This window comes from Barbus barbus (genome assembly GCF_936440315.1).
Source record: "Barbus barbus genome assembly, chromosome: 6".
In the NCBI taxonomy this organism is placed as follows: Eukaryota; Metazoa; Chordata; class Actinopteri; order Cypriniformes; family Cyprinidae; genus Barbus; species Barbus barbus.
This window is the reverse complement of record NC_136734.1, coordinates 25,208,994-25,353,172: the sequence shown is the minus strand read 5'-3', so window position 1 is coordinate 25,353,172 and position 144,179 is coordinate 25,208,994. Positions and strand designations below refer to the sequence as shown.

Genomic DNA, 144,179 nt, shown 5'->3' with positions numbered 1-144,179 from the left:
TAGTCAGCATATTAAAATGGTTTCTGAAGGATCATGTGACTCTGAAGACTGGCGCAATGGCTGTTGAAAATTCAACTTTGCCATCACAGGAATAAACTAAACACATTAAAAGTTATTTTAAATTGTAATAATATTTCACAATTTTACTGTTTTTACTACAACAAGATACTTAAATGTACTTATTTATAAATAAGTGACCACACAGAACACACTATCATTTATCATTAAGCAATTTGACCTACTTTTATCAAGTGATCATTTTCAACAAAACAACAATAAAAGATATGGGAACAATATTCTCTCATAAAGTTATCTTAATTATATACTATATATAGTTAGTGCATCAGAACAGACTTCTGATTTTAGGCCATGATACAGCAGTTGAGAAGCACTTTATAGGTCAAATAAGGAGCTTAATAACAAGTCCTGACTCGTTACGCAATGCATCATCGTTAGATTGACCAGCCTGGATTGCATCAGTTGGCAGTGCACCAGAGCCTGGCAGACTCCATGATAATCCTGGATTTCTCTGCACAAGCTCTGACATGTGCACTTACTACAAAAAAACAAACCTCATTAAATAAAGTATTCTCAAAACGTTTCATTATATATTTGGACATTTATGGAATTGCTAATGCTCACTGGGAATGTGATGAAATCTGCTATTAGGATTTAATCACATATTTTATACAAGTTGCTTTGTATTAGTATAGGGAAAATAGGCCTCTGCGTGATGTTGATTGTTTTTAATAAGAAATTTGCCTGTCCCAGCTGCAAGGTACGGAAGCCCATTTCTACAAAGACAAAAATGTTGAAATTATGATATCCTAAATCATAGTTCTGAGATACTAGTTAAAATTAAGACATAAAAAGTCATATCTGGTCTTTTTTATGCAAAAAAATCAGAATTTTTAATCTCATATTTATAAATTAGTATCTATTATGACTTTTTGTCATAATTACAAATTAAGAAGCCTCTTTTTCTTGTAGCAGAAGTGCGCTTCATTTTTATGTCTCAAAATAGAAATCCTCACCAACATGCAGCACATTCACACAAACACGATTCACAATACTATGAGCAATCCAGAACTGTTCAACATGAGGAAAACATCGCTAGTAAAACTAAAATATACCTAGAAAACACAGAGGTCTTATCAGTGATGCAGTGTCGTCTGAAAATGATTTCTCCTCTTTTGAAGACTCACTATTTCAAAGGGTGCATGTGGGCATAAAAGCTTTTGCTGTTGCCATAGCAATGTAGTCAGCTGCATGACATCAAATAAACGCTTTTGACGTTAGCTACTGGTGACCTAGAAAAACCTACTGAATATGAAGACCCATGGGGCATCAAAACCAATAACTCATGAAAAAAGAAATCACACACCCAAGGACCCAAGGATTAAAACAAATATGGGTATTCTTATAAAAACAAGTGTGCCATCTTGAGATTTGTCAGAGTATATTAAACGGTAACTTAATAATGTTCGTAATGTGTTTTTTAAAGATGGATAGTATCCTCTTATAATGAAATCAAAAGGTACTTCTTGTAGAGCTTGAAAAGCCCTCTCTAACTTTCCTGTCATTCAGCCTGCTGCTGAGTTTGCTCAGCTCATTATGTTGGTGATCACTACTGTATTATTCAGATGGTTCTATGATGTTCGGATGTGTTCTAAATATAAAGCTTGTCCTTAACTGGTCCACTGAATCAGACACCTCCCCCTCAAAACTCAAACACTGATTAAAATTCCAGAGCTCCAGCCCAGCTGCCCTGCCACTGTCATGGGACGTCAACCTAAATTAACAACCTCGGGCAGCTAGTCAATCATCAGTCAAATGTTCACGATACACTAATGGAAAACAACTTGTCCATCACTTCTGACGTACTTGCTATGACCATTTTGCATGTGATGCTCTTGAAAAAAAAAACTACATATACAGTATCCATACACATATACAGGGCTCGCAAAATCGCTAGCCCGACGTCCCGGGGCTATTGTGTTTTCCAGTCGGGCTACCAAAATGTATCACTGCCCTGCCCGACGGGCTACCTTAAATACAGGGCTCCCACGCAGTGTTCCCTCTAAGCTGAGCGCGACCGCGCTCTTCTTCCACCGCGGCCGCGCAGAAGAAATGTGCCTCGCGCGCACACAAATGAGTTGGGAAGCCATTTGATTGAATGCCGCAGTAAAAGGGAAAGAATAGCAATGCTCGGGCAAACCGAGTTAGAACCGGTTTCATAGAAAGAGAACGATGTGCACCAAAAGAGTCGCTGTAGAAACTGAATACTTCAATGGTTGAAGTGCGCTCAACACGAGAGACAACGCAAACGCAATGACATGTGAAATAAAACGTCCTCATGTATTAAAGAAGAGTGGCTTGATTAAGTGCTGGAAATAACGGAGGATGGGTAACAAAACTCTGAAACATGTACAGTCACACACAAGAGTATTGTACAAACTGTACTTCATAACGATGTTTAGACAGCTATAGAAGAATTCATATGTTCACTTTTTTTATATATTTAACTTACAGATCTTTGACTTTGAGTCTCTTGCTCATCAAGGCTGTATTCATTTAAAAAAAAAAAAAAAAAAAAACAGTGATATAGTGAAATATTATTGCAATTTCTAATATTGGTTTCCTATTTTAATACCTATACTTTAAAATAGTATTTATTCATGTGATCAAAGCTGTATTTTCAGCATCATTACGCCAGCAGTGTCCCATGATCCTTCAGAAATCATTATAATATGCGGATTTATTATCAGTGTTGAAACTGTTGTGCTGCTTCATATTTTTTTGGAAACTGTGTTACTTTTTTCTTTGATTCTTTGATTAATAAAAAGTTTAAAAGAAAAGCATTTATTCAAAATAGAAATATTTTCTAACAATGGAAGTCTTTACTATCAATTTATCCATTTAACACATCCTTGCTGAATAAAGTTTATTTAACTTTCTTTAAACTTTTTTAAAGTATCTTTAAAAAAGAAAGAAAAATAATTCTGACCCCAAACTTTTGAATAGTTTATATTGTAACACAAAATCTCCATTTTGACTAAACGCTGTTCTTTTTTTTTTTTTTTTTTTTTTAAATATCACAGGTCCCAAAAAATACAGTATAAAAAATAAAATAAAATAAAAAAGCAGTGCAACTGTTTCCAACATTGATTAAAAATCAGCATATTAGAATGATTTCTAAAGGATCGTGCGACTCTGAAAATACTGCTTTGCTTCACAGGAATTAATACAATTTTAAAGTATATTAAAATAGAAAACATTTATTTTAAATTGCAATAATATTTCACAATATTATTTTATGAAATAATATTCAGTATTTTTTTTGTCAAATAGATACAGCCTTGATGAGCATAAAAAACGTCTTTAAAAAACTTTATTGATCCAAACTTTTGAACTGCAGTGTATTGTACAGTAAAAATGTTTTCTCAGGTAACCTAAAATGTATATAATTTAGTTACATCAAGGGTCAAATCAAATATAAATAGCACATTAAAGTTCTGGTATAAAGAATGCTTTTGCTCAGGTGCCAGAAGTGTCCGCCCAATAGAGAAAAGTTTTGCTCAGCAAGAAGAAAAATTAGAGGGAACATTGCTCCCACGGGTCCTTAAATTTGATACAACTAAACTGAAGAGTTTTTAAGGCCTTATATCATTTAACGTATTTAAAACTGTCTATGAAATATTTTTTCAAATTGCCTTAAATAGACTTTTAAGAATTCTGCAGATACCTTGTAAATAGTCAAATAAAACTCTTTCCTTGATATTCGTTGATATTTGTGTATTGAAAATGTTTTTGATTGACATTTATGGTCTTTATTTTATTTGGGCTAGTTAAATTAATTTTCGGGCTACCAAAATCTGAAGAGTACCTGCCCGAAGGGCTACCAGAGATTTAGAAATTTTGCGAGCCCTGAGATATATAGATATATATACAAACATACATACAATATTTACAGCACACTTAAAAAAAAGTATTTAAAAAGTGCTCGTTTAGACCATCACTTGTTTCCTGAATAAATCAGTGTTTTGTACAAATGTAACTGTTGTAATTTAATAAAGCTCACTGCTTAAATCATCTTGTTTATAATATATCACTGAGCCAAAATTACTGCAGCCACATAAGGTGAATATAAGGTCACCATAAAATACAAGGCCAAAGACAATCAATCATTCTAAAGCCCTTTTTTCTTTTTTCTTTTTTACAAACCTCCAATGATCTGCCTTCATCCCTTTACCAAACAGATCATGCGTTACAGCAGAGAAGGTGGATGAGAGATCGGACTAATATAAGTTTGCAGAGAACAAAAGCACTGCAAAAAAAATCAATTTGGCTTTGGCACATTGTAATTGCATTAATCCTTAAAGCTCATCTCATTGGAGTTAAGTCTCTGCACTGATCTCATGTGTCGACTGGCTCTGGTGCACAGTCCTGTGGAGAAAGCCATTGTTCGACACGCATACGTTAGCATAATATTAGGCCTTGATCCTCCTGTGTGTCTGTGGGCAAGCTGGATTCTCCTAGGTTTCATTAGGCAGAGGAAGCATGCATGCTGCCCAAAACTGTACTGAATACAATATGATCTCCAACTGTTAGTATCTTCAGGACTGAGAGGGAGAGCAACTGTTAGCTTGCTGCATGGCCCTGCACAGCTAAACATAAACCTAAATCAATATCAGCCAATTGAATATACTGGTTTGCAGTACTTAATAAATTGAGCTTTTAATAAATTAAATTCATCAAAAATAGATTATATGAAAATGCAGGCAAATTTTGAATAAATTAATAAAATGCAGTTTTAAATACCACACTAAAATGGTGCAAATGTTCCCCTCTTCATTTGCTTCCCGTACTACTCCTGGCCTTCACCATACACAAATGACAGATCAGTAAAGAACATCACAACCCATCATAGGGCAAGGAAGTGGCAACATGACAAACTGTTAAGACAAATTGATTATTTGTGCTACATTAAAGATGTAGCTGTCTCTTTCCACATGCACTTGACCCTATAAGTAACTGAATAAGTCATTTGCTACTTGGCAAGCTTTGCCTTCTTCCTTATTCTGTATAAACACTTATCTAAAGTGGTTAATTCGTCAAAAGGACCATTTAATTACCTCTGTTGAAAATATTCAGGCATTATATATTGAAACCGGCTGACTAACAATAAAGGAAATGGGCAACTAGAGCAAAAATATTTTCAAACACAATCTCAGGGTTTACAGAAATAAGTATTAATGTAAATGGAAAGCTACATTATCAGTGACAGCAAAACAGCAGTTTTTTTTTTTTTTGCAATGTCCAGTTGCTAATTGACGAACTGAAAATATAAGAATCAAACACACAGAGGAATGTGTCAATGTGTCTAAACCACATTTTATCCAGTACATCTTTACTTCTTCATACAGTCAGAGTAAAGGGAATATGATTTGCTTACTGCATTGTGATCCCCCAGCGGTTTTTCAATCAGTGTCCCAAATATGGTGGGCTACAAAAAAAGAAGAAATGAATCAATCAATCGAGGAACACAAAAGTTGACACAAAGTTCATGAGTAAAGTGTAACAAGTTTAAGTTTCCTTCTACATTAAACAAGGATGTATAAATATCACATGTTGTTGTCATGATCACAGGAAATTCAGACCGCTGACAGATAAGTTAAGAGTCATTAGACAAAGTTAGTTACTGCAAACTCAAGTTACATAAGAGTTCAAACTGCACCCAGACCCATAACATAACATTAGAAAAGCTTTGCAAACAGAACACGACACAATCACACCATTCACATCCTCTTATTTATTTAAAATTTTCAGGATATTAAGGCTTAAAGATTGTTGACAATTGCATCACTGCTCGCCTTTAACGGAGCTTTGCATAATGATTTATTAATCATATTTTGCATACCACATGAGTATTTTTACTGCACAGCCAATATGCATCCGAACAATATTATGGACACTGTTCTAGAATCCATATCATTTCCCATGCTTCGTTGAAAGTGTCATTATATTCACACTTGACAAAGTGACATGGATTGTGCTAAAACTGGGAAGAGAGATGCTGACCATTCAATGTGTGAATGCTTTGTTTTATCAGCTTTATTGAACCATTCTATAATTAAGCAATCATTATGCCCAACATCATCCTACAAGAGACTGATTTATTAGCTTTACTGATCTCAGTGTTACTGCAGTGGAGTTATTTTCCGCAGTACAACATGTTTCCTGAGGCTGTTGTCCAGAACACAGGACACTTCAAGTCTAACAACCCCGGTGATATTTAATGACCGTGGCTAAGGAATAATGACCATAATAAAAGAGCGGAATTCATTATTTGTGTGAGCAGGTGTCCATGTCAAGATTAATGAAAAATGTGTGACTGTAATATAGACATAGAAGAAAGAGGAGCTCGTTTGGCTAATTAAAGTCTAGACCTTCAAATAACAAATGAGACATGGCAGAAAGCATCTCGCTCTGCAAGTCCATCGGTCAGTGATCCAAAGCAATTAACAAAACAACAGTGCTACATTATAGCACCGGCAGAGAATGAGAAAATGACAGAATAGGAAGCAAAGCAAGTCATGCATGTAATTAAAACCATTCCATTAATACAACGGCTGCAATCGTAATGGGCTACACTAACAATCCTTCTTCCCCTGTAAAACTACTTGAGTTGCTAGTCCTGTCTTGCATTTATCATAGTTGGCTGTGTCAGAAATGTAATCCATGTTGACGTAATCAGAAGGATGTTAGGAGTTTGGCACAGCTGGAAAGAATGTGATCTCGTATAATCTGAGGGCTGGATCATTCATCGACCTATTAATTATAATCTGTTTACAGTTCCACAGATTTTAAGACCATGTTATTTAATACCGGTTTTAATACCATGTTGTCTAGCTCAGTATGAATAGTAACGCTTTACAACAACGTTAATATTAGTTCATTCAACAGCTATACTGTAAAAATATTTACGGTAAAATACCGGCAGCTGTGGTTGCCAGAACTTGACTGTAAACAAAATATTAACATTTTAGGTTTTACAGACTTAAATTAAATTCACAAATAAAGTTATTTCATTAACTGATGTAATGTTAATATACCAACATATGGAAGTATTAATATCCATTTTGAACCATTGTAATACATTGTGTTTGCTTCAACAACTGTCAAGCATGTCCAGGGCTGCTCCAAAGCAAGATTCAAGTTTTCCGGTAATCTTCATAATCTTCAACCATGCAAACAACACGGTCTGAAGGGCAGAACAGGAACCCGCCATCCTCAGGTGCCAGGAACCAGACATTTCACACACAGTTTGCTCACTGGAACATCAGTTCCTGGCACTGAAGGAGCCAAACCGTGTCTACTGATGTTTCTGCTTTAATGGAAACACTGGGGGAATCCATGCTGCTGCCACAGGTGCACCAGAACCCTCTAATCACACAGATGATTGCCTCTTCTGTCACACTGACATCTGTGTGAAAAACAGATGCTCACCTACATGTTATCGCAGGAAATTGCATTCCCTATAATTCAAGAATCAACTATTAACTCTGCAAATACAGTGACAAACAAGACAAGCATAATGAAATCATCCTCCTTCCATAAATTATTGATTGACTGCTATTGTGAGCAAACTTGGTGAGCTCGAGTAAAATTTACTTTGTGAACGGAACTAGCTGTAGGGTAAAGGGTCAAAGAGAGATTTCACAAATGAATGGATCTCCAGTTTATTTCAGATTTAGACTTTAGACAGACAGGTCTGAATCAATCCTCAGCATTGACTTATAAATCTCTGTCAGACAGCAGACAGTTGAAGAATGTCTGGCAGGTCTGAAAGTTGTCGATTAGTCATCCTGAAGTGTTGTGTCTCTTTTGGGATTCGTTCGTCAATTTACAATGCAGTCGTTTCTGAAACCATGTGAACAAAATCAAAATCAACATTTATAATTTTACAAAAGATTTCTATTTTACATAAACACTGTTCTTTTTAACTTTGTATTCAAAGAATTCTATTTTTTTTTTTTTTTAATGTATACATCCACAAAATATTGAGCAGCACAACCATTTTCAACAATGATAATTATAAAATTTGAGCACCAAAATCAGCATATCAGAATAATTTCTGGATAATTATGTGACACTGAAGACTGGAGTAATGGCTGTTGAAAATTCCGAAATAAATTACTTTAAAATACTGTATATTAAACAGTTATATTTAAACAGTAATAATTTCAGAATATTACTGTTTTTACTGTATTTTTCATCAAATAGTCAAACAGACTTCAAATAGGCCTTTTAAAACATTTCAAAAAACAATTTTGTATACTCGCTTATCTTGGTAACTATGCTATCAAACACTTTTAGGTTGTATAAAATAATCATGGGATCATTTGACAGTGTTGTCAGCAACAAAACATACAATTTGTGGGCGTCCTGCAAGATACAAGAACTACAGACTTACAATAAGCACATGAGATAATGTGACTCCCACTACAAGTTACACCTACTATCAACCAAAGGTAAAATAAATATATAAGATTAATGAAATATGTTTGCATAATCAAATTTTGCTGTCATCTCAGTAACTTCAAACCTTGAAATGAAAATGACAGTGTGGCCTATTCTAGAGAGCAGTGTTTCTAAAGTAAAAGTAGTAAGCACAGGAGACTCAGCTGCTTATTGTAACTCAGTATTACCCAGTGTATGATAACGTCAGCCCTGTTTATGTTGGGTCAAAAGTAAGCTTAAACTCACATTTAAGTGGCGAGCAGCTGCTCTTGAAAACACCAAGGGGTGTTTGTGCCTGTGTGTGAATGAGTGAGTGCTTCAGCATCTTAGATAGTACCCAACGTTCTTCTAATGCAAACGTCAACCAAATTTGCAAAGAAAAACTAAAAAAAAAAAAAAATCATAGTTCTGGAATCCCTCCTCAGAAGACATATCTTTTATAAGCATAAAAATCTTCTCAGTTCTATCTAAGACCCAGAACATAACTTATTAACACATGCATGTTCAACGTCAAAGTCAGCTTTACTGTCATTTTTAACAAACTACAGAGGAAAAAGAAATGTGGTTCCTTCAGGAAATTGCAGTGCAGACATGACACAATTATTACCCAAGTATCACAGCAAACAAACATGAAATATAGACAAGTACTAAGTAACAGTGCTAGACAGGAAACAATAGACGAAAGCATAGCTGAATAATGGATATGTATATATTCTATTTGAAAGAAATTCAAATAGAAAAGTTATTTTAAATTGTAATATATGATTTAAACCAATTGTAATGTACGATTTAAACCAGTACCAAATACTAACCCAAACTTTTCGACAGGTGAAATATAATTATTACTTTTATTAAGGATATTTTATTGCCTACTAGTAAAGGCATACATGTCAGATTGATTAGAATCAATAGGTTTCTCAATACATTACTGACAATAAAATAGAATATATAATAACATATTATATGGATAAATCAGTCTTTTCTTGCCAGTCAATGCACTCGCCTGTGAGTAAAATATTAAGATTATAATTAGTGATTCCAAAGCCAGTCAAACTCATACTGTATGTGACCCTTGACCACAAAACCAGTCATAAGGGTCAATCTTTTGAAATTGATATTTATACATCTGAATACATAAGCTTTCCATTGATGTACAGTATGGTTTGTTAGGATAAGAAAATATTTGGCCGAGATACAACTATTTGAAAATCTGGAATCTGAGGGTGCAGAAAATCTAAATATTGAGAAAAATCACCTTTAAAGTTGTCCAAATTAAGTTCTTAGCAATGTATATTACTAATCAAAAATTAAGTTATATATTTTATATATTTTATAAATATCTTCATGGAACGTGATCTTTACTTAATATTAATAACTTAATCATTTACTTAATACAATGTTGGCTACTGCTACAAATATACTGTACCTGTGCTACTTATGACTGGTTTTGTGGTCCAGGGTCACGTATAATGTGTATCCACCTTATTTTTCAATGAGGAAGTAAGCCGTTTTCTGTGAATGTGTAAGGCTGCCAGTTCATTAGCTGTCGTAGGAAAACAGCGAGAAGAACAACAAACTGGAGTAAACGGTAAAACTGTTTGCACTACAAACCATTGTGTTTGTCATTAAAATAATGCATTAAAATAATATGGTAAGACACACCAGTTTGCAATATCAAGCAGCAAAATAAGCTGTTTTGTACAGCTAAAAATAGCTGGAAACGGATGACACCGGAAGCCTCGCACATAAAATTTACAAATGGCCGTGTCCGCTCTTACAGAAAAAATAAGGTGGATTGGGCAGACAGTTTCATTCTGGCATTGATTCTTAGACAGGTCAGTTTCCACAGGTTGCTGTAGCTAATCTTAGCTATGGCTGCATAGCAGACAACAAACGGAGGCCAGCAGGAGCTCAGTGCAAGCCTCAATCAACTGGAGTAGAGTCTTGGCAGAGATCTGTGCGTGAAACACAACAACTGCATGCGGTGGCATAATGAGGGTCCGTTAAATCCTCATCACCTCGTGACATGGAGAAAAAAAATCAATACATTTCCACTTTTATAGCATTTCCCCGTAGCACGTTTGTGCAGAGTGCAGGCCTGATTTATGCAGCACAGCAGACATGCTAAAGTTTTTAGGCCAATCAAAGTTCCAACGACAGGTCAATGCAGTTATTACACATTTAGCAACCTTTGGTAGTGATGTATTGCTTTTGTCCATGCTGTCAAAGATGCTACAGCTAGCATATAACTAGTGCACCACTATAGTTCCCCTTATGTGCCTGCTGACCTCTTTATTAGTTGAGTGTAATGTGTCATAATTTAGATGTGAATGAGCCACATCTGGTGTGACCTATAGATAAACCACTTACACTGTATAATAATATAAAGAGATTTGATCAATCAAATCACAAAGCATTTGTTTCATCCCTTCATCCTCTCATCTGCAAATCCTGAATCTTTTCAAAACTACAAATGCTTTAAGTTGCAACACCAGTATATAAATAATTAAAAGCTGAGTATTTTTTTTACAAAAATAGAAGTAACAAAACAAACTAAACAATTGTTTTGTTTTGGTTTAATACATGCATAACTTTTTGTAGCATTTGGACCAATCAGACAACACGATTTTTCATTTGATTTAACAAATCAAATAGTTATTAGATTAACAAATAAATCACAGACCCCTCACCCAATACACATACTGGGTGCCCGTATGTCTGTGAATGACTCCAGGCCCCCGCTTCCATGGCAACCAATCTGATAACACTAGTTTTATTGCTCAAAGGAATGCGGGCAGAGCAACACTCACTTCATTTCCCCTTAGGAAAGAGACATCATGTAATAAAAATTTACTCTTCTCTAATTAATTCATAGAAAAACCTTTCTTTGAATGAACACACATATCTTCAGGTCATTGTGTATATTATTACTGTTCTTGTATATGATCTTGTGTATTGGATACGGTTTTATGCATGCTTATGATAGATCACTAGTTAATATCACCTCACTTATACCATGTTTGGTCTCTATCAATTCGTCTTCTGTGAATGTTACATGTTGATATATGCAACATATTAGTGTCCTAATAATCTTTAGTAGTTTGTGCATTAACCCCAGGCGAATTACCTATGCAAATTACCATGTTCAGAAACCATGTTTTTCTCTCCAAAAGTTCAAGACACCATTGGCTCTTTGACAACCCAGAGGTGTGACCTCTATATCAGATAAAGCTCTCACATCAGTGACCCGGCCTGCCAGTCTGCGGATATTTTAGATTCTGAGAAGATGAGGATGTGAGCCAGAAATCTTCTGGATCCTTAAGTTCTGTGCCAGGCCTTGAGGCATTGACTTTCCACTCAACCAAGGATCCTCGGACCTCAGCAGATCTTTCTTAGCTCTTTTTCAATTTCTACCTGGGAAGAAACTCACAATCACCATCGAGTCAGGATATCTTTGGAATTCATCACTCTTCAACCCGGAAGAACGGGATCGCGAGTCCAAAACCTTGAAACCATCAAGACTTTCATCCGAGACTGCATCTGGACACTCGTCAACGACAAAGGCAATGCAAGTATCGCACATTTAACTAAACGAAACAGAGGTTTAGTATAAGCAATAGACCCCGTTATAAACGGCACTGATGTTTTTACTCAGGTGGTTAACTGACTCTTTTCAAAGCTTCATTCTCTGGTTACCTGATGGATTCATCCATCAACTCTCATTTGCCCTTCCCCCATGTATGAGTGATTGTTATGTTTGTTTGTTAGACTAGTTTGTGTTAGTGTTTTGTTTATAAAACTCTTGTGCACAAATTACATGAGTTTCTGATTCTGCCTTGCAAATTAATGTCCCTTTACGATTTTTGATCCTTACTACATGCTCTAATGCATTAATACTTAGGAAAGCATTTTCTGTGGCCACGAAAATATCCTTTCTTAGAGTTGACATGAACTTACACTGAATGTTCGCTGGACGAACAGATTAGATGATGGCAATTTAATTCTGCTACAGTTAGTGCTGGCAGCTGATATAAATAATTGTAATTAATCCTAATTAATTGTAATTATTTATATACAATTCCCTTTTGAGCTAATTTGCTACATTTTTGACATTCCTTAAAAATGCAGTTTTACTCTGCATAATGTGCATATTATAGGCATGGTAATAAAAATGTGCCATTTACTAATCATTTTATGAATCTCACTGAATTAAGCACTCACACCAAGCAGCCATTTAGCTAACAATATAAAGAAAGTCCAAAAACAGAAAAAAAGAACAGCTTCTTGCTGAATCTTTGTGCTAAGTCTTTTATAGCAGATATGGATGAACAAGAGAAAGGAACTTACATAGAATCAGTGTCTTTGGCCCACTAAAAGGTTTGCTTGCATAAACGTACTTCCCAATTATGTTATTCTGTTAGTGGTTTGAATATTATGTTAAAGTAGGTGCTATTAGCATTTACCAATTAAATGTATTGCAATCATATGTTGGTTATAATGGAAACAGGCCACTGTAGCCCTCCAGATGTTTGGACATTCTAGACAAAGTGAGGATTTGGACAATAGCAGCAGAATCCTGTTTGCAATTGCAATACAATAAATCCAGTATGACAGAAAAGCTGGGTGTCAGTAAGATTTTTTAAAAAGAAATTACCACTTTTATTCAGCAAGGATGCATTAAATTGATCAAAAGTTTGCAATGTTTTCATCCTAATTGTTTGTCGCTTAAAATGTAAAGTCATCACAAAGCAAGGATTTACGCTAATATTGTCAAACCCCACTTTGCCTAGGGAGTTTCCAAACATTTGTGGTGTTTTTTTTCATGGTCCTGTCAAAGTATAAAATATGCACGTGTTTAAATAAAAGCTCCTTTTTGCCTTGATTAGTGAGGAATATGTTTTGATCAAACAGGCATAAAGCAGTCACGCTAATCCTCCACTGGCAAAAAGGTTGAACTCATAAAGGAGAGGGTGCAATGAAAAACACAAGCCCAGTCCAAGGAGCCTTGTGTGTCAAAGAGACCACACAGTGAAACAAGACCCCCTCAATGCTAGTCTCACACACCAGAATAATTTTTTTTCTTAAGTAATTTAAGTTTCAAGGCAGATTTCACACGTCTAATTGTAGTTATCACTGCATAATGCCCCTTTATGTAACTTTTTAATGAAGTTATTACAGTTTGGCCCTGTAAGCCGTGTAAAAGTCAGGCGAGCCTCATCAAAAACTTTTGCAACACGATCCATCCGCCACATTCCCATCAACTCTTTCTTTCTGAACTCAGCTGCTCACCTCAAAAAAAAAGAAAAAAAACTGGCATCAAATGCATAGTATCAAAGAGTCAGATAAACCCAGTCGACCCTGGCTGCGGTTGAGCCTGGGCACGGCTGCCTTGAGAACAAGTGGAGCACATGCTGACAGAAAGAGAATCTGAATTTGGGAAGATGAAAGTCATGTTTAAGCATTCCTAGACGCTCTCTTAAAAAGGACCGTGACTGTGTATGCGTGTGAGGATCAAAGCCTCGCCTCCAGTGCCGGGCTGATGGTGAAGTGTGTGAGGGCCACCGAGGTCCCTGTGTGAATGGGGACAGGGAAGAGCTCTGGGCTTTGATGGAGAGCTTGTGCCTGATCCCCCATCACTGCTGCATTGTCTGAAGGGCAGGGACAGTGGATCAAGCAACAAGCTCGCTATATGAAGTGCACTGGTGTTCGTGCTGTTCACAGGTGTAAAAAAAAAGACTTTCTTCAACTCTTCAGTAGACAGGTGATGTCATGAGACTGAGTGAAGTGACAAATGATTAGATGTTGCTTTTTATACAAACAAATGGTCTTTGCACACAAAAAGTATTCTCATAGCCTCATAACATTATGGTTGATCCACTGATGTCACATGGACTATTTTAACGATGTCCTTACTACCTTTCTGGGCCTTTAACGTGTCAGTTGCGTTGCTGTCTATGCAGGGTCAAAGCTCTCATATTTCATCAAAAATATCTTAATTTGTGTTCCAAAGAAGAACAAAGGTCTTACAGGTTTGGAATGACATAGAATTAAAATTTTTGGGTGAACTATTCCTTTAAATACTCATATCCTAGTATAAATGGATAATTTACCCAAGAATGTAAATCATTTACTCACCCTCATGTTGTTCCAAAACAATTAGACTTGTGTTTATCTTCAGAGCACAAATGAAGATATATTTAATGTTCTCTCAGTTTTTGTCCATCCACTGAAACTCTAAGTAATGAAGATCTTATGGGTTTGTAATGATATGAGGGCGAGTAAATGATCACAGCAATTTTTATTTTTTAATATGCAAATACAACTACAAATCAGTCACTCATAGCTCGATTTCTCAGAAGAGGGTATTTTTGTGGCTCTGTGATACTTTCGAAACTATTTTTACATTTATGCACACAGGAAAAAAGTACTCACAAAATTTCCTTCAGATATATACTTTGTACCAACATCAATATTTTTCTTCCGCTCATTCCAATAAGCTGATGAATTATTACTGTTGAGTGTGTTGTTTCAGTTTGTTCTAAACTTTATTGTAAATTGTTTGAACAAATTGTCTGAACAACATGTATTCGGGATAACTGTCGGATAAAAATTTTATTATAAAATTATTTATTGCCAATATTAGTATTTTATCCATTTGAAATCATACCCTGTAGCTTTAAGCTCAGTTTTATTTTTTTGTTCTAAGTAGTATTCAGGTGTGCAATATGGTATTTATAAATATGTGCTTGATGTATTTTAGGTCTGACTGTCAAAAAACAGAGGTGGGACAATATCAATGATGCCTCCTGCCTCAGGGTAACTTTCTATTCATGACACAGAGGAGAGATTCAGAACATACCCGTTGTTTGGTGACATGCCTCAGTCCGATGTGTGGCTGACTCCTGCACTGTGGAGGGAAGAAAAGAGAATTTATTGCTCTAGCACACACAAAAACACATTTCTACAGCTTGAAAAGACTTTGATTTTTGTTTTCTCACTCCGTAAAAATGCTTCAGAAAACAATGAATATAATCTGGACTGAAATTTGTAGAAGTACAGTATTATAAACCGCATGACCGTTGTGAATACGAATCAAAGATGGCAACCACACAAAGGTCATCACAGAAAACACTGCAAAATTTGACAGCAAATTTTATTCCTATAGAGTTGTATTCAAAAGACACACTCTCAGAAATAAATACAAAAGCTTCCAATGGGACAGTACCCTTTCAAAAGGTACTAGACCCTTCTCTGAATTAGGAGATAATTTAGTTCCTCCAAACAGAGTTCCTAGAACCAAATATGTTCCAAGATCCTGCTACACGAACAATTCAAAAAGCAGAAACTCCCTACACCAATATTTCTAGGAATTATGAAAAGGTTCCTCTGGTGTGAAAGCCCCTAATATGTACCCTTTAGGTACTATTATGCACACTTTAGGTACAAAGGTGTACCTTTTGTCACTGCTGCCCCAGTGACAGCTTTTGTACTCTTTGTTTCTGAGAGTGCAGAATACAGCGTGAGTTCTTGTAAAATAATTTGTTAATATTCAAATTGGGTCAGTAAGTGAGTTTAAAAACTCAACCATCAACTCACCATATTCATCTAAAAGTAGCATAACTGAATATAATCATTAGGGCAAAAAAAAAATAAAAAATGCTATAATTTTGAGGGAAATGATTTGAGTCCTAATGTTAAAATTGCAATAGATATACATTCTTAAGAGTCATGGGAGCTTTTTTTTGTTGTTGTTTGCAAGTATGTTGAGCTTTTTGAAACCTGTGCGTCACATTTCAAATGTGACGTGTGAAAGCAAACAAGCTTGGATTTTTTTTCCAAAGAGGAGGCTCATAAACAGTCTGCAGTTGAGTCTGCACTTCACCAGCTGCATAAACACCTTAACTGACTAGAATCACGATGCCTCCTCACAAAACCAAAAATTACTCCTCGTACACTCACACACACACACACACAAACCACTACACCACTCAGACTACCTCAAATTCATGTCTAAAGATTTAAACACCGACCTGAACCAAAGCCCACTGCTCCCTTTATTGGTGAGTAAAGCAATTACCTGAGAAACAGGTGACGGCTGAGTTGATTTTTCCACTGTGAATTCATTCAACTGATGCAGACATAACACAGGGCCTTGGGAAACAACACCTGCTCCAACCCATCAAAGATGGTGGACCTTTCCATAAGAGTGAAGTGAAGTGACATACTGAATTGAAGTGAAATACTGCCAAGTATGGTGACCCATACTCTGAATTTGTGCTCTGCATTTAACCCATCCAACGTGCACACACACAGCAATGAACACACACCCGGAGCAGTGGGCAGCCATTTATGCTGCGGCGCCCGGGGAGCAGTTGGGGGTTCGGTGCCTTGCTCAAGGGCACCTCAGTCGTGGTATTGAGGGTGGAGAGAGTGCTGGACATTCACTCCCCCCCCACCTACAATCCCTGCCGGCCCAAGACTCGAACCCACAACCTTTGGATTACGAGTCCGACTCTCTAACCATTAGGCCACGACTTCCCCAGAGCTGAACCTTATTTACCTAATAGGCTAATTTAAAATGCAAAATAAGCCATTAGGGTCCAAATCAATTATACAATAGAACAGAAAAATGTTGCCATGTAAATTCATCAGTAAACTCGATATCTGAGAGTGAGACCCATGCACAAATCATAAGAGAGGATAGACAATTGCTAACAGAAGCCACGTCACATAAGAGTTCTTCATTATGAGGGAGACCGGTTGCCTAGTTACCACAGCAGCCTGCTACGTGCTTGTTCTTGGGCTGGTCTACAGAATCTCTGTCACGCTCCATTGTGACTGCTGCCTGCGAGGCCAAACACCTCCTTTAGGTAACGCATGTGTGTGTGTGTGGGAGAGCGCTCTCCAGGTCTTTGGCTAACGTGGGTGATTACATGCAAAAGGGTTCAGGAGACTGATATCTTCATGCAGGGAAACAAAAAAGTACAAATATTTTAAATTATATTTCACAATATTTAAAAGAAAAGAAGTCAAAACGCTCACATGTACCTTAGTAAAAAACTAAAATACGTTTATTTCATATTAAGTATAGTTCAAATCCATGAACATTTACTTGCATATCCCTTATGACTTACTGATATAAAAATTATAATTAAAATTTATTTGGAGTACTGTTTGTGCACAATGCACATTTCTTAATATTAAGCCTAAAATGTGTTTTGTTGCCATTATTGATGAGGATTGTATGATTTTTTAATAATATCGCTCTTTAAATGCAAGATATTTAAAGTGTACCTGAAGTATACTTGCAATAGTTCCACTTTAGCAAGATCAAATATACTTCAGTATATCTTTAGTTAGACTACTTGCGCACAGTTTAAGTGCATTAAGTACAAAATTAGTTGTGCCAATTTAGCAGACTTTAAGGATACCAGTTTAGTATACCATGTGACCCTGGACCACAAAACCAGTCATAAGGGTCATTTTTTATTAATAAATAAGCTTTCCATTCATGTTTAGTTTGTTATATGACAATATTTGGCTGAGATACAAATATCAACTACAACTTTGAAAATCTGGAATCTGAGGGTGCAAAAAAAATCTAAATATTGAGAAAATCACCTTTAAAGTTGTCCAAATGAAGTTCTTAGCAATGCATATTACTAATCAAAAATTAAGTTCTGATATATTTACGGTAGGAAATTTTCTAAATATCTTCATGGAACATGATCTTTACTTAATATCCTAATGATTTTTGGCATAAAAGAAAAATCGATCATTTTGACCCATACAATGTATTGTTGGCTATTGCTACAAATATACCTGTGCTACTTATGACTGGTTTTGTGGTCCAGGGTCACAAATATGTAAATGTATTTGTAGTATACTTGTATTTCAAATTAATTTTAGTCCATTTATTTTTCACCAGGGTAGCTCTGACTAAATCAACTAATACAGCATAAGGCAGCAGATTTTCTGATAGAGCATTGATCTTACATTTCTGGTTAAAAGGAAATAAAAAGTGGTGGTGAATCTAGAACAGCCACACAACAAATATCCAAAGTGTGTCATTTGTAGTCTTATTTGTAGCTTAATTTGTAACTAGCAACAGCAGAAAAAGGCCCTGCATTTAAAAGACGTGTAATAGACATGAAAACTGAATCCTTTAGTCTTACTAAACTATTCATTAATTGACGTGAATGCTCAATTTGTCAATATTTATAATAATAAATAGCATTTTTTTGTATCTGATGGTGCAGATCCAATAGGATAGAAAACATTAGATTTGAATGTAAATGTAATAGAAGACAAATGGAAGGCTGTATATAAGTCTTCAGCTAATGTTTTTAACATTTTCATTAAACAAGTGCGGTTGGAAGGGTATGCTGACATCATTAACCCATTTAATGCCACATGCCAAAAAAAAACGTACCCCAGACTGAGAAGATAGTGAAATCATTTACATGCAAGACACAAATGTCAAGGACGTCAAGGATCAAATGGCCACATATGAGCAGAATATCATTACAGTAAATGGCAAAGAAACCCAATGAAGTGCTGTAATTAATGCAATCAAATTCTCTTTATCATCAAATGCAGCATGACCATTAGTTCAATGGTTGTTACTCAAGACAATGAATGCAGCTAATTTAAAATGTAAAAATTAATTCTGGAGCACAGTGTTAATTATACAGAATCATAGCATTATTTTGATGTACACAGCCAAGTGGACTATAATAGCTACAGATAGAGTTATTCATCTCAATGGCAGTTTCTCACTAGTACAAGACCACCCAAAAAGGAGGAGATTGGCCAACTTTAATTTAGATCCAGATTGAATCATTACAGTAGGCTAACTGGGTCATGCCAACCAAACCTTGAACCTTTTAGACCAGCAGCCATCACTCCAGTCTTTAGTGTCACATATAACTTCAGAAATCATTCAAATATGCTGAATGATGTTCAAGAAATATTTCGGATTATCAATGTTGAAAACAATTCTGCATAATATAATTGTGGTAACTGTGATACATTTATTCAGGATTTTTTTAAGGAATTAAAAAAAAGATTTTTAGAACAGCATTTATTTAAAATAATAAAATTTTGTAATAAAATGTCTTTCCTGTAACTTTTGATTAATTTAATCGCTCAATTTAACTATTCATATCTATAAAACAAAAATCACAAACTTTTGAATGGTAGTGCGTATATGCCTTATTTGGAAGTTTATATAAAGAGTAAAACTGTTGATAATAATGGTTTCATAGCAACAACTGCTTTGGAGACACTTGTAGACAATCAAATACCAAAGTGTTTCTTCACCAGGGTCAAAGAGAGCTATGCAGAGTATTTCAGAGCACTGTCGGAATTTGCTGAATTAATATAAATATTTTCTTAAAAGCTGTTCAACTATCTAAACATGAGGTATATTACCACATTATCATGCACCATCTCTTTTTGCTCCCTTCTTTTCGAAGCAGATGAGCACCAGCGCTTACATAAAGCTGACCTTGACTAACACAGCCTGTTGAGGCTGGTGAAAGTGTGGACAGCACAGGGGCAGCCGCTCCATCCAGCGAGCATCCATTTTATCAGCGTCAGGGTGACAGAGTGCATGGCTGTCACAGGGATGAGATATGGCAGGCTCGGGTCCCATCTGATGTCCTCAGTGTCTGCTTACCCCTGGCCTGTCCAGCTGTGAGTGCTCCTCTCTTACAGTGTGTGACAGGCAGACTCGGGGCCAGATAATGCTCAGAGCATGCCCCATAAAACAAAAGCAGTGAATAATGCAGAGAGGCTTTTTTTACAGTTCAGGATAAATTACCTTGACATCTTGAGAAAGGTCTTGAGAGAAAGCTCTTGAAGGCTCACTGGAGTATTGGAGCTTTCATAGAATTACAAAAGACTAACCTCCGGCTAGGTTTATGGCATATTAAAAAAAAAAAAAAAAAAATCTCAGAGTAAGAGATGAAATCTGTATAGTTGAAGGTTGCAGAGGTCAGAATATCATAATCTTCAATAGGTTTAAGACATACTGAAAGTCTGGCATTCAGAATCTGGACAAACAAAGTTTTAGGGTTTAGCTAAATTTTAAACAAATAAACACTATGATGCAAAATGAAAACAAAATTATATACTTGTAGGTCACTAATCAAATTTACATCAACCAAGATCAAATTTACTTAATTGTATTGCTGATGTTATTAAAAAATAAAATCCAATTATAAATACAAAGTATTACATAAAAAATTGACTAGTGGTCCAAGACCTCTCCATTCCACTACATACTCAATATGCATGTTTACTAGCACAAAATGCAAAACACTTCTAAATCATTTTAGGCAAAAGTGTTGAAATGCACTCATTTTAGTTTTTTTTTTATTATTTCTACTAAATAAATTAACTATAAATGGAAGTTTAGCTGTAGACAGCTTTAGTTTTAGACACTTGCTTTCTCTCCACCTTTCAAAGAGGGGTTTTGGACACTTTAGAAATGTACAGAGCCCCCTTGTGGCTCATTTGAGAGGACTAATACAGAGCTTTTACAAATTAACCTGTTCTTATTATTTAGGTTGAGGGATAATTCCCATAATTTAGAAACACAGCTGCTTATGAAAGCACAAGAGGCATTAGACACAAAATGCAAGCACCCAAGTGTTCATTAAAAATCTTTTTGGCAAGCACATTTAGCATTGTAAGTCCCTTCGCATAATTCACCGCCAAGATCTTCGCTGATTAGCTTGTTAAATGTGAGTGACATGTCTCTCTTTTGAGACCTTGAGCCTGATGATTCCCCATTCTAAACAGCAGGTGGATTGAGCGGGGCCTTTGTTCATGACTAACGAGACACAAAGAAGATTGACACACGGCACCGGGAGGAAAAGGTCTCCAAGGGAAGCGTTGTTTGATGAGATTATGCTGTGGAAACAAAACCGAGGCTTTCCCTGTTTTCCCAGGAAAAAAAAGTCTTTAAATGAATTTGCTGTTAGAGGAAAGAGAACATTCACAAAGAAGAAATAGAGAGTTGAAGGTGTCTCAGAGCATCTGAAGACAACAATTTATGTGTCGCTTTGGAAATAATTGTGATGGTTGATCAAAATCAGTATACAAGCCCCATCTTAAAAAAATTAAATAAAAATAAAACATTTGAACAGAAACCGTCCATAACTACATATTAAACAATAATGGTCTGAGTAAAATCACTCTTCTCAGTATGCTAATGTCATCAAATGAAAAGCCACAATAACACCCCAAAAAAAGGGATCTGTTACCCCAAAGTCAAAAATTAAAGTCATTAAAATGGAAATTGCCTCAGATAAGAGTCAATGAAGGTCAATTAAAAACTGTAACAGGCACAAAAAGAGATAAAGCCTTCAAAGCTCTGTCAGCAGAAAATAACTGCACATAATGTACGACAAACCCAGACCTCAGAGAATATATTTATGAAAATGAAATCATTCCAACATGGAAAGCACATAACAATGATAAAACGCAACTCAAACAATTATATTAGCTATCGTCAAGATTATAATGATTATAAACCTGAATGGTCTGAACAGATTTCCATATTTTTCAAAATTGCAATTACGGTGACATTATAAACCTTCATAGTTAAATCAGCTTTGAATAATATGCATTAAACATGGCTTCTAACAAATGTTACTTTAAAAAAAAATAAAAATCTGTAAATGAAGCCACAAATTGAGAAATTCAGGATTTGTGCTGTGGATCTTGTGTTGCCTCCAGAAGACTTTTTTTTAAATAGTTATATATATATATATATATATATATATATATATATATATATTCAGCACAAATCCTGAATTTCTCAATTTGTGGCTTCATTTACAGATTTTTTTTTTTTTTAAAGTAACATTTGTTAGAAGCCATGTTTAATAAATAAATAAATAAATAAATCCGACTGTGCCTAAATGTTTTACTAGGCCACCAACATCAAAAGACCAAAACAACAAAATATACACAAGTCTGTACTACTCGCCATAAACTATATTCCCTTCTGCTTAGAAAAAAAAAAAATTTAGGTTTTGTGGTTCCCTCATGACTGACAGTGGCCAGGGAAAGTCATTACTTTGTTGATGCACGGAAATTAAATGCAAAACAATGTGCAAAGTTTAAACTACTTGTTTTAGCAATCCAGCTGCATCACTTGCAGAAAGCATATTCAAGGCTGAAGGACATTAAATTGTTGGGGAATTTAACTTCCACCAACAGACTGCATCTTTTGAATAAATCAGTGAGTAAGTCACAAGTTTCTGATAAACAGCATGATATGCTACGCTCAAAGGCACAGAGTTTCAAGTCCGGCCTTCACTTTCCTGTTGTGAAAAATCCATTAAAAATTAGGCACTTTAATTCTAAATGTGATTGAAGGACAAGGAAACATGACAGGACTGAGGAACAAGCATAAATATATCTCCAGTGCCCAAAGACATGAGAAAATTTACATCATTCACACAGAAGTCTTTCACTGAAGCCAAAATGTACATATATAACATTCAGTATAAATATGAAATCTTTCACTAGCCCTTGAGTTGTTTATTCAATAGACATCATTTTAAATATATTAAACAGAATATTCTGTTTTTGAAACAGTCTGTGACATTTCTTACTGATGATTTGTGAACAGTATGATATCTTAAAGGTCACTTGCTTCCACTGTCCGGAAGTCTTGTTAGCTTGCTGTAAATATAATTTTGTTTAGAGGTAATTCCTAAAACATATGCAGAAACTCACAACTGGAATATGCTGAGCAAGGTCAAATATGGTCTTTTCTGCTTGTGTATGCTGGTTAGGATCTGTCTGTGACCTCCACATCCTTGAAAACTCGCATCTAATAAATGCACTGATCACACAGATCTGTATGTAAGTTTTGTGAAGGAAGTGGTCTTGACCACATGTTCTCATTTTTCATTGACTAAACAAGCTAAGATAAAGAGCACATTTCTTTTAGACACTTCTTCATGAAACCAACATATTAAGCAGATTACCGCATAAAAACAACAAAAGGTTCACACACACACACACAAATCGGTATTTTAAACATCGGTTCTCACATTTGAGAACATCTCTCTAAACACTGCCTCACAGTGGAAGCATTAGGAGAAAAAGAAAAGTTCATTCCAAAATGTTCTGAAGGAAAAAAGGTAACAATAAAAAAAAACTACATAACTTACATTACATTAAGTCATTTAGCAGACGCTTATATCCAAAGGACAAATGAGGAAAATGGAAGCAATCAAAATCAACAAAAGAGCAATGATATGCAAGTGCTATAACAAGTCTCAATTAGCTTAACTTAACGCAGTACACAGAGAAAACAGATAGAAAAAAAGAGCCAGCTAGTGTTAAAGGCCTTTTTTTTTTTTTGCTTTTGTTAATTGTACAATAAATAAAAAGAAAACAAATAGATAGAATACAAAAAGAATACAGAAGCTAGAGTTTTTTTTATTTTATTTTTTATTAGTTAGTAAATGAATGGAGTGCAAGTCTAAAGGGGGACAGTTTTTTTTTTTTTTAAAGAATAGAATTAGAATAGAGAGCGCTAGAGTTAGAGGGTCAAATAAAGATGTGTTTTTAGCCGATTCTTGAAGATGGCTAAGGATGCTTGGATTGAGTTGGGCTGGTCATTCCACCAAGAGGGAACATTTCATTTAAAAGTCTATGAAAGTGACAATTTCTACAAAAGTTAATCTCTCCACTACACTTAAATACTATGCTTTGATTATGCATGCTAAAATTGTTACACTATGAACATGTACTAAATAAAAATAAATCTATATTAACAGTAAAATTGTCTTTTAGCTTTGAATGAATTAATTCGTCACTTTAAGAGAAGTAGCTACATTGGCAATTTTGCATACTTGCATATTAAACCAAAAATGATAATAAAGTGTGTTTAAACCTATATAACCGTTTTAGATTTAGAGAAAAATTCCAGAGAAAATGAAAGATTTCTGCATAAATCTCACACCAGCCAAGTCAATTACATTGCAATTGTCAGTTTAAGGGAAGAAATGGATTCAGTTTTGGCTGGCAGCACTTCAGTGTCCACTCTGAAATGGCCTGTCGAGAACACTGACAAGCTGACATGGTTCTGATTAGGAGCGAAGCAGAGAGCATATGCCCTCTGAATGAAAACTTCTCTCAGGATGGAACTTTTCTCATCCCTCCTATCTCAAAATCCATTTATGTAGTTGACATTTGTTTGGGTGCTATTATAATCTACACATCTTTCAAACAGCTGGAAGATGTTTAAATGTTGACTCATATGATGCCCTTTGCTAGATCAGACATGGGACAACACTATTACCCGCTGAAATCCTTATAAATCCTTGAACAAAATGTAGATGCAGAGAACAGCACTGATGAATCTAAATGCTTGATTCCAATGAAATCAGTTTAATAAGTTTAATTCAGGAAAAATAAATCCTGAAAAAGGTCTTAAATCCTATAAAAAATTATTCAAAATGATTGAAATACTACGCTATGAATGTATCAAAATTTGGCTTGGATGCCTGCAGGTAGAAGGCTTAGACTGCATGTAAATGATTATAGATATAATTTTATATTCAAGCAGCCTGTGTACATGGGGGGCAATGTGTGGGGGTGTGTGTGCATGCATGGTCACCTTGCCTGACTCAATCTCAAGCTGAGTGTCAAACAAGTGACCACAGGACACTAATGAGGACCAGATCTGAGCCAACTCAACATTCAACACCTACACCCGCCACACAACAATAAATCTGACCAACCACAACTCCTTTACTGAACCTAAAACTAACAAAACTGAACCCAAGTACGCTACAAACAAACACAATCAACAAACCATGCAAACTTTAAAAGGGTCATGAACTGCCTTTTTTATTATTTTGTACTGTTTTCTGTGGTCCACTTTTAATGTTATCAAGATTTTTACATAAAACAAAACATAATTTAGAGGCAATAATCTATTTTAATGTCCTGTTTTGACCCCCCCTCATCTGAACGCTCCATTTGAATAGGTGTGGCAGATTGTAGATTTGGAAGTAAACACCCACTGGTGTGATTGGCCAACGGTTGTGTATGTTTGACAGTCTATATCCTTCCTAGATGGACGCTGCTGTGATTTAAATTAAAAACACATAAATACATTTCAAATGTTCTGTAATAAAAGACAAAGCAATAGTGACCACGTTATAAAAACAGTTACTCGCACTTGTGTGCTGCGACATCAGATCCAATATATTCAGCACAGCATCGTCTTTTATTTTCAATCGCTCAGAAAATCCCATATCGAATTTGTGTCTTGTTTGTAAAAGAATCCGCGGTAAAATTAAGCGAACAAAGGACCAAGTTCTTACAGTCGCCATCTGGAACTACCTTAAAAATAAGTTCATCCACTCTCTCCTAATGTTTGGATCAGAAGAAAGGCAGTGCACTGTATTTTTCCAAAACTTGGGACTGCACAGCATTATGTTGACTTCTGAGCCATATTTATCGTTTGGTTTCTGCATAAACCTGGATTTGCCAACACATTTTTTCATATTTCCTTAAGATTTCATGCTGTAATTGTCAACACTGCTTGTTTTTAAACTTTTTTTATTGAAAGAAACTGGGAGTGTTTATATTTTTAACTAAGTACTATTCTACAACATTCAAGATTCTGATTCTGTATGTTTTTCAATAATTAAAAACATTAATGGGAAAAACTGTTTACATCTTAATTTTACGTAAGTTACACTTATTTAAAAAAATATATAATTAAATGAATGTAAAATCATCCTGTGGCCCCCTTGGAAGTTTGTCGGGGCCCACTGCACCCTGGTTGAGAACTAGTACTCTAACCCCCAACTAACCCAAAACACCTATAACCCAAACCTAAACCTAAAATTGAAAACAACTCTGTAATCCTATCATTCTTACAATGTACCCTAATCAAATGTTTGAAAGTTAAAAGCTCAGTTATGATACATGCAAAAGCAAAACAACAGGACAACAGGAGCATTTAAAATATACACACACAGTAACAGGGGAAGAAAGGCATGGTGCACTCATGAGATTAGAGGCAAAGGCTGATCTGATGGCTTTGTGCAGATCCAAACAGAATATATTCTCTTATATAATGGCCCGGGCGCTAATCCCTCAACACCACTGTGCTGCAGTTGTTCTTCACTCACTATATCTGCCATTACAGGCCGATTATAGCCATCAGCAATAGATAATTGAAAAGCATCCATTCAGATGATGCTCACACACACCGATTTAAAATAGCTTGATCTGGGGGATTATAAAGTCAATTAAATCAAGCAGCAGCTGACATAATGAACAAATCATCCAAACAAACATTTTCATGAGAAAGCGAATATGCCACCCTCAAAAGTTGCGCACATGTGTGATGCTTTACCAAAGACAGGATACAAATTTGATGTGCTTAAATTCATAATGCATTTACTGCCCAGTTGAAGGAGGACACTGCAAAGCATGCCTGTAAATGAAATGAATCGGACTGATTTATGCAGGTTTCATATTAGTTCACTTAGCATCACGATTTGCAGTGAATTTAGCATTTCAGGTGAATTTCCCCTGACACACTGACCCAAATACACACTGTAAAAGCTTCTTAAGGACATCAAGGCTGACTCCCTTCCATAAACATTTGAAGATTTAGCTTTCAAGTCCATCTGAACCCACTATTTTATACATCAAAATGAGCATCATCTTATGTAGCATTTATTTATGTAAAAAGGACCAATTTTATTTGCTTTAACCATCATTTCAGTGCTCAGGTAGCCACCCATTGTGTGGCAGCACCATTAACAAACTGCTGTGAAGGTACCAATCTGCCTCCAATAACTGAGCATCGCTTTAATAGCTTAAACAATCAAATGACTACAAGCACTGCTTTAATTACACGGTAAGTAAACCAATACAAACCACTGTAGCATATTAAACCTTTGAAGATCTCAGATAATGAAACGCTTGGTCTAACACTGTCACACTGGTAACATGAAAACAAACAAGACTTTTCTCTTACCTCGAACATTGGAGATGCTCCTTTCTCGGGCAGTGTACATCCCAGCAGCTCGGCGAGGAACTTTGCCATATAAATGTGTGTTGTGTGTTTCGCCGGTAGATTGAAAACGGCGCTGGCTGCCTGGCTCTTGTTACCCTCACTACAGTGCCCACAGGTAGTCTTGTTCCAGCAGCGGTTTCCTACTGCACAACAGACCGATTTTTCGCTCCTTGGACTTTCCTTTCAGCATTTCTTTGACTCCGAACAAATAGGATTCATTTTAAAGGTGTGACAGCTCATTGTCTTTGTCTAGTCAAGAGCGCGTGTGTCTGCGTACAGCGGCTCGCGAGCGCAGTGGAGTCGAGCTCATTGAAAGCCACTTTTAATCCTTGTGCAGGGGAGGGAGGAATAGTGAGGGGACTCCAGACACAGATATAAAGCTCCGACAGGTTTCCTACCTCTTTCTGGGATCTCAATGAAGTTTTTGGCCTGTTATCATATCTGAGGATCAAACTTGCACATAATGAAGCCCTTAGCCATCAAGAGTGCACAACTCGGATCATGAGAACAGCACACAAATGAAATAGGCTAAACCTGTTGAAACCTAAATTAGGATTAGGCCTATGCATTGCTGGCTATATTGCATGCAAATTAGTTATTTGTTTAATTAGTGTCAATTTTAGAGTCACTGAGTCCCCTTTTTATTTTATTATTGGGGAGAGATTGTTTAGGGCAGAGGTCTTCAACCCTGCTCCTGAGGACCCACTCTCCTGGAAAGTTTATTTCCAACTGGCTTCAGCACACCTGCCTGCAATTTTTAAGCAGTCTTGAGGAACTTGATTGGCCGCTTCAGGTGTGTTTGATTAGGGTTGTAGCTAAACTCTTCAGGATAGTGGGTCCCCAGGAACAGGGTTGAAGACCTCTGGTTTAGGGGGTTGATCTGAACAATTAGTTTCAACTCGTTGTCACAACAGTTAACAACTCACTGGATGGGAAAATTATTAGTCATTTCAACCTGTTTCTCGTAGCTACAATGCAGACTACAAGTCATATAGACTACTTTTATTATAGGCTACTGATGCTTTTGTGTGAATTTCGAAGTTTGATTACTCCAGGAAAATAGCAAATAGTCAGAGCTGGGTAGATTACTTACAAATTGCAGTCCAGTACTGATTACAGATTACATGATGAAACTGTAGTTAGTAGGTTAACTAACAGTAGACTAGTAGGTTACTCATTTTGTAATCTGACTACCTTTTTATACTACGTTTTTATCAAGCTTGTTTTAAACGTATCATTAAACATACCATATTGATATAAAAAAGCAAAAAGAAAGAAAATATATTCCAACATCCAACATAATAAAATGCATTAAACATTACAATAGTGAGTTGATAGAAAGTGAATGAATAGTGAGTTGATAAAAACCTAATAATTAACTCAATCATAAAAATGTCAAATAAAAGCAATTTAAACATTTGAACACTAAAAATATAAATATTGTATTTGTTTACCTGGATGTCAGTGTGACCATTAACCAACATCAGAGAACTGTAAACCTGCAAATGTTTTGATAAATTATTGAAATTTTAACTACTTCTGCAATATTTAAACAAATACTTTATTTTAAGGGGTGACAAAAAATCCCCAGGTTAAACACACATTAATAAACATGACAACGGCCAAATTCTTCCCAGTTTTAACTATTTTTGTCCAGACTTCCAGAATCAATAAATTGTGAATAATTTATTGCTACTGTGTGAATAATATGTAATCATGTAATCCATAAAAAGTAACTATAATCTAATTACAAGCATTTTAAAATGTAACGTACTTTAATTTCAAGTACTACATTTTTGGAATCTATTAAAATCTTTTTGTGTTAAATGGAAGAAAGAAAGTCATAGATGTTTGGAAGGACATGAGAGAGTAAATGATGCCAAAATTTTTATTATTAGTTGAACTTTTTCTTTAAGAGCCAATACGATGTAGAATGCATTGGGCAAATTACTGGATACATATTATAGAGTTATACAGATGGAGCATGATGTGAATAAAAGATTCAGTAATTAGGTTAATAATGTTTGTGATGAGGAAATAATAAATAACACTATTTATACAGTGGAGTATAAATGAATGCAGTGCAGTGCCAAGATGTTGGCTTGCGTTCAGATATATTGCTATTTGATGTTGTAATTCAACAGCCTGCTGATGCAGGACCTGAAGCCTGATGGAAGCAGCGAGAGCAGTCCATGGCTTGAGTGACTAGAGTCTCTGGAGATCCTCTTTCCTCATGTCCTGGAGATGACCTGAATGCATAAAAACCCAGAGTGAAAATCCTACTGTTAAAATCAAATGTGTTCCCAAATGTGTCCAGAGCTTTTTAACATAGACTGACGATGGACTGGTGAACATACAAAATGCAAACAGAACAGCAAGATAAAGAGACTCGCACAGTCTGTCCCTGGCATGAAATCATAATTCACACTTTAATGTTTATCAAATGTGACTGAGAATCTACTAATTAAATCGTTGCCCAAGTCCAAGCTCACATGGGCAGTGGGTGGTCATAAGCAGGTGTGTAACAGTGACAGTGCTGGCAGCGTGTGATTAAGCACATTTAATGGAAATTGTGTTTTGCCATCGCTGTCAGAAATCCAGCATCAAATGTATCCCACGACAGGAGCTACTGCACCTCTGAACAAACCTTCACTTTATATCTGGCACAAGGATGATTTCTTTGACATTTAGTTTAGCAGACAGCAGCACTTGAGTTGTAGGAACTTTGTGTAAAACCATGTTCTCCAGCATGATTTGAGAATGGGTTCCAGTGAAAGAAAAATTCTCTTAGTAAAGGGATCTGGGGTATCTAATGCCGATTAATCCTTCATTCATTCTTATACCCTATGAACAGGGTCCCATCTGTTTGCAGTGACCTTACAGGATCACCGTTTTGTTTTGTTTTTAGATGGGCATGTGTGGCTTGATGACAAAGAGGGGTTTAAATTCCCTTCACGTGTGTTTTAGGGATTAAGGTTCAATTTTCTATAAACCTGTGAGGACGTCCTGTCAGTCTGTTATTGAACAGCTATCAGTCATATGCTCTTAAAAATGACATAATTAACACTAAAGCTGTAGAAACACTTTTGTGACTGTTGGATTTGACAAATCTGTGATATATGCTGTGGATGTGTGAATGCTTTTCAGTGTGTGGTGTGATAGGTAGGTATCCAACTCGCTGTCAGACAGCTCTGTCATGTACTTAGCTTTAAATTCTCTGGTATCCAAGCAGCTGAAAGAGGTCTCCATGGTAATACTGCATTTGCTTTCTTGATTGTGGTAAAACCAAGACTGCACTGTTCCTTAGAAACACGCACAGTTCTTCAGAACTTCAATTACACTGTTTTCTTTTTTAATCATAAATCTTTGTGTAATATTTGTAATAAACAGCTCTCTGGAATACAGCTGAAATTTTCATTGGTCAATAGCACTGTTCTGCAGTCAGATATTTTTGTATAATATACAGTAATTGATCATAGTCTTTACACTTATATACTTGATAAATAAATAATTTACTTGTATTACACTAAAACACTAAAAATTCTGAAGTAGAAAGACCGAAATAATATTTTCTTGTAAAACATATTTCAATAAACTTTATTTCCAGTACATTCTTACAGATACAGTGCCCTCCAAAAGTATTGGAACAGTAAAGACAAAATTGCTCTGTTGGCTGTGGAGTCAAGACATTTACAAATATGATTAAAAGATGAATATGAGACAAAACTACAGAATGTCACATTTTATTATTGGGTGATTCAACATATACATGTTTTACCAGCTAAGAAGTTCAGCACTTTTAGAGTTTCATCCCCCTATCTGATGTGAGCATAAGTATTGGGACTCACAGGTCTTTCTAAGTGATCAGCTGTGTCCTGTTGCATTAATTCTTCAGATATTAAAAGCAGGGAATGTGTCGTATCAGTTATATCCATTACTTCTGCATTCTGAATCCTGCAATCGATGATGACACACACAAACCAGGATGAAGATGAGGGAGCTGACTTTGAGAGAAAAGTAAGCAATTTGGATGCTAAAAGAAAAGAGGAAGTCAATTAGAGCTATAGCAAAAACAAAGGGCATGGAGAAATCAAGAGTTTGGAAACCACCAGCAACCAACAACTACCTGATCGGCTGAGAAAACAACAGTAGTTGATGACAGACAAATCATAAAAGCTGTGAAAATGAACCCTAAAAGACGTGTCTGTAAAATCACCAACAAATTCCAGAAAGCTGGGGTAATGCTCTGACAATCTACTGTCCTCGGGAGACTTTGACACAGAATTACAGATGCTACACAGCAAGATGCAAACCTCTGACCAGCACCAAAAATAGAAATCAAGATTAGAGTTTGCAAAAAAGCACAAAGGTGAGCCAGAGTTTTGGAACTGTTTGGAACCGATGAGACAAAAATGAACCTTTTTCTAAGTGATTGGAACGCAAAAATATCGAGAAAAAAAGGGAAATGCAAAAGATCAAGCATACAGCCTCATCTGTAAAGCATGCATGGCTGCCTCTGGAACAGGCCCTCTCAACTTTACTGATGACTTAATGTATGATGACAGTAGCAGAATGAATTTAGAAGGGTACAAAACCATCTTGCCTACCAATATTCAAGAAAATGCCACCAGATTCATTGGGAAGTGCTTCATATTGCATCAGAACAATGACCCAAAATACCCTGCCAGTTCAGTCAAGGAATTTATAAGGGCAAAGAAATGGAAAGTCTTAGATTGCCCAAGTCAATCTCCAGATTTAAATCCGATTGAACATGAATTTCACCAGCTGAAAATTAAAGGCAGAAACTCCCCAAAACAAGCAACAATTGGAATTGGCTGCATTAAAGGCTGGGAAAAGTATTTCAAAGGATGAGACCAAGAGTCTGGTGATGTCTATGGGTCACAGACTCACTGCTGTGATTGTGCGCAAGGGATCTGGAACTAAATAATAGCTTTTAATATTTTATATCTGCCTTATGTTCAACTGTCCCAATACTTATGCTCACATCAATGAGTCGGATGAACTCTAAAAGTGCTGTTCTTTTTATTTGGTAAAACATGTATGTGTTGAAACTGCTAATAATAATGGTATCAATAACATCACAGATTTCAGAGGGAATAAACCATCTACTGTGAACATTGCCGCCTCTCTACCGGACGAGCTTAATCACTTTTATGCTCGTTTCGAGGCTCACAACACCGCCCACACAGAGCGCGCTCCCGCGGCTGTAGCAGAAGAGGCGAGCGCACTTTCCTTTTCTGTCGCAGATGTAACCCGATCCTTCCGACGGGTGAACATCCGAAAGGCTGTGGGTCCCGATGGCATCCCAGGCCGTGTGCTCCGAGCATGCGCATTCCAACTGGCCGGGGTTTTCACAGACATTTTTAACCTTTCCCTCTCTCTGTCTGTGGTTCCCGCATGCTTCAAAAAATCCACCATTGTGCCCATACCAAAGAAAAATAAAATCACATGCTTGAATGACTGGAGGCCCATTGCTCTGACACCCATCTTCAGCAAGTGCTTTGAGAAACTCATCAGAGACTACATCTGCTCTGTGCTGCCTGACTCACTGGATCCCCTACAATTTGCATATCGCAGAAACCGTTCCACAGACGATGCTATTGCCTTCACCCTGCACACTGCTCTCTCCCACCTGGAAAATAAGAACACCTATGTGAGAATGCTGTTTGTGGACTACAGCTCAGCATTCAATACCATAGTGCCTGCCACACTGGTTGAGAAGCTCCAGACTCTGGGACTAAACGGATCTCTGTGCAGCTGGATCCTGGACTTCCTGACAGGCAGATGTCAGGTGGTCAGAATGGGCAACAACACTTCATCCCCGCTGACCCTCAACACTGGTGCTCCTCAGGGCTGCGTCCTCAGCCCACTCCTGTACTCCCTGTACACACATGACTGTACAGCAACACACAGCTCCAACGTCATCGTCAAATTTGCTGACGACACAACGGTGATAGGCCTGATCACTGACAACGATGAGACGGCCTACAGAGAGGAGGTGAGAACCCTGACTAAATGGTGTCAAGAGAACCACCTCTCACTCAACATCGACAAGACCAAGGAGCTGGTGGTGGATTTCAGGAGACAGAGCAGAGAACACACACCCATCACCATCGACATGACACCTGTGGAGCGAGTAAACAGCTTCAAATTCCTCGGTGTTCACATCACTGAGGATCTCACATGGTCCGCTCACACAGATGCAGTGCTGAAGAAGACACACCAACGCCTCTTCTTCCTGAGACGGCTGAGGAAGTTTGGAATGAGCCCCAGCATCCTCAGATCATTCTACACCTGCACTGTGGAGAGCATCCTGACCGGCTGCATCACCGCCTGGTTTGGAAACAGCACTGCTGGCAACCGCAAAGCTCTGCAAAGGGTCGTGCGAACTGCCCGTCACATTGTTGGAGGTGAGCTTCCCTCCCTCCAGGACATCTACAGCAGGCGGTGTATAAAGAAAGCCCGGAGGATCATCAATGACTCCAGCCACCCGTCCCACAGACTGCTCTCTCTGCTGCCCTCAGGAAGACGTCTCCGCAGCATCCGATCCCGCACTAGCCGACTGAGGGATAGCTTTTTTCTTCAGGCTATCAGGCTAATGAACAGTCAAAACTAATACACCCTACAGCACACTCCCACTTTACAATATACCACGCACTGCACTTTAATTCCATACAGTTCAAACTGGACTACCAGTACACTACTGCACTAATACAACAATCTCTTTGCCAGCACTGGATACCATCCAATGCACATCCATGACATTTGCACATCCGGTTTATATATAATCTGCTGCATCTTCGCATATTACTGTGTGTTTATAACGTAGAATGTGTACTACATACTGTGTATAATGTGTATCGGTAACTGTATGTCTGTCTAATAGTACACTGTGTGTACTGAGTATATGTATGTGTATATTACACATTGTCATCTGTATAAGTCTGTACGTATGTATGGTAATGTCTATATGTAAATTGTTTCTGCACTGTCTGGAGCATGCTCTCAAGAATTTCACTCACGAAGGCACATGTGCTGTGGTGATGTGACAATAAAAGTGATTTGATTTGATTTGATTTAATAAAATGTGACATTCTGTAGTTTGTCTCATATTCATCTTTTAATCATATTTGCAAATGTCTTGACTCCACAGCCAACAGAGCAATTTTGTCTTTACTGCTCCAATACTTATGGAGGGGACTGTATTTTAAATTAAGATTTTATGATAACCTTTTTAAATATAATGAATTTTGTATATATTTGGCGTTTACAGTATATTTATTATTAGTAGTAGTAGTAGTACTTTTTGTGGCTACATTTAATCCAACATTGCCATTTTCAATCACAATGCCCCCCTCATGATACTCTTGTGGTTTGTGAACCCCATTTTAAAAACCTAAATACATACTGAACTAAAAACATCAGATGAGGAAAATAACAATAAAGATATAATTAAAAAATAATTGTCTTTCATTTTCATTTTTGTGTGTCCTGTCTGCAAAGTCTCCAGTGTCAGGGAGTGGGTCTCATTGGAGGGAACGGGCCCCATAGAGACAGGTGTGCCTCTGCTTTTCATGTGCAGGTGACCTGCTGTTCAACCGGCTGCTGCTGACTAATTACACGAACACATATGCACACACATTGACTAAACCGCTCAACATTTTAAGCCTCATTTCAGGTCGATTGAGTGAAATGGCCATCCAGAATGCCAAACGCTGCAGCTGATAAGAAGACAAAGTGTTCATGAGCTACAAAGCATGCATCGATTTTAATAAAGGGCTTTTAGACAGATTCCATGTTGTGCCCTGAAGATGCTCCATATGGTCTCACAGCTGTAGGGTGCAGGATATCATGTCTCACAGCACACAGACTGAACCCCTGCTATAAAATCTATTCAGAGACGAGTTCAAGAGGGTTAAAAAAAAGATGAAAGGAAATATTGAAGGCTTTCACTTGTGCATTTGCATGTGGCAGTAAAAACCCGTCATGTGGGAGATTGTAGAGATAAACTCAGACATCCTTCTCTTTCCGGCTTTCTCTCTCACTATCTCATCCTTCAGATCCCGCTGAGATGCTTAATGCTGCTGAAAAGTTCCCGACACTTACAACGGCAGTTCTTTTTCTCTTTCACAATTGCGGATATGCCTTGTGCCAAACTGGCATTGGTATAGGCCCATAAAGCAGTGGTGACTGCAGCAATGACGCTGCAGTGCAGCAGCAGCTGATTTATCGCCCCCAGCTGCTCTCAGGGTGAGGGCAGGCCCATTAGCAAATAAGCTTTAATTCACACTGGCAGTTCATCCCTTTCAAACCCTGCACCTCTCGTTTACTATTCACTTGCACTATAAAGATGCTGATGGCAAACATTCGGGCAACGAGGAAAGACAAACTTGTAGGTTTTACACTGAACATAAAGGGCAAATGAAGCCACTGGGCATAGCTTCTTTGAGTCTTTTTTTGAAGTTTTGCATTCGCTGTCAGCTGTCAAGTTTATTTTTTGGCTTTGATCTTTTTTATCTATGAATTTTGGCAGCTACGTTTTTTTATCTTCACTTTCATACTGATAAGCCAAGTGTGAGCTGAGACGCAGGGTGTGTGTGTGTGAGTGAGTGAGTGAGAAAGAAGGGGAAAAACATTATTAATATTAATGTAACCAAATACCCACATCCCGGTCCACACACTAAGATAAACATGCATACGGCACGCTTCACATCTGTGCTGCATCTCAATTTATTTCAATAATTCAGAGACTCACAGCCCACATCATCTGCAAGGTTACTTCCAGTGCATTAATGAATAATGTCAAAAACACATCTGTGAAGGGAATCAGGGATATAGATGCAAACAATTGGCCATAATAGAGGAAAACACCTCTGATGGCCTCCAAACTGCATGTGGACACTTTATAGTCTAGACAAGGGGGTATTAGGAAAGGAAGTGTGTAAAATATTACACAACATATTATAAAGAGAACATGCTGTTAGCTAAATTTAAAAATGGCATTGAACTAATATAGATGTAATATAGAAGTGTTACTAGAATAGATATGCATATACACTGTATATGTATATCTATTCTAGGAACATGTCTGTTATACAGTATATAATTTAACAGTTTAAGAACATCTGGAAAAAATCTATTGCTATAAAGCCAGACTTATTAGCCAGTCATTAGTGCCAAATAAGAGAGTAAGTGCAATGAATAGACAAAGTACATTGAAATTATGTACATAATTCCATTTTCAGATTAATAATGGGCTGCTAAATTCATTAATACTAATCCTGAGCAATTCCAGAATGCATAGATCATTCCTATTTGCCACCAGTTCCTCGACAGTTAGAATTTCAAGTACACTAGCTCTGGAGAGAATGATTATCCCTCCTTTTCTCACACTCACTACCTTTGTTGGCCTGATCTAAAAGCTCCAGGCCTTGACAGCTTCAAACAACTGGGGAAATAGAAAGAGCTCTGCTAGTCCGGTCAGGTCTTAGGTGATTACATGGCTGTTATTTGGAACCGTTCTGAGCAGAGCTTTGAGGACTCTGCGGGACCCGCTGGAGATAGTGGTATCCCAGTTCAGCAATTGCTGGTTCTGCTATGCATGCCACTGACAGACTGCATTAGTAGATTAGCTCTGGAATAGTCATGTATAGGGATATATATGCGTATATATATAAGTATTTCATATAAAGGGATGAAGGGATCCAGAGCCCGTTTCTCACATTTTATTTTTCTTCTCTTACCTCTGTGTACATATATATATATATATATATATATATGTGTGTGTGTGTGTGTGTGTGTGTGTGTGTGTGTGTGTGTGTATATATATATAAATCTCTAAAAAATGTACTTGACAGTTGTTGTCACCATTCACTTTCATATATTTTCTATTCACAGAAAATACTGCTTGATGGCTTTTGTCACCATTTACATTCAGCTCTGACATTCAGCTATAAATAACCCCTTTTGAAGAAAGAAGCAACTGAGTTCCATTTGTTCCAGTGAACCTTAAATATTTAAATTTTATTCTTCATAACAGTCAGAGCCATTTTAAGACTCACCAGTCTTTGCCTTTGCTACATGTAACATCATTCCACAATCTATAATTAGACTTACACAGAATGCTACTGAGAAACAATCTAAACATTCCCTCAATTTGACACAATGTCATATTCCCTCTCCAGAACTGTGGTCCTCTGTTATGGCTCAAGTTTTCTAATTCAGTGTTTCTGCACTGCTGGCCTCTCTCTGATCAGATCTAATCCATCTCTGCTGCTCACTTAAACAGAAAAGGATTTGCCTAGCCTGCTAATGCAGCATGTGCTCCTTAAAGAGTGCCGCCGCAGCCCTCCCTCCACAGCCGCTCCTGACGTGTAAAGACTGAAGAGCAATTAAGAGCCACTCTACGAATTACAGATTAACAGAGTGGGAAGTAGATGTGATGCTGACCTACGTCTGTCCCATTTCTGGCTCAGAACAGCAGGATGAGATTTGACGAGGGACAGCAAGACGTTTTCTTCTATTTGATGGACATTATGATGTGGTCATGTGATTACTACACATTCCTTTTTTTAAAAACCAGCCAGAAAGACAAAGAGCTGTCTGCTGCCATGAGATCAAACGATCCAGTGACACCTCTAAAGCAGTTCATAAGGATAAAGAGCCTATATTCTTCCCTCAGATTAGCAAACAAATTAGAAAACTTCCACTTTTTAAAGCAACGCCTCAGTTTTGCCCTACAGCTTGTGGCCTGGATACAATGTTAATCCTGTAAATCTCCACAATTAGGGGAAAAGGGAAAGGGAAGTGGAGTGTGGCCAAGTATGGTGACCCATACTCGGAATTTGTGCTCTGCATTTAATCCATCCAAGTGTACACACAGTAGTGAACATACACCCAGAGCAGTGGGCAGCCATTTATTAGTGCTGTGATAGTGAAATGAACTTACCTGAACTTGAACTTGTGTGAGTAAGGAGTGTGTTGAAGCGCAGACTGACCCCGGGTCATCAGGGAGGGATTATGTCTCTGTAATCTGTTCCTCTCAGTGAAGATGACTCTAAGTTATTACAATGATTTTCACTTTAACTTTCCTGAAGGATTAATCTCTCAGGAAATCAAAACCACTCACTGGATGCACTTTAAGATTGTGTAACAGGGATTATTATTACAATAAAACCCTGTGGTTTGTACGTTGATATGATGGCGACATATGACTGCATGCCTGATTGCTGCTTCTAGTTGATTGTATAGAAATACGGTTGTTTAACTGCTGTTTTGACAGGTAGACAGGTTGGGCTGACAGTACTTTTCATAGACAAGAGATACAGACCATAGTCCCTAATCAGTGCACTGGCTGTTACTTTGTGTTGATTTGTTTAACAGGCTTCTTCCTTACAATGATGAACAGGCTACGTCAATAGAAACATTTAGATTGTCATTGATAACACTCCTTATTTTTTAATGGCTAAGCCTATAAATGTTGTTACTGGCATTTCAGATATACAGTATATTTACTGTTTGAAATGGTATTCACATATTGTTTCATGGTGGGTTCTAAATGAGGGATTGCAGCCTGGATTCTTTTGGTAAGTGTTATATGCAAACTTTAGGATGGTTTTTGTTTGTAGAATGTTTGTTCTTTTAATAAAAGTAATATAATAAAAGTAGATTGGTAAGAAATGGTAAAGACAATATTTAAAGTGTAATTTAATTTCCCATTTGCCCCATTTTTTACATGGAGAAGGCCAGTTTTATGACCTATACTGCAGCCAGCCACCAGGAGGCGTTGGACATGTTTTGACTTTTCTCTTTACTTTAAGGAAGTCTATGGCACACTCAGATCCAGAACAATGCCAAATAAAACCTATGCCAAATAATGTACAGATAATGCTGCTGTACTGATTTGAAAGTGAGTTAAAGTTGCCATTAAAGGGATAGTTCCCCAAGAAATGAAAATTCTGTCATTAATTACTCAACCTCATGTCATTCCAAACCCGCAAGATCTTCGTTCATCTTTGGAACACAAATTAAGAAATATTTGATGAAATTTGAGAGCTTTCTGTCCCTGCATAGACAGCAGCGGAACTACCAAGTTCAAGTCCTAGAAAAGTAGTAAAGACATTATTAAAATAGTCCATGTTACATCAGCGGTTCAACCATAATTTTATGAAGCTACGGGAATACTTTTTTGTGTGCAAAGAAAACAAAAATAATGACATTATTCAACAATTCTTCTCTTTGGTGTCAGTCTCTGTGGCGCATTCACGAGAGTACCACGCAGCATGCAGGATGATGTCATGGAAGATGATGTCACATGAACTATTTTATCGATGTCCTTACCAAGAGTCTGGGCCTTGAACTTTTCAGTTGCGTTACTGATTATGCAGAGTCAGAAAGCTCTCGAATTTCATCAAAAATATCTTGTGTTCCGAGCTGAATGAAGGCCTTATGAGTTTGGAATGTTATGAGGGTGAGTAAATAATGACAGAATTTTAATTTTTGGGTGAACAATCCTTTTAAATTAAAAATGGACAATTCTTATTTTTAATGGAATATTGGGATGTTTATTATAAATTATGTATCCATCCATGTATAATAAAGTTATACAGGTTTAAGTTTATGCAAATGATTTATGAACAATATTTTTTATGATATTTTATATATATTTTATATATGAAACATGTTGAACTCTAAACCTGCTAGAAAATCAAAGCCAAAGCCTAGTGCATACAAATTTTAAGCTTGGGAGCACAGACTTAAGTTTGGTGTCATTTTAAAGAGGACCCATGGCAGATTATCATTGAAGTAAAAAAAAGTTTAAAAAATGAAACAAAAAAAGTTATAGAAGTTTAAGTTTATGAAAATTCATTATGAACAACATTTTATATAAAATATATATTTTATGTTACATGTTGAACTCTAAACCTGCTAGAAAATCAAAGCCATAAATCTAAACAAGTTGTGTTCCAAATTTGAGGTTGATATCTCAAAAAATGTGTTTTCAGTAAGATTCTGTTTGGGCACAGTACCAAATTTTCCCCATTAGATGCCAGCAAAACTCTGCTGGTGCACACAGTGGTTGGATTTGAGATTTACAGTAGAGTTTTTCTTTCTCAAATATTACAAGCACACACACACAATTTTTTTATGACACACATACAAACCACTCTCTGACATCTATACCAACACACCCACACAATTATAGCTGCATTATTTATCCAATTGGCTCTATAATATGCAGAAGCAGAAAACAGGAATAAAGCGAGTATTTGCTTTATAGACCCTTTATAGACCAAACCTGAAAAAATGGCAACATCTGGTTAAAAAAAAATTAAAATTGTAAAAAATTTAATTTTGAAGCCTTGCCAACAGAATGAAAGCCTATTAAACAAAAATTGCATCATTTTACAGTTAAACGGCATTGCGATTAAAAACAGCAGTTTTAATGGGTTTCAATGGGGACATTTTTGTCCAAAAGGTGCTGAGTGTTTCACTTTTTTTGTACCTAGTGTAAAATAGATTTATTAAAGGAAATGAGGGTGGAATATTAAAATTCCAATAAAAATACACACCTGAGCCTAAATTTATGCAGTTAGTATTAACACAGGCAAAATTATATGAAAATAAAAAAAACTGAAATGTCCATAAGGTTGCACAAGGGTTAATTTGAACATGATTTGGATACGTGAAATGAAATGGCTGCGTGGATAATTTCACTGCAGAGAAGGGAGAGAGATAGACAGAGGGGGAGAGAGAGAGAGAATGTGAAATGGAATTGGAAATCATTCATTTAAAATGTTTATTATTTATTAAAAATGTATTTGCCTTGAATCACATAGACAAAACACCAAAATTAAAGCATCAGCATAAAACTGTCTATTCCATGCAAAGTTATCATTTATAAAAAAGTAGCTATATATAACTGAGCTGTCGTAGATTTGTCCTGTCATCATGCTGTTTTTAATCTGAACCCAAGACTCTCATTTCCACTTCATAATCCATTATGCAAAACAGCAACAAGGATTGAAAGATCATAGCAGAGGTCATGCACAGGCATTATAAGGTTGCTAATGTTGCACTGTATAATTGAGCTTAACAGCTTGACTACCTTTACTGACTAGCAAAAAGCAGTTATGTGAACAGTCATATATGTCAGTCAGTGTTCAGTAGCATTATGATCCTATAATGCTGAACAGTTCTGTTGAGTTAACAGAAAAACAACACGCCGGCAGAAATCAATGTAATGGGCTGCCAAATATGGCAGCAAATGTATTAATGAATTATGTGAACAACAGTTTAACCGAATTGATAATTTTCTGTCAAATATGCAAAGTATATAGGTTCAGTGTGCCAATATGTTGTCTATACTTAAGTATAAACCTAATAACAACAAAAAGCATATAGCAAAACAACAGAAAGGCTTTGAAAGCATCTAAAGCTTTACTAATTTGTATTGAATAAATGTTATACTTGAATGAATGGCATGAACAGATGTCTCCTTAGAAAAGGCTTAACAGAACAATTAAGGCATATTGAATAATATATATTTTTTTAAAATGTAATGCTTGCAAAAATTGAAAACAAGTGGTGGCAAATTACTTACAGAGGAACAGATGGAAATATGCCATCAGAGGATCACAATGGCGGGTAAATTGATTAGCTTTATTTTAAATAGACAGGATGGTTATATGCACCACAACAATTAGTCGATGGATGTCTTTGTATATTGCTCTGGACATGCTTATAATTTTGGAGTATGTTCAGGAATTGATTGGTTTTCAATGGAACAAATTATAATAAAATAATAAAAGACACATGTGATCTACTTAAACTCTCACCCTCATTTTTATTGTTTATTAACCTTCACCCTTTTAAAATAAAAATTTAAATGTGTTCTCACTCACAAATGCTTCGTGCAGGTGTGTGTGAGCATGTATAATGTGATATTTGGTTGTACAGTCATTTGATAATAGGAATGATTGACTGTTAGTTGCTAGGTTACTGTTTCATTCTCTAATTTTGATTGAAATTCCATTGAAAATAAAAGGAGCTGCCTCCCAGTATTTTGTTTGGGACTGTGTTGATTTGCAGGGACTGAAAAGGCTCATAAAAACATGCTGTTTATCCTCTCTTCTTCTCTCACTTTTTCAAACAAACAGGATTACAGGAGCAAGAAGTCCTAGCTTGATACACCTCATGATGCATATGCTTGCTGGGACACAACTGCCATCTGTGACGATGCAAAAACATACACAGTAAAATTGATCTTTTAAGTGCATGATTGCTGTGCAACAAATTGCTTGCAAATTCTGCTGCCGCCATTATAGTGACAAACTGGTAAATAATGCAGAAACCGGCAGCTATTTGGGTGATTTCGTGTCTCTAAAGTTGGCTAGCCTAGGACAGTCGGGTTAGTCTTTTGAAACAAAGTTGTGTCTCCCTCTAGTGGTACTTCGCATTTTTGCTTATATTTAATTTGCCGGTTTGATCTTTGATCAAGCTTGTCTTTAACCGTCAAACTTTGTCTTTAACAATTCGACAACGACCTAACAATAAATTCAAACCCTTAGTCTTTTCTCAATCCTGACATGGTAACTTTGTGTTTAAACTCAGATTCTAACCGAATCGTAAACCACGGAAAATCACTTTGTGGGGAAAATGGACAAAGAGTCAAAACCACAGCTCTTTCACCCGAGGCTGTTCTTTGTTTGATTCATTCATTCACCTGTTATTTTTATTTTTTTAGCGATGGGAGGTCTGACTCACAGAACTGTCCGTTTACAACGATTCAGGGAAGATTTTACGTTAATTTTATGTGCTAGATCAGTTTGCCCCACACCCGGGGCCTGTACCATGATGGTAGATTAACAAATTCAGAGTTACAGGATTAGTTTCGAGTTGACAAAACCAAACCACTCCAATCCGGCTTTGTTGGTACCATGAAGCTGATCATCGACTTTCTTTGTCAACTCAGACTTTGATCCTGAGTTTTTTTTTTATTGCAGAACAAGGTAACATACAGATAAGAACACAAAAATATAAACGAACAAGACAAAAGAAAAAGTAAATTATAAATAAAAGTATAGCTCATAAGATGATCCTGAGTTTGTGGAGCACGTGCACAAGAATGTGTGACATCACTGCCGAACAGCCAATCACGAGCCTTGGTTAAAAGTTAAAGATTTTGCTAAAGGTTAAGAGATTGAAGAATATGATGAATTTAAATGTTTTTACAATTAAAAAAGTACTTGTTCATGAAAGAGGACTAATAAAATAAATGATTTTGCTTTATCAGTTAGTTTATATTGTTGAAGATATAGAGCAATAGAGACTCGAGCATGTAAGGTCACGTAGTCATTTTTAAAGCATTATCTATTGATTCTACAACTTATTTATATTACATACAATATAAAATAAATGATTTATAATAACTGTTAAACTAAAATTGCTTGTGTGTTATGGATTAATAATAATATAAATCATATAATTATATAAATCATATAAAATAACTCCAAGTAATTATCATTAAAGGTCACTAGTACAGAAAAAATGTCTGGCTTTAATTTGGAGCAAGATAAACTGAGGGAGTGACTTTTGTTTGCTTCAGACATGTGTCAGTTTGCTCACATATGATTGGTCCAATTTCAGTTTGAGATCTCTAACTCAGAACATAACCTGCCCCGGAGCAGGTTAGCCTTGGAGTGTAAGTTACTATGGCAATGAAGGCAGCTAAAAGCCAAGCCACTTCATGGTACCTAAAACCCAGCAGTGGTGCAAACTAAACTGAAACTGGCTTCATGGCCCCTGAATTTGCTAATAAAAAATATAAATAAATTTCTAAACAATATATATTGGCTATATATTACATTAAACCAGGGGTGGGGAATGTTGATCCTGGAAGGCCGGTGTCCCTGCAGAGTTTAGTTCCAACCCTAATCACACACACCTGAGCCAGCTAATCAAGGTCTTCAGGATGCAGTTAGATCAGTGCTTCCCATACCTGTCCTGGAGGACCCCTATAAAGGCTAGAAGGGATACGTATGGCGCTACTGGGCATAAGCACATCAGTACAGCGTAATTTTTGTCACACTGTACAACAATAGTTACTATTTTTTCATTAATGTAAGGGGTAGGTTTAGGGTTGGGGTAGGTGTAGACGTTAATAAAACACAATCTTATAGGTATACAATTAATTTCATTGTTAATTTCCGGTCTGAGCTGTATCCCTTCAAGCCACAACCGACACCTAGCCCTGCACGTCTTGTATTATCTAACACACCTGATTCAACTCATCAGCTCGTTAGTAGAGACTGCAAGACATGAATCAGGGCTGCGTTCAGCCCCGAAAAAAACGGTGCAAAACGTTTATTAAACGGAAATGGTGATGCGTTGAACACCCTCTTCTGATGACGCAAGTGTTGTAACTATGGCAGCTGAGAAGGCATTCATTCTTTTTGAAGAATGAATGGCCGTATTTATACCTGATGAAATCGGTATAAATACGTGTTTAATACTGCAAAATACGCTCAATGTTACAGTCACTGCCGTCCAGAATAAAAGAGAACAGCCCAATCGAGAGAAATGATTTGTGGAAACTGTGGTTCCTAATTATTGTGATCCAACCTTTGCCTCACACTTCTTACCTCCAAGACTGTGTTATGATCTATATGACCTTATTATTTTTATTGCGAGTATTAGGCTTATCATTATTGCTGATCACTGTTGTTGTGCTATGATAGTGTAATATTTACCATTATATAATCAGAGGAGCATAGAAAAGTTTATGAACGTGTCACTCCACAATACAATAGCAAAATATATAAATATGTATAGTATTTTTATGTTACATTAATCAGAGTCTAGCACACCTGGAGCTAAACTCTGCAGGAGAGTGGCCCTCCAGGATCAACGTTCCCCACCCCTGCATTAAACCATACAAAGTTGTCTATTATCACTCTAAATTATCTGCTATCAGCACTAACATTATTTCTGTTTTGTCTGACAGTCATGTTTTTGTGTCTTTAGGCCTTGATTGTCTTATATGGATTCAGTCGTCCTTTCCTTCTCAATGATCAGATCCAAATGTCTGAGAATCAGGCTTATTACAAGAGACGGATCCTTGAAGTCATCATGAGGGTTCCTATCATGTGCCTGTTTGCCAGCGTCTTTTCAATCATCTTTATCCAAGTGGTACGGGATTTGAACTTAAACGATTTATTAGTACAAACTAGGCAGCCAATTACAGTGTTTATATAAATCCAACAAATGTATTTAGCGCACCGACATACAGCGGCATTGCGCTACAGACGTCCCGAGTCCGAATCCTGACTCGAGGACCTTTCCCTATCCCATCCTCTCCCACTTCACTTTCTGTCAGCTCTGATCTGTCCTATCATAATAAAGGCCAAAAAATAAATCATAAAATAAAAACTAATTATAAACCAAATTTAAATCACACGTATTTCATGTATCACATTTGTAATTTTTCATATTATAATATTTTAATTAGTAACATTTATTTATATATTTTTCCTCTGGCAGTCCTACATTATTTTGGCTATTATTATATTCCTGCCATACATCTCTCAGTGTTTAAAATGGATTCGATGGAGTAAAGCCATCGGTGGTAAGAGCAAAATCTCACTACAATGTACTCTCTTATTCTTATATTGCATATATTTTATCAATGTTAGAAACAGACATGCTGCTTAATATTTTTGTGGAAACGGAGATATACAGTCTTTAGGATTCTTTGGTGAATAGCATTTATTTGAAATGGAAATCATCATTCAATGTATTCTTGCTCAAAATTGTTTTTTTTTTGAGGGAAAATCCCAAACTTTTGAACTAGAGTGTAATTGGAGCAATTGCAATCTGCATTATACTTTATACATTATACTGCATTATATATATAATTTTTATTTATTTTTTAATAAATAACCTCAGGTCAGGTGGAAGACAGTCCAGATTCAGTGCCCTTCTACACCTACCACCCCAGTGAACCTTTGAGTAAAGAGCAGTGATGGAGTGTATGCAATCGTTGCCACGCTGCTCATCTTAGACATTTGGTTTGTATCCCTCCAAAGCAATTTTGTCATTACTGGATGACCACTAGTTGTTCAAATACTGTGCAATAGCAAATAATTTGCTCTGTGCTTCTCTTTGGTACATCATTTTAAACACCTCATTAATGTCTTACACAGTGAAGACAACGTGCCCGATCCATCTGTGGTGAAGGAGGAGTTTGACAACAACCTCATCGCTACGCTTCAGGAGAATGGTCCCGAGTATCTGGCCTACTTCGGTTCCTTCGCCACAGTCGGCCTGCTTTGGTTCGTTCATCACTCTCTCTTCCTGCATGTGACAAAGGCCACGCGCCTCATGGGCCTCTTCAACACGTTCTCCCTGGCCTTCGTGGGCGGCCTCCCACTCGCCTACCAGCTCACGCATGAATTTCCCAGAGGCTCCCGCAATGATCTGGAGGCCGTGCAGATCAGCTGCGACATCATCTTCTTCGCCGGTCTGTTCCAGCTAGCCATGTGGGTAACGGCACTTTGCACCGAACGCGAGACTTTGTACCCGTATGTGCGCTACGGTGGACGAGAGCATGCCTTTATGTTGGCCAAGCTCTCGCTCTACCCCTGCGTGGCGCTCGGGACCTTCGTTTTCACTTGCGTCCTGAGCCGCTTCAGCGCGTCCATCTTTCACATGATGGAGATTGGCGTACCATTTGCTTTTCTTGTACTGAGGCTGCTGGTCCGTGTGGCGCTGGTGCTGCTCAGGTGGCACAGCTGCCCATTAATGATATAGTGACTTAGCAGTAAACGGAGAAGAAAACACCTCAACGTATAACCTAAAATCAAGGTTAGGCTAGGCTCTCAGCGCTTTTGTTTATAATTAATACTGCAGCTGACAGCTTTGAGCTCTAGAAGACGTTTAGTTTAATAGACTGTGGAAGTGATGGGTGAGGTCTTCTTGATGAGTCTTCAGTGTCACAGCAGTGGTCCGAGGAGAGCCCAAGAGCTTTTTTCTCCTTAGTGAAATGGACAAATATATTTTTTAAGCCTTGTATTTATTAGCGTGTTAAAACATTGTCTTTATATTTTAATGTGAATTAAATTACATAGGTTTTAACTTCATTCAAACAGTAAGAACTATAGAAGTTTTCACTTATGTTCAGTTATGTTGGTTTTAGTATTACAATTATATTATTTTTCTATTTGCACTTTATGTAATTCATGCTTTTCTCCTGGAATTGCAATTCAGGTCTTGATAAGTTCTATTGGAGGAAATCTTTCGTGTAACTGCATAAACGTCCAAAACCACATGCATTAGGTGAATGTCAATGTGTTCGTATAAATCTACTCTTCATTGCACGTGACAATGAAACTGGTGATGCACCTTAGATTAAATAATGAAGTCACTGTTGCACTTACAGTCTGATCTGAATGGAGCGTGTAGAGATAATGATAAAATGCATAAGCCATTATAAGAGGTGTTTTGTTTTGTGGCATTTGAGATTTTGTTAGGATTTCATCTAAATGTTATTACCATACTGACTGCAAAATGTTGTATTGTATGTAAAGTGCACTTGTCAAACATTTTAATTGTCATTTTAATGTCTTGATTTTTTTTTATTACCTTAATATAGTCAGTCTTTTAGGAGTCTGCTTTGGTTTTGGGAACCACTGTAGCTGTGTCAGTCCAAATGTTACTGTTTAACTACAGACAAAGATGCACTTTTGAGAATAAACTCAAATGCTGCTTGCAGAAGTACTGTCATTTTGGTGGAAGACTGGAATCATGTAATGAATGTGACCACACTGAGAGTAAGTCAAAAGTGAAGTTTATTCACCAAGTGTAGCATTGCAATAACAACAACAATAATAATAATAATTTATACTTTTTTCCCCAGTATTGCCCATTACTTTCTTTGTCGTCTGGTAAATATTTACTACTGAAAACTTTATTTAGAAAAGAAATCTGAAAATCAAACAGACATAAATAAAGGTTCCCATTTTTTTAAAACAACGAATAAACCATGATGAGCAAGTAATTTGAAACCTATTTTCAGCTAAACTTCTTAACAGTATAACCTTGCACAATATTATATGTTGGGTAACATTATAACTTCAATTGTACAGCAGCTCTCAAAAAACTAAATTGCTAATACAATTGTGACATCCACAAAATAAGCTATAGTCAACAGGAGGTGCATTCTCTTTTTGGTCTGATTGGATTCATATTACTACAAACACAACTTTCTCACATGACTGCATTTACTGGACAGCAGATGTGAAGGAAAGGAACATGTAAACCTACTGCAGACAGGAATGAATAAGGTAAGGGGTCACACTTGCTTTTGTTTGATTTTTTTAGGTTTTACAATACATCTATTGACAACTGGTCCCAATCTACACGACTGAGTCCCGATGTGTAATTAGGGGGAAGGTCACAGGCTATTACAAATCCACTTCTTTTAACTAAAAGCCTAAAAAAGTGATAACCCGTAGTAATGTTACTTTGTTCATGTGTCTAAATAAATATCAAATTTTTTCAATCTGTTACAGGATTGTTCTCTACTGTAAGATTGTAGCATTTGACAATGTTAATTGCAGTGTGATATTTAGTTGTTTTTTCACAGCAAAATTGACAGTGCTTTGGTACACACGTTTGATAAAGAAAGATTTCAACAAATTAAAATAAAAAGAGCAGCTAACAACAATATTTTAGGAAGGATACTATAAAAATTAAAGAATAAAAAAAGCACATTAAATGTTTTCAAATATTGGATATCTATTCGAAGCACCAGTGTTTTTTGATATTAAAACCTGAAAAGCTAATTGAATCTTGCGACTCGTGTAGTTACAGTGCAACTAAAACCAATGTCACAGAGGGGAACACAGCAAATCACCTTCTCAAAAAGGCTGTTTCTCCCCCGAAAACAACCCGCTCAAGTTATTCTCCACCCCTAGAGAGGTTTAGTCATGCTCGATTTAAGAAAATAAGACCAGTCTAGGTCTTTTTGCATATCATTTTCATAACTTACTATTTTATAGAATTTGTTAAGCCTTATATATTATATTAATAAACATATAATCTCTCTCTATATATGATCTAGTGTATAATATTTATGTGCAATAATACATATATGTACACACACGTGAGTTAATTTAGCACTCACACACACACTGAGTAATGGGAAAGAGAACATGGCTATTTTAAGCAGAAACACAGTAGGACTTACAGACATGCTTCTGTTTTAGACTCACTGTTTTGTAATGCTTTGAGTTTAGGACCCCTGTTATAAATGAAGCTCACATTTAAATGTTAACTATGAGAATTATGGCATCTCAAAAACCTAAAGTCACCACCATGGGTTATTGATTTTGCAAACCAGGCCAGAATCACAAAATCAATGACGTCTCTCCGCTGAAGCCCCCTTCCTGTAGTGCTATACATTCACTTGCCATGTGCTTGAATCTTTTATTTTGCATGGTTGTTGATTGGAAGACCTCTGATGTTAAGAGAACGGTGTTGCCCCCTTATGGTCATTATCCCTCCTTCATTTGGTAAGTTTCTAATGGGTTAAAAGTGAGGGTTTGGTTTGTGGCGGGAGTCACTCTCTCTCACTGAACGGGATCTCGTGCCATCACAGTCATGGGTGAATGCTTACTGAGTTCAACAGGACATGAGCTGGAGACGTCTGTCATTGGGCTTCCTCCACAGCAGGGGGCAGCATGCCCGTTTCTTGTAAGTGGTTGCGCAGCATATTGAAGATGCCGAGTTGCTGCTCTGGTTGCAGGACAAGCAACTGCTGTAAAACCTTACTGGGGTTCGGCCCCCTGGGGAAAAGAAGAAGAAAAAAAATGACAAAAAATTTAGTCAAACATGATTCCTGTGTGCACATCTCTGGGATTACAGGAATACCAAACATGGAAGTTCTGATGTTGAAATCAAAATGCTAAATAATAGTTATTTTTGCAATGTATCAGAAGTGAAAACATCTGTTTTTGAATTTAAACCTTTTATGCTTTTTTGAAATAATATATAGAAGGTGACCTGCTCTAACATTTCCTCATTCCATAGTGCAACAACAAGCCCAACAATGGACATAAGAAAAATAATATAATAACAACATACAGTAAACTATCAAATAATATGATGTTAATAGTAAATAGAATAAAATAGAAACTAGTTCATGTAAAATTATACAATATATACTGAAGCTGTACAACAGACAAAAATAATATAAATAAAATAAAATAAAATATGAAGATGCACAAGTCTCAGTAGATTTCCTTGATTTGAATGATCTCGCTTGTGACACCTAAATTAGGAAGGGTCAGACTAGCTGTCATAGTTTGACATAAACCATGTATTATGTTGAAGGGAATTATAAATTAACAGCCTCACTGATGAGTAAATCTAATTTATTTATTGGCCAAAGCCCATGTTTACACTCATTTTGCATTTTGGATCATGTGTCTAATTCTAATTGAAATAATTATTTTTTCTTTATACTTTCAGTAGCATCTATTTTATGGATTTTGATTGGTAATATTCTTTAAGGTCATTGCACACTGAGTGCATAATTTTCGTGTGCATTTTTCAGTTTTTTTGTATTCGCCATCCTTTCCTCCATGCATTCTACGGATGCGAAAACGCAGAAAATCGATCCTGATCTGAATTTTTTTATAACGGACAAAAGTTTCGGAGGCAGTGTGTAAATGTGATTGACACAACGTGAGGTTGTATTTATTTTTTATGTGCGAAAATTTCAGACTCGGTGTGCAATGACTTTTAGAAAGGATGAAGTGTAACCAAATAAGTTGAGGTCACCTAACTTCCTCACCTGATAAAACTTGCTATGTAAACATGAACGAACGTTGCCATCAGATACTGACAGTCAAAACGATCCATTATTCCACCATGACCAGGAATGGTGTCCGCAAAATCCTACAAAATAACAAAATCATAAGCTCACAGTGTAAAGGTCACTCCAAGCGCATAAAGACCGTAAAATACAAATTCAAGGGTTTATGTGTGACTTCTGCTGAAAGTGAACCAACTTTAATCTTGAAAGCTCGTTTGAAGCCACTGGCAAAGAATCCACCAAATGGTCCGATCAGAGAGCCGAACGTAGAGAGCGCAATACTGTGGATCTGAAATGGGTAAAGATTCACCGTTTTCTGCAGACACAAGAAAGACATAGGCATCATTATCAGCCAATACTACCTTGTTAAAAAACAAACCTCTCAATTATTATATATTAAGCAGAGCTTTATTAGGCATGTAGTTTCGGTCCTGTACTCACCCATCTAACTGCATTCTGCACCACTGCAGGAAGTGTGTATTCCTGTATCATGAAGAGATTCGATGGCTCACACTCCACTGCAAAGCGGTTTGTCTCACTGTTGTATTCCACTGGACAAACAAAGTACTGGTACTGGGATAGCAGGTACGCAAACTGGAACAGGAGGGAGACATTAAGGTTTTAGTTGTCACACAATACCATGAGGGTTATGGGGTAATATAACGGTTGATGGTGTTGCTTGAAGGTAGGGTGAGCATACAACATGTCCTGGGTAGGATTTCTAAATTGCCTAAAATGGCTATGTTTTCACATTGTTTTCATACATGCTGAAGGTAAGGACTGAAATGTAGTTTGACCAATAGCGTGCAGGCATTGTATATAATCAACCAATCAAGGTGTATGACAAAGTGGAATCTACAGAGAACGGTCTGCAAAGCAATGCAAGTACATGTACATATAATGTATGGAGACCGCGTAGAGAATGCCAAAAGCCACACATTTTAGGCCGTTTAGAAATCCTGAAAAGAAAAGGAAAAAGATCCTCAAAGGTCTAATGGTGACTTACAAAGAAGCTGAAGACCACTGTTGCAAAGAATCCCCCAATGAATCCTTCCCAGGTCTTCTTTGGGGAGAGCTGGAAAAGAGAGCAAAGAGGTTTGAGATAAGATCATTTTCATGCACAATGCATTCAATTATGGAAATTTACTCATCAGTTCAGAAAACGGAGGGATGGAGAATGTTTATCAGAAATGTTTAGTGCTGTGAGGAAAGGTTCACCTTAATCAGTGGAGTTCTTCCAAAAAAGAAGCCAAATAGGTAGGCCATGATGTCATTACAGATCACAATAGAGATAGGAACAATAAACCTAGAGAACAAATTACAGTTTTATTTTACAAACACATACTGTAGGAGAGAAGAAATTGCAGTGAACAACAATACAAAGAAAAACGGGAGAGAAGAAAGTTTCAATTTGTTTCATTTACGTCAGTGAATTATTTTAAAGAATTAGAATGTACATTTTTAATAAAGTTAACAAAAAAAATGAGCGTTTCTGCTCTCCCTTGAGTAACAAGTTATCAAGTGGAGCATCAGGAAACACAGGAATGCAGCTTGAGAAACTCAAGTAGGAGTGAGGCGAAACCTCAGACAGGTCTGTCAGGTCAGGTGGGCTTACCAGATCATTCCCTCAAACAGGTTCTGAATAACCAGATGTGACTGAGTCACCACAATCAACAAGGTCACATGGGTCCAAGCAAACTGGAATGGCAAGCACAAACAAACACACACACACACACATACAATGGCCATCCACACAGACACACACAAACACAGAGTGAACGGTTGAAATGTTATCCGCTCACTCAATGATAATGCAAAGCGTGTTATGGCACATATCCAAACAATAATTGTTTTTCTCTAATGTTAATTCAGAAGTCTGTACTAAGACTATAAAATTAAGCACAAATAGACATAAACATTCTAAATGTTTGACTACTAAATGCTCAAGCAATGTTTAATTTGTCAGTTTTCATGTTCAGTTCATGTGGAATGGGTGTGACCACACTCACAAAGAAAATCACATTTAGCTGACATCAAAGGTTGAAGTAAAGTAAGTCGCAGTTCGAGGCTATTATTAGAGATTCTGTACAACTGTAGCTGGACTCAACCCAACAGCTCAACACTCAGGTTTCTGGTTAATAAATAACCAAAAATTTACATCAAGACTAAGTTTGCATGTCTTGAAGGAAATATCAGTGCTAGCAAGGCAGCAGCTTAAATTGAGGTTTTAAGGGTTGGGCCACTAAAAAGCAGAATCAGACACTAATTGTGGGCATCACCATTTCCATTACATTTTGAATGGTGAAAATTCTAAAATTAGAACTTTTCTTTAGCAAAGATGCATTAAATTGATTAAAAGTGACAGTACTGATATTTAATAAGTTACTAATTATATCTATTTCAAATTTATATGCACTTCTTTTGAAAAAAAAGAACTCTGAAAAATGTATCACTGATTCAACAAAAATATTAAGCAGTTATGACTGTTTTCAGCTTTGTCATCATCACAGGAATACATTTTATTTTAAAATAGAAAACTGATTTTTTTTATTGTAATGATATTTCAAAATATTATTCAAATTAATGATCAAATGAATGCAGCTTTGGTGAGCATACGAGACTTTCAAAAACATTGAAAAATTGTACTGACCTTGAACGTGTGAACATTGTTGTGTATAATTTAAAAAAGGATACCAAAACTAAAATTCTCTACATATAATATACACATAATCCTAAAATTATCTACACTGCAAAATCTGAATCAAGTCTGTATGCTAAAGGGTCATGAAAACCCACATTTCAGCACTAGACCAGAATAAAAAGAATTAAAGTGCTGCCTTGCATACACTGTAAATATATGCCATGCAATGACTCATTTAAACATTATTTGCAATACTTTCACAATGAACAGTGCATCTAAATGTGAACTCTCTATACAGAAATATAACATTAAAAATGATAATATGACATATTATGACATGGGACTATTGAGTATCCAAAGGTCCAACACATGATATTGCACATGACTGTGAATGAAATGGACAGTTTAGTTCTGGCTGACATATAAATGACTGATACACACCATATAAAACTGCAGGCGGTACTGTTTCTTCACTAAACTCAGTACAAACATGCAGAAACCTGTAAAAAGCAAATAACATGCGGTTAATTTCCTACAATACAGAAGAAATTATAAACCTTATCACTGTTTACTGTATCATTCTGATTTCCATTTAAAGAAATGGATTTTGGAAATCTTTCATATCACTGTTATGACAGCAGCACACATCATTATAGGATATTTTGTTTTTGTACATTCTAGAAACAAAATTCTAGAGCAAACGCACGGGGTTATGTCTTATACGGTATATTCTGATTTATATGTGATGATGATAATGACCATTAAGATGACTGGAGAGAGAGCAAGTTTTAGTGAGATGAAATGAGCGCAGAGGGAAAGATCTGCAACAGCTGCCAGCATGCTGTGCATTTATGGCCATAACAGAGGCACATGAACACACATCTACTGTACATCTACTTTCGCAGCAGCGTCTTTGTCATGGCCATGAGCTGGTCCGAACTCATGATGTTTGATACAAATTTGTGGAGTTCATGCAGTTTGAGTGATGCTGTCATTAAAGCAAAAGGGCAACACATCAAATATTAAAACATTCTGAAATTCATGTTTATTTTGTTTATTCAGATTTTCACGCTAAACATTTTTGACACTCAAGGTTGTGCTATATCTATGCTACCATTCAAAAGTCTGGGGTTGGTAAGATTTTTGAATGTTTCTGAAAGAAGTGCCTTATGATCACCAAGGCTGCATTTCTTAGATTAAAAATACAGTAAATCAGTTGCGGAATATTATTAAAATGAATATTGCCAAAATATATTTTAATTGAAAATAGCTAAGCTGTTTACTCCAGTATTCAGTGTTGCATGATTCTTCAGAAATCATTCTAATATGCTGATTTGGAGCTCGAGAAATGTTTCTTCTTATTATCACAGTTAAAAATGGTTCTGTATCTTCATACTTTTGTGGAATTTTTTTTTTTTCAGAATTGATGAAAATGTTCAGAAGAACAGTATTTGAAATAGAAATTATTTGTAACATTATGAATGTCTTTACTGTCACTTTTGGTCAAGGTATGTGTGCTTGCTAAATAAAAAAACCTTTCAACAGTAGCATAGCTGCAGGTGAATAGCTTATTGGCACAGAGCAACAGCATATTTATATAATTAAAGCATAAAAGCATACGTCAAAGTGACCAAGCATACAATCAACTTGAATACCATTCGATATATATATAAGATCTATAAACAATATATAAACTATGCTATAAAGCTAAGTGTGCACTGAGGGCTTTTGACATAGGTCCTAGAGTCATAAAAGTTTCAGTGGAGTGTTTAATGCGAGTTGTCAGTTACACTCACCTGCTAAATATACTGCAAAAGAAATAAACCGATGATAACGCACAAGGAACTGCAAAGGTTCCTCCCTTTGGACGAGTGCGCCAAAATAATCAGCCACTGTCTCACCATAAAAGAAGTAGTTCACACAAATCAAGAAGTACCTGAAATATAAGGTGCATTTGTGTCAAGACGATTTGAGGGATAGAAATGTATTTGATGGAAACAATACATGGCCCCTTTCAGTTGCTTGGTTGTCATCTTGTTTTGTTTGGACAAAGCCTGCAGGAGGGGTTTACTTTATTCTAGGTTCCAACATGGAAGTGCACTTTGCTCAAGTCCAGTTAATCACTACTTTATCTATGACAAAAGGTAACTGGTAAAATGTGAGAGAGTGGGTGTGTGTTTGTTTGCAGTTGAGTGTGTGTACATGAATGTAAAGTACATGAATCAGAGTGTAGGGGGAAGGGTGGAGAGATAAGGGGTGAAAGGAAAGCTTTAAATGGTACTTAGACAGCATTTCACTTACCAGCTAAGAGTCCTAAACCATGGTAGATCATAGGAATGGTAAACTCTGTAGCCAATGGTTATAATTTCATGAAAACACTTGATCTGAATACCCATAACCTATATAAAAAAAGATTACAAAAAAGTAAGCTGTAATAAAAAAAGTATGTTGTAAGAGCTGAACACATTCAAAAAGCATTTTTGCTATTTATGTCAAACATCTAGTTAAAACGGTAGGCGTTTTAGTGGTATTTTTATACTATGTCAAGTCAGATAGGGTTATAAATCAGTTAAATGTCAGTATGTGGCCCAAAGGGTTTGTAGGAGGACAGATTAAATGTTACGTAAATGCTTTCTATAGTAACCACAAATGTTGGCTAGCCAGTGGTCAAGTGTGTTTGTTTTGGTAATTGTGTTTGCACAGTACATATATGATTGTACTCACACTTACCACTAATATAAGCATAATGGGTCCCAAATAGATGATGAGAAAGAAGCCAATGATCATTGTCATTGACAATATACCTCTTATCCACCAGTTCTTCCACCTGTTGAGATAAAAAATAAAAATAAAAAATAAATCTATTTGAATGCAGACAAAAAGAAAACTACAGTTTTGCAAGAAACCTGTCCAGACAGTTAAAGATGTTGTACAAGAAAATACACTTATAAGTGCTGGCAAATCCCTGCTGTTAAGGGTATAGATGACATTTTCCCTTTGTGTTTACTTGGAAATGTGCTAAAAGCCCGTGAAAGAGGTGGAAATGAAGCTGTGTGATATGTTTAACTGATGACCCAGTGATTTCCCCATTGTTGAAACGTAGGCGTGTTTAACTGAATGAAATAGCTCGAGCAGAATGATCTACTGTATAACAAAACAATGATAATGATTTCAGTTTGATTTAAGCTTCAGTGTTGAACATTCAAGATGTATTTATGATATTCTGCACTTTGGGAGAACAAAACTGATGGGATAGATTTATGCCAATGGTGCCATAAATGTAATGGGGCTCCGTGAGAGATGTGAATTCTTAGTTTTCTGCCCCACAGTGTAATAAACTGTTTGCAGGTGCCACAACTCATGCAAGCCACTTAAAAGAATGGGAGGGAATTTGTCAATGGAAAGAAAGAGAACGGGAGGGACAGTGGAAACAAAGTGCATCATCATCACAAAATGTGGTGGGTAGCCAGGCGCCGGCATTCAGGCATGTCATTGGACCAGCGCCTCTGTGGTCTTTTAAAGAGGCTGCAGCAAATCCCACCAACAGAACAGCAAAATTGACAAGGATTAGGATTGTTGCTAATAAAGATCCTGTTTAATCTCTTTGAGGGCCCATTTCCCTTTTGACCGACCCCTAACCTCATCTGCATATCAAATATCACTAGAGCAGGGGTGTCCAAACTACAGCCCGCGGGCCATCTGCGGCCCGCTATCACTCCTGTGGCGGCCCGTGAGGGATTAAAAATAAATAAGAATCTGCAGAGGTGGGCAAACTACGGGCGTTTTCATCCAGTCCGTGAGGCAGTTGTTCCAATATGCAATATCAGTAAAATCTAATAGATGGCGCTGTAGCCTGTAGTGCAGTATATAACCACTGATTTACACCATGATTTACACCATCCCACCGCTGCGACGCGGCCACCGGAGCTGATCGCGCCCACTCCAGTCGATCCGCGGCAAGTTTCAGAAGCGGCTCTCCACGCGGCTTCACTAAAGAGAGGCGTCTAGCCTATTTTTTGATGGACGCCGTGTTCAAGCCGCACAGCGAATACAAAATAAGAAGTCAAAATAGCTATATACACTACAAAACTGGCACAATAGTAAATAAGTTACATGTTTTAAAAATGGGAAAGTGTTCATTTGTTTTGAAAAATGCCTTGTATTGGAACTGTTTTAAAAATGCTTAAAAGACTATCCAGTATCAAAACAAATGTTATCCTCCTGCTCATGGTACTGTAATTTTGTGGGGAAATCATGGAAATAATTTGACATTTTATGTTGCAAAGATATGATTTCTTCTTCTGTTTCCCACACACATTTTTATGAAAATGGATATAGTACTGTTTTTTCTGGATTACAAATCGCGTTTTTTCATCCGAAACGTGCTGTAATTTCCAAGGTGACTTATATAAAGCAATCAAGGTCAAGCGCAAAGCGTGCTCATCAGGATTGGTGATGAATGAGAAAAGGCAAGTGAGTTTAAATTGTGCATATTCCAGCAACCACGCCGCTAGTTTCAGTTTCGCTTTAAATATTTAAGGCTGGGCGTTTATAATATACGTTTATGGTGAATGCCACTATAATTTGTGTTTGTTTTTTACTTATTTTTTCGTTCTTTTTTCTATTCTGAACACTGCTAAATTTACAGGACTTTTTGTGGCGTGTAGGGAATATAAAAACATTTTCTAATGTTTGTAAACGTTTAGTTTATTTTACATTATTTCTGAATGAAATGATAAAATGTGTCTTATACATAGACTTGTACACCAATACAACTCATCTGTGTCAAAGTGCTCATAAAAATAGGTAGAGATGGTACAAGAAAAGAACTGCCATGTATGTACAAGTACACATACAGTACAGTAGTAAGTGAGTGTCAATTTAGAATAAAAAAAAAATAAATCAAAGCTTCATTTGTCAAACATATTATGTGGCCCCTCACTTAATGTGGAAAATATGATGTGGCCCTCGAGTCAAAAAGTTTGTCCACCCCTGCACTAGAGTCTGTCTTATTGATCAAAATTAAAAGTGAATAGCGGAGCAATACACTGTGCTGTAAGGTTAAGTGTCAGTTTTCAAAGATTAACCAGATCAATTTTTACAAGGAACTGATTTTACTAAAAAATCCTTCATGTGCAGAAAGGGTTGTTTTTAGAGAATATTAGTGTACAGGTTTCCTATTTTCCCAGCGCAAACAGGTTGAACCCGTTTGTGATACATCAGAGACTCATAGTTGCCAATGTGGGGCCAAAACATCCATACAGGTACATAATGCTGACATAAATAGTTTGGGGAGTTGCTCGTGAGCTCAGTGTCATTGGGCACCTAGAAGACAAGCCCTCCAGGGCTTTGTTGAGACACTGTGGAGTGTTATCTGTGGAAGGTGGCACGTCTGGTGTGTCCGCTTTGGAGTCACCCTCCATTTCTCCTTCCCCCTCACCGGGAAAAGCGAACTTGTCATCTCCATCTGCCTCCTGCAGAGTGTAAACACACACGGAAAAAAATAAACTAGATAATTAATGCACTGATTTCAAGGCCGATAATTATATACACTTAACAACAATTTTACATTGCATTTTATGACAAAAATTTTTAATTTGGTATTGTTGTGCGGTTGCTAAGGTGTGTGTTTTGTTTTAAATAGGGGTGTTTTAACTGGTCTCTGTCAAACTAAACATATACGTTTTGTTAATCATCTTATACGTTTGATTATCATCACAAATGAATATAACTTTTATGAATTTTGAAGCCTAAATACAATCACCAGAAGCAAAGGGATGATGGAACTAGAAGTGATATAGCCTTATGTGATATATCAGTGGTATGGTTTTTGTCTAGAAAAATACATTATCCCTGCAGCACTCTGCATGTTGCAACTCCCATTCATAGCAATATGAGTGAACCATCTACAGTCTTTCTTTTTTTTGGAATATTATGCAAACACACTCCAAGAAACACTTCGAAAAACAATGAATTAGGTGAGAGAACCACCAGACACTTGGACGGAGACTCAAAACAAAATGCACAATTCACAATGTCATAATTTAGTAGTCTTTGCAATCACCCTACAAATGCAGCCCTTCATGGAAATCACAGATTTACCAGTCAAAGTAATAGAGAGCGACGGTGGATAGGATATTAGCCAGCATGACTCATGCAAATGCTAGACAAATGCCTCGGAGGAAAATCAATCGGGCTTGAGGACACGGCACCCGAGTAGGTGCGGTACAGTAGACTGAAGAAACCTGTCTGCTCGAAGCAAGGTAAAAAGAGGCTGCTTTCTCATCTTTCACTGTTGTGTTGGCAAGCACAACACAGCAACACGATGGTTGGGGGGGGGGGGGGGGGGGGGGTACTAAAAGAGGAAAAGTTGAACCAATATATCATCATAACAGCTTGTGGTTATGATTTAATGACTAACATGTTCACAAAGACTGAGTTACTTACTGAAATGTATCATGTCTCATGTAATCGCTCTAACAGTGTTTCAAGCACCAGTTTATAGCATTAGTTGAGAGAGAAGAAAAATTCAAATGTCCTGTACTGGATAGATATCCAAATTAGTTGATTTATCACTGAATCAAGATCAGAACTAAATCAAGAGCTTGTGAATCAGAATCAAATCTATTATTGAAATCTGTGTCAATACCCAGCCTGGTATCAGTGAACATATAATGTTCACTGATAACATCATTATAGGGAAATATTACTGGCTTGGTCATTGCTAGTTTGTAAGCCTCTACATGTGGTTTCAGCAGCAGCCCACATCCTGGAAAGCCTGATGTGTAATTGTCTCATAATCTGTAATCTGGATTTAAATGCTGTTCAATCTACCATTGCGATCACGGAGCGGTTCACAAAGTAGCTGATCTGCCTTTCAGACCGAAAATCGAAATATTGCAAGCTAAAGAAACAAATCTTAACTGCAGCTTGTTTTACAGCACCAAAACGTAAAAAAAGGCCACAGCAAACAAGCTACATGCTGATAAATTAATATGTAATACTGTGTAGACGTAATGCTCGTCTACGGCCTACAAACTTTCTAAATCAATAACATTACCTACTTCTATAACAAAGGTTATTTCACATATTCCATGCACTGTAAATTGTTTTGGCTTGAACTGTCTGGCACATGCATAAATATGAATTTCAGAAACCAACTAAAGTCGGTGGTTCATGAGCAGAATAAGATCTGAATGTGCTACAGACTTTATGCCAGGCAAGAGTCTGGCTCCTGTGAGACTACGCTGGCTTTGTTATTCATAGATTTTGTGGATTTTGTGCTGTTTCTTTCAAACCCCTTACTGACAACCAAATTTGGCAATGTATGAGCAAGGTGAACATTGTAAAATTTCCTAAATTAGCCAATGGACGAAAGCCTTTGGACCATGACTGTAAGCAGCTGTGCTGAGGAAGTAATCGGGAGCAAGTGTTGAGCAGGGAGGTCACTCATATCTGAAACAAGCCTCAGATTAAGGCTGGTAAAAGAAACCCTCTGCTAACTTTTTAATGAGGACACACTCAAGCCCCCAGAAAACATTCATGGAAATGTACAGATCTGAGCAACACTCATTCCAGCTATCAGCTACATCAGTGTAGTCCAACTACATTTTATGCAATGTGACAATTAAATGGTTATTTTCGAAAAGGAAACAGAAGGCAACAAACACTGCAACATTATCCCCTTCATACTCTGCCAGTACAATAATAGACAGATGAGAAGAGAGTGTTTCCTAACGCTACAGATGAGTAGACCTATTATTAGACTGAGGGTTTCACTAAATGGTAGCCTAGTAGCATTCTGCAGTCCATTCAAGAAAAAGAATCAGTGTTTATGAATGAGCGCTGATATATTTCCAAAATTTAAATGACACTCAACAGTCAATAGGACACAACAGCTCTTAAAACCTAATAGTCAATCAGCCAGTTCAAACAAGATATTTTACATTCACATGATGCACACTTATAATGCTAGTTCAGGTTTCTTGCATCAGATCATATGATTTTCTTTAAGTATCCAATTTCAACTTTTTGGCATGATAAAACTACATTAGTCTACAAAATGAACCCATGTAATAATATGCATGATTTTATAATAATAATAATAACTTATTAATAATAATAATAATAACTTAATTATTATTATTATTATAATAATAATAATAATGTTCAATATATTTATTAATATTAAATTAATACTATAAATCCATGACATTCCCTTTAGAAGAGAGAGAAATGGCTGTGTTTGTGTCCTTGAGAGCTGTGTGCTCCACACATGTATCCTACTGCCTATAAAAGTCCTGGAAGTGAACGGATAAGAAGACTAGCCTGCTGATTAGCTGCTCCATAAATGAGACTACACTAATCCCTGAGAGAGAAAGAGGGAAAAGCCCCAGTCCAGCTCCATCCCAAAAGGCCTAGCGCACACCAAAACACAAAGGCATAAAGACTGCAGCCAGCAGTCACCGCATCTCTCATTCAGTTTCTACCTGCAGAGCCGGTATCTGTAACAGGACGTGCAGAGATCATATAACAATGAACAGTGGAAATGTCAAAAAACCTGCCAAATCATCACTTCAGCAGCCTATTAAATCCTCTCTAAAGTGCTTCAAGAGTGAAAATAAAGTGTCAGTAAAGGACCATATCCTCTGTGGACTTTTTCCTGGGGATGACAACTTGGCCCAGTTTTCACTGTCGCCTTAAATGCTTTACAGCAGTGGCAAAAAAACAGGCTGATCAGGAATTCGTACTGTTGCAGCAAATACCAAAATGGACACACTCATGGCTGATGTCAAAAGTGAATGGAGGAGAGTGGATGCAGCAGTGTTGCTTACTGTATTCTGTGCTAAATAGTCCACTGTTGCATTATGGCAGAAAAATACCAGCACAGTTGCTCACCAGTGTATGTTCATATAAAAACACCTGCACTGCATTTGAATTTTGAAACATGCAGTGCTCAGTTCATTCAACAAAGTATAAGCCTTTTGGAAAATCTATTTGTGGCGGTCAGTTTTGAAATTGATATTGTGATGAGCCGCCACAAATAAATCAATGTATGGGAAACACTGGTCATTGCTATAAGTTAAATGGCGATAATTATAACAAAAATAAAATAGTTCACACATATTACACAGCTTGCTGCTGCTCATAACTAATTAAGAGTGCACTGGCCATGAGCGAAGAGATCAGACACACACCAAAGTCCCTTTCAAGGAAAGTCCGTTCACTCGGCTGCCATATTTGCAACGCCTCCAGGCAGCTCAAACAAGACCAAGTTCTATCTAAATGAATGGAGGAATCCTGAAATCTCAAAAACTGCTCGCTGAACTCGCAATTAAATTACATATTTCAAAATCAGCAACAAAATCTGAAATGAGATGCCCTATGAATGTTGTTTCTTATGCTGAAATAGCGTTTAAAAAGCTTATTTTCCAGACTAGACCAGCCAATGTGCATGTGTCGCAGTCCTACTCCACCCCGCCTCCTACGCCAGAGACCGCGGTTCGATTCCCGCTCGGAGCGGGGTGGAGTAGGACCGCGACATTGGTCTGCAGAGTTAACAAAGCATTGCTGTGGAAATGGTTTATTCTCTTACTGAATCAGAGAAACCCTATTTACACACGCTGTCTCCACTGTGCAGACCACCCAGGCAAGATCACACATGCGTAGCTCCAACACACTTATGACTGTGCATGCGCATCAGCTGGTCCAGCCTCAGGTTTATATGGGAACCGGGAGCTTCTAACGGCCGCTGCAGTGACGCAATCACTTTACCAATCAACGACTGGCTCTTTCATTTAGAAGGTGGGACTATCCCACCATATTGCGCGTTGCAGATTCTCCCATTCATAAATATAGGAGTGAACCGCCTTTGCATTTCTATAATCTTTGCCCACTGTAATGCCTTGTGGAGAAAAGGGACACAAACACAAGATAATTGCAGGCGAGCACATTCCTAAGGAACTTCTCCTCCCAGCATCTGCAAGTCATAGAAAAGTTAATACATGATCAATCTGCATTTGACTGGCTGGCCAATTTCCTGCCCTAAATCTCCTTATCTCAGGAGACCTCTAAAAACCAGGAGAAATTTGAGGGATAAATCTGGATGTATTCCAGAACAGGACTTCACTGTGGCTTTTTATCACTTAAAACTAGGGGTCGACCGATTATCAACCTGGCCGATTATTGCCACCGATATTAAGCATTTTTATGATAATCGGCATCGGTCATATTCAAAACCGATGTGCCGATAAAATTATTTAATTTTGAAACGCGCTATTTGGCTCTGATGCAGCCTGTCGGAACTCACCACTCTGTGGCCTAGAGCAGTCTCCACCCACCGCGCATCTGATGTGTTGAGTCAGGAGTCCGACCAATCAACGTGGAAGACTAAAGGCACTCACACCGAAAGCGCTTGCTAACTGGTGCTGCTTCATCACGCATCAGTTCTCTCTCAAAGGCAGCAGCAGACGTTGCTCAAGTTGCAATAAATTACAATCCACCACACTGAAGTTGTAAAAACCTAAATTTTATCTATTTATGGTTTCCGAGATGGGGGTAACGCAGGGGGAATCGCGGAATCCAGTCATATAAATAGCATTTACTGTATAACGCGGAGTCACGAAATTAGTCAAAGTTTGGATGAATTAATCAAAAGTAGGTCAGTACACTTAAATCGACTCATGATATGGACTATCTGTAAACATTAAGCTGCAAAAAGACTTTAAATATGAATTCTGCATGTTCGGCGTGTCTCTGTATATGTGAATGGCACAGACGTGCGGTTTTGACACACACACACACACACACACACACACACACTGAAGTGCGCGACGCTCGCGGTGTATTCCGCATCTGCCATGTCACTAAATGAGGACATAAATATATGAACATCATCCCCAGAACTGCTCTGAGAGTTACTTCATGAGCATTTGACTGTTTCGTTTGAGTAAAACGATCGTCATATCATAAATAGGCTACAGAAACTTAAGAGGTCCTCATGGCAACCCGTCAAAATAAACGTTCGGTTTATTTACTAATACTACAATTATTACAACTTTTGTTTAAAAGAACAATCACACAATACGCTATTTCTTCCATGTTTTAATTTTAATAGTAAACACATTTGTTTGCCAAAAAATAGAGTTCAACTCTCATTTGATTAAAAGATAAATTAAATTAATGTTTTATGCCTTCATTTGCACTGCTCTGTAAATGAAAACTAATGGAAATTACTGTCACATAGGCCAAGACTAAGATACTGTCACATGGGCCAAGACTAAGATACTGTCACATAGGCCAAGATTAAGATACTGTCACATAGGCCAAGACTAAGATACTGTCACATAGGCCAAGACTAAGATACTGTCACATAGGCCAAGATTAGGATGACGGAAATTGGGACATTTCAATTATCTATTGAACCAAGTGAGCCTATAACAAGCTATTAGTGTTATAGTTTCATTAAAATAGTTGCGGTCTTCTTCACAACTTCTACAATGGAGCTATGAAGACAATTAAATTACTTACACATTATATACATTGCGCTTTTTAAATTAATCAACTGATGTGCATTAGATGATGAATTGAATAGTCACCTCTTGTAGGTTATGATTTAGTCAACCGAAAATAATTAATGAAGAATTATGAGAGGTTATGCTATTACACATACATTTCTAACATGCAAATTATTGAAGCCAAATACTTACATCTCCCCAAGCTGTTTAGCTTTAGTATTTAGTATTCATAGGCTTAATCATGAAGCATACAGTGGCCCCACTTTTAACTCTCTCTTTATACATTACCCTTATTGTAGATGGATGCATGGAGGAAGACAAGAGTAAGAAGTGCAACCAACACTAGGGAAGGCCGGTTTTGTCAGAGCCCTTGTTATTCTTAATTTTGACATTCATTTTCATTTTGACACCAGACATATATATCGGTTCAATATATCGGTTATCGGTCTACTTGGTCTGTAATAATCGGTATCGGCATCGGCCCTGAAAAACACACATCGGTCGACCCCTACTTAAAACATAATTCAACCAAGAACAGTACAAAGACCTTTGTATCTGGAAATGTTCCAGCGACGGACCCTCCCGGAATCTCCTGACCAATGCAGAATTCAATGATGCTATCAACAAGGGAAGACTGTTTCACGAGAAGAAGTCCGAATGTTGAAACTCTGCAGATGCACGCCCAAATTGACTTCCTGACCTCCCGTTCTTCTCCCGCATTCCACGGGAGCGCTTGTTCTCTCCTTTAGCAGAACAAAGACTCAAACTTTTATAAAGGGTTCCAAAAGGACAAATAATAATTACTGCTGCTATGAAAAGCAATATATACAATATATGGACAATAGATATTAAAGTCGTATTTTAGGTCATTTATAAGCTTGCGGTGCATTGGAACCTATGGTATTTTTGTAATCTTTTGACGCATAACTTGTCCCTGTAAACAGATCACTAGTGTTTAGTTTCATATGCTTGGTGTGATATTGGCAAAGTGTGAGTTACTCCATCTCACGCAGCCTCAGAGAGGAGAGATTCTCTGGTACAGTCTTCCACAACAACGCTTAGCTGCCCGCAGATGCACCTGCCTATAAATCAACCTAATTTGCAGCACAATCGGCCAATGCCGATTAATTAAAAAAATGTCAAAAAATCGGCCCGATTAATCGGCTGGCTGATAAATCGGTCGACCTCTAAGTAGAAATTTCCTGCAGGAGATTTTACCAGCAAAACTAGTTGATCAGCTAGCAATTAGTATTAGTATTTTTTAATAATATCAATGACACAAAATAACAAAAAATGTCCACATAACATGATCACATCTACACTGCCAGGCCTAAACCCAATTGTGTAATTCTAAATCACAGAAAGTTTGTGATTATAATAGGTGCTGAGTAACCAGCTTTCTGTGGTAAATTGCAGAAGTAGGCCATGACCAGGGGAAGAGAGCGAATCCATCTCTGAGGCCAGGCAGCAGGACGTTCTGCGCAGAGGTTATGATGGTCCACTGAACTCCAAAGACTGCTGAGGTAGTACATTGAGCAGAGAACCACACGAAAGCCCAGAGAGACTGAGGCTAATGATGCTTCTCTCAATGAGAGGAAAAGAAAAGTTATTAACTGAAAACCACAAAACTGAGCTCTGTAGATAACCTCAATCATCAGTGAGAGTGCAGGGCTGTAAATACTGCTTGTTACTATAAGTGATGGAGAGACTGACCTTGAGAGAACTGGCTGAGGGGCTCTAGATGAACAGTCAAAGCTCTGCCCTGAGACATCATAGTCTTTTAAGGTCAGTGGTCTCCAGGACAAAAACACAATGTTCCTTCTGAGCCTTAGCGTTTTTTTTTGACTAAATTTGCCACATTTATTTTCATTAAAAGAACAAACCAGATACAGAATTATCTGTGAATAAGCAAAAGTATTTCTACATAACCAATGCTGAATATGCTTGAGTCAGCAGTCTTGGTCACATCATTTTAAGATTTATGTGGAATATTATTTTTAAGTAAAATAATAATTGTATTTTTTTAATATGGTCATTAATCATTTTATTCATTGTTATATTATTATTATATTTTTTATTTTATTCATATATGTATTATATTTAATTTTATTCATATTATTTATTTATTTTTAAATAATATATATATATATATATATATATATATATATATATATATATATATATATATATATATATATATATATATATATATATATATATATATATATATATATATATATATATATATATATAAAAAATAAATTATTAAAATTATTCTTTTTAAAATATACTATTTTACTTAATTATGCCACCAATCTGGTTTATGTCAAGTTTTGGGGTTAAGACCCAAGATGCTCTTGGCTCTGCTGTCAAATGCTGGTCCCCTAATTTTACTTGTAGGGAACTTTTCCAGGAGAAACAACATATGACAGCTCTATGGTCCTCATAACACAGTTCAAAAGTGCAAAGACAAGACAGCCTTCATGCACAGATCTCCTTCAAAAGCCTTGTGTGTGACTACAACATTTGTAATTACGGAGTCATGAGTTCAAATGATCGATTTTCAAGATGCCCGCTGTATACTCCCCTCAACGTTTCCATACTGTGGCCAAGTGATTTGTTGTCACATGTGATCTACGCCAACGCTCAGCTCTCAACAACACTACATCATTTCCAAAGAAAACTGTATGGCTCTATTCAATCAGATACAGATACACTATATATACAGGATTTGTAAACAGATTCTGTTACGTTAGACATTCTAAAATCAAAGCACATGTGTCTAGAGTATTCATAAAAACAAAATAATTGATTACAGATAGCAAAACGCTGACATTGAACACTTTCACCATTTGAACTAAAGCACCTTCTTTCAATCATTTCTTCCTTATAATGACTAATAATACACTTCACTGACACAGAGCTGACCCAAAACTTATCTTTCAGCTCTTAAATAAATATTTCCCAATATAACGAACATATACAGTGGTGTGAAAAAGTGTTGGCCCCCTTGCTGATTTTTTTTATTTTGTTTTGCATGTTTGTCACACTTTAATGTTTCAGGTCATCAAACAAATTTAAATATTAAATCAAAGATAACACAAGTAAACACAACATGCAGTTTTTAAATGAAGGGGTTTTTTTTATGAAGGGAAAACTAAATCCAAACCCACATGGCCCTGTGTGAAAAAGGTAAGGATCAGAAAGTAGTTTGGTAGCTAGTGAGGAAGAAGGGGATGGAACAAATAAGGTCATAAATGAATTTAGGGTAATATTAAAATTTAAAGAAGCTGTAGGAGTTTCAGGAGTAAATCCGTTGGCGTTTACAAACTAATTGAGGAAATTTGTAGGCGAGATAGCATTTGCAAAAGCGCTACAAGATGGTGCTTTAATGATAGCATGCATGAATGAAGAGCAGAAAAACAAAGCTATTAAACTAAAAACAGTGGGAAAGCAGTCGGTGATGAGCTTTAAGATGGTAGGACAGACGTCGAGGGTGTTTGGTGTGATAAGTGGAGTTCCGGTAGGAGTTAATATGGAGGAATTAAAAAAGAATCTAGATGGAGGAAAGGTCATTGATGCAGTCCGTTTAAAGATGAATAGAGAAGGAAAAAGAGTAGATAGTTTGTCAGTGCGTCTAAAGTTTGAAGGGAAAGAATTGCCAGATCGGATTAAGATGGGTTTTATCAGCTACCCGATAAGGTAATATATAGCCCCTCCGTTGAGGTGTTATAATTGCCAGAGGTATGGGCATACCGTGTCAGTATGTAAAGCTAAAATGAGGTGTGCACGATGTGGAGGGGAGCATGAATTTTGGAAGTGTGATGAAGGAGTTGGTTTGAAATGTTGCAATTGTGGAGGAAGGCATAATGCAGCATATGGTGGCTGTGAGGTGAGGAAAAGGGCAGTAGAGGTACAACAGGAGAAAGTAAAAAAAGTGAAGGTAGTAAGCGCTAGGAATAAGCCAAGTGGGACAGAAAGAATGGTGTATGAAAAGAGAAGTGAAGACATAGGAAAAAATGGAGAGGGAGGAATAACAGAAGATACAATGATGGTAAATAAAAAAGATTTTGTGCTTTTTATGGTCGAGGTAATTAACTATACTGCCCAAACAGAAAGAAGAACAGAAAAGATACAAATAATTATCAAGGCAGCAGAAAGATTTCTAGAGATGAAGGGTTTGAAGTGTGAAGACATTAGGAAGAGTCTCAATACAGAGTCTCAGTAAAGCCAGGACTCAGGAGGTATGGGTTGGATAGCAGGTTTATGTTAATTGTCTTACAATGGAATGCTGGAAGCCTTTGTGCAAATTGTCAATAGTTTAAAAGATATATTAGTCAAATGAAGGAAAAGCCAGAGGTTATATGTATACAAGAGTCATGGCTAAATTCTAGGTTAGATTTTGTGTTAAAGGGGTATGTAAGTGTGAGAAGAGATAGGGAAGATGGTAAAGGTGGAGGTTGTGTTACGTTTATAAAAGAAGGAATGCCTTATAGAGTTTTGGAGAAAGGGGTGACTATGGAGTATATAGTTGTAGAAATATGGTCTGGATTGAAGAATTTTGTCATAATAAACTTTCATAATCCGTGTAAAAGACTGGCACAAAATAATATGGAAGAAATAAAAGGATTACGTGGAGAAAGAGTAATATGGTGCGGTGATTTTAATGCTCATAATACTTTATGGGGTGGATTATCAACAGATACAAATTGATTAATTATTGAAGAGATGATAGAAAGGAAAAACTTGGTTTGCATAAATGATGGAAGTTACACGTGTTTGGATGTAAATACAGGTAGGGAATCTGCAATAGATCTAACATTTGTTTCAGATTCGCTGGGTGGAATAATAAATTGGGAGGTTTTAAGGAATTGTACAATTGGGAGTGATCATTTTCCTATAATTAGTTCTATTGTAAATAATGTGGTAAGAAATGTTAATCAAGGAAATATAGGAAAGTGGAAGTTTGAGAAAGCTGAAATCTGAAAAATTAAAAATCTTGTGTGAGGAAGGATTGCAACTGATAAAGGTGAATGAAGATATAGGAATTGAGAGGATATATACAGAGGTAGTGTCAGCAACTCATAATGGAGCAAGTGAATGCATTCCAAAAAGTACAGGAAAGAGAGTGGGAAAAATAGTTCCATGGTGGAATGAGAACTGTTCAATAGCAGTTAGAAGTAAAAGGAAGGCATTCAAAAAACTGAAGAGGACTCACAACTGGCAAAATATGATGATATATAAGAAAACACAGGCAGAAACTAGGAAAATAATAAAGGAAGAGAAGAAAGAGTATTGGAGAATGTTTTGTGAAGAAATTGGGAAAAATACTCCAGTTGAGGAAGTGTGGAGTATGATTAAAAAGATGAGTGGAATTAGGAGGGAATATAATTATCCAGTGTTAAATTTACATTTACATTTATGCATTTAGCAGACGCTTCTATCCAAAGCGACTTACATTGCATTCAAGTTACAGTTTATACATTTTTATCAGCTCTTGCTTTCCCTGGGAATCGAACCCATGATCTTAGCGTTGCTAGTGCCATGCTCTACTATTTGAGCTACAGGAAAGCGGTTAAATATTGGGGAAGAAATCGCAGTAAGTGATAAAGAAAAAGGAGAAATGTTCAGGAAAGAATTTTCAGAAGTTAATAGCTCAGATAACCTAACTTCACATTTATGTAAATTAATGGAAAAAATTATTACGGACCGATTGATGTATAATATGGAGAAAAATAACTTCTCTCCATATCAAAGTGGTTTTAGATGTGGAAGAGGAACATAGGATTCAATTATCAAATTAGAATCAGATATTAGGAAAGCTTTGATCAATAAAGAAACAATAATAGCAGTTTTCTTCGATGTTGAGAAAGCTTATGATATGTTATGGAAAGAAGGTTTGCTAATCAAATTAGATCAAATAGGAATAGGTGGAAGAATATATAATTGGATTAAAGAGTTTTTAATTGAAAGAAATATTAAAGTAAAGGTTGGAGATTATATTTCGAGGAAGGGAAATATTGAGAAGGGTACTCCGCAAGGAAGTAGTGTCATAAGTCCCTTGTTATTTATAATTATGATTAATGATATATTTGCGACAACAGGGGAAAATATAAATAAATCTTTGTTTGCAGATGATGGAGCTTTGTGGCTTAGAGGTAGGAATGTTGAGTATATTGTTAATAAAATGCAAACAGTTTTAATAAATATTGAAAAATGGTCTTATAAATGGGGTTTAAATTTTCTGTAGATAAAACTAAATATATTTTCTTTACAAATAAAAGTATATTTTTAAAGCTAAAATTATATAACAAAGAGTTAGAACAAGTTAAAGTGATAAGGTTTCTAGGTATGTGGTATGATGCAAAGGTTACATGGAATAATCACATAAGTAAGATGGAGGAAAAATTTAAAAATATTTTGAATGTAATGAGGTGTTTACTGGACGCGAGTGGGGAGCTGACAGATTGGCATTAAAAACTATTTATTCAACAATGATTAGAGCAATACTAGACTATGGATGTATGGTATATGGTTCAGCAGCTAAGTCACAGTTAGGAAAATTAGAAAAAATTCAATCACAAGCTTTGAGAATTTGTTGTGGAGCTTATCCTTCCTCCCCAGTTCCAGCGTTACAGGTGGAGATGGGGGAAATGCCGGTTCACTTAAGGAGGAAACAACTGATATTGACGTATTGGGCAAGCTTAAAAGGCCAACAGGATAATCATCCAATAAAAGGTTTACTTGAGACTTGTTGGGAGCATGGAAAAAGGAAAGTTAATAGTTTTGGATGGATCATTGATCATTGAAGAGTTAGTACGGGAGATGGAACTAAATGAGTACAGAGTTATTCCAACGGTGATTTTACCAACGATACCTTTATGGATTTTACCACAACCAAAAATTTATTTATTCTTATTGGAAGCAAGACAATATAAAGATCAGCAGTTACTAGAGGCAGAATTCACAAAACAATATATTGGGATTAATTATGAACAGTATGTTCACGTTTTTACAGATGCATCTAAGAATCCACAGAATGGTCAGGTGGGAGTAGCGTATGTTATTCCAAGGTTGAAAGTGTCAGGAGGGAAAAGAATATCAAATCATGTGTCAGTGTTTACAGGAGAGTTGCTAGCAATTTTGATAGCAATGAATAAATATATGAAACAGGGATAAACAAAACATTAGTATGCTCAGATTCAAGTTCAGCTTTATTATGCCTGGAAGCTCAACAGTCTGAAACTAGACAAGATATTGTTTTGGAGATCCTGCAGTTATTATATATGTTGCAGCAGATGAATAGGATGGTTCAGTTCTTGTGGGTTCCGGCACATATAGGAGTGGCAGGGAATGAGGAAACAGATCAATTAGCTAAACAAGTAATGACAAAGGAAAATATAGATATGCAAATTCTGTATAGTAAAGCTGAACTTAAGTCAATAATTAAAAAGGGGATAAATAAAAATTGGCAATTTTTTTGGGATAATGAGTTAAAAGGCAGGCATCTACATTCAGTACAACCAATGGTAGGTAGAGGAAGGTATTCAAGAGGGAGAAGGAAGGAAGATTGTGTTCTTTCAAGACTAAGGTTAGGACATACAGGACTTAAGTCAACATTGCACATAATAGGGAAACATCCAACAGGACTGTGTGATTGGTGTGAAGTCAGAGAAACTGTAGAACATGTACTTATTCAGTGTAATGGATATATGGAGGAGAGAAGAAAGCTAATCGATGAACTTCAAAAGAATGGTGAGCAGCAGTTAACGTTAAAAGAGATTTTGAATCCAGTAGGAAGTGATAGTTTAATACAATTTCTAAAACGAACTCCGTTAATTCATAGAATATAGATTATTAGTATTAATATTATGCAGCAAGCAATATTATGACGCAGCAAGTCTCTGATCTATCGCTACAGTAGATGGTGATTCTGAGCCACCAATAAAAAATGAATAAGAAGACGACAAAGTGAAGTAGACCAAAAGATCCTCAAAAGCTACACATGTTGAGATCTAAAGAAATTCAGGAACAAATGAGAAAGAAAGTAATTGAGATCTATCAGTCTGGAAAAGGTTATAAAGCCATTTCTAAAGCTTTGGGACTCCAGCGAACCACAGTGAGAGCCATTATCCACAAATGGCGAAAACATGGAACAGTGGTGAACCTTCCCAGCAGTGGCCGGCCGACCAAAATTACCCCAAGAGCGCAGCAATGACTCATCCAAGAGGTCACAAAAGACCCCACAACAACATCTAAAGAACTGCAGGCCTCACTTGCCTCAGTTAAGGTCAGTGTTCATGACTCCACCATAAGAAAGAGACTGGGCAAAAATGGCCTGCATGGCAGAGTTCCAAGACGAAAACCGCTGCTGAGCAAAAAGAACATACAGGCTCGTCTCAGTTTTGCCAGAAAACATCTTGATGATCCCCAAGACTTTTGGGAAAATACTGTGGACTGACGAGACAAAAGTTGAACTTTTTGGAAGGTGTGTGTCCCATTACATCTGGCGTAAAAGTAACACAGCATTTCAGAAAAAGAACATCATACCAACAGTCAAATATGGTGGTGGTAGTGTGATGGTCTGGGGCTGTTTTGCTGCTTCAGGACCTGGAAGACTTGTTGTGATAAATGCAACCATGAATTCAGCTGTCTACCAAAAAATCCTGAAGGACAATGTCTGGCCATCTGTTCGTGACCTCAAGCTGAAGCGAACTTGGGTTCTGCAGCAGGACAATGATCCAAAACACACCAGCAAATCCACCTCTGAATGGCTGAAGAAAAACAAACTGAAGACTTTGGAGTGGCCTAGTCAAAGTCCTGACCTGAATCCTATTGAGATGCTGTGGCATGACCTTAAAAAGGCGTTTCATGCTCGAAAACCCTCCAATGTGGCTGAATTCCAACAATTCTGCCAAGATGAGTGGGCCAAAATTCCTCCACAGCGCTGTAACAGACTCATTGCAAGTTATCGCAAACGCTTCATTGCAGTTGTTGCTGCTAAGGGTGCCCCAACCAGTTATTAGATTTAGGGGGCAAGCACTTTTTCACACAGGGCCATGTGGGTTTGGATTTTGTTTTCCCTTCATAATAAAAAACTTCATTCAAAAACTGCATGTTGTGTTTACTTGTGTTAATTTTGATTAATATTTAAATTTGTTTGATGATCTGAAACATTAAAGTGTGACAAACATGCAAAAAAATAAAAAAAATCAGGAAGGGGGCCAACACTTTTTCACACCACTGTACTTATAAAACTGAATTGTTTTTTTCCGCTCAAGATGTGCCTAATGATGAGTTTACTATACTGCAAAAACACTCTGGAGCTCTAGTCATGTCACAATGTACTGTAACAAGTTCAGTGGCACACAATATGTTTCACAATAAATGAATATTATTTGAAAGGGTTGCCATAATAAAATGCTTATAGCAGGATAATGTTAAATTTCTCTGATATATAGGCCTAACTGAATGCTGAAAGAGCAATAATTCACCCTAATAATTCACCCCAAATGAGCAATAATTCACCCCAAAATGAAAAATATCACAACTCACTCTAATCTTCTTCCAAACCTGGTCAATTTTTTTCCACAAAAAGGAATGTTGATGATAGTCTCTATTCACTTTCAGTGTACAGAAAGAACCAACGAAAATGAATGGAGACCGAGAATGCCATTCTACCAACTTCTTTTGTGCTCCACAGCAGAAAGTCTTACTCGTGTGGAACAACATGAGGGCGATAAATTGATGGCAGTTTTCATTTTTGGGTGAACTATTTCCTCAAATACTTGGTTTCTGAACTCTAATTCAAATGACAAAACAGCTCTGTATGACACACACCACCTGACTCTGATAGCTGGGTGTCTCAAACCATATTGAGCTGCCTACCTAGACAAAACGTATCTATATGAGATACTCATTCAAAATACTCAGAACGTTCCAGACGCGTCTCCCAAAAATGCTGTCTAGGTAGGCAGCTCAATAGGTTTTGCGACACTGACACTATGGCTTTGCAGTGTGTTTGGCTCAGCAACTTCATGAGGTAACGTTAACCGACAGTTTAAAGATGAAATAAATTAAAGGGACAGACCCCGAGCACAAAAGTCGTCATATACAATCCTAATATCGCCTTAAACAAGTTGTTTTTGTGTAATATATTCTCAGGCTGAAGCGGTCTGACTGGTTGCTCGCTAGCTGCTTAGCTAGAAGGTCATTCGCAGTCAACTGAGAGAAATAAAGCCTCTCGAATGAGCGTGTGCTATATAAATTACCTTGTCACTGATGTTTTCAGTGCTGTCAGGGTCTCCTCCTCCTCCTCGCCGTCTCAGCTCCGTCATTTTTGGCTTATTTCAGTCTAAATAATGCATAGATATCGTCCACTTTAAAATAAAGCAGAGCGGGGTTCAAGGTAATCCGTTTAATTTAACCAACTGCGACCATCGAAGTGTCTCCGGCGGCAGGTGGAGGGACAGACAGTCTGCGTGCATTTGTTTATGCCCGCGGATCTGCTGCTGTTTTGTTAGTTAAGTGAGAGACCAACCCCTCTCTCTCTCTCTCTCTCTCTCTCTCTCTCTCTCTCTCTCGCTCTCTCTCTCTCTCTCTCTCTCTCTCTCTCTCTCTCTCTCTCTCTCTCTCACTCAAATTCAAATTCAAATTCAAATGAGGTTTATTGGCATGACTTGCACAGTATTACCAAAGCATTGTCCATTACATGAATAAGGAACAAACAATTATATAATACATAGAACAAGAATAGATCTGTAAAATAATTAAGTAAATATGTACATGTATACTTTTCTTTCTTTTTTCCCCCACAAGCAAGAAAATATTTAGGACATTGTTAAAAAAAATAAATAAATAATGATAATAATAAAAAAAATAAAAAATAAAAAAACGCCTTTGTACAACATGTAAGAAATGATCTTGCTTCAGTTTTGTCCACTGGCTGATAGTCTTAGTTTGTGGCAGGCTGATACATATCTTGCTGCTGTTGTGATCATTTTGGAATTTTCTCCTAAAATGTGACTTAATTTTTCTGCATTTGGTAATGCCATAAAATTTGGTTTAATTTGGGGAAATATGCAGCTCTAATGTTGTGATAGTAATCACAGTGCAGTAAGAAATGTTCCTCTGTTTCCAGCTCTTTCTGCGAGCACAGTGAACACAGTCTCTGTTCTCGTGGCTGCCATCTTTGTCTGTGCCGTCCTCTCTCTATAGCCAGACAGTGATCACTCAGTCTGTACTTCGTTAGTGTCTTTCTTAATTTGTCTCTTTTCCGGTGTAAATACAGCTCCATCTTCTTTTGTATTTTAGTTGCATCTTTCCAGTAGGCGATGTAGTTTTGTTTTTGTAACTGTGTGATTTGGTTGGGCCTGATTGTGCTGTGCTGGTTTGAGTGTAGTGTGAGTACCAGTTGTAAAAGTGCACTCTTCTGCAGGTTCTGCTCCTGCCACTGCAGCCTCAGCTTCAGCCTGGTAAGAGCTCGGATCACTGGATTTCAGGTGCTGGTGGAATTTCACAGCTCTCTTTTGAATATTAATTAATAGTGGATATTGTCCTAATTCAGCTCTGCACAAGTTATTTGGGGTCGTTCTGTTAACTTTTAAGATGTTTTTACAAATTTGGGTGTGCATAATTTCAATTTCTTCTTTTTCCCATTTAGAGAAATCTTGGGTTTTTAGAGGTCCCCATATCTCACTGCCATATAGTGCAATTGGTTCGATTATTGCTTTTAGGATTTTTAGCCACGTTTGAATTGGAATTTCATACTGAATTGTATTTTTGATCATATAGAAGACTCTCAGTGCCTTTGCTTTCAGTGCATTCTCTCTCTCTCTCTCTCTCTCTCTCACTCTCTCTCTCTCACTCTCTCTCTCTCTCTCTCACTCTCTCTCTCTCACTCTCTCTCTCTCTCACACTGATCCAGTGACTCAACATAAAGAGGAAACACTGCTCCACTCTGCGGCTGGAGCTCAGCACACTTCACTCTTCAAACTGCTACGACAAGCCAAATGTGATGGTTTCTTCTTGAAGACGATAAACTGAATTTATCCATATATTGTGAAGCCACATCCAACTGTTTTTAGTTTACACAGTATTAAACTGATTCTCCTTTGAAGGGATAGTTCACCCAAAAATGCTGAGTAAAAGCTGAGTAACTTTTTTTTTTTCTTTTGTTTAACACGAGCCACCCTTTACTCTCATTGTTTTTTCTCATATGGGGAAAAAGTGAATGTTGACCGACACTGTCATACTGACTAAGACTGAAAAAAGTCTGTTAGTCATGCATGCAGGGTTGAAACAACATGAAAGTGACTAAATAATGACAAGAGATTTTATTTTTGGGGAACCATCCCTTTAACCCTTTTGTTGAACGACATTTTGTAGATTTATAGTGAAAGGTATATATATATATATATATATATATATATATATATATATATATTTAATTAATTTAATGGTGGTAACCAGTGGCGTTGGGGGCTTGAGCCCCTGATGTTTTGCCAAAAGCCCCTGATCTTTTTTAAGATAGAGCATTCACTTCACAAATAAAATATGTTTTATTAATTTTAATTTGTTCTCCAAGTACTAGCAGTCCATCTGTCTGTGATGAAAAGCTGTCTGCGCTGCTATTATGTTATGGATATTTAAATAGCCAGATCGACAACGATTGAGCTGTGTTTATTAAATCCTTAAATCATGTAACATTTACATTTTAAAATCTGCTGACCCGAGGGCAGTTATGAAACATCTTTTGTATCGTTATTTCTGCATTACAAACATTCAAATAATCACAGAAGTACTGGAATAAAAGTTTATAGTTCGGACATAAACATTGTTGTCTACAGTAGCGAGCAAAATAGAGAAAACCTGACTTCACGCTTCAAATAAAGATTGTATCAATTACATTGTAACACCTGCAGGTGGCGACACGTGACTTAAAAAAAGAGATTCCTTCAAAAAACGTTGATTCATTCAGGAATGAAACAAGTGAAGTCTTTATGAGCGATCGTTCAATCATTCTTTCAAATTTTTTTTTTTTTTTTTTTAACAATACGTTGAATATAGAATAAATTTTATAAACAGATTGTAGCAATTTGCATTTTGGCAGAACCTCTAGAAAATTACATGCTATTTTGTTTAGTTGTCAATTTTTTCCAGAATCATGGTGGGAGAATCGTGATATCTATTTACAAAAATGGATTCTCCATTTATCCAGAATCGTGCATCTCTAGTTGGAAATGTATCCACACATAATGTAAACAAATAAATTAATTTAATGTCAGATAAAGCATCAAAGATGTGGTTAGTGAGGCTCAGTATCCAACGTATGGGGACGGCCCTAGTGGAAGAAAACATACTAAAATGTATTTGAAATATATTTATTTTCTGCTAAGTATTCTACAAATAGGGGAGACCGGGGATGAAAGTAACATTTTTTTGTTTGAGCATCAGTAACTCAGTGGTTAATTGTTTATGCTAGATCTCTCAAAATTTGATCTATCAGTCACATTTGTCTACTACAAATAAAACTCACTTAGACGTGTACTGCATAATCACAGATTGTGTGAGTTAATGTCAAATACAAAGAGTTCCTTGTTACAACCTACCCCACTACTGGGCTGAGTTGTAACACAGGCTGGGGATAGATGTAACAGTGTGGAGTAATTTGCTGAAATAAGACCCACATTTCCAATTTATGCAAAAATTTTATTGAAGAACAAAGAATAATCAGTTCTGAATAAAGTGAACCATTTAAAATGATAAAAACATTATACTTTATATTGTATTCCTTTTCAATTTAGCACAAAACAATTGCTGTGTGTGTGTGTGTGTGTGTGTGTGTGTGCACTGTGTTCCTGTCACAAGAGTTCAGTCACTAACTGTGTTGCCATCTACCTATTTTTTATGTGCAGTTGGAATGCTGGATGGAAATGTCAAGATGCACAGAAATTCTAAAAATGTGCCCAAAAAACGTATGTGCTCATTTGAGACGGATAGTGTTTTTGTACAATAAAAAGTTATGCGCATAACCTATGATGGAAACACATTTTACATAAATCCCTTGGTGTGCAATAAAAACCTCACATGACTTAATAGAGGATGTGATTGGATAACTGGACTGTTACAACTATCCCCACCCCAAGCAGCCATAGCATAGCTAACTTGGTTTAAGTTAGCATGAATGCTAAACATCAAATTAAACTAGAGAAACAGCTACTTCAGGTTAAGTTAAAAGATTGTATCTACAACACAATGATTGCTAGGCAAAAAATAATCTTATTGAAAAATATTGGTTTCTTTCCTGAAAATCAGTTTTTTGGTCATAAAATCTACAATGTTGCTCACATTCACATGCCACTTGTCCTGTAACATTAAAAATGTGAATGGAGTGTATGATATTGATAACACAGCTCTTTTCTGACTTATCAAACTGAACGTGTTACAACACTCCCCGGTCTCCCCTACATTTATATATTTATGTGCAATAAAAATACCCTAATTGTACTTTTGGAATACTAAACTAGTAAAATTAAAGTCTGCTAAATTGGAACAACTAATTTTGTACTTAAGGCACTTTAACTGTGCTGAAGTCCAACTAAAGAGATACTGAAGTATTTTTGATTGTGCTAAAGTGTACAATCAAATTATACTTCAGGTACACTTTAAATATCTTGCATTTAAAGACTGATACTATATTACAGAGATCATACAATCCTTATTAATAGTGATAGTATAACACATTTTAGGCATAATATTAAGAAATGTGCATTGTGCAATAAAGACATACTCCAAATAAAGATTACTTATAATTTTATGTAATTGATATGTTAATGTATTTGAAGTATGAAATAAATGTATAAATAAATTAATTATGGTAAATTACAGTATGATAAAAAAATACTATGGAAGTCAACTGTTTGGTTCGCTACCACCATTCTTCAAAATATCTTCTGTGTTCAACAAATGAAATGTTTGGAAGAAGTGGAGGATGAGTAAATGACAGAATTTTTATTTTTGGGTGAACTATCCCAAGCATGAAAACTACATTCAGTATATAGTGACAACCAAATTTACATTTCTGTATATCTGCCTAGTGTGTAATAAGAATAATACAGAAACACAATAATAGGCCTATATGCTGAAGCAGTGGCAGAAGATAATGTGTCTCTAAACAATAATTTTACTATTATTATTTTTAACACTAACTTGAATACATTGCTTCATCGTGATACTTGATTATATTCCAGTTCATATTTACATGAATCGTTTTGTAATTTCTGTGTCCTAAGCATGTTTGTTAACGTTGCATTATTAAAGAATATAAATTGCTAGCAAACAAATGTGTGGTTTTGGCATGTCATTCAGATTGCAACACTGTCTGTAACTTGCTTCAAGATGGCGAGTGGTTTACTGGACACCAAGAATCAGAAGGATTCATGTTCCACTAGAAAGGATTGATTCTCAGACAAATGAGCGTTCAACATTGTTCCTAGAAACCAGTCATCAAACACCTCAGTGCTTTCATTAGAGACTTAATACTGGGCTGTTGTAGCTGTTCTTAAATGATCAGGACAAACATGTTCGTTTCCAGCACAATTAATGCTGTCTGTTTTAAGCATCGATTAAACACAATGCATTCAACTGCTTTGATGTAATTCAGTCCATTTATATATATTTTCCAAAGATCTCCTATTATAACCAAGTTCCTAGACTTCTAGATTATATATTTTTGCACTACATTTCAATAAATGATGGAAAGAACTCATCTGAGGACACTGGTGGTGGTAAACAGCAAGTATTTAATTGAAATTAAATTAAAAAGTATGAGTACCATATCTATTGCGTCATAATAACAGGTACAGTATAGGGGTTATTTATGGGGGAGGGGTTCATGTAATTGTTTTTCAACACAAATATACAATGAACATTCAGCTACCACAGTTTTGCACACTAGATACTGTAGTAATGCAGTCTATCACAAGACCACCAAACAGGGACAATCCGTGTGTATTTCATCAATTCTGGGATCAGTCCTCAACATCCATACATTAGAGTACAAAAAGTCAACCCAAGAGTCGTGGGACACTCTGTATATCCACCTAAAGCTGTACACAAAACCTTCAGGATCGACTCGTTAGATAATGCCATAAAAATGAGCTTAAGAAAGAGAAAACAAATACAACATAATGCCAAAACATACACAATACACTGACACAGAAAGTCAGCTGTGTTAGACATGCAACCAAACTTGCTGAAAAATCATAAAAAAAAGAAAACAAAATAATTGCATAAATACTTTGTACAGTTCATCTTACTGTAAAGAAATGCACCCTTTCAAAATAATACCCCACAACATAAAAATGCATCTGATAAAACAGTGATTACTCCATTTCTTTGTCTTTTCTACATGTCAAGGTGCAAAAACTATTTCAGACTGATATAGCCATTTGATCTTTGAGCTGCTTGTCGACAGCAAAATCCCAACAGCTTTATGATGTTATGATTGCACGCTGAATTACAGTACATTACTATAGAATAATTCAACTATAAGGAGTGCATATTAGGCTGTACGGAAATCATACAACAGTGAATAAAACAACTGCAATGGTAACAAACGTTTCATCTTTTTAAAGTTGCAAGTGTCAGACCATTTAAAGAAAGAAAAAGAAATTCTCTCTATTAATCAAAGCAGCACTTTTGATAGGGTATTGCCCACAGTATCAAAAAGCAAAAAGAAATCTCTCTCTTTCATAGTTTTGTCTAAGGTAAGGAGAAACCAGGCTTCCAATCCATTAAAATCGTTAAATCCCTTTTTCTTTACACATGATAACATTCAAGCTACAGTTTTTCGTGAAATGTGTGTGGAGTGAAAACATCAGTAACTATTGCTTTCCTAATCTACAGACATTTACACTGGTGCAACATCGCAAATGGTTAAAATGGTGAGATTTTATGAATTAGAATAAATGCATGTTTTTACTAAAAAAAAAAACTATTTTTAAGCTAGTGTCAGAGAGTAACATTTAAGTTGTCTAATTCATATTAGTTAATAACAGATGAAGAATGAGTCAGAGAAGTCCCACACTAATACAAAATGTACAGTTACGAAACATGAAACAAGCAGGAACTCTGACACTTCAGAAGCATGTTTGATATTAGTCTTTCAATTGGTTAGAAACATTTCTGTCTTCGGTCACATAACAACTGTGAATCATTTAAAGGTTTAATGAATCCTGTCATTTAAAAAAAATATTTTAAAGTGGTCTTTAATCTAAATTCTTTCATTGACCTGTTAAAATAAGATAAGAGTTGCAGGTTGGCAACAAATTTTAAATGGAAATATTTATCTATGGCAACTGGCTGATACTGTGGGCAACACAACAGAACGTATAAAATAAACACAATTAAGCATTTGCATAACTAGACAAGCTAGTAATGTCAACCCACAAACATTTATCAACATTCATAGTCCCCAATATTATTCCCGCTGGGAGGCTGTGACTTGTGACATCGACAACACACACACTCGCAGTTTTGTTCTTTTAAAGCCAAGAGTGATTTTTAACATACTGTAATACTATATTACAAGCAATGTGTTGTTTTGATTTCTTTTATCTCTTAATAATGACTTTTTGTTTCACTGTTTCTAGTTAAAAATGCCATTGTATGTATTTACAATATAAACAAGTGTCATCTCATTTCATCAGGAAGCGTTTTATACGCATTGCTTTTTCTAAATGTAATGCAGACTTTGTGGATGATACCAACGAGATGACGAAGCATACTGCAAAAGAAAAAGCATGAATGGAAAAGTAAACTAACAATCGTCTCTTTTGAATCGTCGCACTTCTGCAGTGTAATTATGAGCATTAGTGATGTCATTTTGGTCTACGTCAGTGCTTTAGATTTTGCACGGGGAGCAGTGAAATCTTTTTTTTTTGGAGGGTGGTTGGGATTTTGGGCTTTGGGCATGTGATGCGGGGTGAGGGTGAACTAGTTTCTCGGGCTTTCTTCAGAGCCTCGCTCATGCTCCAGGTTATAGTAACAGTTCTGACACACACGCACAGGAGAGGAGATTTTCAGCCGCTTGATCTCTGACTGGAAGCGACTACACCTGGGAGAACAAGCAACACATTTTTAAACCCTTTCAAGAGATTCTAAAGATTACACAGCACAAAACTGATAAAAAAACGCAAAAAGATAAACCACAAACAAAGTAATTTAAAGATTATGCAACACAGATTACTAAAACACAAAATAAAAAACTGCAGTGGTCTTTTTCTCAATTGTTTTAGAGAAAAAAAACAAAAACAGAAAACAAAACAATAAAACAAAAGATAACTAACAGTACAAAAAAAGAAAAGAAACAAAAAACAAACATAAAAAATATTTTTTGTTTTCCAATTTTTTGTTTTTTTTACATTTTCCAATTGGTATTAAAAATAAATAAAAAAACAAATAACACTTAAAAGGTATTTAGTTCACATATTATAAATATTATTGCAAATCTGTCTTACTTCTGGCAGAAGACCTGGCCACAGTTTCTGCAGTGATGGCGCCTTTCAGTGAGGGAGAAACGTACAGTGCATCCAGAGCAGCTGTCCACCTGCTCATCCTTCACCCAGTGATCTGCGGTAGAGCGTCCGGGCTGATCACTGACAGACCAGCTAAACACACGGCCACGGCTGTCACCTACCAGGATCTTACTGTGGTCTCTGAGTACACAAGAACAATTACGGTCTTGTTAAAGACAATTTATTTGAGATGCTCGGATCAAACACTGGCATATTAATGTTAAACCACATTAGAAACCAGCTTCTCTTTTCTCCTCATTCCACCACAAACACAGAGAACCTACTTTGAAATGGCAAGCGAGGTGATTTCCGCAGGATGAGCATTGTCCTTGCGGTCAAACGCTGTGTGCATGGTGAGTTTGCTCCGGAACACCAGCTGTCTCTCCCATCTGTAGCCTGTTTAAGAGACAAAGCTAACGGTGAAGAACATGCCAGTTGCTCACATTAAAGCAAAAATACAAGAGAACAGCACATGAATGACAATGCAAATGCAAAACTTTGAAATCTATGAATTAGAAATACAGTACATTTTGATAAAATTCAAATCTTTAATGCTCTCACTTTGGTTTAAATCCTAACTTTTCATGTACACTGTGATTCCGATGATATAATTTGTAATGAAAATGTATTAAATTAGAAGGAAATCAATTAAATTAATAAAAATTTAATTGACAATTTAAAAAATAAATTAAATTAGTAAATGCATCAATTTGATCAAAATGTTATTATTTAGCTTATTTAATACCGTAACACTTTCATATCATCTTTGCAATTTTTATCAATTAACGTAATGAAATTAGTCTTTTATAGATTTATTTAGGCAATTTTGCTTTTAACTGAGACAGAACAGCACAGAATCTGACAGGAAGCGAAGTGGAAGAGAGAGGGGGGGACAGAATTGGGAAAGGTCACTAAGCCAGGACTCAAACTCGGAGCAAACTCAAACTCAAAGCAACCGCACTATACGTTCTGCCCATGAGGCTATGTTTAACATTTTTAAAATTAGAATAAAACTATTAAAAATTTAAATTTAAAATTAAAAAATTTAATTAAATCAGTAAAATCAACTAAAATATAATTAAATTAAATTAGAAATACATACAAATATAAAAAAAAACTACAAAACAAAAACAAAAAACGCTAAATGTCACGACTATTAATGTACTGCACCTGGTTTGAGCTTGTTGTACGACCGAGCCTCCATAGTGCTGGGTTGAAGAGGCTGTGGTCCATGCGGGGGTGCTGAGTGCGGTTGTAAATGTGGCTGCGAGGGAATTCCCGGTCTAATCTGGCCCTCTGAGTAGTTTACAAAAACAAAGCCGTCCTTCTCGTCAATACTGAGTGTGTCTGACCAGCGGCGGGAGTCGTCAGAGCTGCTGTCCACCGACCAGGAGGCTCCGGTGCGAGGTTTGGGTCTGTGGACCGTGCTGCTGGGCTGGCTGTTTGAGGTCCGAGGTTTAGCATCCTGACTGAGGCTGGTCTCCTCTCCTTCAGACTCACTGCTGTCATCCTCTGGAGCAACACGACCCTCTGGAAGAACAAGATTTGAGATTATTTAATCTGAAAACATCATCTAAAAGTCAGAATAAATTGCTGTAATGCAAAGTACAGGCTAAAATTTATCAAAATGTTATTCATTAGTTGGTTTATTGGTTTAAAATAAATATTTTCAAAAGTCATGTTTTACCAATCTCTCCACAGCAGTCTGGCACATCGGGGGGCTCTACAGGCTCTGGAGCAGGGGTTTCTGGAACTTGGAGGAACTCAATTCTCCAGAACTACAAGATAAAGCCATCTGTCAAGAACTGCTGTCTGTTGACACTTTAAAAGACACAGAGTGAAAAGAAAGAAAGTAAATTACGGAGAAGACCATTACCCTGACAACACCGTCGGAGTGTCCCGTAACGATAACATTCTGTGTGTCCCAGTCATTCATCTCTGAGATGCAGCAGCAGAGGATTTGTTGGCTGCGGCCGGTGAAAGTGTTGGCGCTGGCGATGGGGCTTCCATTGATGCTCCACACATGGATGTAGGTGCCAGCACAGGACACTATATCACCCTATACACAGACACACAGGGTCTTATCAAATTCCTAGAACACGTCGGTTTTTTATTATGAGGATTCAAGGCAAGAATTTAAATCAGGAGGCTCTTTCTTTTTTTAAAGTAGTAATGGTCTCACTTAAGTAGAAATTAATTCCTTTTCAGGAATTTTTCAAAGGCAAGCACATTTTTAAACTGTAAAGTGTACTACTGTTTCCAAAGAGCTTGATGAACAGATCAAATTAACTTCATACCAAAAAATTTTGATGAGTTGGCAAACATTTTACTTCTGCATAATAATAATGTGGTCTTTTTCATAAAAATTTCATAAAAATATAAAATATATTATATTTGTTATTGCCTCAATAAACTATAAAAATGCTAAGAACTTTTCCACATAGTTTTCTGAGTAATAATACAAATAAAAATAATGATAGTAATACAACAATAACAATAATAATATATTATTTTTATATGTATACATAAATTTATAATTTATTAACAAATTATTTATTACCCTAATAAGGCATACAAATGCAAAGACCATACAATGCAAAGAGTGCTTATTAAATGGTTAAAAGGAAAACTGAATGTAGTTTAAACACAATACTTCTGTCTACATTATTGTTGACTCACAGTAAGCTCGTTGATGCAGAGCGCTGAGACGGGAGCCCGATGGCCCCTCAGCTGGGTGACGAATGACAGCTTATTCAGGTCCCAAATGATGCATGTACGGTCCCGAGAGCCACTCACGATGATGTGGTAAGCTGATGAGGCTGTGAGACATGTAACTGCATCTGTGTGGCCCAGAAGAGCCTGGAAACATGAACATATACATTAATCAATGCATAAAACATTACAATTAAATAAAATTAATTTATAAAGAACAAATAGGTGTAGCAAACAAGTCTAAAGGAAAACTTAGTTTTAAAAACAAATTGAGTAAAAAAAAAGTAAATCAAGCAAGCAGCATTTAAACAAATATAAAACAAACCTGTTTGAGTGTGAGGCTCTTGGCTTTCTCTTTGGAAGTCCCGGTCTCCCATACACAGATAGCAGTGCTTAATCCTCCAGTAGTGACCAGTTTGGGATTGGGGCAGATAGCACACAGGATCTGTCCCCACTCAGACAGGCATTCATATACTACAACCGCCTATGAGACAAACACAACTCATGAACATCAGACAGCTGATACAGAAAACGAAATACACAGAATAAACCAAAAACACAAGCTTAAACTTTGCTGTGTCTTAATTAACTCAAAAGGAAGGTGAAAATAACATTTAAAAAAACATTTCAAGGTTTCCACAACACCTGTTTTCAACATATTTATGACAATAATAATTTTTTTTTCTTAAGTACCAAATCAACATAGAATGTTTACTGAAGGATATGAATATTTTCCACTTTGACACAGCAGACTGGAGTAATGCCTACTAAAAATTCAGTTTTGCCATCACGGCCATAAGTTACATTTTAAAATTTATTAAAGGTGGGGTATGCATTTTTTTTAAAGTCAGGCCCAATACCAAAACAAACTTGTAGCCAATCAGCAGTAAGGGGCATGTCTACTCATGATGCAGAGGAGAGAATGCTCATCAGTGCACATGATGGACATTAGCTGAGCCGAGCGACGACAGAAAGATAGAGATGGCGGATAAAAAAAACAAAAGAGAAAAATGTCTGCGGAAACAAAAAAAGGCTTACGCCATGTCTACACCAGACAAAGCGACCGTTGAAAATCATTTGAAATCCATGTCAATATGTCATAAATAGAACGCGGCAGCTGTTTACTGTCGGGGATTTGTTGTGTCAGGGCGTGGCATCCAGTGTAGACAGCATCACTGATCATAATGAGTTCTATAGTATTTTGTCACACCGCGCCACTCACATCCGACCGGTGTTACGATAAGGCAAGAAGAAGGACCCATGTAAATATCGGATCAGCTTTCCAGCGCTGGAGAGAACTAAAAGAGCGGGAAGGCCTGCGATCGGACGCCGAGGTTGCTTTGTTTCTTCTCAATAAGTGAGTAACATTGGTTTTGCTTTGTTTAACAGAACTAATCATTGCCGTACGTATACATGGGGCATATGCCAAAATAGGGTCAAGACCCTTTTGGGGTAGGGGCGTGTTTGTTTTGGTGATTTCAAATGTCAACATTGGCTACCAGAAATCACTTACCCCACCTTTAAAACAGAAAACAGTTATTTTAAAATCTAATACTATTTCACAATATTTTACTGTATTCTCAATCAAATAAATGCAGCCTTGGGGAATATTAGGGAATTCTTTCAAAAAACATCATAAATTATTACAGACCCCAAACTTTTCAACTGTAGTGTAGTTATAAATATGCAAAGTTTTGCAGATGCTCTTTTCCTAAATGCATTTCAGGATCTGACAGCCGTTCACAGCAGATGCTGAAAACATGAGCAAACAGAAGAACTTGTATGTTGCGAATGACCTTGTCAGACTCGTAGTTGGAGAGGCGGCAGCTGAGGTCTGCATAGCCCCAGGCGAAGGTTTTATTCCAGACAGGAGGAACCAACACCTTGTTCTGCTCAACAGCCAGAATGCCCTTGTCAGTGCACACTATCTGACCCACTGGCTCCTTCAGCTCTGTAAAACACACGCCACACACAGAGCTCATTAAAATGCGCTCTACTGTATGGCTAGAGAGACGCTAGCAATATTTTACAAAAATTATTCCTGAACAAGTTAAGTTAACAAGTTAACAAATAAAACCATACATGAATAAATTGTTGATCTGACTTTGATTGAGCTCTGTGATCATAACAGAGCATGTAATGCCACTGTATACCTCCATCTAATTTGCATTACCTTTGACAGGGGTGAGAGATGGCCGCAAGTTGTCCAGATGATGGAAGAAGATTTTGTCTAAGCTGGAGTTGAGTGTAACAGGTACACCAGGTACCTCTCCGTTTGACTTACTGCGCACTCGCTTTGGAGGATGGGGCTTCTTGAAAAGCTAAAAGAGAAGAAACACAGAGGTTAAACTGGATACGAAGGATGTACAGTACTGCAGAATGGTGCCAAAAGGTAATTGGTCACTTAGGTAACACAATTTAATTGCATTAAATACAAAATAAAAAAAAAGGCATCAGCAAACAAATGAAGCTAGAGATTTTTTCAGAACCAACTTTCTTTTTAATGACTTTTAACCAGTTGGCATCAAGGTGATTTTTAGTACAAATATAAAGTCAGTTTTCCTCAAGTATGCACAGGTAACCGCTGACATAGTTCATGACATTTTCAATAATGAAACTGCAAACCTGTTTTGGGATCTGGCCAAAGTTGTTGATAAATCCAATGGTAGCTGTTTCTTTAAGTGGGTCATTAATGTTGTAGATGTCCACCTGGCCCTCATAGAAGAGATGGTGGAAGACATTTACCGCTTCCACCGCTGGAGGACCCTGCTGCTTGTAACCAAAGATCAGGTCGATCCATTCATGCAGATGGGCGCTGACATAGTCACACTCCAAAGCCTGAAAAAAACACACACAGTCCTTAAAGGTTATGAACCTGTTTCTGAAAGTGGCCTTCAGTTATTCTCTGACATTTCTGAGGATGAAACAATAACACATAGAGCCTCTTTCTGACTGCCGGCTTTATCAGGTGATGACATTTAGATGTCAGTTACCTCTCTGTGAACCCTGATGAACTCTCTCGGGTCTCCTTTTGCCCACGGAGGCAGAATCACATCTCCAAGCTTGGTGCCATTCTGTTTACTCCCTTTAGAAAAGATCGATCAAATATCACACTCATGTTTAAAAAAAAAAAAGGAGAGAGATTGTATTTAGGGTACAGATCAGGCTATCTGTCAATTTAATCCTTACCAAGATCGAAGTTGTTGGAATTGAGCAGGAACTCAGGAAGGTAGAAGAACTCCGGAATGAGTTCCTTCACATCAGCCATGTTGTGTTTGGAAGCAGAGAGCCAAGCCTCTCGTATGCTGTGAAACATTCGGTCGGCCAGATCAAAATGTCCTCCCTGAAAACACAGATAAAACTCACATATAACCAACAGCTTGAATCTTTCTTGAAACTTGATCAGCTGTTCACACTAGGCACGATAACTAAACTTTTAATAATTGTTCTTAATTATATGAGAAAAGAAATGTCTACACCACAGGTATAAAGGCACAGAGGAACTATACAGTTTTTTTCCCCCAGAAGATGAACACTAACAATATTGATAGCCCATCAGGATACATAACTTCAAAGAGCTTGAGCATTTAAAGTAGCAGGCAGCATGCACTTTTAACAAACAGAACATTATTGTTGTGGACACTGATATAGTTATCATTATAGCTATTGCTTTTGGTGTGAACGGGCCTTCACTGTCCGTTAATAACAACCTCTTGTCAGAAACAAAGGAATATCTTTATTAATACTTGGAAACAGTAGCTTTGGATGGGGAAAAAACACCCTATATATTTGTGAGGGTGCAGTAGATGCTATGTTTATTGTGGAGACAGCTGGTCTCCAGTCTGCTCTTCCACTTTTGTTTGTTTTTTGGTTTTGACTGTGGATGATTTATTTAGTAACATTCATTGGAAAATATATTTCCACCAGCATAAAAATGGATGTTGAAGAACAATGATAAGACTTCCCAGCTCAAGATTGTCCAATCTAGCCACACACAGGTTCACAATTTGAACCTGGTTGGTAATAAAAAACTTTAAACAACAACTAAAACACTGAGTAAAGAGAAGAAAGCAACAAATGAAGAAAAGAGCAGGCCATGTAGGACTAACCTGAAGCCTGAGAAAGATCTGTGTGAAAGGCTCCATTCTGACCAGATATGAGGCCACAATCATTGCAGAGGAGTAATGAGTGCCATAATGATATGCTGGAGTCTCGCCTGCGAAGAAAAAAAAAAAAACATGTTTAAAAAGTCTCAGCATAACAAGCACAGCTAACAGATCATCAACAGGGGTCTCTGACTCACCATTAGGATCCTCCCAGTCTTTGAATCTTTTCTTGTACTGGATCAGTCTGTCATCTGTCTGAGCTCCCATGGGTTTGGATAAGTTTCGGAATGTCTTTGGATTGTTGAGGTCCAGTTCCTGTGGAATATATCAAGACTTTGAACTTGGAAAACTGAAGCTCAGACTGCAAAAGAAAAGACACTGAACTGATACAAATTCCCTAAACAGAATGCCAATATACTGACATCTGCTGACAGAAGATCTGACTTTTGAAACACTGTAGTTCTCAACATTTTGTGCTGTAGGACTTATTACAAGGAATGATCAAAAACAAGTTTGTACCTCAGAGTCAAAGTCTGCCAGGATCCATGGAAAGACAGGATACTGCATCAGGTCATTGTATGACCTGCCAGCCAGTGTGTTGAGATGCATCAAATACTGGAAATTACTGATTTCACCTCTCTGCAAATAATAAAGAGTCTTTCATAAGCAACACTGAATAAGAAAACAAAACAAACAAAATTTTAAAGTGAAGATAACGCACCTCCCATCTTTGGGTCACTGATTTCTCACCGACCAGCGTACTGAGAAGACCAGACCTATTTACCAAGTAACACGTATATGAATGTTTATTTTAATAAATTTGGTAAATGAATTCTAAATTCACTTGTAATGTGTAATGTGAGGGTAACATACCCTTGTTCCACACTGGTATTGGGACGTTGCCCAGAGACGGATTCTGAGCTATCGGCTAGTGAAGGAACAACTGCCAGGAACCTAGAAAACAGGATTTGGCTTTGTGTAACCAACTATTTTTCTGAGGTTCTTCAACAATTCAATTACTATTACAAACTATTTTTTCTTTTTTTGGGGGGGTGGGGGTTAATACGTTTCCGCAAGAATGCATTAAAGGGATAGTTCATCCAAAAACAAAAGTATGAGTTTCTTCAAGAAGAAAAATCTTTTGTGCTCAACAGTGGAAAGAAACTCGTACAGGTTTACAATGACATGAGGGTGAGTAAATGATGACAGAACTTTTGCTTTTGGGTGAACTTACAAAAGCTTTCAGTTATTAATTGTTGCTCTTTTGAACTTTTCATTCATCAAATAGTCCTCAGAGTTTCCATTAAATGTTTAGCAGTCAACTGTTTTCATCAGTTATAATGTTTTCTGAGCTTGAAATCAGCATATTAGAGTGATTTCTAAAGAATTATGTGACACTGAAAACTGGAGTAAAGGCTGATGAAAATTTAGCTTCGCCATTACAGGAATAAATTACATTTAAAATATATTAAAATTGAAAAAATATTCCAGTGTTACAGTTTTTACAGCATTTTTACTAAAATGCAGCAGCAATAAGCATAAGAGACTTCAAACACACACAATGGGTAAATTTACTTCATGAGCTGCATCTTAATGCAGTCTATTACAGTTGCGTATGAATGTGTGGTACACCTGCTCTAATATAGACAAATTTCACAATGCTTTGCTGCCAAAATGGGGAGCTGCAGTGCATGAGATAATCTGAGAAAATGGCAGAGGAATTAATTTAGTTTGTCACCCTTTTAAATTCTTAATTGCTGAGTGTGACAACATTTGACAGAAGAGGACAAGATTTCATCTAAAATTGTCAGAAAGTGTGACATCCACAACCAAAACAGAGCTGTTTTGTGCCGGCTAGTGGGATGCTGCCTTAAAAGGTATCTGTGTTTACAATACCTCTGATACACTTTGTTCCGGACTCCTTTTTGGAAAGCCAACAGATAATTTCTTCCATCTCCGGAAAACACTTCTACTGCTATGGGCTGTGATGAAGACAGCAAAGCATAACTTCATTATTGCCATTAACATGAAAGCTGCCCAGTGTGTTATTTGGGACAAGCAAAGAATCAAGCCAAACAGTTTGTTTGCACACCTGAAGCAGGTAGCGACGTTTGTGCACCTCTCTGATGTCTTCATAAGCAAAGATGCTACAGGATCGTTTCAGCTGACTCTTGCTCTGCCGGGCCCCTCGGGGAATGATAGGCTCATGCATACTGCAAATATCACAAAAACAAGCAGCGTATAGACCCAGTGTAACCACTAAAGCAGTGGTTCTCAACCAGGGGCCTCAGCAATATTCCACAGAATGACTTAAGCCAATTAAATTATTAAGCCAATTATCATTAATATATTAAAATAATCTAAAAATAACCACAGAATGGATTCACACAATGAATTGTATGTTAATTAATGGGAAATATCAATGCTTCCAATTTCTTTGAATAAAAAAAGTTACCAGATTATATACAATTATAAGAAATAGCTATTCTAATGAATATAAAAAGAATAATAGAATGAACAATCGAACGATAGATAATTAGAATGCCTGAAAGAACGATAAAATGAATTACAGATAGAACAATAGAATGATTGATAGATCAAACAAACAATAGAAAGATAGATAGAATAGCTGAATGGTAGATAGAATGTATGAAAGATAAATAGATGGAGAACAATAGAATGGCAGAACAAATGGCAGAGAAACAGACAGATACCAGATGATCTGCTACAAGTGAGTCTTTGGAATTTTTTTGACGGGCAGAATTCAAAATAGAAATTCTTACTTTGCAGGGAGTGTCTCAATGTCTCTAATCTCTCTGGTGACTGTCATTGTGAAGCCATCAATCACATAGAAATGTTCTTTCCCAAATAAGAGCAGCCCTTCACTGGTGTCCAGACCCTGAACTCGAGCACAGCGGTACATGTGCTGGATCTATCCGAACACACACGGCAAACACATTCTCAGTACATGTTTTATATCAATCAGTTCAAATTCAAAAAGCAAAATAAACCTAATCATCCAACCAGACAGACATTACTAATTATTTCCCTCATACTGATGGAGGATAATGTGAGCAGTAAATGACTAAATGCTGTTACAAAAGTAATGATCAATACAAAGCTTCAGATTAGAAAGCTTTCACCCAAATTTCCAAAGCCACATTGTTGCATTGACAACAGTGACTAGCAGTGACTGAAAGATAGCTGTGGTGTCCTGCAGACCTTCTCTCCCTCCTCCAGCAGGCGGAGCAGTGTGGTGTTGTCGGTTTTCTGCTCCTCGTCCATAGCTCCTGACTCCAGCAACTCCTGCAGCTGGTCTTGACTGTCCTCATCAGCTCCATCTGCTGTAGAGCGGGACCGCTTTAAAGGGGCCTTAACCAGACCTAAAACACAACACAGTACACTGAGTCAATCCATACAACACTCTCATAATTTTACATGCACATTAGTTTCAATAGACAGACATTCAGAAGCCAGTTTCGTCCATTTAGTTTGAAGAGGTGGTAGAATTTTTAGTTACTAGTAATTCATTTTTGAAAAAGGGAAAAAAATCATTGTATTAATAATAGTATTTGTTTTATGTAGTAGTTTTACTGTATCAAGTAATAGAGAGCACTGTCATGTTAAAATGACCTTTGACCCTTGCGATGGTGTCCTCTCCATGTTCAGGCTCCTGCTGTGTGGTCTCTCCCTCTGTGTTCTGCTCTATGGAGTGCTGGTACATCCCTGGGTTCCCTGACAGCAGCCGCATGTAATACTCCTTACTGTCGTAGCTTATCGCTCGTCTGTAGCGCACCGGTTTCTGGAAGGGTTGAAATGTAATGCTAACTGTTTAATTTAGTCCTTGTTGACTCTTCTTTTGTGTTTATATCAGTCGTGAATAAAACAACCTTTATGATAAAAATACAATCTTGGAAGTCAGTGACAGCGAGAGGAATCCAGTCAGAGGCATTGCAAACACAGTTCAGGCTCAGCACAGACATGTGTTCATCACTCCTTAAGAGAATCCCACACTGACAACTCACGTATAGTACACAATTCTTATCTAAACACAATTAATATTCACCCACAATGCGAATTTAAACACATTTAAACACACTGTTAGATCAGCAGGTTTACAGGATTACACAAAAATTCAATCATGTGTCCAAACTTTTAAACTGGAACTGTATGCAAATTTAAATTTTGATTTCAGAGAGAGAAACAACCTGCATGGTCATGCTGTATATCAAATTCCTACTTTGTGGGAAGTCGTGGCCTAATGGTTAGAGAGTCGGACTTGTAATCCGAAGGTTGCGGGTTCGAGTCTCCGGCCGGCAGGAATTGTAGGTGGGGGGAGTGAATGTCCAGCGCTCTCTCCACCCTCAATACCACGACTGAGGTGCCCTTGAGCAAGGCACCGAACCCCAAACTGCTCCCCGGGCGCCGCAGCATAAATGGCTGCCCACTGCTCCGGGTGTATGTTCACGGTGTGTGTGTGTGTGTGTTCACTGCTGTGTGTGTGCACATTGGATGGGTTAAATGCAGAGCACGAATTCCGAGTATGGGTCACCATACTTGGCTGAATGTCACTTCACTTTCACTTTCACTTTCACTAAAATATCTATATACAAGGATATATCTACATCTAGGAAGCTGTAATGTATAATTTCCGAACAACTGGCAACAGAAAACAGAGCTGTGATCTGTTTGTTTGAGAGGCCCAACTGGGCCAGATGTAGTGAGACTGGCTCAACCAATGGAAGGAGTTTAGGGCGGGTCTATCTGTTTGCTGAACAATGGAAGATGTGTAAAGTATGTGAAACCGTCTTTCCCTGTCGATACTTCACTCGTATTGCGTCGCTAGACGCTATGGGGAAAACAGTGTGACTGCACAGCCATTGATTCGGGCAGTAATAAAAAACGAACCAATGGCTCGTCAGCGGTACTGCACGAGCCTATGGTGGCAAAGCCCGCCAGAGCCCGCCAAAAGGGGCGGGGTCATTTGGCTATATAAGCGGGCGCTTTGCCATAGGAAAACAGATCAATTCTCCTTCAGCGACGACTTCTTCGCTGATCCAGGACTCCAGACGCTCGCCGTTGAAACGCCTTGCTGGGGATTGGAAGGCTGCCTTTTTTCCTGCTCTTCGCTGATCCAGCCCGCTTCGGCGAGCCGCTTCAGCGATCAAAGCAGATGACAGCTCCTCCCCTGCTGCCATCCGGCGAGCCTTCAAGAAGAGCAAATTTCTTCTAAAAGAGCAATCGCGGCGTTGTTGCAAATGCCGTGCCGTCAGTGCGTCTAGTGCAGACTTTCTCTGCACGATGCCGACGGCCACTCAGAGTGTGTTTCCTGCTTGGGTAAATCCCACGCAGAAGCCGCTCTGAGCGAGATGGAATGTTCATATTGCATGAACATGAATCTTGTGACTCTGCATGCTCGGATCGCTTTCTTTTCAGAGAGCGACTCCGCCCCTCGCGCCCTCCCGTTTTATTCTCCCCAGGGACCTGTGGGGAAAAAACGGCGGGGTAAAGGGCTTAAGCGCTCAGCAGCGAGCGAGCTCACGCCGGCTCAGACTGCCTCGCCCCCGCTATGCAGAGAGGATTCCCCCGTCCTCTTCAAGCACGCGGATAAGAGTCCCTCGGTTGGTGCGAGTGACGTGATCTCATTCGGTGCTGTTGAGGACAAGATATTAGATGACAGGATGTCTCTAATAGCGTCGGACGCGGAGGATATATCGGGCTCTACTATCGACCCCGCCCCCTCCTCGTCTGCCGAACCCAGCGAAGCAAAGCCAGGGATGGATGCCGAGCTCTTCCGCATCATTTCTAAGGCCGTTGACGAGCTGGGTTTGGAGTAGTCTATGCCGGAGGAGCCCACTCGTAGTTGTCTGGAAGAATGGTTCCTGCCGGGGCGCCGCACAGCCCCTCGTCAGCGAACTTCTCAGTTTTTTCCGGAGGTCCACGACGAACTTACGAAGTCGTGGCGTGCTCCGTATTCGGCCCGGCTCCGCTCTAACTCTTCTTCTGCTCTCTCCTCAGTGCACGGCGCCGAAGAGAAGGGCTACGAGAGGTTACCCCCTCTTGACGAAGCTGTGGCTACGCACCTTTGCCCACCGTCCGGATGGAAAGCAAATGCTGCTCATCCTTCGAGCACGCGGATAAGAGTCCCTCGGTTGGTGCGAGTGACGTGATCTCATTCGGTGCTGTTGAGGACAAGCTATTAGATGACAGCATGTCTCTAATAGCGTCGGACGCGGAGGATATATCGGGCTCTACTATCGACCCCGCCCCCTCCTCGTCTGCCGAACCCAGCGAAGCAAAGCCAGGGATGGATGCCGAGCTCTTCCGCATCATTTCTAAGGCCGTTGACGAGCTGGGTTTGGAGTAGTTGTGGCTGCGCACCTTTGCCCACCGTCCGGATGGAAAGCAAATGCTGCTCATCCCTCTAAGCCTTGTAGGACGACTTCCGCCCTCGCCGGACGAGCATACTCCGCCGCCGGGCAGGCCGCCTCAGCGCTTCACTCCATGGCTGTGCTCCAGGTCTTTCAAGCCAAACTCCTCCAGACCATGGACGAGTTCGGGCCTGATCCCGCAGTTTTCAAGGAACTGCGCAACGCCACCGACCTGGCTTTAAAAGAGCTACCAAAGCTACAGCGCAGTCCATTGGGAGGTCAATGGCCAACTTAGTGGTGTTGGAACGCCACTTATGGCTAAACCTCACTGAAATTAAGGAAGCTGACATGGTCCCCTTCCTCGACGCACCGGTCTCCTCTGCGGGGCTCTTTGGACCTGCCGTCGAGGGCTTTGCAGAGCGATTCACCGCGGCTCAGAAGTCGTCCCAGGCTATGCGACACTTTCTGCCTAAACGCTCCAGCTCTGCAACGGCCGCCAGTCGCCCCAAGCCTGTTCCAGCGCAACAGCCAGCTAAACCTGCGCCGTCGCCCGCTCAGCCTACAAAGAAGCCTGAGCCTCGGCAGCACTCCCGCTCGGCCAAACGCTACCCCTATCCAAAACGTCAGGGACCCCGGCCCAAGCTGACCTTGGACCCTGCGCCTCCGGCGTCGTCCTGATCCGATAGCAAAGAAGAGGAGGGGGCAAGGTCTCGCAGAGGCTGGACCAACCCCAAAACACCCTCTGTTATGCCTTCAAGCACCCCGTTCAGTTCTGGGTGCCAAGGCAAAACTGTTTGTTTCAAAACCTGTTGTGAATCACAGGCCCTTTCCAAAAGTGCCTCCACATATAGCCGCTGTTATAGAAAAACAATATAAAATATAAAATATATATAATATATTTATATATAAAATAATAATAATATATATTTATATATAAAAAACAAACATTTTCAAAAAGAGAGCAAATTTCCTCTTCCAATTACCGAGTGTGTCGAGTTCCCACAAGGCGACTCACCACCCGAACTAATCCAACCCCTTGCCATACGGGCCGAGGCCTGGCGGGCCATCCCCGGAGTGTCACAGTGGGTTCTAGGGATTATAGAAGGAGGTTATACAATTCGCTCGAAGACCCCAGTGGTACAGCGGCAGGGTCTCCACCTTAATGCGGAGCAGCAACGCTCACGTTCTGCGAGCCGAGGTAGAGAATTTGCTGGCGAAAGGAGCTATAGAAATAGTTCCCCCAGCTCAGAGCGAGTCAGGCTTCTACAGCCGTTACTTCCTCGTCCCCAAAAAGGATGGCGGCCTCCGGCCCATCCTTGACCTCAGACATCTGAACCGCGCCCCTCATGAGACGGCCGTTCAGAATGACTACATTGAAACAGATCCGCTCGCAAATTCGCCCAGAGGACTGGTTCTTTTCGCTGGATCTGAAAGATGCTTACTTTCACATCCAGATAGCCCCCCATCACAGACGATTCTTGAGATTCGCCTTCGGGGGAGTGGCTTATCAATACACGGTCCTGCCCTTTGGGCTGGCTCTAGCTCCCCGCATTTTTACGAAGTGCATAGACACGGCTCTCTCCCCTCTGAGGTTAGTTGACACTATCGCACTAGCATACTCCTCCCTGGGCCTCCGTTAGTAACCGAGTACGTTATTTATGCAGTTCTGTTTGGTGCCAGTAGTGATGCAGAATTTACTTATTTCAGCTCTCAAACTACAATATGAATACCAATAATTAGTGAGTTATAAGTAGCATGCAACATTCTTGTCTGAAGATTATTGTCCCACTTCACATTCTATAATATGGATTATAAGGGATTAGCAAATGGGAGGGATGGAGCTGTCCTAAACCAATTTTTCTAGAGGTTTCCCTGTGTATGAATTATTTACAACAGGAATGACAGCAGAGAAAACATCTCCAAAGAGCGTTTTAAGCATTCTGCAGTGGCGTCAATCCACATACGCCTCCTCATCATGTAGCAGAAAAATGGAAAAGGTTTGGGACATTTATTTTACACTGTAGCAATGCAGATGTTTGAGGGGTACAGCAAGACAGCAGTTTAGGCACACTTCATTTTGTACCTGGACTGGTATGTTAACCATTGCACCCATTAATGGCACCTGTGATTGATTCTGAAAAGGGAAAAATGGGCAACAAGGCAAGAGGAGCATTGTCGTTTGCATTTCAGGCTTCTTATGTGAAGTCATTACCATCATCTGGCTAATGCTGGCAATTAAATTGAGAGTTTACAAAAGATCTATTCAGAGCAGATTATCAACCATTAATGCTACACACATGCTGACTTTCACTGAGACTATAGTCAAATTCAATAGACTTGTTTCAAATGGGGTAAAATAATGTTAAAGAAAATTATGTTTTCTTAATAAAGTTTATTCTCTATTTCGGGCAGCCAGAATTTGCTAATATACAATACACATGTACCTCCTTTATACTGAAAAATTACAAGAAAAAAAGTACACTAACCTGAGTGCTTGCGTTGGGCTCAGGATCAGGCACGTAGGGATAATGAATGTAAAACATGTCATTCCGAACCATCTTCTTCCTCATTCTACAGGGTCCCTCAGTCATGTCCAACTGAAACTTGTCCAAGTGGGAGCCAATAGGAGGGCCCCAGAGGCCTCTCTCCCGAAGCAGCTCATATTCAATCCCTGCCCACTCATCCATCACATACTTCAACGCATTCTGCTGTCTCTGAGAGAAAACATCAAAATTATTTTTTATAGAAGTCATTCCACTATGATCATAACTGGGAAAACATTTATTTAGTGACCCCTCCATTTAAAACATTTCAGCAATTATTATTATTTTGAAAGATCTATTTGACTTTTGGATATGTTTGAAATTGAAGGGTTACCTCTTGATGCTCCTTGTACTGCATTGCTACCAAGTCCCGGACCACAGCAATGTGCGTGAACATCCACTGAAAGGTTTCCTGTGGACAGTTAAAATAATATGAGCATAAACTTCCTGTGCAAGTCCATAAGATCAGCTGTGAAATCACTTCCATGTCTGTGACAGTTTATTTTCAACTCAACTCAACTTTTATTTATAAAGCACTTTCAAAACCATAAGAATGGACCAAAGTCCTGAACAGAGATAATTAAAACTCTAAAAAAAATAGCATTACAAACATTCAATACTAACACATTATAACACCAATATAAATTGTACAACGAAATCACTCGCATTACACAGACTCACTCAAATGCCAAAAGCCTGATGAAATAAACAAGTCTTTAAGTTCCCTTTAAAAAAAAGTTAATAGTTGACGAGGGTTTTATGAATAGCGGCAAGGCATTCCAATGTGTAGGAGCCACAACTGAAAAGGCACAATCTCCACTGCGCTTTAAAAAGTTAAGAGAAAGTTCTGAGAAGACACAGATGACATTGAGACTGGTATGGAGACAGCATGTCTTTATGTCAGAAGCCTGATTGTGCAATGCTCTGTACACAAACATTAACACCTTGCATTGGAATTTATAATTAATTGGTGATCCCATGATCCCATTTTCTGGTATTAGTTAAAAGTCTCCATGCATGCTGTATGACAATAGACCATAACTCTCAACCAGTTCTTTCTCAGGGAGTCTATTCCCAAATATAATAAACTCAGCCTTATCCTCATTTAAATGTAGGAAATGATTTATCAACCATCCCTTTATCTCAGTCAAACACATAGAAAAATTATCAAATGATCTACAGTCATCAAGCTCAAGAGAAAGGTACAGATGTAAATCATCCACATAGAAATTATAATTTATATACTATTGCCTAAAGATAGACTCAGAAGGCAACATGTATTACGAAAACAGGGTTCCACCAAGAATTAATCCCTGTGGAACACCCCAAGAGATAGATGCAGGTCTAGATAGATGCATTTTGACAGTTACCTGTGCAGAAAGATTGTTCTTGTTCATTCCACTTTCCTTCTTGCTGCGACGGGAGCCAGTAAGTTTGGACAGACCAAAGCCACTGCTGACTCGAGACAGTTTGGACTGACTCGCTGGGGCAACGATCTCGCCCCTACTGATGCATTTCTTCTCATGGACTAGAAGCAAAACAGAAAAGGTTCAACACAATAAGAGAAGTGAGAGTATGGGGAAAACTGCAAAAATATTTAACAAGAAAAAATAAGCAGAGTGACAAAGACACAGTAAAGAGCGTGAAAGCAACAAGCTGATAAAATGTGGGAGAATCTGAATGTGATGGATTAATAAAGTAACAATTTGAGTGTGTGACTGGATGTTTTTCTCACCCAGGTGGTTCTGCCAGCTTTTAGCAGCAGGTTCCTCTAAAGCAGGTCGAGCAGTAGCGATGTCCACATGTCCTCGATCATTGACTGGTAGAGACACTTTAAAAATGTCTTCCAGCATTTGCCGCTTACTGTGCATGAGCTCCGTCCACACACGATTCACTGCCTTGAGCAGCAACTGACGACCTGACAAACACACACACAACAAAAAGGACAGAGTAAGTTTGATATCGATAATGGTTTTTATGAGGGTTTGTGAAGTGCTTTAAGTATTAAAACTATATGCTTTAATACACCACACAGTTTGTTTGCAAAAATGTCATAAAAAGAGAAAAAGAACAACCTTCGCTAACATCCTGGCTCTGGACATTGTCCGACTCATTCTCAGAAGGAACCGCGACATGCCAGGTAGTCATTCTGGCCTCTGCCTCCAAACCAAAGCCCTCCACACTACTGTAAGAGAACATGAAAGTGATGTTGGCCTGTGGCACAGTGATACAGCACACCATTTTTATACATTTGAAGACACCATGGTCTTTTGGCAAGTGCTTTATCTGTCCTGCACCATGTGAACATTCTCCAGTCAGAAAATATTATAAGTTTGAACGCTATAACACAAACAGCAAGAATAATGAACTATCATTTCAGCACATCAGTCGCTCAAAATCAAATCAGTTGAAGTTATTGATCTTCCTGTATCAGCAGACCACAGAGACTCAGAGTAGCAGCACTACACACTACTGTTCTCCTCACTGTCTCTAATCTGCTCTCATTTCTCAGTCTCTCTGAAGCCAAACTTCTGAGTCAGCCTGGATACAGAGCCATGACAACATAAACCTCCTCAAGTCTCTCACAGTGACTCACAACAGCAGAGACGCACAATCACAAACAATCCTGAGAAGAGGAATTTTTTATTTTTCACTGCTCATACATAATCCCATAAATCTAAATGTATACATTTATTTTACTTTTTTACTGCACATATAGTCTATGCTTCTATCTAAATGTACTTATTTCAGAACTCAAACATAACTATCCATGTAATTGTATTTCACACCTCATACAGTGAGAGAAAAAATTACTTGATCCCCTGCTGATTTTGTATGTTTGCCCACTGACAAAAAAATGATCAGTCTATAATTTTAACAGTGAGAGACAGAATAACAACCAAAAAATCCAGAAAAACGCATTTCAAAAAAGTTATACAGTAGCCAAGAACTACACAGGAGGATCTTGTCAATGATCTCAAGGCAGCTGGGACCATAATCACCAAAAAAAACAAAAAAGGAAACATTATGCTTTTGAGGTGTTTTTATGCTAAAGATATAGGGCAACTGTACCGCATCAAAGGGACGATGGACGGGGCCATGTACCGTCAAGGCCAGGGCATTGAAAATGGGTCGTGGATGGGTATTCCAGCATGACAATGACCCAAAACACATGGCCAAGGCAACAAAGGAGTGGCTCAAGAAGAAGCACATTAAGGTCCTGGAGTGGCCTAGCCAGTCTCCAGACCTTAATCCCATAGAAAATCTGTGGAGGGAGCTGAAGGTTCGAGTTGCCAAATGTCAGCCTCGAAGCCTTCATGATTTGGAGAGGATCTGCAAAGAGGAGTGGGACAAAATCCCTCCTGAGATGTGTGCAAACCTGGTGGCCAACTACAATAAAAGTCTGACCTCTGTGATTGCCAACTAGGGTTTTGCCACCAAGTACTAAGTCATGTTTTACGAAGGGGTCAAATACTTATTTCACTCACTAAATGCAAATCAATTTATAACTTTTTTGAAATGCATTTTTCTGGATTTTTTGTTGTTATTCTGTCTCGCACTGTTCAAATAACCCTACCATTAAAATTATAGACTGATTTCTTCGTCAGTGGGCAAACATACAAAATCAGCAGGGGAGCAAATAATTTTTTTTCCCTCAATATATAGGTCTACCCATCTATCTAAATGTTCTTATGTATTTACCTATTTATTCATTTCACACCTCATATGTAATAGCTATCCACCTATCTTTAATCACTTTTTTTTTTTTTTGGAAACAGAGTCTGCATGTCAAATCATATCTTAACAGACTTATCTATCCATCCCTGTAACTTAAAACCAAACTTCTGCATACTCTAAATTCATAAACCCTTGATTTCTGTACAGTGCCTGAAAACATTATATTGCCTCTGTCTCTCTCACCTCCCCGTGTGCAGGTTGATCAAGCAGTGGGCCAGACAAGCCACAAACTCCTGGTCATGGTTGCCGGGTCCCAGCACGAGGTTTCGGTTTACCGTCAGTACACGTAGTGAATCCAGCAGGGTGACCTGTTGCGGGACCGTTTTGTGTGGTCGTGAGAGCTGGTAGAGTATTGTTCGGTTCAGACAATGGTAGATAGAGTCCAGAGACAAACCCTGTGATCGCCGTTTGGACTGTTGTGGGACCGAAAAAGAAAAGGAGATTTGTTGAGAAATCACCAGTCACGCAAGTCACATAGGAATGCTACATAAGTCTTGCACATGAGGAATGTAAAAGAGAGAGAGAGAGAGAGAGAATTGTACAACTAACAGATATTTGTAATATAATAACGGGAAAATAATTTATGTTTAATAACTGAAGAAATGACTTAACATTACATTGTGGATAATTGTGGTCCTTCTTAAATAGTTGGTAGATAATTCTTTATTGCAATATTTATTGAAACATTTACTCTGAAATTGTTTAAATCTCATTTTAAAAAGATAACTGTGGTTACTATGATTGCTTATAATTTGCTTTTAACTGCATTTAAATAAAATAAAAAAAAAGATTTTTTTTTTTTTTTTTTTTAAACACGTTTGTTTAAATTTACACTCCCATTCAAAAGCTTGGGTTAAGTATTTTTTTAATGTTCTCGAGGTCTCTTATGCTTTCCAAGGCTGCATTTATTTGACCAAAAATACAGTAAAAACAGTAACACTGTGAAATATTATTACAGTTTCAAGTAATATATTTAGTCAATTAAATGTAATTTATTCCTGTGATGGTAAAGCTCAATTTTCAGCAGGCACCCATCTCATCTGGTGCTCAAACATTTCTTATTATAACAGTTGAACAGTTGTGCTTGGTATTTTGTGGGAACCATAAAACATTTACATTATTAGGATTCTTTGATGGTTAGAAAGTTTAAAATAAGTAATTTGAAACAAAAATATTTTGTAGTAGTAGCATACATTTAAGACATCCACTAAAAGTAATGATCTGTATGCAATGTTCATGATTAAAATACTAGACAATATACGGCCAAACAATTATATAGTAAGACCACTTCCTAATTATTCAGGGACACTTTGACATTGGGGACAAGTGGGCTTGTTTTGATGTAGGTGGTGTGAAAGAATAATTGGCATTTAAGTGGGAAACCTCTGGTGTGCGATCACAGGATCGAGCTCACCTGGGTGATCAGCTGAACTATGAAATCCACCACGAGCTTGGATTCTTTGTTGAACATGCCCTGCCAAAGCTTATCCACCACACGCTGTGTGAAGTAGAACACATTGTTGACCAGGACCTGGTAACTTCCTCCTGTCGTTATTGGCAATGATGCCTCCTCACCTGTTGGAAAACAAAGAGCCACACACATGAAAGATTTGTAATTTTAGCTGATATTGTAGAATTCTGAATATTTTGTTGGACAACAGACTTTAAGGGACATCAGGAAACTTGAGATCAAAAATGCTGAGAACCACTAAAATATGGTCATGTCTCACAATGCCATGACAGTTTTTGCATATATTGTGCCTGATCCATATTGACATCAAAAAATCACACAATTCGGAAGAAAATGAGATTGAGTAAATGACAGCATTTCCATTTTTGGGTATATTACTGATCAATTCCCTGATCTAAACCTGATGATTGGGATGCAACTAACCCATCAGAACATCTGCTGCCAGAAGCTGCTCCATCACACTGTCCAGGATGTAGGACTGAAACTCTTTCTGCTGGGTCCTGGTTGAGCGCTCTGGTGAGGCCTGAGGACACAAAGCAAAGTTAGCGTTCTTGCCCAACAAATGGACAACATGCAACATGCAAAGCACTGCAGGACGATAGAAAATAAAGCCAGAATGACAGGCACTGAGATTCTGTAGCTTCACACAACATCACTGATAAATGAAATGTGATCAAGTAGATATCCGAGATGTCTCACCTCTAGCAGAAGGTCAATGATGGGCGTCTGTTTGCTGGCAGGTGTCATGCACAGGTTGTCCATGATGAGGACCCTCATGAAGTCAAAGACATACTTCTTGGCTGGGTGGTTGGTCAAGTAGGTTTTATTGCCTACATTACAGTATTCTGACTGGCTACGGTTCATGCCTGTATCCGTCACAAAGGCTTTGAACTCTTCTGTGGGTGAGCTTGTTTCATCATCCAAATCACTCACCTGAGGAAAACAAGACATTTTTCATCTACACAACCAACTTCAATTAAGATTGAAACATCAAAAGGACAAATTCTCAAAGGCCCGAGCACACAAAAGCCTGTCACAATAACAAACAAAGAGAACAATAGCGTACCATCTCAGAGTAAGGCCGTATATTGAAGGGGAAAACTGTAGCAGCAAGTGTACACAGGAAGTCTGGGCTGTGCCACATGGGTGCCAGATCTGGGACGTTGTGATAGAGATAACGGAAAAACTGCATGAGAGTGATGGGATATTCTCTCAGCCAGGAACCCTCCTCCTCTGACTGCCAAGGCTGTGGATTAGATAAAGAGAAATTTCAAACGCTATGTCAGCTTCTGTGGTCTGAGGTCACGAGAATAACCTGCATTTCTTGGTATCTGCAGGTAAAACAATTCCTCTTAACATAATACCATTTTAACGTTTTATTTTTGAGCACCAGTTTGTCACTAATTTCCCATTTCATTCAGAATTTTTCATTAGCTGTAGTACAAAACCTTTGATAAACTACCAAATGATAACCTGAACAATCATCCCAATGCCAGCAGTTGCTCCTGGGATGCATATTTCTAAAGCAGGAAGCTTGGAGACTCACCAGGTTGAGCATGCTGCGCAGCATTGCCAGGAGCAGGAACGCTGTTTCAGTACACATGTTGTGAATGGAGCCCACCACTGTAGCACTGGAGGCCGGGACGCCAAATATAAAGGTCCAGATAGAGTCCAGGTCAAACTGTGTGAAGAGATGGGTACAACTCAATACTAATTAATTAATTATTATTATTATTAAATGCATATTATACAAATTATTAAATTGTATTAAGTTATTATGAAGTGATAATGTTACTTAGTTACATTTAATGTAATACATTTAATTAAATAATAAATAATTATTCAATGATTTTGCAGTTTAAAAAGTAAAAGAATGTGAGGTAGTGAAGCTATAGTGCTCTCACAGGAAACAGTCACAAGTGCAGATGGTAGACATTTATATAACCCTTGCATGACTGAATGGATGATACAGCAAAGTGAATTTGTTGAACATGAGTATAGTTAACAAGGAGCATGTCTGAGATCACACTGAAAAATTGGGATTTAAAATCTAAATCTAAATCCTGTTTAAATTTGTTAAAGTTTCAAAGTTTTTGGATTTAAAAACAACAAAGAAAGAAAGAATATGATGTAAAATGCCTCTAGATTCTGCACTACTGCTATGTCACTAATGATATAAGCAAATTTGAGACACCGAGCATGTGAACATAACTCTTAATTATTCAATTAAATTGTTTTACACAACTGCAGATAACACCAATTATATATATATATATATATAAACAGTTATAGATATCACACACAAACAAACACACAAAGTGAAGACATTCAAGTTTGATTATTTGGGAAAAAAGGTTTGCATACTGACATGTACCTGCAGGCTGTCAGGCAGCTCTGTGATTGGCTGCTGGAGGAAAAGGGCCATGAGCATGTAGTAGATCTCTGGGACATTGGTGTGTTTGGGCAGTAGAGTTTGCAACACAGGAAATCCTGGGAAATGGCAGGCATCTCGGTTGATTTCACGCAATGTCGACCTTCCTCCTGCGCTGCGGCCGACGTTAAAACCTGAAAGGATATACGAGCAAAAAAAGCCTCACAAATTATGTTACAGTACTAAATACTTAGTTATTGTTATTATTATCATATTTTATACTGTGTAATTATAGTTACTGTTTAACTAAAATGTATGTGAAACTAATCAAATATGGGTCTCTTGCTCACCCAGAACAGTGCCAATCTTATTAGAGAGCACAGAGTCGGTGTGGTCCAGCCATCCTCCTCCAGTCAGGCCCTCTTTGAACCGGCTCAGGATGGATTGGTTACTCAGCAACACCACCAAGATTAAGAGAGCTGCCGTCACCGTACTGGAGTGAATGTGTTCTTCCATAAACATCAGCAACCAATCAAAACCCAAGGTGCGCACAAGCTCTTCGCAAGCCCTGCGGGAGGGAGCAGAAAGAAAAATTTAGTGGGGGGATGATTAATATAAAAGGTAGATCTTACAAATTTGGTTTATAATGTTTTAAGTTACAAGGCTTAATTTATAGAATTAAATGGTGCGCATTTTTCATACACAAACACACACAAAAATACTGAGTGCACTGATAAGCGATAAAAGCACTTGGGCTACACTAAATCATTTTGGACACACATCCAAAGTGTCCAGTTCCATCTGTATCCAATCCCAGATATCAGGCCTAAACCAGCAAGCTTAGGTAACAATGTTACAGATGCTGTAAAATGCAGTGCAGCTCTCTGAAGTCCAATAATCCACACTTGATTTAATATGGAGCATCACTCACTGTACATTAACAGTGTTCTTCTCTTTGCAACTGAAGAGCTGTTTGAGCAGGATGTCCAGCAGTCTGTTCCGCAGAAGAATCAAGTTGGATGACAAGAGGCCTCCAAACTCATCATCAGTTCCTGAAAACACCCAGGAAGAAGAGTAAGACCACTGAAAGGAGAAATTACACTGCTAAACTTTTTGATATTTTAAGCTCCTGGTATCTTTAGACATCTCATAATTAGGCTGAGATGAAATCAGCCGATTTTACACTGCTGATTTTTAGTGGGAATCTGCAGAAAGTGCTTACATGGAGCTAACGCTGCACTCTTACGGATAGCTGAAACCAGGCAAAATATTAGGCAAAATATTTAAAAAATGCACAAGGGGTGTCAGATTTTTTTACGAATGAGATGACATTTCAATTCAGCAGGGATTCTGTGTAGCTTTCTACAAGGTTCTGCAGTTGTGGATTTCTTTTGGTGCTGCTTAAAGCTGGCTATGCTTTGATTCCCATGGGTCTGATTCTTTAACAGGGTGATCTGAAGTGTTGTTGTGTTGCAACAATATGCTCCTAAAATGCTTCTTTGATACTTGGAAGCTTAAAAAACTGACTCACCCCTGTCGATCTTCTCCTCATTGGTGTTCTCCATAATGACAAACTTCTCACAGACTGCAAATGTTGGCAATGTTGAAGAGATAAACTGCCCAAACCTAGAAAAAAATAAATCATTGCCATAAACAAAGGAAAAAAAGTCCAGAATTATAAATGATTATTTTGTGATCGAAAATTTTTATTTTGTATGTGTCAATTGTACATAGTGTTCCTTTCTAATTTTAAAATAAAATAACTAGTCACCCCTGTTTCTAAATAAAGTATGTTCTGCAGCAAAATCAGACATTTTAAAGAATCAATCATTTCTGATTCTGATGTTCTAAAATTTATTGTCTTTGACAGCCTACATTTAAAACGGGCATACAAATCAAATCTCCGTTTACCTGAGTAGGTCATATGAGTAGGGAAAGCCTTGAAGCAGGAGACTGAGCACATTGCCGATGGCAGCGATGGTGGGCTGAGACAGAGATTGATCCCTCAGGGTCAGCAGCAGTTTGGGGATCAACTGAAACTCCCGCAACAGTTTGGCATTCTTAGCAGCTTCACTGAGAACAGAAACAAGTACACATTGCATTAGTGATAGCAGTTTAACAACTGCAGGTCTGAATCTGCACCTCTGAATACTGTTAACTCTAAAGGCACGTTCACACCAAGAAGCATGATAACTATAAAGTTAATAATCATTCTAGAGAATAGCAAAGTCCACATTACAACTATAACGATAACGGCATAGAGGAACAATATCGTTAGAATCACTCTGATGACATGCAGTATGTGCTTATATTAAACAGAACGTTACAGTTCATTCATGGATGTTAATATAGTTATCATTCTTTTTTAGAATGGGCCTTTAGACATAAATCAGATCTCCCCTCTTCTAATGTATGTGATGTACTTCATGTGGAAGCAGACCTCATATATCCACATGTGATGTATTTCAGATACCATGTAATGCATATGTTGTTGGTTAACCATCATAATGTTAATGCACACTGTAACATTTCTATAGGGCTGAAAGAACCCAAAGAAAGTCCCATTACATTGCAGAAAGGCTTATATCGATTGCCCCGAATCAAAGATTCAATAAGGAGTGTTAGAGTATGGATGGATTACCTGGATTCAGTCAGAAGTTCAATGAAGTGCTCGAAGAGAGAGAGGTGCAGTTCATAGGGAGCATGAAGCCAAACCTGAAAGTCCACCAAATTAAACATTTTAAGTCATTGTATCATGAAAAACAAGCAAATATATATTCATATCTTCTAAAAATAAAATACGTTTTAGAGCTGAAGACCACTACACAACATCATGTTCTTATGTTAGAAACTATTAGAATGGCTGTAGTTCAATTTTCAGCAAGGTCACTGATAATGTCAGTCAGAGGTATTTATTCGTCCTAACTGGATGTCAATCATTCTCTGTAAATCTGCTAGATGTGAGTAATTTGGGGGGTCACAGCATCACTAAGGCTCCTCTGGTGTGAGCTTCGCACCTCAAAATCACACAGCAGGTCCTGGAAGGCTGTGGAGTTGGGGATGATTGAGGTCTCGTGGCCACTATCGACAGTTCCAACGAGGGAGAAGGTCAAGTGCAGAATATGGCTATTCAACAGAGGGCGTTTCTTCTTCAGCAGCATGGCCAACAGCTATAACACAAGACATTAAGTTAAAGAAGATCATTCAGGCAAATGATCTAAAGCTGACAGGGAAAAAACAACAACAGAAGGTCTATGTGAAAGAATGATCTGCTATATTTTCCTTAGTCTATTCATATCAGGATTCAATGATCAGTTCAGTTTAAAACAGGCTGCAACCCAACACTCAGCCATTCATTTTCCTTACACATTCACAACATTAGTTCCGTGAAACATCGCATTCTCTCTACAGACACTATTAAAGCAGCAGAGAAATAAAACAATGTACCATCTGTTATGTTCAAACCAGCAAATCCCAGCATGCCCCACCTTTAAGAACCCTCACTTATCACATCAATTGGCTGTCACCGGTCACAACAGCCCAGGCTCACTGTTATCATTTAATTTGCCACCTCATTGGCTCATAACATACTACAGCTACAGCTGTAGCGAACAGAGGACATCCTCAGTTAAAAGTTCACTGATAATTGTTATTGCAGCCCACCTGGTAGCCTTTGATACGCTCCATCTCCTTGCTAGCTAGAGGGTTGCTCTTGACAACGCACACTAATGCTTTTACTGCAGCATAGAGACCCTCCACGTCTGAAGCCATGGCAACCAGGCCCAGAATGGCAGCTGCTCCTCCGATGTACTGGAGGTTGGTGGCCACTGGTTTGGTTACGAAGGCGCGTACACCTACATGGAACAAGATTGCAGCTATAAATACATGAACACTGAGAGAAAGGGCCGGCTTATTAGAAAATCTGTATTGTGCCAGATCATTTTTTTATTCTGCACTCACCCAGGTAACCGATGACTGCAGCTCCAACGGTCCTGGCTGACCCGTTGAGATGGCCCACTGAATTATGGACGAGTTTGACTGGGGTGGCACTTTCATGTGAGGAAACCCCCAGCTGAAAGGATATGAAAACATTAGAGGACCAAACTTATTGAGGACCAATTCTGTATATTTGAATTATTTCTGAAAGATCATGTCTGAAGTAATGGCTGCTGAAAATTCAGCTTTGCCATCACAGGAATTAATAACCTTCAAAATAGAAGGATAGAGTTATTTTAAACTAATATTTGACAATATTACAGCTTTACCTGTATTTTTAATCAAATAAATACAGTATAGGTGAGTATAAGAGACTTTTTTCCAAAACATAAAAACATTTTTACTGACCCAAACTTTTGAACAGTAGTGTAGGTCTGCTTATGGTCTTGTTTATTTGGTGATTGTTCAATTTATTAAATATGAAAACTTTTAATGTAAAAAATATATATATAATGTAATGCAAAATGGTAGACCTAATTTGGTCAAATTCATTACAACAAATTAATAAATTAATATTTAATTTAAAATCTAAAACTTAAAATCGTATAATTTAAATACATTATTTTAGCAAACGAGAGTGAAGAAGCAGGGTGAGAGTGAGACCGCTTACTGTACCTGTTTGGCGATGGCTTTGCTGTCCAGTTTGTTGTAGACCTTTCGTATCTTGGCCACAGTGAGAGTAGATACAGAATGAGCAAAGAGACTGAAGGAGACCTTCTCTTCAGGAACCAATCCAACAGGACAGGGTGGCACAGCCTCGGTCTTTGAGTCTTTACCTAGAGATATGAGAGGAAACCCAGTTCAAACCCACAACATGCAACTACATATAACACATGCAAAATAAAACATTTACTCAGTACAACAGCCATTCATTTGCGACAAACATCTGCTTTTAAAATCAAACATCTTTTAGTTCCTTGTTATTCACCTCAGTGTGACACATCAGGTACTCACATGGCAGGTAAACAGCTTGGAAACTGCCTACATAATTGGGTCCCAGCTCATAGATGGCAGCCACACTGGCAGCAGGCAGCACCTCCTCCAGAAAGTGAGTGGGCCCCAGTCGCCAGACCAGAGTGGAGAGCTGGCGCTGGGCCGGTGGCGTACCGACGTAGCTGTACACCGTGCTCACCACAGGTGGGTTTGCGGAGGCAGAGCCACCGGGAGCATTGTGAATATAGTGCAGCTACAAAGACAACCACAACGAGAAACAAAAGAGGTGATTGTGACCTAATCGGGAAATATACATTATTTAACAGTAGTCTCGGGAACTGGTGTTTGAGCAGCTAATGAAGCAAGAGAAAAACCACTTCGCATTAGATTTCACATCTGACGCCAATTAACATCTTTAAAAAGGGGCAGAAAATAATGACAAAATACTTTAGTCAAAACAAAATAAAGGTGTCTACATCAGGAGCTGGGCCACACCTTGACTGTGCTGACCATCTGGCCATCGATGTAGAGAGTCGCCATGCTGTTCTTCAGCATTCCCTTGCTCATAACTAACACCAGGTGGTGCCACTGTCCCTCGGTGATGAGGTCAGCACAACGGAAGCGTGCACAGCAGGGCAGGATCTCATAGAAGGAGGACTCCTCACTGAAGTCATCCACTGCAAAGGGAGAGAGGAAATGATGTCACGTCACTAACCACAGACAAAGGAACTTTTCCTCTGCATTTCAGAATGAGCGGGCTACATTAAAATGGCTTAATTGTCTACTGTCGATTTGCCCATGAAATATAAATGTGGTAACATCATGAGCTAAATTAAAATTATTTAAAATTGTATTTGTGTGTGTTCACAAACAGCATTTTGAAAGTATGTAACAGATTTGCTTTTAATTCAAGCTTTTTCTCTATATGTCATCTGATTCACAAACATTCCACATCATTAGAACTTTGCTGAAATCAACAGAAAACAAAGATGTAGAACAGGAAGTTGTTGGAAACACTTGCCGTAGGTCTGAAGCAGCTCTTCTTTAGTGGACACAATGAGAGATCGGTCTTTAGCGGAGAGCACGATGGCCAGGCACACGTAGTGCTGCTCAGACGAGGTGGCCCTTCGCACCACCGTGAGCAGACGCACAGGATGGCTTTGGGGTGGCGTGCTGAAACGCTCAATGCAAAACCACGTTGAGTAGCTCAGGCCAGATGGGGGTGGAAAGAAACGCTCGCCTGAAGAGATGAAAATGAGGACATGTAATATTAGGAGTTACTTTCTCTTTTTGCATCATTTGGATATATACTATAACAGTCACTATACTATAACAGTTTATATACACATAACAGTCACAAGCTGTCCAATGCTACATGAATATTAATGTTGATTATTCTCAGAATAGTTTTTTATTGGACAAACAAGACTTTTTAAATTCTGATTGTGCTTGAACTTGAGTGAAAATACTTCTGTTTTACACTTTACAAATTACTCTACTCTTCAAAAGTTTGGGGCTGGCAAGTTTTTGTTGTTGTTGTTTTTGAAAGAAGTATACCTCTCTCTTAATATATTTTCAAATATAATTTATTCATATGATGAAAAAGCTGAATTTTCAGCAGCCATTACTCCATACTTCAAAAATTATTCTAGCAATGTTAATTTTTCCACTGTCACTTTTGATCAATTTTATACGTCCTTGCTGAAGAATTTGTATAAATAATAATCTTACTGACCCTAAACTTTTACACTTAATAGAAATGTATATTAACAGCATAATTCAACAGATCTTAATATTTGTTTTGCATTTTCTAGTTCAAATAAAAAAGTTATTAAACTTTTTTTGATTTAGTTTGGGAACTAACATCACTGAATAAATCTCCTTGGACTTTGCATAATGATCTATTACATCAAGCACACATTCTTGAAAATTCAGCCTAAGCTACTTAGATACAACAAATCCACTTTGGCTTGTACCCTAAATCCAGGAAACCCCTGAAAGAGAGACAGGAACAATGAACTAGACTGCAGGGGATCTGAATGAAACTCTCTGAGCAAGAAATGATGACGGCATCGACAAAAATAGGTCAGAGAATATGATGCAGGAGTCTATCTATAAATACTAAAATCATCCATTCGAGAGAGAGAGAGAGAGACAGGAAAATGAAGAAAGACAGGAAGGGAGAAAGATGGAGAGCCATCGAGCCCTGAATCATCTCATTAATACTACATAGGCACTTGTACGCCCACTCAGGGCTGCTGTGAGCCAGTGGCGCTCGAACAAGAGCAAAGGCACACAAACTATTTCTGTCAAGCTCTGTCAAGTTTCGGTATGCTTCCTCTTTTCTCTAGACTCCACCGTCTTAGCAAAAATTCAGTCACACTGCTGTGCTCCTGTTCCTTCTACCTCTCGCCTGTCATGAGCCATGATGCTTCTGAAATTCTGTCAAGCTGCTACGCCCGCCTTCACCATCCCACATCTCTTTTTATCCCTTTTCATCCCTGAGATCCCAACCACCAAGACCAGGTTTACTGTGCGATAATGACTTGCTTGTTGGACATTCATCAGTTTAATGTACTTTTTTCATATTTTAGGCTTTGTCTTAATAAAGATATACAAAGAGTGGAAAGCTGCTCTCTGCTGTAATGCAAATCACGGGGGATTGGGGAAGAGTGTGTTTGTGAGCACATACCATTTCCCATGCCGCTGACCACCGCCCCGTCACTGACTCCAGATGTGTTAGCATTACTGGACGGTGCGTTATGAGGGGCCAAACTGGGCAAAAACAAACAGCTGAAGAGAGAATATGGAAATAAAAAATGAATTTCAATTTATCACATATCCCAGCATGCCAGAGATTTCTCACATTTTATTCTTGTCTCTCAGAAATAAACTCTCATAATATGTGGGAATATTTCACATTGGCAGCTTAAAGAGTTGTTTATTTGTGAGTGTCACGTCTTATGTAACACTGACAGAGTGTGCTCACCATAACAGAACTGAATTACATCATGCACAAATGTCAACTGATGGAACTTATTTACACACCAAACATCACTGAACATTAGAAAAACAAATAATGAGAATGGGTGCAACCCAATGCAAGATTCCCATAAATCCATACTTCATTAAGCATTCTGCCATTCATCAAATAAACAGAAAACCATCCCAGTGTCACTCAAAACAGCTAAACAAGTCTCTATGGAGGCTAATTAACCCTAAAAAAGGAAGCCTCATATGACATTTTAATACAAAAAAAAGCTGTGGCAATAAAAAAATAAAAAAAATCCCACATCACACTAACAATATAAGCATCCACCCCAAAACAGTGAAACATTAACACCTCCCACCAGACAAGGAAGTGTGTGAAGAAGGGTTCAATTTGGGGACAAATCTGCTCAAAAAGAGCAACATCTGACAAAACCTCCCTTTGGGAACATTTGGAGAAGTCCTTTTTTAGAGAGGATTTTTTTTGTTTGTTTTATTATTATATTATATATTTTATAATATATATTATTATTATATATTATTTAGTTAATATAATTAGTAAAAAAGATTATATATTGTTGTATATTATTATAATTATTAAAAAAAATCTAAAGCTAAAACAATAGAAGTCTATGTATATGTGTGTGGGGGTTAATGTCCACCTCCTCCCTGTTTGCTCCCTTATAACCTAAAAAGCTTTAAGCCCAGCTGTGGCAGCACCATTAGGCTGGTCTGCACGCCCCAATACGGAACGTGTTTACATGAATTTTTCATGAGGGCAGATGGGGAGTGCACTGTGTGTGTGCGTTTTGTCAGCGTTTGCGAGATGAAATGTGGGCCAGTACAAGTGATTTTTACATCTTCAATTATTCTAAACTGCATGTTCTATTCAGATGTAGGAGGAAGTATTTAAAAGACACAGGAGGATTCTGGTTAAGACATATAAAAGATACATCAGTTGGATTGTCTGTGCAGTTGGTGCAGGTTTAAAGGGAATTTGTGGCATTTAAGTCGGTAGAACTGCTGCATAATTGTTCAAGCAATAGAAAGGCCTCTGGGAGACTAAGAAAATTCAATCTGTGCACAACCAATATCACTTGAAGCATTAGGGTCTCTGTTATGTGTGCTGGGTGCAAAAACTGAACCACTGACCCATTTCACACACATAAATCTCCCATTTAAGCAGCTAATAACTTGGAAAGAAGACAAATGATGATCACTGTGCTTTCATAATTAATGAAAAAGATGAAATATTAAAGATCTGTTATTTTCAGTTTAGCACGTACCCTGATGGGATTATGTTAAACAGAAACAGATGGAGGCTCAGTGTGGATTCTTTGTTGCGCTTTGAACTGCGATACGTTTGGAGATGTAAGCGCATTTCAAGTCTCTGTTTTTCAGTGAGCTTTAAACTAGGTCAAGCTTTTAAAAGCACAACACAAAATAAATTTTTGATTGACGCATATATCTGGTAAACACATTCTGAATTGAAGCCAATAAATCTCTGATGTCTGGATGTCTGCTTTTACAAACAGTGACTGTGCAAACAAATCTCGATCTTCATTAGATATAGGCTAGATCAGCGCTGGCAGCCTTACCCGAATCCCTCTAATGACGTGTCAAACTCCACGAAGGCGGGCGTGACGGACGATCCGTGGAGACGAATGTCATGAGGCGTTGTCATGGAGACCAGGCACTTGACTCGGGTGAGGGGCACAGTGCTGCCCTCAGCCGATCGCACCAGACTTCGGCTGATCCGGTACTGGCTGTTGTCCTCGTTAATCGTGAACACGCTATCCGGCCCAAAACCCTCCATGGACAGAGTCATGCTGTCTGGATTTGGAAAAGGTCAAATGTACAGTCAGGCTTGTCCCGTAAACTCTACTGCTCTCTTAGTATTACACTATTAACTCAGAACATAGTTAACAGTGAATTTTTACTTCACTTTAACTGTAATATTAGGAATGTTTGATAAACTATTATCCAACAAAAACAACAACATTTATGTATAAATTTGATTAATTTGGATTTATTTAATGTTATTCTGAAATTGTTCTATTGTAGATTATTTACATGTGTATTTATATATATATATATATATATATATATATATATATATATATATATATATATATATATATATATATATATATATATGAAGAGTTTATTTGCAAAAACAACAGAAACCTTTTTTTTCATTTTCAAAAATCATGTTTTTATTATGCTATCATGTTTTTATTGTGTTAGCTAGATGCGTTTTTTTAGTTATTTTTTAACGTAATCAAAATAACTTGAGTTTGATTGAGATTAATTGGAATGCACAATGAAAAAAATTTTTCTGAGAATAGTTAAAAACGGAGTAATCTATATATATATATTCCTTCATATATATATATTCCATTCCTCGATTCTGATTGGTAAGCAGCTGTGTTCATATTCACAATATATAAAAGCAGAGGGAAATTTCCTGTCTGGTAACATCCTTTCATTCTTTTTAAATCTAAGTTCTCTTAAATATCCTCATTCTGAGGTAATATGTTGTGGATATAACCAACAAAAATATCTGCTTGCACTGGACCCTGGAATGACTGCACAATTCCAATGAGGCTTTCTACAAAGCAAGCAGGAAACCTTTAAATTAGCAAGTTCAAAAAGGACTCGCTGGACACGGTGAGAGCTTGGAGAAAAGTAATTTCACTGGTAATTAGGGAAGCTGGGAACTCATCTCCAGCAAAACCCTGTTCAATTGAACGTCTCTCTGCTGGCAGAGCCGTAGAGAGCAAAAGGAGAATGTTTTGTTTGATTCTGATGGTGATTGATGGCATTTCACCAAAGACCACAGTCAGTGAAGCCTGAAGTAATGTCCCTCCTTTCACTGGCCCACAGAGAAACCACAGAGACAAGACCACATAACACTGACACAAACTGTTTACGGGATGGCACAAAAGCACAGTGACAGCTCTAGCAGTCTTCATGCATTCATTTGTTTCCTTACTGCGCATTTCTGCTTCATAGCTGAGGGAGCTAGGCTTGTGGACCCGATACTGCTTCAGGAGCTTTTTGTCCCAGGCACCGCAATTCAGAGGATTCCCAAGTCGTAAAAATTCCCTGAAGAATGCATAAAAACCATTTATTAGAGACAGTAATATCCCACACAATGAGCAATTGCTTGCTCTTCGAGCATATTCACAACACATTTGGAAATTACAAAAAGACAACAACTGAACAACTTCAACTGATAAAAATAAACATGAAATAAATGCACTTAATAAAATATATAATTACTGTATAATAATTGTAATGATTGCAATTATATATTTATTTATATTATTATTAATATATATTAATCACTTAAATAACTATGATCCAGAATGCAGTCGCATGACATTAAAACCATATAAGACATATTTTGATTTCTCAAACGAGCTGAAGTTAATTGCTATTTTTTTATTATTATTTTGTAGTGATGCATCCTCCATCACGTTAGACCAGCCATGCGGAAAATTGAAATCGCTAATCCGTTTGACTTAGAGACAACCCATGGAGAGCTTTGAATAATATTGAGATTGTCAAATTTGATAATTCTCCTTTTATGCAAACATACAGCTGTGATAAGATCAAATCAGTAAAGACTGAAACGCGCAAAAGCCCCAGGAGTAAAACAGATTTTAACTGACTCATCTGGTCTTTGAATAAACAAAAATCAGTTCAAAAGAGCTCACATGTGAGAGACCAATCAATAGAAGGTTGGGGGCAGAAACATGTTCCGTTAAGATATTACTCTTAAATATTAATCACTTCAATAAATATCACTGAGGCTTTGAGATGTAATGGACAAAGATCTGGCCCTCTGATATGTACTGTAACACAGTCGTGTACTGTAATGTATACAGTATATTGTACATTACCAGCGAGGAGGCCCTCTCTGTCCTCATAATATTATATAATATAATATCATATATTTTCCAGTCTCTATCTAAAATTTTTTGAGCAAACTGGACTCACCTAAGCACCATCGGCTCTAGGGCCTGGGAGGCCAGTCGCTCAAACATCCTCTGCAGAGGAGGGTGGAGTGGGTGATCTTCGTCTCCCAAAGCACAGCTACAGCGCTGAAGCAAACGTGAGTGCAGACCCGCCTCACACAGGATTTGCTGGTTCCTCTCTGAATGCACCAGCAGCTGCAGGATGTTAGCAACCGCCAGCTGCAGGTCCAGGGCATGCTGAGGAGCAGAGCGAGGCTAAAGTGAGCTGAAGGACACTTACAGTAGAACACTCAGCTCAGATAAACACTAATATGCTGAAATTTTAAATTCACATTGCAGGGGCACAAGTCAAACATAACATGCTATTACTAGTCATTCTGAGAACAAGTACTTAAAGCGATAGCTCACCCAAAAATGAAGATTCTGTCATGTCGTAATCATGTCGTTCCAAACACGCAAGACCTTCTTTCATCTTCGGAACACAATTTAAGATATTTTTGATGAAATGCCAAGAGCTTTCTGACCCTGTATAGACAGCAACACAACTGACACATTCAAGGCCCAGAAAGGTAGCAAGGATATCGTTAAAATAGTCCGTGTGACATCAGTGGTTCAACCCCAATTTTATGAAGCTACGAGTAAACTTTTTGTGTGCAAAGAAAACAAAAATAACGATATTATTAAACTATTTCTTCTCTTCTGTGTCAGTCTTTGACATGCGTTCATGACAGTACCATGATGCATGTCCTTACTACCTTTAAGAAACTGGTCAGAAAGCTCTCGGATTTCATCAAAAAGATCTTAATTTGTGTTCCAAAGAAGAACTTAAAGGTCTTAAAAGTTTGGAACAACATGAGGGTGAGTAATTAATGACAATTTTCATTTTTGGGTGAACTATCCCTTTAATCAAGTTTTTTTTTACTGGCCTGTTTTTCAAAAGGTACACTCCCAAAAAGAATGTTCTGGGTTCTTACTGTCGATGCTGTTGATTACCAAAGAATGTAATTTCATCTTGTCCCGAAGTTTGTAAATAGTGATCGACTGATATAGATTTTTTTATAACCGATACCAATTATTTGCATGTTTATGTGCCCGATAACCGATATGCAGAACCAATATTTATTTACTGTTATAAAGTAAATAAATGGCTGCATGAAGTAAGTCCATACTTCACTTTGGTTTTTCCTCCTTTCAGTCATCAAAAAATGTTTTGAGAATTAGCAGTCTTTCATGCAGGGCTCTAGACTCATTCTTCCCACTGATCTCACTTTTGCGACTAACTTTCTCAGTTGGTCGCACGAGCACATAATTTGGTTGCAACTTGTTTTTTGTTTTTGCACATTTGATTAATCAATGCATGCTGATGAACTTTTATCATAGTTTATAGTTATATGGTAACGAAAGTGTTCAACATTCAACTCGTTCTTTTTCATCTGTATTATTTGTGATTTAAATTGTGAACAAGAATTCCTTTTTTCGTGCGCTTTCACTTTCAAATTCGCGATTCGCGTGTTTATCGGTGAATCCGATATTACAAAACCGATATCCGATTATGGAAAAATGCTTAAATATCGGGAAAATATCGGTAAATCAATACATCGGTCGATCTCTATTTGTAAAAACAAAACAAAACAAAAAAACACTGACAAAGGTTCTTCTGGAAGTCTGTGAGCTAATATACTGTACTGCATGTAACTCTCCAGTTGCATTCTATATCTCTCAAGGGAGCAGCCTACAGTAAATCGTGGTAATCATTTCTGTGGTAATCGTGGCAAACAGCAAAACAAGAATACTGTTGATAGTGCTTAAATAGTGCTTATAAATTTATAACCATTCAGAACTAACTGTTAATTTTGAGCAATTTAATGCACCCTAATTAAATAAAATAATTTAATAAAAATTTTAAAAAAATCACTGATCACAAACTTTTGAACAGCACCACATTCTCTCCTAGCTACATATCAACACCAAAGTTTTGCATTTGGCCAGGGATAGGCAACGTCAGTCCTGGAGTGCCGCTGTCCTGCAGAGTTTAGCTCCAACCCTAATCAAACACACCTGAACAAGCTAATCAAGGGTCTTCAGAATTACTAGGGCTATAGGCAGGTGAGGGTTTTTTTAAAGGTTGGAGCTAAACTCTGCAGGACATCGGCACTCCAGGACCGACGTTGCCTGCATTAGGCATTCCCTTGTGAGCTGATAACTTTGTAGACACCAAACATGGTGTCAGCTCACTAAATTTTGAGACAGAGCCAATGTCTACAAGCAGCTCATACCTCAGGCTGTGTGTCAGAAGAAACGGAGGGTAGGAGGTCCAGCACTGCCAGCACTGCTCCAGGGTGGATGACTACAGGGTCTGAAGAGTGCTGGGACGGATTTCCCAAGTGCAGCTTTAGGTCCGTTAGGACTTTACCAGGAGCAGAGTTGGATGAGCTGTGATAGCCATGTCTACTGGGAAAGAAAAGATTGCTTAATGGCTCTTCTTAGTCTCATCACTTAGTGTCAGTGTCTGGAAAGTGTAATTCACTTATACATTTTGGCTTGGCAGTTTTATCCTGATAAAAGCTAATAGGCTGCAAAAGCTTAGAGAAATTTTTTAAAGAAGGATTTTTTTGGTCCTTACTCTTAAATACAGCACCGAAATGTCATTTTAAAAAATATCAGCTTTGATATAAGGCTAATTATGAATCAAAACATCCCACAGAGACCTTGAAAAGCAAAAGGACTGAAAAAAATCTGTCAGCACATCCAGAGAAGGGGAAATTTTTGCAACTGCAAAGCTTCACAGGTAAACAAAGTAGCTCAACATGGCAGATGAAATGGTGCAGAAAAAGAAGAAAATATAGTCAAAGGAGATGATCAAGGAGAAGAACAGTGAGAGATTGCAAAAGTTGCAGACGGTAATCACTCTGATCAGAGGGAGTTGAATAACAGTATCCTAAACAGTAAGTTTCCCACCACCTGCAATTTGTCTATTCACACTGAAAACATAAATGTAGATGGGCACTGCATAATAACAGCCAATCAGAACATATTTGATGTTTAACATACCGCTATTTTGAACCAATGACATTTCTGGGTGAGCGGGTAAATATAGTAAATATATACACTATTAACTTGTTAAAAAAAAATTAATAAAAAAAATTTGCACACACAGAAGCAATACCTTTTTAATCACTTTTCAAGTTATCATATTGTAGGAACTGAATGCAATAGCTCATAGGTCTAGTTCTAAACCTATTATCGCAACATCTAGCTACTGGTGTGCCTCAGGGCTCAGTTCTTGGACCACTTCTATTCTCTGTGTACATAGTATCACTAGGTTCTCTCATTCAGAAACATGGCTTTTTATATCACTGCTATGCTGATTCCACTCAGCTCTGTCTCTCATTCCATCCTGAAGATCCTATGATAGCTGCTCGCATCTCAGCATGTCTAAATCTAAACCTATTATTTTTATTGAAAATTCCTAGTGACATCAATTCAGATGAATACATAATACTAAATTTCTAAAAAGTTTTAGTCTACATAAATTAATACATTACTGTATTTAGGCATCACAACATTATAATGTACAACATGAAAAATTTATATTCATTTTCAGAGCAGCTAATAATTACATTTAACACTTACAGTATTATTAAATTATTAGTGTTTTTAAAGATTAACTTCAAGTAAGCGTTAGATGCTGTTAAAGCTAATCGAAATGAAAAAATAGGGGAAATTAGACATGCACAATTCAATATATAATATTAACAGATTTACACTACAATTCAAAAGTTTGGGGTCAGTATTTTTTTATCTAAAGGAATAAGTACATGTATTCAGTAGAGACTTTCACATCGTTAAAAAATATTATTTCAAATCAATTCTGTTCTACTAGACTTTCTATACATCAGAGAATCTGGGGGAAAATGTATCACATTTTCCAGAAAATCTCAGAACTGATAAATAATAAATGTTTCTTGAGCACCAAATTATTATATTACATTTATTTAATAAGAATTATAATTCTATATATAAGGATCATGTGACACTGAAGACTGGAGTAATGCCAGCTTTGTCATCATAGGAATAGTTTTGAAATACATGAAAAAAATAAGTTTTAAATTTCAAAATAATGTAAATAATATAGTTCACATTATTACTGTGTTTACTGTATTACTGATCAAATAAATGCAACCTTTGGTAGCATAAGACATTCTTTTGAGAAAGTAAAAAAAAAAAAAAAAATCCCAAACTTTTGAACGGTGGTGTATTTATGCACAATATGGATCGATATGATAAATAAACTATTTCTAATAATGGCAGATAACCAATATAGTACCAATATAATTGCACATCTCTACAGTAAGGTAGTACACCTAAAGTGAACAAAGGAAGAGGAATTGAAACAGACTAGAGAAAAAAAAGGTCTAATCACTCGACAAGCACAGAACTGGAAAAGAAAAAAGGAAAAGACAGATGGATAAAAGGAAGAGGTGGCAGAAAGCAGTACCTCTTCCTGGCGATTGCTGGCGTGCCCCAAGGAGAGGGCAGCGAGGTCTCATGAGTCAAGCAGGGGGGCACCTGCTCAGCACGACTACAACGATTCAACCACACACGGACACGCAGAGTTACGATCAAACAATTAACATGAAGACAGACCAGACATTCAAACAGCCATACAAACACAAGCAGCAGGTCCATACCACACACACCCCGCGTGTGCAGCCAGGCAATGCCAGAGGTTACGAGAGACAAAGAAATGAGAAAGAGCAAGAGAGGGAGGCAGTTAATTCCTTCTGAATATACAGCTCAGGGCACAGCACATAGAACTCAGAAGATCTACAGATCATGCAAATCTAACACAAACATAAGCCCAAAGCACAGCTACACTCAGATATCATGTGAAGGCCTTTGCATCTTCTGAAAGTCATGACTAATGAGAACGACACATCTAAACTACACTCTCAGCAGATCAGGGATGAGCATGAAGTCAACTGGTTGAGTACTCATTCTGCACCCCAAACTACATAAAACCATTTTCCTCTGTGACTTTGCCTGCCATAGAAAACAATGAGAGAACTTTCCCCACTGAATCGCTACTTGTTACAAATGAATATTTAGGGTGGCATTCTAGATACGCGTTTATATTAGGAAAAGAAATGTTGTGTACTTTCAAGTGCATCCAAGTAGCAATCTTTAAAATTTGTATATTTGGTTCTAGGCTTAAGTGGCAATTCTTATTTTTTTATTTGAATAAAAACAAAATATAAAAACACAAAATAGTCTTTTTAAAATGAACATTTTTACATGTTAATTTCCCTAATGGTGGTAGTCTAAATTTAAAATAGGTTTCTACGTAAGCCCTGGGTGAGCTCAAACATGCTTTTAATTTTTAATTACAATGCTTATATATATATTTTTTTACACTTGTTCATTTTAATTTTCAAAAGTAGTTGTGCACGGTTTTAATTAAATCATTGTGCTCATTTTTTTTTTTGACATAGCATAGTGTGTTAAAGTTTTTTATGAAACTGTCATTAGTGATATGTTTGTGAATTAACAAAAATCTAAATTAATAGACATGTCAGACGTTAATTTAAAAAAAAGTTTTATGTGCAAGGAGTACTAGACTATAAAAGTTACTCAAAATGCCCATCCTTACTAATGTCCTCTTAAAATTTCTCAATAAAAGTAAACTGCCCCCTTAACTGAAAGAGGGATTTCATTTTCTTTTTTCAGCCATTTTACTGATATCACATCCAAAACACATTGATCCTTTCTATTCATTTAGAAGACAACTTCCATTTATCCACACCTGTCAAAAGAGTCGGTGGCCATCTTGTACAGGTAGATGAACAGCTTGCTGCAGTGCTTGAGTGTGGGACACACGTTTTCTGCAGGTATGATCTCATCCTCCAGTAACCGCTGGAATGGTTGGGCATTTGAGGGGAAGACGGTTGCTGGACCAACTTTCTTAGCATCAGAAAAACATCCCAAAAGTCGCACAGCATCGGCCAGCTTCTCGTACTGGATCTCAGTGCGAAAGAAGTGTGAGTTGGCAGGTTCGTAACGCATGGCTGCTGTTAGAGTGCAGAATACGGTGTGTAGTAGTTCAAAGACTTTGTTCTGGTTGACCTTCTCCCAGCCGCTGACAGGTGGAGAACAGAGAGAACGCTCCATGGCAACCAAGAGTGAGGTCACGTACACAAAGCCGCCCACCTTGCGGAAGACGGTGCGTGTACGGTGGCTCTCGCGCAGCACTGCTAACAAAGCCTAATGAGAAAAAACAAAGAATGTTAGGTGAATTCAAAATTAAATCATAAGGATGGAAGTTAATTGTCTAACAAAGATGCTTTAATTCATTAATTCAAAAGTTTGGGTTTCAAAATATTTAAATTTAAAAAAAATATTTTTACATTTTTAATAAGTTTTCTAAAGAATCATGCGAAACTGAAGACTGGAGTAAGGCTGTGTCCACCAAAGACTTTTTAGCAAACACCTAGACATTAATACTGGGAGACAAGCAATATTAGCTTCTCCTCCATTGTTGGTCACACGTAGTGATCAGGCATCTCAGGAACAGAGGTGGGTGGGTAGTAACGAGTTACATTTACTTCGTTACATTTACTTGAGTACATTTTTTGGGTAACTAATACTTTTAGAGTATATTTTAAAATGGGTACTTTTACTCTTACTCAAGTATATTTTTAGAGAAAAAACGGTACTTTTACTTCGTTACTGTGGGCGACTCTCTTCTCGTTACTGTATCTTAATGCAATACAAGTTAAAAATGCTTCAGTTTATTCCAAACGCGCCGTCTACTTTTCTCTGGGCAATGAACGATGCCCATTCGCGAATGATTCATTCTTTTGAGTCGATTCTGTTTAAAGGCTTTATCAAACCAGTTGGCAAACCAGTGAATCGGTTCGCGAATCAGTTTGAATGATTCGTTCAGTTCCCTGCCGCACGCGCTGAGTCTCTGAAGCGGTTCTCACTCAGATAACAGAGAGTTTAAGAACATCAAGAGCGCTGAAGACGTGGCTTTGGATCTACAGTCAGTTGAAAGCAAATCTGCAAAGGCTTGTTTGCTAGAGCTATACGATACCACTATGACATTACCAGTTTGTTGTACATGTACCTTACATTAAATACAATGTATAATTTATACATTAAATAAGCTGTCACAGAGTATGAAATGAACACCCGCGGAACCCGCGTTAGCTCTGCGCAGCGGCGCGCGGCCTGTTCTAGACACAATTAATATTCATATTTTTACAATATTTACACTTGCAAAAATATAGGCTACATTTGTTTACATTTTGCAGAACAGAAGATCCGTCAATATGCATTTGTTTCGTTATGTTCAGAGTAGTCATGTGAGGTGTTTTCAGAGGTTTCAGTGTCAGAGGTTATAGGATAATACATAATTAATTTACTTTAAAATATAATTTAATTCAGTGATGCAAATCAGAATTTTCATCAGCTGTTACTCCAGTTTTCGGAGTCATATGATCCTTCAGAAATCATTATAATATATTGATTTATTACCAGTGTTGGAAACAGTTTTGCTGCTTAATATTTTTTGGAACCTGTGACATTTTGTTCAGTATTCTTTGATGAATAGAAAGCTAAAAAGAGCAGCCCTGATAATAAATCAACATGATTTCTGAAGGATTATGTGTCTCTGAAGACTGGGGTAAAGGCTGATGAAAATTCTGATTTGCATCACTGAAATAAATTACATTAAAATATATATATATATATATTTTGAACGGCAGTGTGTGTGTGTGTGTGTGTGTGTGTGTGTATACACATACACATTACATAAATGTAATCTATATATCTAAATAAAAATAGACTATATTCAGTACCTATATGATCCAAAGTAACTAGTAACTAACTACTTGAGTAGTTTTTTTATCCGATACTTTTTTACTCTTACTCAAGTAACTATTCAGACTATTACTTTTACTTTTACTTGAGTAAATATTTCTATAAGTACTTTTACTTGAGTACAGTTTTTGGGTACACTACCCACCTCTGCTCAGGAACTGCACTCCAGTGGTTTGAGTCTTACTTACCTCTCCTATAGGTCCTTCAAGGTATCTTAGAGGGGTAAGGTGTCCAAGTCGCAACATCTACCTACTGGTGTGCCTCAGGGCTCAGTTCTTGGACCACTTCTATTCTCTGTCTACATAGTATCACTAGGTTCTCTCATTCAGAAACATGGCTTTTTATATCACTGCTATGCTGATTCCACTCAGCTCTATCTCTCATTCCATCCTGAAGATCCTATGATAGCTGCTCGCATCTCAGCATGTCTAAATCTAAAAAGGGACAGTGATGAACCCCAAGTTTTACCCCAAGTTGAAAATTAGATGCTCAACACCTTGTCACGCTGCTGGCGTTTAAAAAAAAAAAAAAAGCGCCGCTCCCATTGAAAACTGAAAAAATACGTTAGCCTCAGGAAAAACGTTTTGGTGGACCCACAGCCTAACGGCTGCTAATATATTACATAAAGTGATATATTATTTTATTATATTACATATAATAGAAGTGCACCAAAATTTCTATTTGACAACTGCAACATTTTGATCAATACAATTTTGAACCATTCATTTCAAAATGTGGACATTTACTATTTTCCAAATTTACTCCATTGCCACCTGCACCTCTAACCAACTTGGCCGAATGTGTCACTTATTTTCTTCAACCACAGTTATAAATGTGCCTCACCCGCAGAATGTCAGTTTTGAGCTGTAGTTCTGTTGATGGTGCGGAGTGCATAAGGCCGAGCAGAGTACCCATGTCATCATCTCCAGATGGCGACAGCACCAGCTGTTGAATGATCATCAGAGCGTGCTCACGACACTGACGGTACTTCACAATGTTGTGCACACACCGGGCTCCGCCAAACTCACGGAACAATCCTGGGAGATTCAGATTTTCTTATTAAAAATTCATCTTGGTGTCATTTAAGCTTGGAGACAACTTCTGTTTCAACTTTATAGCTTGGCAAGATAATGTATTGTTTATGTAAATATTAGACACAACAAGACCATAGTGAGATTTAGAAATAACTGATCACCTCAGTGTCAATGCGATATTTGGAATTACTCGCTCATTTTCTGCAACAAAACCATTCTGACTGGAATCAATAAATAAAGCATGAGTGCATCTGTGAGACAGAGCATTCTGAGACTATCAGCAGCCATGATATAGAAGAGAAATGATTACAGAGCTGAAGTTAAGAGTGTTTCTCAACCAGAGACCTGACTCAGCACAGAGAGTGAGACTACTGCACTGCCTGAGAGCATGAAAATGAATTTTGACTCGTCCCTGAGTGCTTAAAAACAAGGAAAAACAGCAGTACAGTAACACAATTATAATGAAAGCCTAAGGGGTGCACTGGAAAGTTTTAAAACCAGCTATGTCAATCTCATATTTCTGTTCAAGACCATATGAAATCAAAAATTGACTTTTGTGGCACTGTCTATGTATAATAGCTTTGAGACCATCTATATACTAGCATACTGTTAAATAGCAGATCTTACAGATTTAAAATGTAGTCTTTCTTTTCTGACAAAATATTAAAAAATATTGATGACTCTTTGTGCATCACACAAATTTGTGTCTAATCAAAAGCTCTCAAGAATGAGTAGGAAGTAGCAAATGATGGTTTGCAGCTATGATGTAACTAAAGCCTAAGTACTGTTTTAAAGTAAAAGGGACAACTCCTTTTGTCCTGCCAAATCAGACCATTTTAAATGGAAATTATATCACTGTGATTGTCTTTTGATTAAAAAAGAAAAAAAATTTTGCCTGAGAGTTGAACTTCCTGTTACGCACAAATAAAGAAATACCAAAACCATCACTTAAACAAATACACAAGGTGTGGGGGGGATGTAGAACTCCAATTCTTTGTAAATCTGCAGAGCTTCAGCGTGACAGATTCCGTGAGGCCCTGATTATGAATAAAGGTAGCTAAAGAGGAAGAGACGGTGAGACCAAAACTACTGTGTCAGTCTAATTCCAAGCCTACTGGTCACCATTTCCTCTTTCAAAACCCAGCAAAACTCAGAGCCATAGACTTCTGGGCACCGTTTTGACATGTGGTGTGATAGCACTTCGGGTGATCAGAGTTTGTGTCCCAGCCTGTGGCCCTTTCCTAATCTTATTCCCCTCTACAAACCTTCATATTACAAGTGAATTTAACATTAAAAAAAAGAAAAAAGGCACAGTCATGCACAACATACCTGCATTGGTGTTTGAGCCTTGCAAGAGGACTGTGAGCGTCTCCATGACAAGCCAGGCAAGCTGTTTTTGCTCTTCAGCCACATTGTTTTTGGCATCACCTGACCACAGTGCGGGGGAGCAGTCATTGAAATTAAAACTAGTATCAGCATTGTTATTGGTAACTAAGACAAAAACGTTGAAAAAAATAGAGATATTTAAAAAAACTAATAAAAAAAGACAAAAGCACATAATAAAATTCCGAAAACTTAAAACTAAAATTTGAAAAACTAAAAAGTATAAAAAAATACAAGCTAATTCAAAATATTAATAAGCACTATATAAAAAATACTTAAAATAACCCTTACTAATAAATATTATTTAATTATTTAATTTTAGTTCACAAAAGATTTACCCTGGTCGCCATGGGCTTGCGTTGGATCTTTCAACAGTGCTGCATATTTGTGGAGCAGGTTAACTAGCACTTCCAGCAGTCCAACTTCACGGAAGACATCACTGAAGACAGGGTGATGGCGCCCGAGTTTGAGAAGAGTGCGAGTGGCTGTGATGCTGCATCCGTAAGAAGTACTTGACTTTAACAGCACGCTGACGCTAAAAAGCTCTTTGCATGGTACGTAATTAAGACCGAAGACAACAAACTCCAGTAGCTCGAAGTACTTGGACTGCACCTCCGGTAGCTTTGCTACTCGCTCTGCAAACTGCGACAGCGTATGCTGCGCCTCTAAGATGAAATAGTTGGCATAGTCGGTGGCATATATGTTGGCAATGGCTTCAAGGATCATGCGTGCTAATCGACCACTCTTGGCCTTCAAGAAGGCATTCTGAAGCACAGAGAAAGCCTGGATGTTTCTGACCGTGTGGCCTGAAAAAAAAGACATTGAATCAATGATGGACAAAAAATAACCAATACATTATTAAAAATGGCTCCTGTAGTGTTCCAAAAAAGTTAGTCATTCATACAGGTTTGGAACATGATGGTGAGTAAATAACAAAAGTATGTTCATTTTTGGCTTGACTATTCATTTAGCACCACCGTCTAGACTCCAGACACTCCAGTGACCTTTGGTGGGCTCCAGCTAGTAACACACAACCTCATATATTTTCATTTCCTCTCAATCTGAATGCAGAAGTGTATATTCATGACATGACTTCCAAATAATTCTGTTGCCAACATTGCCATAGTTGAGAGCAGTTCATTCAAGTCAGAGCCCAGAAGAGGGTTGAATTCAAAACATAAGTCTGTAACAAGACCAAGACTATGATTTATTTATTTATTTATGAACACCATGTCAGCAGCAAGGCAAATAACATAATAAAAAAGATATATAAGAAATTTAAGGTTAATACTAGAAACTTAATACACTAAGGTGATACTTTTTTAAATACAACAGTTAAACACATTTCTGAATAAAATCGTCTATTTTATGGTCGAGGACTAAGACCGAGAGCAAGACTGTAAAAAAATGGTCTTGGACTTTAACTCAAAGATTAAGACTCAGACCATGAAAATACATTCTTAGAATCAGACTCAAGGCTCATATTTTCATGGTCTTGGTCATAGACTTGGGAGTATGTGGACTCGGTCTTGACACTGACTCAAGCTTCTTGCGGTATCGGTTTTGATTCAGACTCAAATGAGCTGGTCTCGACTACAACACTGCTGAATAGCCACCAATGTTCTGAGCACAAAATTGATTACCGGTGTTTATTTCTCCATTGGGTCTTTCTGAAGAGTAATTATGCTATACAACTAGGCTTCAAGAAAAACATACTGTATGCAATAATACCTATGAACAACCGACCATCACATGATCATAGAGCGAGACAAGCCAGTCCTTCAACCCTGCAACCCTTAAAAACAGATTCTTGTGCATTCAACATTTATGAACTTCCAGTGAGCGCTATTGCTGGTTGAGTGAAAATGACATCACAAAGTAGGAAATAAACAGTCTCTGTGATTGGCTTGTTGGAAAAGAGGAAGTCTTGATGTGACTGGGTGCATAAACAACATAATCTGGCGCCATTATTTTAATTACAGCATTTAATGGCTCTTGGCAAGGCATAAAACAAGCCAAACAAATAACCTAACCAGATTACACAGTAGGTGTCTGCCATTTGCCTCCTTCTGACCAATTAATGCCATTTACAGCCAGTGAACACTAATGTTTTAAATCTCCCTCAGAAACCGCAGTCCCTTCTCCTTGTGTGACTAAAAGAGTAATCTAGCTGATGAAGGGAGGCAGCAGCAGACACAGATGAGGGGGTTAATAATTGAAAACGCCACTGCTAATCTCACTCAAAGGTTTAGACAGCCAGCTAGGTTAATTCGTCCTGCAAGCTCTTAAAAAAGATTCAAGAGTTTTGTAGGTGATGGATTTAAGTATCATTGATTTAAGATTTAAGTATCATTGCCATATTTTTTGAATGAATGAATGAAATCATTTAAAAAGTCATTTGAATTTCTTTGTTTGGACGCAAGAAATGAATCCCAGCGGATGCAAAAATGTGAATGCCTGCAAATATAGAAGCACACTAAATCTCTCAATTATTTTAGTAATGCAGGCCCATTAAGCTTTTAGCATTGCAAACTAGCCATCTGAATCCCAAATGTTTTCATGATTCCTGGCCAAAGTTCAACATACCCCGGAATTTCACATCACCAACTCTCACACCCAGCTGTGCTGTGATACAAGTTAAGAGTCAAGTGCATGTCAATTTATGAGGGCTGACCTTTCCCAGAAGGCTGTGGAACCACAAAACCTGGAAGCAGGAAGGGTGCTCCGGTGGTGAGACCAGCTGGCTTCAGCTCGCTGACACCATATGTGGTCAGAGCGGTCACCAGGTTCACCAGGTCCTTTAGAGCATCTTTGGATTCATCCTCTTTGGCCTGCTCCAACCTAATATGTACAGCAAATATAACAGAGAATATCACTACTGAATCATATCAGAATTTAAAATAACTAATACTGCCTCTTATTGCCTTTAAATTATTAATTTTTAGGGGTGAGCAATCCCTTTAAGCTAACACTAAGGAAACATACAAGCAAGATAATAAAATAACTCAAATACTTTAAGAAATTGTATTCTGCAAGAACACACTCAACTGATCAAATTGACAGTAGAGACATTTATAATGTAACAAAAGATTTGTCTATTTATTAAATTGCTCTATTCTTTTTCTATTCTATTCTATCTAAAAAAAAAAAAAACTTGCTATGTATACTGCATTAAAATAATTGAGACTTGTTATAGCACTTGCATATCATTGCTCTTTTGTTGATTTTGATTGCTTCTATTGTCCTCATTTGTAAGTCGCTTTGGATAAAAGTGTCTACTAAATGACTAAATGTATGTGTATGTATTATGTTAAATGTATTTCAGAATTTTTTTTTTTTTTCATCAAGTGAGTGAAGTGAAGTGACATTCAGCCAAGTATGGTGACCCATACTCGGAATTCGTGCTCTGCATTTAACCCATTCAACGTGCACACACACATCGTGAACACACACACACCGTGAACATACACCCGGAGCAGTGGGCAGCCATTTTATGCTGCAGCGCCCGGGGAGCAGTTGGGGGTTCGGTGCCTTGCTCAAGGGCACCTCAGTCGTGGTATTGAGGGTGGAGAGAGCGCTGGACATTCACTCCCCCCACCTACAATTCCTGCCGGCCGGGGACTCGAACCCGCAACCTTTGGATTACAAGTCCGACTCTCTAACCATTAGGCCACGACTTCAAAGAGTCAGTTTCCTTAAAAATATTAAGCAGCACAACTGTTTTCATTTGATAATAATACGAAATGTTACTCAAGCACCAACTCAACCATATTAGAATGATTTCTCAAGGATCACTACCATTCCAAACTTTTGAACGTAGTGTGCAAGAGCATGAAATATTGATTTATTTAGTAATGAGCAATGTAATAAGTTTGAAAACATACAGTCTGCTTATCATTACTGCAAAATAACCCTCTTCCTGACCACACATTATCCTTGAAATATAAAATCCTGAAGATTTGTGCAATAAATAATTAAAAATCAGTCACCTGATCATAAGATCTATGAGGAAGGTGTAGCCCTGACACATGCGGAAGTCATCCAGGAGTGTCTGAGAGACATCACTCGAATCCTTTAAAAAACAGGAGAGCCCAGCAAACATCTCCACAATCTCCAGAGGAGAGAGGTCATCTGACTGTTGCATGTTCTGGATGCACGTTGACAAGCACTCTTTCTCTGCAAGAGAGAGAGAACAAATATTGTCATTTTTTAAGCTGTTTTAACTTTTTTGCAGTAAACCAACAAATGCCTAAAAGACACCATTTCCACATTCACATACTTCAAACGACTTAAATACATCTTAAGGGCAAAGATTTGAGCATTGATCCATTAACTGCAGAGCAATTCTTGGCAAAAGTGTCTGCAAAGCGTCTAAAAATGCTACAAGCACAATAGTGAGTGACAGTAACCGGTTACGTAAGTTTAAAATGTTACTAGGGTTCATAAGATGCCAGCAGCAAAACATTGTCAGTATTATGCATCCATGCACAGCAACGGCAAAGAACCACAGCGAAAGAAGTCAAATCATCATCGCAACTTACCGTGGATGTACTTGACGACATTGACGCTGAGACCATGTCGGGAGATGGTGGTAAGCACTTCTCCAGCGCTCTTCCTCCAGGGAAGGTTGTGGGGGGGACACCAGGAGGTGATGGCACTGAAGAGCAGCTGTAGATCATCCTTCTGGGCCAGCTCTTCTGCTGGAGACACGTAGCTGCACAGCTTCACAAGGATCTGAGAAGAAAAAGTAATAGTTGGTCTCAATATGTATACTTTATGGATATTTTGTGGAGAAAATGCCGTTCCTAAAGACAGACAGACCTGGACAAAGACTTTCTGTAGAAGAGCTCTGCGGTCCGCCAGAGGAAGCTCAGTCTGGGTGGCACCAGGAACCTCGGGCATGTGGGGCAGGTCAAAAAACAAATAAAGACACTTCACCAGCGTGGAGGGCACAGACATGGTGGTCATACAGTCCACTGTTTTCTGTAGAAACAGAAGGGGAAGGATTCAAATTCAGCGAATGAGCAGAACGTGTTTTTTTATGTATTCAAATACGAATAACTGGCAACCTGTTTAATATTCTACAATTCTGTTAACAGATTGACTAGAGAAGGGGGAAAATAAAAATGAGTCACTTTGGATTAAATATCAATCCTATGAAACACCGTGTTTAAAACATCATCATCATCATCATCATTAGATAGCTTACTGATTGGTTAAACAAGGATTATAACCGTTCTAAACTAGTTTGAGGTGTAAACATGAACAACTTTTACTTGAATAACCTATTTTCTGTCACTACAAATGATTACACACTATTGTTCAAAAGTTTGGGGTTGGTAAGATTTTCGAAAGTTTTTGACAGAAGTCTCTCATGCTCACCAAAGCTGCATTTGTTTGATCTAAAATAAAGTAAAAACAGCAATATTGTGAATTATTCTTAAAATGTAACTGTTATATATATATATATATATATATATATATATATATATATATATATATATATATATATATACACTCACCTAAAGGATTATTAGGAACACCATACTAATACTGTGTTTGACCCCCTTTCGCCTTCAGAACTGCCTTAATTCTACGTGGCATTGATTCAACAAGGTGCTGAAAGCATTCTTTAGAAATGTTGGTCCATATTGATAGGATAGCATCTTGCAGTTGATGGAGATTTGTGGGATGCACATCCAGGGCACGAAGCTCCCGTTCCACCACATCCCAAAGATGCTCTATTGGGTTGAGATCTGGTGACTGTGGGGGACATTTTAGTACAGTGAACTCATTGTCATGTTCAAGAAACCAATTTGAAATGATTCGAGCTTTGTGACATGGTGCATTATCCTGCTGGAAGTAGCCATCAGAGGATGGGTACATGGTGGTCATAAAGGGATGGACATGGTCAGAAACAATGCTCAGGTAGGCCGTGGCATTTAAACGATGCCCAATTGGCACTAAGGGGCCTAAAGTGTGCCAAGAAAACATCCCCCACACCATTACACCACCACCAGCAGCCTGCACAGTGGTAACAAGGCATGATGGATCCATGTTCTCATTCTGTTTACGCCAAATTCTGACTCTACCATCTGAATGTCTCAACAGAAATCGAGACTCATCAGACCAGGCAACATTTTTCCAGTCTTCAACCGTCCAATTTTGGTGAGCTCATGCAAATTGTAGCCTCTTTTTCCTATTTGTAGTGGAGATGAGTGGTACCCGGTGGGGTCTTCTGCTGTTGTAGCCCATCTGCCTCAAGGTTGTGCGTGTTGTGGCTTCACAAATGCTTTGCTGCATACCTCGGTTGTAACGAGTGGTTATTTCAGTCAAAGTTGCTCTTCTATCAGCTTGAATCAGTCGGCCCATTCTCCTCTGACCTCTAGCATCAACAAGGCATTTTCGCCCACAGGACTGCCGCATACTGGATGTTTTTCCCTTTTCACACCATTCTTTGTAAACCCTAGAAATGGTTCTGCGTGAAAATCCCAGTAACTGAGCAGATTGTGAAATACTCAGACCGGCCCGTCTGGCACCAACAACCATGCCACGCTCAAAATTGCTTAAATCACCTTTCTTTCCCATTCTGACATTCAGTTTGGAGTTCAGGAGATTGTCTTGACCAGGACCACACCCCTAAATGCATTGAAGCAACTGCCATGTGATTGGTTGATTAATGAGAAATTGAACAGGTGTTCCTAATAATCCTTTAGGTGAGTGTATATATGTTTTTTTTGTTTTTTAAATAAACTAAGCAGTAACGTAAATAATTACAACCTTTATTGTCTAAAGCCAATAAACTATGTGTACTGATGAAAGGCTAGAAGGTATACAGTAAACCAACTTGTGTGCAATGCACTACAATGCATAACACTATTTGGGTCTCAGGACCTTTGTGAAACCTTGACAAGCATATATGGGAGATCAGTGATGTCATCACTCTGCACTAAAGGGGCTCAGGTGGACGTGACTGAAACTAAATGCTGCAGGTGGGTCAGAGCTTCGCTTTTCACTGCCATGTCACCTGCAGCAGTATTGCCTGACACTAATCAGCGCAGGATCCTGCTGCTGGTGCCAAAGAAACACTGATGAGAGGAAAAAATCCCATCAGCCGCTTTTAAAGCAAGTCAGGAAGTGGTAGGTTTCAGCTCAATCCGGCCAATAATTCTCTCTCTCACACATAAACACACACACACGCACAGCCCAAGCACTTTTTTCACTGCAGATCCAGTCTGTAGCAGTGTGCACAGGCTGTCACATAAAAACCTGTCCACTCACAAAGGGTCAGAAAAAGTCAAGTTTATTATTAGCAATCAAAAATGCTCACAAAACATTTTTTCTTATTGTTGAAAAAAGTTCTGCTGCTTAATAGTTTTACTGAAATTATGTTTTTTTTAATCAATTTAATTGCATCCTTACTGAATAAAAGTAGTAATTTTGTTTAAAAAAAAATTACTGAACCCAAAATTTTAAACAATAGTGCAGTTATCAATATAGTCATCTTTCTTGGTGTGAACAGGCCTTAAGACAAGGCCAAAGAATCCCAGCAGTGCCAAACCTTAATGGAGGATGCATTACAGCACAGTCACATTCAATGCTTTCATAAGAATGAGACAGCAAAACAGAAGATTAATCACTTCTGCATTTTCATTCCAGTAAACACACTACGTGCACAAAAAATAAATCATACCACTCTCTGCCAAATCAAAACATTCCACTATTTAGCAACATTAATAGTCTTTTGCATACAAATTAAAGACAGTTACACTAATAAAGCCTCTCAGGTAAAAGGTCCATGTGTGAGAGAAATTTAACCAGTTGGACTCCATAAAGCCCCCGTTATGGCAGACGGTCAAGACTTGAAATAGCTCTCTCTGTGGTAGATAACCTCAACACTGAAGCGACGCTAACGGACAATGTGGTTTAGGGTCAAGTGTACATGACACCTACAGGCACTAAACGATGATGTTTGACAGGAACATAAAGAAGGAAAAAGCAGGAGGACTTCTCACAGACAGTCAACGCAGAGGAAGATGAGACAAGAGAGACGGTGACCGTGAGGGTGAATTGAGGGTGCATTGGGAATGTAGAGCATGAAGGGCGTCCTTACAGAGAGAAAAGAAAAGACCTTTGTTGTTTCCGAGGGGCGGAGGGTGTTGCCAAGAGCACCAGTTTTTGTCTGCAACTCACAGCTTAGAATACAAACATATTTCGCCCCAAAAGCTTGTTTCACTTCTCAAAACTAGAGCCTCCTGCCTGAAAAGATAATGGTGCATGTCCAATTAATTCAAGGTCATTCTCTGGATTATGACAAGCTCTAAATTGTGCCATATCATTGGATCCGCATTTCAAAAGGTCTGCATTTAGGTGGTGGAAATGGTTTTTATGTGCATTGCAGCATGGAGATTTTATCAGAAAGTGTTTTCATTATATTTTCACAGCAAAGCAGAAAGAGGGAGTAGGAAATGTAAAAACAGCCAATGTGTGTGAAACAAAAAGGGCACTTATTAGACCACAGGAAATCTACACTTCTGCACTCCGTCTTTATGTGCACAAGTTCTTTTCAGTGTGTTATGGAGGTAAATGATCCTTAAGGATTACATGAACCAAAATAAAATTAGAGCTAACAACAGACTTGAGAGCGTGCTGGCAAAACTTCAGCCAATTAATGAGATCCTACTTTATTAAAGCAGGCCAACACAAACAACTTGCACTGCATGAACATAACCATACAAAATCACAAGGAGACGTGAACATTAAAAAAGCAAGGTTGCAGTGAGTACAAAAATATTTATATTCTTTTGAACTTTCGATTCATTAAAGAATCCTGAAAAAAAAAAGTATGGCTGTCTTCACAAAACAATATTAATAATAATAAGAATCAGCATATTAGAATGATTTCTGAAGGATCATGTAACAGTGAAGACTGGAGTAATGGCTCCTAAAAATTCAGCTTTTCCAAAGGAATTAATTAGATTTGAAAAATTACGCATTTTAAAATCACAATAATATTTCACAATTTTACTGTTTTTTGATCAAATAAAAGCACATATGGGGAATTATTCTTTGAATTACCTTGGAGAACCATGTGAATACCATGTCCATCGCTGTACCATGGTACTGCCACAGCACTTTTCATAAGAGACAGAACTTGAAGGGCTTTTATTCTTGTGGGAACAGTAGTTACAACATTCCCATTCAGTCGATAAAACACATGACTATGGGACATCAACAGACAGCCCTTTAATAATGCCCATGATGTCACCATGCCCTTCTAACAGAGTAAATACATATATACCCGGAAACCATTTACTTCTACAGTACATGGCATGGCTTTACCCACAATGCATTGCAAAAGAAAAATAGAAATATAGAAAAATGATATCCAGCACCAGCTACTAATGAATATATTGTATGAGATGTCATAGATTCTCATTGTGATGCATAAAATTTACATTGGCCCTTCCAAAGTGCTATAATTTATGAGATACAGTTTGAGCACTGACATAATGACCTCCCTTGGATAGGGAAATCTGCACCTCTATTCCGTAGACTGACTTCAAAGAGCTTTGGATGAGAGTGGGATCGGTCCTTCCTCATCTAATGAATGACATGATAGGCACATTGTCTGTTTGATCAATCCATGAGAGGAAGTGCTTCAGGGCAACAAAAAAAAAAAAAGTAATTGGAGATCATTTATGTGGTGTGTAGCTGACCACACCTTTCACTTCAAAACAGGGCTTCATAAAGTGTCCCTTGACTTGGCAGTCATGGCCTCAAGCTGTGCAGGCTTGAGCAATCAATAGCCTGAGAAACAGGCTATTGTTGGAGAAGCCATCTTTCACTACAGAGTGAGGAATATTCCTCCTTTCTCCTGCTCTTGTTCAAATCAAAAATGTACCAATGTCATACTAATCCTTCCATCCTCCACGCAGTGCTCCAGTTTCTCCATCTTGAAAGCGGCAGTTTTTCTCTCTCTGATAGCTGAGATCTGTGCAACTCAAGATAAGGGGTCTTGTTCAGCTGTGAACCAAGCACACGCTCAATAAATTACACCTGCTGTTTCTAGATTTAAGCAATACAGCCGCTGATAGTGATCTTGATTTGTGTTCCGAAGATAAACAAAGGCGTAAAAAATTTGGAAAGACATGAGGGTGAGTAATTAATGACAGAATTTTCATTTTTGGGTGAACTATACCTTTTGTATTGTAAATATATTTCTCAATATTCCTGTTTTTACTGTATTTTTGATCAAATAAATGCAGCCTTGGTGAGCATAAGAGAGTTCATTAAAAAAAAACATTAAACAAACTGCATGTATTTATGTCTCTGCATATATTTTTCTAGTCCAGAATGACATTGTTTTTATTTGTAAATGCTTCTTGTGATCGTTTCAGCTGAAGCACATTAAACACACAGACCTGTCCTGAGGAAGCCAGCAGGTTGATGGTGGTCAAGAGCATCCAGCCCCGGCTCGCCTCCTCGCTTTGATTTACCTCCAGAAACTGCACAATGGCTCTGCTGGCCGCCTCTGTTGGAGGAGCACACACACACAAACAGAATCACTGACGCGTTTAACAGTCTGTGCATGTGGATCAAATCCATTTTCACACGTCAGCTTGTGTGTGACTGGCCTCATCTGGGGAAGGACGCGGAGTCAATTAGAGGTGATGACATGCAGGCCGTTTCTCATTCATCCATTGCTGCCTCTTTTTAAGATGCAATATCGTGACACTTCAATTCACAAAGGATAAGATTTGCTCAGAAGTTATTTTCTGCTCCAATGGAAAAGCAATCATATAATGACATTTAGAAATCCATTGTTATTAAAAATGCAATAAATCTCACATGAAGAATAAATACAGTATTATTAACATTATATTACATTATATAAGTATTATGAATATAGTTTGAAAACAAAAACAAGTGTTAAAATATAATAGATGGTATAAAAAATCTGCTAAAATGCTTAAACACTTGCTCCTCATTGTATCACGAGATGCTCAATCTGGTGTTTGTGGATCTATGCAGCATATGCTGTCACGGTAGATTACATCACCAAAAATAAACATTACTGTACATCATGTGCCAAGACAATCTGCCAGCACACAGTGTGCGGACAGCAGAGTAACTCAGAGACCAATAATATTAGTAATAAAAGCAAGAACACATATGTATAAAGCAGGTATAGGTTCAGGTTCAACACTGTTATGTCTATACAAACTTATTAATAAATAGAGGATACAACTTCTATTAAATCACTTAAAAAAAAAAAAAACGATTTAGCTTGTGTAATGGGCCAATTTTAAGGTTAATTAATACATTAAAATGAGAGGAAAAAATGGGTGAGACTGTCAGGGTTCTGTCACTTCGGTCTAGTTTATTCATGGTTTTGTGACGGAGCCCTGACACTCCCTTCTTGTCTTGTTTTCTGGTGGCTTCGAGTGTGCTCGAGCTGCGCGCTCTCTTGTCTGCATGCTCTGTTTCATGTTGGGGCGTGGTGTTCGGATCCCGGCACTCCTGTCTTGTTCAGACTCTGTTCTGGCTTCATGTCGGGGTTCGGACACTCACGCTCCAGGTTTGTTCTTGCTGGGGAGCGTGCGATTTCGAGTTCGCTCAAGCCGTGCGCTCCTCTGTCCTCTGTGTGTGTGTTTTGTTCGGCACGCGGTCCAGTTTCGGCGTGCTTTTTCTTGTTTTGTCTTGTTCTGTGTGGCACGCAGCTGGTGTTTTTTCACTGGCTGCGTGCTTTCATGTTTGTTTTTTGTGAACACGTGGCTTATGATTCTTCTCATTAGCTGCATGTTCGTGTCCTGTTTTGCACATGGCTAGTGATTTGTTTTGCTGGCCATGTGCTTGTGTTTTTGTTTTGTTTGAGCACATGTCTGGTCTTGTTTAGTTCTCTGTGCCATGTGCTCATGTCAATTGTCTTGACCCCACCCACCTTGTTTCCTGATTATTGGTTAATTTGCCCCACCTGTTACCTCATTACCCTCCTCATTTGCTCCCTTTATAAGCTCCTTGTGTTTTCAGTCCTGTGCCAGTTCGTCGTCGTATGTTCCCCTGTCGTGTGCTGATCCTGCCTTGCCTTGTCGTGCCCTGTCCTGCCTTGCCAAGCCTGCCAGCTGTCCTGTTTTTCCCCTACGGGGTAGTTTTGGTTGGTTTTGTTTATTTTTATTATTAATAAAAGCCCATTCTCTGCAGTACTGAGTCCTCGCCTCATCCTCTCTCCCCACAACCCTGACAGAGACTTGTTTTAATCTATTGGGAATTGAATGGATTGAAAAAAAAGTGAAACCAAATGAAAGAAAACAAAGTGTGGTCAAATTAACCTGTTTACATCAACCTTCAAAAAAAAAAAAAAAGATTCTGTAATGACTTTTAATATATCATGCTAACACATTTTTCAGCCTTTTGAAGTTTTCTTACAATTAAATAAATTGGACCAGGTCTGTGTAATACATACTTGTGTGTTAACAGAATACCCAGGACATTTGAGTAGTTTGAAGTACCTGTTGATTTATTGGATGCTCTCCGTCTGATCTCAGTCACCATCAGCCTGGACACTTGAGTGGTGAACTGCAGCAGGTCTGAAAACTTCTCATTCATCATGTTTGGTGGAGCATTCCCAAACACCTGTCACACACACAAAAACAGCATTTAAAGAGCTCAAACAACCTTCTTTTCATGTAGTGCTTTTTTCCCTCTTCAAAGATGGGGACCTGTTGAGTTAAAGCTGAGGTTTAATCAACAGTCACTCCCTTGATGTCTGAAGAGCAGTATGCTCAGTTTATAGAGTTCTTTAGCTTTCGTAGCAGCACTGATAAGACATTCACAAAACTGCCCTTCAGCATCTGGCTCGCAGTCAGAATGTCCAGTCAAATTAGTATACTAACCACAAACATTCATAAGAGGCGCAAGACCATCATGTTCAAATCTAGACTGTCAGGCCTCTTGTTGTTTGAAGAAATCAAAATCAAGAGAGACATACGGTGGTAATGCTAATACACAGTGGTCGTCATCAAATATGACAGCATTGTAAATAGAGAGCCTGTTTCATCCCACTTTCACAAGTGCTCTCCAAACGCACACAGGCTGCAGCAGGTCAGCGCTCTTTTATGCACAATGATGAGCTGTAGCTGAGGTCGTATGCAGAGTTTCTGTATAATCAATGGTGGATGATTAGCACCATCATGCTCTTCTCCAGCCTGTGAGAGTCACTTGATGTCATAACGACTACTTAGCCTTTGTAAATGAAGCACTTGTAACTGCTGGTTCTTTCCTTCTCGTTGTTTAAGTTAACAGTAAGTATAGTGTAAATAATTAGGCTTAAAAGACAGGGATGTATTATTTTAATTATCAGAAGAATAAAAGAATAAAATATTTTTTTGTTTGGTGATTTTCTAGCATTTCTGCATATGAAGTTTACAGTCATTACAGCTTTACAACTTCCAGCTACTGGTGCAATTATAATAAATGAGACAAAAAGAGAGAGGAAAAAAAAAAAGAACAAAGCCACCAGGGGTGTTTTAGTGTTATCAGTGCAATAAAATATCTACTATATTTGTCTTCTCTGTTAATGCATTTTGACTGGTGAGGCTGTACTGTTCAGAAGTCTTTCTACTTTGTCTACCTCTGCTTCTTTTTTCTTTAAATAAATTGCATTATTCTGCTGCACATTACATTTATGTAAACAGCCATCTCTCTCTCACCCGGTTGAAAACAGGCAGCATCATGTAGAGCTTCTCCTCCTGCTCTTTTTGTGTCATGTGGCGCGGCGGGTGGCAGAGCTCGGAGAAGAGACGGCGCAGGTGCATGAGTCCCAGCGCGTTGTCTTGTGGGCTGCACTCCTCCTGCCGTGGCCTCCCCATGATCCTCTTCACCATATTCATTTTCAGAGGCTTCTTGAGGCCGAAGCCAGCCCTGACAGAGCAGACAAATACACAAAAGAGAGGTTTGGTGAAATGGAGGAAATGAACAGGGGACAGTGAGGAGGGGAAAAAATAACAAGATGTCAGGGAAATTGATTGTCGATTGATTGTCCACTTCTAATGTGACGTGATATGCTAGATTCAAATTGCAGATCAAATTCAGCCTGTTAATTTTTTGCTGTGAACTGCTTCTGTCTGAGACCCTTTAGTGAGGATTCTGCTGCAGGTACAGAAATACTGCAGGACACACAAACAAAACTGGATCCAAGATATTATTTAGGTTCATTTCAAGGACACAGCGATGAAAGCAAACTTAAATAATGTTTTAATATGGTTTCTGTTTTGGTTTTCAAAACTAAAGTGAGACCAGTGAGGTGCTAATTCGGCGAGAGAAGGTGCCAATAAAAGGTCCGTACACCATACTAATCAAGCAATTACAACTGTTTATTGTTGGTACACACAGCTGATATCAATAATACTGATACTGATCATAAGTAAATGCATAGAATGAT

General features: G+C 37.8%; 3 protein-coding genes and 1 pseudogene across 4 annotated transcripts in view; 1 reads left to right on the top strand and 3 right to left on the bottom strand.

Annotated features, from left to right (window-relative positions):
- The window catches only part of LOC306870798 (ras-GEF domain-containing family member 1B-A-like), a 68,216-nt gene extending 40,322 nt beyond the window's left edge, over positions 1-27,894 (bottom strand). Inside the window, exons 1-3 of the mRNA XM_079418215.1 lie at positions 27,557-27,894; positions 15,383-15,430; positions 5,456-5,506 (exon numbers count right to left, since the gene is read on the bottom strand). Of these exons, the coding sequence (XP_079274341.1) occupies positions 5,456-5,506; positions 15,383-15,430; positions 27,557-27,625 (168 nt within the window). The 5' untranslated portion in view covers positions 27,626-27,894. The remainder of the gene's footprint in view (positions 1-5,455; positions 5,507-15,382; positions 15,431-27,556) is intronic.
- A 16,761-nt stretch (positions 27,895-44,655) lies between these two features.
- On the top strand, positions 44,656-47,425 carry LOC306870748 (endosomal/lysosomal proton channel TMEM175-like; annotated as a pseudogene). Its single transcript has 5 exons — positions 44,656-44,682; positions 45,641-45,805; positions 46,157-46,241; positions 46,562-46,683; positions 46,819-47,425. The product of its transcript is annotated as an endosomal/lysosomal proton channel TMEM175-like (transcript).
- A 1,015-nt stretch (positions 47,426-48,440) lies between these two features.
- On the bottom strand, positions 48,441-76,193 carry LOC306870717 (phosphatidate cytidylyltransferase 1-like). The gene is made up of 14 exons (XM_079418146.1): positions 75,920-76,193; positions 59,458-59,606; positions 56,863-56,959; positions 56,434-56,531; positions 55,929-56,068; positions 54,574-54,632; positions 53,107-53,189; positions 52,710-52,797; positions 52,498-52,566; positions 51,933-52,085; positions 51,688-51,807; positions 51,471-51,574; positions 48,789-50,460; positions 48,441-48,745 (listed from the first exon to the last, which is right to left on the bottom strand). Exons 1-13 carry the CDS (start codon positions 75,983-75,985, stop codon positions 50,325-50,327), a joined length of 1,362 nt encoding a protein of 453 aa, XP_079274272.1. The 5' UTR covers positions 75,986-76,193; the 3' UTR covers positions 48,441-48,745; positions 48,789-50,324.
- A 5,238-nt stretch (positions 76,194-81,431) lies between these two features.
- LOC306871722 (WD repeat and FYVE domain-containing protein 3) lies at positions 81,432-143,655 on the bottom strand. The gene is made up of 64 exons (XM_079419839.1): positions 143,449-143,655; positions 142,249-142,372; positions 140,161-140,270; positions 134,558-134,719; positions 134,278-134,470; positions 133,726-133,912; positions 132,411-132,577; positions 130,075-130,542; positions 129,683-129,781; positions 128,163-128,356; positions 125,242-125,699; positions 123,937-124,020; positions 121,715-121,886; positions 119,461-119,675; positions 118,451-118,563; positions 117,054-117,288; positions 115,160-115,260; positions 113,489-113,707; positions 112,963-113,144; positions 112,489-112,720; positions 112,150-112,310; positions 111,499-111,610; positions 111,202-111,392; positions 110,556-110,708; positions 110,180-110,253; positions 109,450-109,611; positions 109,070-109,164; positions 108,470-108,590; positions 107,889-108,106; positions 107,542-107,732; positions 106,714-106,848; positions 106,234-106,413; positions 105,867-106,100; positions 105,591-105,690; positions 105,111-105,271; positions 103,880-104,109; positions 102,034-102,143; positions 101,694-101,876; positions 101,329-101,486; positions 100,293-100,370; positions 99,902-100,129; positions 94,678-94,846; positions 94,267-94,427; positions 93,828-93,976; positions 93,137-93,257; positions 92,941-93,026; positions 91,918-91,998; positions 91,766-91,820; positions 91,564-91,683; positions 91,242-91,359; positions 91,048-91,154; positions 90,128-90,281; positions 89,932-90,023; positions 89,564-89,776; positions 89,112-89,259; positions 88,735-88,889; positions 87,264-87,422; positions 86,906-87,085; positions 86,103-86,285; positions 85,914-86,004; positions 85,397-85,756; positions 84,511-84,622; positions 84,170-84,367; positions 81,432-83,766 (listed from the first exon to the last, which is right to left on the bottom strand). The coding sequence occupies exons 1-64, from the start codon at positions 143,626-143,628 to the stop codon at positions 83,646-83,648; spliced, it is 10,503 nt and encodes a 3,500-aa protein (XP_079275965.1). The 5' UTR covers positions 143,629-143,655; the 3' UTR covers positions 81,432-83,645.
- Between the last annotated feature and the right edge of the window lie 524 nt (positions 143,656-144,179).

Bases quoted from the DNA above. Each gene is read 5' to 3' on its own strand.
- LOC306871722 (XM_079419839.1), bottom strand. From the start codon at position 143,628: ATGAATATGGTGAAGAGGATCATGGGGAGGCCACGGCAGGAGGAGTGC. The intron at 101,487-101,693 runs GTGAGAAAAACA...TTTTGCTTCTAG, and splicing joins AAGCTGGCAGAACCACCTGG to TCCATGAGAAGAAATGCATC. The intron at 93,977-94,266 runs GTCTGCAGGACA...GTGTTCGGATAG, and splicing joins TGCTGGAGGAGGGAGAGAAG to ATCCAGCACATGTACCGCTG.
- LOC306870717 (XM_079418146.1), bottom strand. From the start codon at position 75,985: ATGACGGAGCTGAGACGGCGAGGAGGAGGAGGAGACCCTGACAGCACT. The intron at 56,069-56,433 runs GTAAGTGAAATG...CTTATATTTCAG, and splicing joins TGGTTTAGGACTCTTAGCTG to GTACTTCTTGATTTGTGTGA. The intron at 51,575-51,687 runs GTTGGTTCACTT...GTTATTTTGTAG, and splicing joins AACGAGCTTTCAAGATTAAA to GATTTTGCGGACACCATTCC.